Genomic DNA, 144,179 nt, shown 5'->3' with positions numbered 1-144,179 from the left:
TTAGCATGATGACCGCAGAAGGAGAGCGTCAAGTGAATGTGAATTGTGAGATTAACAATAATGATATATGCAACATCATGAGCTTTACAAAGCTTTATGAAGCGTCTCAAGATGATGAGCCAAGAATGAAGTCACTAAAATTAAAATTGAGCCCAAATGATGGAACAGCACTCATCCCAAGGGACAATTAATGCTGATTCCCAATACAATGGGAAGAATGAAGGAATGAAGATAGTAGATGTTAAGCAAAATCCTGTCATCTCAGCTGAAGCAAGTCTAAAGCTTGTATTGGTAACCCAACACATACCAGATGAGATACAGTGTTTCTCAGGGCACCAGCCCATTAACTAGTGAGGAGATCCTAAAAAAAATTATAAAGGTGTTTTTTACCTTGCATGTCTTCCCAGTGAATATCATATCAAAATAGATGAAAGTGTGAGACCATCTTCTGAAAAGAATGCCAGTAACCCTCAAGGTAAACTCATTGCGATGTAGAGAGTTGGAAAAGAGAAGATTAATCAAGAACGTGACAACTACATTGGATTAGCTGCAATTTTTAATTCATTCATGGGATAAAGGTGTCAGGATAAAGGTATACCAGCATTTATTGTCCATCCCTAATTGCCCAGAGGACAGTTAAGGTCAACCACATTGCCGTGGGTCTGGAGCCACATGCAGGCCAGACCAAGTAAGGATGGCTACTTCTGCCCCTAAAGGAATTTAATGAATCAGATGGGCTTTTTTTGACAATCGATGATGGGCTTCTTAATTCTATAGTTTTTAAAATTTGAATTCAATTTCCACCATCTGCAGTGGATTCAACGCCAGGTCTGGCCTGGATCTTTGGATTAACATTCAGCAATAATACCACTAGGCTCTCATTTCCCCATGGTAGCAATGAACAAATCCTGGAAATTTGGGAGTGTGCGTAGATCAATAAAGCTTTGCAGCAATCTCAATTCCGTCTAGCAACCAGAACACACCATGACAAAGATCATTACTATCTGGGAAGTGAGGGATGGATATTGACCAGTGAAGTTAGGGTGAAAGCAACAGTTTTCTGACTACATTATCAATGCCATTTAGGATCACAGATACTGTTTTGGCATTGACAATGGAGACAGCATGTGATAGTTAATGATGTTCCAAACTTGAAGTGATTATGGATGATCTGCTAGTCCACAGATGTGGAGAAATCATGGAAGAAGCCTTTACACATCAAGATTAGAATAATTAGTGGTGATCATGCCAGGACTGAGGTAGTATGATGTGAATGACAAAGTCACCCTGTAGTGCAGTGTGAATGGGACAGGGCTTGGAGCAACATTTCACATTTATGTAGCCGGACAACCTGTTGCACTGGAATCAAGCATGTTAACACGAACAGAACAGTATTTCTGTTAAATGAACATCACCCTGGGAACCAGATACCAGACAAACAGCCAGCAACAACTCATACATTTATTGTTAGAAGATCTGAAGTCTTCTGATCAGAGAAAGTAGAAGTTTTGTTCACAAGTGATAACTTTTCCAATAGACCACGCATACTCGATAACTTGCAGCTGGAAAATAATGTACTTGTTTTTATTTAAAGGAGCATGTTTTAGAGAAATGCATTTGTACACAGTATCTTTAAAACTGATTTTGCTATTGTAATGTAATCTTGAACATAGTTGCTTTTCTGTATGAAGTCATGGAGGGAGAATTTATTAAAGCCAAAATAACTGGAACACGGTGGAAACAGATGGAACACAATGGAAGCTTGGACAGAGGTCATGAAATCTATGCCTATTCTGCCTTTCTCAAAATGACATGCTCTTATCGCTGCCAATACCTTTGCTGACCCTCTAGTCAGCCCAGACTGCTATTGCCCATGCATGGCGGACAATTTGGAACAGCTTCAAGGCCCACTGGTATGAAAGCATGTCCTACAAGGTTACTAATCTGGTTACATCCCAAAACACTATGGGCAATTTGGCTTCCCCAATCCACTTAACCTGCACATCTTTGGACTGTGGAAGGAAACCGGAGCGCTCAGAGGAAACCCACGCAGACACTGGGAGAATGTGCAAACTCCACACAGACAGTCACCTGATGGTAGAATTGAACCCAGGTCCCTGGTGCTGTGAGGCAGCAGTGCTAACCACTGAGCTACCATACCACTCTAAAGTCTTTCACCTTCTAAGCTGCAGCCAGTGGGGTAACATTGGAGAGAGTTGTTAGGCTGGGCAAAAGTACCCACAAGACAACAACAATGGGACAAGGATAGGACTGGTCCTAAAGGAAGAGTACTAAACTGGGGGAAGGCTGACTATACCAAGATTCGGCAGGATCTGAGGAATGTAGATTGGGAGAAAGTGTGATTGAAGGTAAATCCACATTTTGATATGTGGGAGGCTTTTAAGGAGAGGTTGATTAACGTGCAGGAGAGACATGTTCCTGTGAAAATGAGGAATAGAAAAGGCAAGGTTAGGGAACCATGGATGACAGGTGAAATTGTGAGACTAGCCAAGAGAAGAAAGGAAGCATACATGAGGTCTAGGCAATTGAAGGCAGACAAAGCTTTGCAAGAATATTGGGAATGTAGAGCGAATCTGAAACAAGGGATTAAGAGGGCTAAGAGAGGACATGAGATATTGCTGGCAAAAGTGGTTAAGGAAAATCCCAAAGCCTTTTTATTCATATATGAAGAGCAAGATGGTAACAAGAGAAAGGATTTGCCCACTTAAGGACAAAGAAGGAAAGATATACGCTGATTCAAAGAAAATGGGTGACATTCTTAATGGGTACTTTGCATTGGTATTCACCAAGGGGAGGGACATGATGGATGTCGAGGTTAGGGATAGATGTTTGCTTACTCTAGGTCAAGTTGACATAAGGAAGGAGGAGGTGTTAGGTATCCTAAACGACATTAAGGTGGACAAGTCCCCAGGTCCGGATGGGATCTATCCCAGGTTACTGAGGGAAGTGAGAGAGGAAATAGCCGGGGCCCTAACAGATATCTTTGCAGTGTCCTTAGACACGGGTGAGGTCCCAGAGGACTGGAGACTTGCTAATGTTGTCCCCTTGTTTAAAAAGGGCAGCAAGGATAATCCAGGTAATTATCGACCGCTGAGCCTGACGTCAGTGGTAGGGAAGCTACTGGAGAAGATACTGAGGGATAGGATCTATTCCCATTTGGAAGAAAATGGGCTTATCAGTGATAGGCAACATGGTTTTGTGCAGGGAAGGTCATGTCTTACCAACTTAATAGAATTCTTTGAGAACGTGACAAAGTTGATTGTGGGAAAGTCTGTAGACGTCATATACTTGGACTTCAGTAAGGCGTTGGATAAGGTTCCCTGTGGCAGGCTGATGGAGAAAGTGAAGTCACATGGGGTCCAGGGTGTGCTAGCTAGATGGGTAAAAAACTGGCTGGGCGACAGGAGACAGAGGGTAGTAGTAGAAGGGAGTTTCTCAAATTGGAGACCTGTGACCAGTAGTGTTCCACAGGGATCTGTGCTGGGACCACTGTTTGTGATGTATGTAAATGATCTGGAGGAAGGTGCAGGTGGTCTGATCAGCAAGTTTGCTGATGACACTAAGATTGGTGGAGTAGCTGATAGTGAAGGGGACTGTCAGAGATTACAGCAGAATATAGATAGACTAGAGAGTTGGGCAGATAAATGGCAGATGGAGTTCAATCCGGGCAAATGCGAGGTGATGCATTTTGGAAGATCAAATTCAAGGGCAAACTATACAGTAAATGGAAAAGTCCTAGGGGAAATTGATGAACAGAGAGATTTGGGTGTTCAGGTCCATTGTTCCCTGAAGATGACAATGCAGGTCAATAGGGTGGTCAAAAAGGCATACAGCATGCTTTCCTTCATTGGGCGGGGTATTGAGTACAAGAGTTGGCAGGTCATGTTGCAGTTGTATAGGGCTTTGGTTTGGCCACATTTGGAGTGCTGTGTGCAGTTCTGGTCGCCACATTACCAAAAGGATGTGGATGCTTTGGAGAGGGTGCAGAGGAGGTTCACCAGGATGTTGCCTGGTATGGAGGGTGCTAGCTATGAAGAAAGGTTGAGTAGATTAGGATTATATCATTAGAAAGACGGAGATTGAGGGTGGGGGGGGCGCGGAACCTGTTTGAGGTCTACAAAATCATGAGGGGTATAGACAGGGTGGACAGCAAAAAGCTCTTTCCCAGAGTGGGGGGACTCAATTACTAGGGGTCATGAGTTCAAAGTGAGAGGAGGGAAGTTTGAGGGAGATTTGCGTGGAAAGTTCTTTACACAGAGGGTGGTGGGTGCCTGGAACGCTTTGCCAGTGGAGATGGTAGACGCAGACACGTTAGCTTCTTTTAAGATATATTTGGACAGGTACATGGATGGGCAGGGAGCAAATGGACACAGGCCCTTAGAAAATAGATGACAGGTTAGACAGAGGATCTTGATTGGCACAGGCTTGGAGGGCCGAAGGGCCTGTTCCTGTGCTGTAGGTTTCTTTGTTTAGGTTTCTTTGTTTGATTTGTGAGTTTCTAGCTCTATTTAATTTCTAAGTAATACTGCTCGAGTCTGTGAAATCTCTGACAAGAAAACTTAACTTAATTTACAGCTTGATCTATGGACACAATCTGTCAGCACTAGGTCAGAGTTTCTGCTCCCTTCCCGTTTTAACCTACTCAATGATATGACTGGTATAACCCGTACATCACTGAAACCTTATCATCATTATGCATGCTTCTAATATTAATCCCATTTCTCCAAATGGCTAAAAACCCAGCCATGAGGGCCAGATACAAATCCCACCCATCCTAGGAGTATGCAATAATATTGTTAAAACGTTGATTCTTAAATATCTGAATAGTTTAGTTTGGTTTGTATAAACTAGTGAGTTGTTGGATAAAAATGTTTATGGTGTCTTTTTTTACTGTAGGTATTGACAAGTGAACAAAAACAGAAAATGCTGGGAAAAATTAGCAGGTTGGTCAGCATCAGTAGAGTGAAACCGAGTTAATGCTTTCAGTCTAATATGGCACTTCTTTAGAACTCCATTCAATTCAGGAGAAAGGTCATAATGGACACACAATATTAACTGTTTCTCTCTTCACAGATGCAGGCAGACCTGTTGAGTTTCTCTAGCACTTTATCTTTTAACTTCAAATTTCCAGAGTCTGAAGTATTTTGCTTTTAGTTGGGCAATGGAAAGCTATGATTCAGCATCTGGGATGTATGCAGAGGTGGGAATGGTTGATGTGTTGTGATAAAGAAGTAAGTGGAAACCAGAGTCTGAGAAGGTGCTCTTGGGCAGTCAATTCAAAGGGAATGTGTCCAAGATCCATTCTCCATCTCTTCTCTTCCTATTTTGTCCGTTTTGCTCATGGTAATACCTGTACATCCATGATGGTGATATAATGGAGGATGCAGTGTTTCATTATCCTGATGGTCTGCTCCATGGCCCTCCTTAGACTGGCCCTTTCCTTACATGAATGAGTGAAAGAGCTGGGGACCAGGATTAGAAGTGATATATACAGGTGATCACCTTCGTCTTCATAAAGTTACTCTCTGGTTTTATAAGAAAGAATGAAGATGGCAGGAGCAGCAGATTGCCACGGATAACAAGGTGTAGAGCTGGATGAACACAGCAGGCTGAGCAGGAAGGCTAACGTTTCGATCCAGGCATTGTGGCTGCTGGGGGTTTGTTGACATGCAACAAAATGCTGTATTGCACATCTTCAAATACCAATGGCATTTTGGTAGAAAGGCAGAACCTGTAATTCCGAAAACTCAGATCATTGACACAGGAGTGTCATGTGCATTGTCAATGGCCACTTGCTGCTTTAAAGCTTCGCTATCCTAGGTAGACAATGTGTCCTCTCATATTGCAAAAGATTAAAATGATGCATTCAACTCTCCTAAAGTAGATAATCTCCACCATCTTCCAGATGCATTGATGTGTAATGTTAATGGGTCATTTGAGAAATATTACCCACTCCTGACTGGAAACATCTGGACATGTAGAAATTCCATTTTGCTGTGCCTTTAATTGCCAATGGCAATGTTCTCCTCTCTATGATGTGCGACTCCAGGTCAGACTGAAGCAAGTGACTTCTTTCTTGTGGCATGTGATTTATTTCATATATTCCTCTTGGTTGAGGTGGAGATAAGATGCATTCTTGAAAATTCCATAGTGGATAGGGTCTTTTGTGGAACGACCTCATTTTTCTCCCTCAGTCAGTGTGGAGCTTCCCTTGTACTTCCCTTTCACTTGTACATTGGTTTATTGTAATCCAAGAGCACCAAAACCACACACCCCACAGTTTGGGCAAAGTTGAGTTATAAGCCTGGTTACCACCCTGAATGTATTGAGCAGCTTTCCAAAATGATCCACAACACTTCCAGTAACTTTGTCTAAGCAGAAGGGTTTTTTTTTAAAAAATCTCAACTTTAATTTGGTTTTGGGAATGAGAATGCAGTGATGGGGTTTGTTTGCTGTTGAGTGGATGTTTAACAATGACTCAGGCATGTGGTAGACATAGGCAGATCAAGTTCATGAAATGTATGTCAAATCAGCCAGAAAGGCTAACAGCATCAATGTTGCTCTCATTCAACAGTGGGAGTCTTGACAGCATGAGTCAGGGGGCAGCTGGGAAGGTCAGGCTTCTGTATGAAAGATTTCCCTCCTGCATAGGCAGAACAAAGGCAAGGCAGGTGCAAATGTGGACACGGGGACTGCTGGGTAAGTGAACTAATATATTTGGGCATTGGCTAAACCGAAACATTACACGTGTAGCGTCTCCCGCCTATCCTCCTCCTCTCACTTTTAAAAAAAAGACTGTGGACGGCTAGTAAGAGTTTTTTTCTTTCTCTTTTTAATTCTTTTGGTAATTTAGAGCAGAAGGAATGGAAGCTAGGGCAGTTGTATGCTCTTCTTGTAGGAAGTGGGAGGTAAGGGTCACGACTAATGTCCCTTCTGACTTCACCTGCGAGAAGTGTACCCAATTGCAGCTCCTCACAGACCACGTTAGGGAACTGAAGCTGGAGCCGGATGAACTCCAGGTCATTCAGGAGGCTGCGGTGGTGATAGAGAGGAGTTATAGGGAGGTAGTCACACCCAAGTTACTGAATAAATGTAGCTGGGTGACCATTAGGAGAGGGAAAGGCAATGGGCAGACAGTGCAGGGACCCTCTGTGGCTGTTCCCCTATGAATAAGTATACCATTTTGGCTACCTTTGGGGGTGTGACCTACCAGGGGAAAGCCATAGCGGCCAGGACTCTGGCACTGAGCCTGGCTCTGTGGTTCAGAAGGGAATTGGAGAGAATAGGAGAGCGATAGTGATTGAGTGGTTAGGGGAACAGACAGGAGATCCAGTGGTTGCAAACAAGATCCCTATTTTATGTTGCCTCCCAGGTGCCAGGGTCAGGGATGCCTCAGATCGAGTCCAGAGGATTCTTAAGAGGGAGGATGAGCAGCCAGAAGTTGTGGTGCTCATCGGTGCAATGGCATAACCAGAAAAAAGGATGAGGACCTGAAAATTGAATATAGGGAGTTAGACTGGAAGCTAAAAGGCAGGGTGAGCAGAATAGTAATCTCAAGATTACTATCACTGTCATGGGCTGGTGAGGCTTGGAATAGAGAGTGGGTGCAGCTGAATATGTGGCTACAGAGCTGATGTAGGAGAGAGGGCTTCCCAATGGGGAAGGTGGGACTTGCACAAGAAGGGCGGAGATTTAGATATCACAAGGGCAGGAATGGAGGGGGATAGGAGCAGATGCTATGGGGATGTATTTAATTGGCAGAGGGGGAATTACAATGCTATTAGGCTGGAACTGTGGAGCATAAATTGGGAACAGATTTCCCAGGGAAATACACGATAGAAATGTTGGGGTTGTTTCGGGAGCATTTGCTGCGAGTACTGGATAGGCTTGTCCCACTGAGACAAGGAAGGGATGGTAAGGTGAAGGAACCTTGGATGACAAGACATGTGGAACATCTAGTCAAGTGGAAGAAGGAAGCTTACTTAAGGTTGAGGAAGCAAGGATCGGACAGGTCTCTAGAGGGCTACAAGGTAGCCAGGAAGGAACTGAAGAATGGACTTAGGAGCGCTGGAAGAGGACATGGAAAAAGCCTTGGTGGGTAGGATTAAGGCAAACCCCCAAGGTGTTCTATACATATATGAGGAACAAGAGGATGGCCAGCGTTAGGTTACAGCCAATCAGGGATAGTGGAGGGAACTTGTGCCTGGACTTATAGGAGGTAGGGTAGGTCGTTTAATTCAAACTTGGTTTTAGCATTCTCTAGTGACAGGGACCTTGTAATTTGTGAGGACAGTGTGAAACAGGCTGATATGCACAAACAGGTTTATGTTACGAAGTAGGATGTGCTAAAAATTTTGAAAAACACTATGATAGATAGGTCCCCTGGACCAGACGGAATATACCCAAAGTAACTACAGGAAGTGAGGCAAGAGATTGCTGCTCCTTTGATCTTTGTGTCCTCCCTGTCCACTGGAGTAGTATTAGATGATTGGAGGGTGGCAAATGGTATTCCCTTGTTTTCAAGAAAGGAAATAGGGATAATCTTGGGAAATGCAGAACAGTCAGTCTTACTTCTGTGGTGGGAAAATTGTTGAAGAGGATTCTGAAAGAGACTATTTATGATTATTTGGAGAAGCACAGTTTGAATCATGATAGTCAGCACAGCTTTGTGAGGGGCAGATCATGTCGCACAAGTCTTATTGAATTCTTTGAGGATGTGACAAAGCATATTGATGAAGGTAGATCAGTGGATATGGTGTACATGGATTTTAGCAAGGCATTTCATAAGATACTCCATGGTTGGTTCATTCAACAAGTAAGGAGGCATGGGATTCAGTTAAATTTGGCTGCCCAATAGAAAACAGAGGGTGGTAGTAGATGGAAAGTATTCAGTCAGGAGTTTGGTGACCAGTGGTTTTCCATAGGGATATGTTCTGGGACCTCTGCTCTTTGTGATCTTTATAAAAGACTTGGATGAAGAAGTGGAAGGGTGGGTTAATAAGTTTGCCGATGACACAAAGGTTGGTGGAGTTGTGGATAATGTGGAGGGCTGTTGTATTTGGCAATGGGACATCGACAGGATGCAGATCTAGTCAAAGAAGTGGCAGATGGAATTCAATCCAGAAAAGTGTGAAGTGGTTCATTTTGGAAAGTTGAATTTGAATGCAGAATACAGGGTTGATGGCAGGATTCTTGGCAATGTGGACGAACATAGGGATCTTGGGGTCTACATCCATAGATCCCTCAAAGTTGCCACCCAAGTTGATAGGGTTGTTAAGAAGGCATACGGTGTTTTGGCTTTCTTTGGCAGGATGATTGAGTTTAAGAGCTGCAAAGTTATGCTGCAGCTCAGTAACATCCTGGCTAGACCACACTTGGAATATTGTGTTCAGTTCTGGCTGCTTCATTATAGGAAAGATGAGGAAGCTTTAGAGAGAGTGCAGCGGAGATTTACCAGGATGCTGCCTGGACTGGAGGGCAGGTCTTAAGAGGAAAGGTTGAGGGAGCTAGGACTTTTTTCATTGGAGCAAAGAAGGATGCGAGATGGTTTGATAGAAGTTTACAAGATGAGAGGCATAGACAGAGTGGATAGTCAGATTTGTTCCCAGGGCAGAAATGACTTTCATAAATGGGCATAACTTTAAGGTGATTGGCGGAAGGTTTAGGAGAGATGCCAGAGGTAGGTTCTTTAGACATAGAGTGGTGGGTGTGTGGAATACATTTGCCAGTGGTGGTAGTAGAGCCAGATACATTAGGGACATATAAGCAACTCTTGGATAGGCACATGGATGAAAGCAAAATGAAGGGAATGCAGGGTAGCTTGATCTTAGAGTAGGATAACAGGTTGGCAAAACATTGTGGGCCAAAGGGTCTGTACTGTGCTGTGCTGTTCTATGTTCTATCATGATAGGATCTTTCTGCTGCTTCAGGTGCACACGGGATACAGCCACATGTATATCCTTCACAATGTGGGCCACTACAAAAGCAACAATAGAAGTGACCAGAAATGTGGCCAGTGCTATTTTTGACTAGCAACTTTTGTGACTCTAACAAACAATGCCATTGGGTTCAACTTTGTAGCCTTAGATTATTCCAGCTTGCAGCATTGCTGTTAGAACATAGAACATACAACATAGAACATTACAGTGCAGTACAGGCCCTTCGGCCCTCAATGTTGCGCCGACCTGTGAACCCAATCTGAAGCCCATCTAACCTACACTATTCCTACATTGTTTTACTTCAAAGGATTTGTTGATTTTTCAATTCAACTGATAGGCTGTGGAGGAAAACTGATGCTGTAATAATGCAGTAATGAAACCCACCTAATACCATTGTTTGCAAAAATTCTTTTTTAAAATAGATGCCTGTTCAGTTGAAAGGGAATAGTGATGTAGAAACTTAGAAATGAATTTGTTTCCTGTCTGCACTGAAGCCTATAAACTTGTGAGACCACAATATTGCAACATGTATATATGTTTTAACACGCAATTATTTCATTGTAGTATGCTCACCATGTAAATCAGAATAAGACATTGCACAATGAGCCAAGAGGAAAAGCTAAACTGATAGTGTTACAGCTAATTTAATGTATAATCTGTCATGGACAAATATTTAAGAAAACCACTAATATCCATTCTATTAATGTTTGACCATTTCAAGAATTATAGCTTCAACTGATAAAATTGCATTTTAAAAAATGTACATCATTATTTCCAAGTTCCCAGCACCATTTTGTTACCCTGTCTCAGTTAATAAATAATGGCAGAAGAACATTTGCAAGAGTAATTTTCAGTCATTGAAATGATCTCTGATTTCCAGTGTATACCTCAGACTGTGATTTATAATTGCATATAACATCTGTTGTGTTGATTCCAATAACAGATCCCTTGTGATTTCAACATGATAATTGATTGAACAATGCATGACAATGCAAAACATATTCTATTTTCTCTTATCAAAATGTTGTATTGAATTTGGGTTCCGACAGGATTTTTATGCATTCTGGCTTTTAAACATAGTACTTCTGTATTAATCGTTGCAGGCTACAGAGCAAGTATTAACACAGTGTCATATAATCCTATTTTTTATGTTGACATTCTTCTTATAACATTGTATTCATTTTTTACTGTTTTAGGGAACATAAATGTTGACAGTATCTTCAGATGTCTCAATGAAATGACCAACCACTACATTGTAGAAATACAGCATGTACAAAGGGTAGACAATATGACACATCAATAATTAAACATCTTATAATAAGCACAAAAAACTGTGACTTCAGAAAAGTAATTTCTCCTTGAAATATTACACTAATCCATGGTAAGTGTAACATTACAGTTCTTTTAAACCTGTTGTGAATGAAGCAAGATCTGCTTTGAAGTCTGATGACCAAGTGAGACTCAAATCAAATTTCTAACAAACGTGGATTGCATAAGTTATAAATCCCGAGATAATGCATATTAGTTGAATAGAGATAATGGATATGTTACTGTGCGTTCAGTCCAGCCCAAAGAGACATTAGTATACTGGCAAGTACAAAAAGGTCAAATAAAGAATGTGAATAAATGTCTTTAAACAGAGCATGGTCAGAATTTGAAACACACAACAATGTTTTGTGGATTAAGCAGATGTCATTTAAGGGAAGACTTGATGTATGGAAGAGGAAGAAGACAACAAAGGATGGAATGGGAGGAGAGAATTAATTAAAAGGCTTGTGTAAAAATGCTATTATAGAACAAATGGCCTGAAAATGTTTTTTTATGTACTGTTCATTGCCTGGCACTTTTTGTGGTATAAATATTATTTGTCAGTTATCTGCCCAGTTCTTGTTGCATTTGGACACAAATGGCACTATTTGAGGCATCATGAATTGGTTTGGATACTGTACAGAAATCAGTTAACACCCCACTTTTGATCTTATGTTGGAGGGAAGGTCATTGACCAAGAATCTTTGTTACTTGGGCATCAAACAGTACTTTGAGGCCCTCCTGAACTGACTGACCTCAAATAAATACAATCTCTTTGTGTACTGATGCACTCTGTAACTCATAATGACAAATATTGACACACTCTGGGCTAAATGGAACCTGCTTCCAGATCAGTTAAGGAATGAAAATGTTTGCTTGATTTCCCTGGTGCCATACTTAAAGAGGACAAGCTCTGGAGTGGCTCTCATTGTATTCAGACTGCATGTCTATGCTCAGGTTCCCCACAGGAGCAATGAACAGGACATCCAGAAGATAATATATGCGCTTAGAGCCAGCTTTGCACTTGATAGCCTTGTTGGAAATTGGTGGGGTCTGGAGGAAAGTCCCAGATTGAAGGCATCATGGCCACTGTTGTAATGGAAAGCATACATATGCTTAAGTTGTTGCCTTTGCTGGCAGATCAGACAAATATTTATGGAATAGAATCCCTCCCAACTGTCAAAAATAATTTAACCTGGTATGACAGTGCACAGGGGAGCTGGTCCTGATCCATTTACTGCATCTATAGAAGCATGACAACTCTCTCCAAGCCCAAGTCTCCTCCACCACAAACACTATTGGGGAAGTGGTGAATTTTCTGGCATCAGCAACAGCTTGGCTATGTCCTCCTTGGTTGCAATGTAGGGGCCATGAACAATGGCATCTGATGGCTGTTGGGAAAGGAGCTTAATACATCAAATATCAGAGTCACAGACACAGAGGCAATTGTCCCATTGGGAACACCTAGGATGGGTTCATGATGGGTAGGCCATGGTTAACTAATTTGGAATTCTTTCAGGGCATTACTTGCATGGTGGACAATGGGGAACCTGTGGATGTGGTGTATCTGGATTTCCAGAAAGCATTTGACAAGGTGCCACACTAAAGGCTGATACATAAAGATGAAGTTGTATGGTATTACAGGTAATGTATTGGCAATAGACAATAGGTGCAGGAGTAGGCCATTCGGCCCTTCGACCTAGTATGACCATTCATTATGATCATGGCTGATCATCCACAATCAGTATCCTGTTCCTGCCTTATCCCCATAACCCTTGATTCTACTATCTTTAAGAGCTCTATCCATCTCTTTCTTGAAACTATCCAGAGACCTGGCCTCCACTGCCTTCTGGGGCAGAGCATTCCATATATCCACCCCTCTCTGGGTGAAGAAGTTTCTCCTCAACTCTGTTCTAAATGGCCTACCCCTTATTTTTAAACTGTGTGTCCTCTGGTTCTGGACTCCCCCATCAATGGAAACATGCTTCCTGCCTCCAGAGTGTCCAATCCTTTAATTATCTTATACGCCTCAATCAGATCCCCTCTCATCCTTCTAAACTCAAGTATATACAAGCCCAGTCGCTCCAATCTTTCAACATATGATAGTCCTGCCATTCTGGGAATTGACCTTGTGAACCTATGCTGCACTCCCTCAATAGCCAGAATGTCCTTCCTCAAATTTGGATACCAAAACTGCACACAGTACTCCAGGTGCGGTCTCACCAGGGCCCTGTACAGCTGCAGAAGGACCTCTTTGCTCCTATACTCAATTCCTCTTGTTATGAAGGTCAGCATGCTATTAGCTTTCTTCACTGCCTGCTGTACCTGTATGCTTGCTTTCATTGACTGATGTACAAGAACACCCAGATCTCGTTGTACTTCCCCTTTACCGAACTTGATTCCATTTAGATAGTAATCTGCCTTCCTGTTCTTGCCATCAAAGTGGATAACCACACATTTATCCACATTAAACTGCATCTGTCCACTCACCTAGCCTGTCCGAGTCACCCTGTATTCTCATAACATCTTCCTCACATTTCACCCTGCCACCCAGCTTTGTGTCATCAGCATATTTGCTAATATTACTTTTAATGCCTTCATCTATAACATTAATGTATATTATAAATAGCTGCGGTCCCAGCACCGAACCTTGTTGAACCCCACTGGTCACTGCCTGCCATTCCGAAAGGGACACGTTTATCACTGCTCTTTGCTTCCTGTCAGCCAGCCAATTTTCAATCCAAGCCAGTATTTTGCCCCCGATACCATGTGCCCTAATTTTGCTCACCAATCTCCTTTGTGGGACTTTGTCAATGGCTATTTGAAAGTCCAGGTATACTACATCCACTGGCTCTCCCTTGTCTATCTTCATAGTTACATCCTCAAAAAATTCCAGAAGATTAGTCAAGCACGATTTCCCCTTCGTAAATCCATGCTGACTCTGACCTATCCTGTTACTGCTATCCAAATGATTCGTAATTTCATCTTTTATAATTGACTCCAGCATCTTTCCAACCACTGACGTCAGGCTAGCTGATCTATAATCCCCTGTTTTCTCTCTCCCTCCTTTCTTGAAAAGTGGGACAACATTAGCCACCCTCCACTCCGCAGGAACTGATCCTGAATCTATAGAACATTGGAAAATAATTACCAATGCATCCACGATTTCAACAGCCACCTCCTTAAGTACCCTGGGATGCAGACCATCAGGTCCTGGGGACTTATCAGCCTTCAGGCCTAACAATCAATCTATCCAACACAATTTTCTGCCTAATATCAATTTCCCTTCAGTTCATCCATTACCCTAGGTCCTTCAGCCACTATTATATCTGGGAGATTGCTTGTGTCTTTCCTAGTGAAGACAGATCCAAAGTACGTATTCAACTCTTCTGCCATTTCCTTGTTCCCCATAATAAATTCACCCGTTTCTGACTTCAAGGGCCCAATTTTAGCCTTAACAATTTTTTTTTCTTTTCACAAAGCTTAAAAAAGCTTTTACTATCCTCGTTTATATTTTTGGCCAGTTTTCCTTCATACCTCATTTTTTTTCTCCACGTATTGCCTTTTTAGTTATCCTCTGTTGCTCTTTAAAAGTTTCCCAGTCCTCCGGCTTCCTGCTCATCTTTGCTATGTTATACTTCTTCTTTTTGATCTTTATACAGTCCTTAACTTCCCTCATCAGCCACAGCCGCCCCTGCCTCCCCTTAGGATCTTTCTTCCTCTTTGGTATGAACTGATCCTGCACCTTCTGCATTATATCCAGAAATACCTGCCATTGTTATTCCACTGCCATCCCTGCTAGGGTATTGAACCATTGAACTTGGGCCAGCTCCTCCCTCATAGCTCCATAGTTCCCTTTATTCAACTGCAATACTGACACTTCTGATTCTCCCTTCTCTCTCTCAAACTGCAGATTAAAACTTATCGTATTATGGTCACTACCTCCTAATGGCTCCTTTACTTCGAACTTCAAGCTCCCTGATCAAATCTGGTTTGTTGCACAACACCAGATGCAGAATTGCCTTTTCCCTGGTAGGCTCCAGTACCAGCTGTTCCAAAAATCCATCTCGGAGGCTCTCCTCATACTCCCTTTCTTGGGGTCCAGTACCATCCTGATTCTCCCAGTCTACCTGCATGTTGAAATCCCCCATCAGAACCGTAATAATACCTTTGCGACAGGCCAATTTCAACGCCTGATTCAACTTACACCTTACATCCAAACTACTGTTTGGGGGCCTGTAGATAATCCCATTATGGTCCTTCTACCCTTGGAATTCCTTAGCTCTATCCATACTGACTGTACATCTCCTGATTCTATACTCCCCCTCGCAAGGGACTGAATATCATTCCTCACCAACAGGGCCACCCCACCCCCTCTGCCCGGCAGTCTATCCTTTTGATAGCACATGTAGCCTTGAATATTCATTTCTCAGGGCCTGTCCACTTGAAGCCACGCCTCAGTTATTGCCACAACATTGTACCTGCCTATTTCCAACTGAGCCTCAAGCTCATCCACCTTATTTCTTATGCTTTGTGCATTCATATGTAATATTTTTAATTTGTTACTCCCCTCACTCTTCCTATCAATCCCTATTTCACCTGACCATACTGTATGATCCCTTCTTGAGTTTTCTGCTCTGTTGATTCTGTTGTCTTTCTTAACTTCTCTTATTTTCACTTTCCCTTTAACTTCCTTCTTACATTTCCAATTTGCACCCCCCCCCCCCCCCCCCACCACCGACTACACACCTGCATTACAGTGGCAAACCTGTCTGCCAGAATGCAGGTCCCCCAACTATTAAGGTACAACCCATCCCTCTTGTATAATTTATTCTTACAGCAAAACATGGATAGAGGATTGGTTGAGAGGGTTAGATTATGGGGAGAGACTGAGTGGCCTGGGATGATACTCATTGGAATTCCAGAAGAATGAGGGGAGATCTTATTGAAACACAAGATTATGAAGGGAATAGATAAGGCGGAGGCAGGGAGCTAGCAGGCGAAACTAGGACTAGAGGGCATAGCCTCAAAATAAAGGGAAGCGGATGTAGGACTGTGGTCAGGAGAAACCTCTTCACCCAAAGGCTTGTGAATCTGTGGAATTCCCTGCCCAGTGAAGCAGTTGAAGCTACCTTGCTGAATGTTTGTTTTTAAGGCAAGGCTAGATAAATTTTTGAACAGTAAAGGAATTAAGGGTTATGGTGAGTGGGCGGGTCAGTGGAGCTGAGTCTCAAAAGGATCAGCTGTGATCTTATTGAATGGTGGGACAGGCTCGAGGGGCCAGATGGCCTACTCCTGCTCCTAGTTCTTGTTCTTTGTACTCTTATGTTACTATGGCCTGGTGCTGGATTGCATTCTTCATTGAGTAGATGTTGGGGGCTGGTCGCTGCTGCCCTTGAAACCTGGATCACAAGATACTATTTCTTCATTCAGATGAGGCTGGAAATCTAGTGCCTGTTCACCCTGATAGTGTAGAAATTGTCATTCTGCATTCCTTCAGCCTATACATTGTCTGCTGTCTCCCTTGTTGCTCATGTCATAATACCAATGGTAGACTAAACAGAATATTCATGTCCCAATAATGCATTTGTTTTGAAATGTTCAGGACTTCCAACATGTCACTCTCAAAGTTCAGCTTAGTGAACAATCAAAACACTCTCCAACAGTTTATCCAGTCCAACAGGTAAATACCTTAATACAGCCGTGAATCCATTTTAAATAGTGGTTCTGCAGTTGTTTCCAAAGTTTAAGTAATGGCTTGCTCCTCAAAATAAAATACCCGAGACTGTCAAACATTCAGAAAAATTACCTTATTTGGAAGCAGTGTCCTCATTTTAATATTAAAGTTGCAAAAACGTTGCAGGGATGTTGGTAGAAGCACAAATTTAACATGAGCAGTCACATTGTTAAATTGCCCATAATTATACTAACTACCTGCAAATATGAACAACAATGTTGAATTTAGCTTTGCTTGTATTACCATGTTTACTGTATTTGATGTATAGTTTTAGTCGACAGTACAACATTTCAATTTGTGTTTTCAAATCAATGCATGTTTCATACCTCAGTAGCTTTATCTCTCTGCTAATAGTTTGAATGCATGACCCTATGCCATTTTAAGGTGACAGAGCACTTTGGCACTCAATGAGGTAAGTTGCCAGTTTTATTTTCAGTTAGATGAGCACCTTTCCTCAAGTAATATATTTGTGAAGTGATTTGAGTGAAATGGTATGCGCTTCTTGCCAATGTGAGTGAGAGTACAATTTTACCTGAATTTACAAATTTGCAGTTTGTGTTATTCCTTAGTGAAATCAGAACGACATACATTGTTTTAAATTGACTGACTGTCATTGGAGATGTTTCACTTAGATTAAATAAATAGTAGGGGAACAGAAAGACAAAAGTAAAGTTGCCAGAATCTTATCAGACTATAGGGCTGATCTTTCATTTGAGAGAGAAACATCTGGTGATGGTTAAATGTTAGTGTCACCACAACTCGGGCGACGGGAAAGGTTGGAAAGGAGTATCCTTCATGATAACCTCAGCTAGTGTAAGAATCCATGCTATTGGCAACAGTCAGCAAGCCAACGCAGAGCTTAAATGTATCAGAGATAATGGGAACTGCAGATGCTAAAGAATCCAAGATAACAAAATGTTAAGCTGGATGAACACAGCAGGCCAAGCAGCATCTCAGGAGCACAAAAGCTGACGTTTCGGGCCTAGATCCTTCATCAGAGAGGGAGATGGGGAGAGGGTTCTGGAATAAATAGGGAGAGAGGGAGGAGGTGGACCGAAGATGGAGAGAAAAGAAGATAGGTGGAGAGGAGAGTATAGGTAGGGAGGGGATAGGTCAGTCCAGGGAAGACGGACAGGTCAAGGAGGTGGGATGAGGTTAGTAGGTAGTAAATGGACGTGCGGCTTGAGGTGGGAGGAAGGAATGGGTGAGAGGAAGAACAGGTTAGGAAGGCAGAGACAGGCTGGACTGGTTGTGTGATGCAATGGGGGGAGGGGAGATTCTGAAGCTTGTGAAGTCCACATTGATACCATTGGGCTGCAGGGTTCCCAAGCAGAATATGAGTTGCTGTTCCTGCCACCTTCGGGTGGCATCATTGTGGCACTGCAGGAGGCCCATGATGGACATATCGTCGAAAGGATGGGAGGGGGAGTTAAAATGGTTCGCGACTGGGAGGTGCAGTTTATTGCGAACTGAGCGGAGGTGTTCTGCAAAGCAGTCCCCAAGCCTCCACTTGGTTTCCCCAATGCAGAGGAAGCCACACCGGGTACAATGGATCCAGTATACTCCATTGGCAGATGTGCAGGTGAACATCTGCTTAATATAGAAAGTCTTCTTGGGGCCTGGGATGGAGGTGAGGGAGGAGGTGTGGGGGCAAGTGTAGCACTTCCTGCGGTTGCAGGGGAAGGTGCCGGGTGTGGTGGGGTTGGAGGAGAGTGTGGAGCGAACAAGGGAGTCACGGAAAGAGTCGTCTACCGGAAGGCAGGCAAGGGTGGGGATGGAAAAATGTCTTGGGTGGTGGGGTCGGATTGTAGATGGCGGAAGTGTCAGAGGATGATGTGTTGTATCCGGAGGTTGGTGGGGTGGTGTGTGAGAACGAGGGGGATCCTCTTGGCGTGGTTGTGGCGGAGGCGGGGTGTGAAGGATGTGTTGCAGGAAACACGGTCAAGGGTGTTCTCGACCACTGCTGGGGGAAAGTTGTGGTCAGCTTCCGCCGCATCTGCTCCCAGGATGAGACATTCCACTCCCGCACATCCCAGATGTCCCAGTTCTTCAAGGACCGCAACTTCCCCCCGCAGTGGTCAAGAACGCCCTTGACCACATTTCCCGCAACACATCCCTCACACCCCACCTCTGCCACAACCGCCCCAAGGGGATCCCCCTCGTTCTCACACGCTACCCCACCAACCTCCCGGATACAACACATCATCCTCCGACATTTCCGCCATCTACAATCCGACCCCACCACCCAAGACATTTTTCCATCCCCACCCTTGTCTGCCTTCCTGAGAGACCACTCTCTCCGTGACTCCCTTGTCCGCTCCACACTACCCTCCAACCCCACCACACCCGGCACCTTCCCCTGCAACCGCAGGAAGTGCTACACTTGCCCCCACACCTCCTCCCTCACCTCCATCCCAGGCCCCAAGAAGACTTTCCATATTAAGCAGATGTTCACCTGCACATCTGCCAATGTGGTTACTATTTCCATTGTACCCGGCGTGGCTACCTCTGCATTGAGGAAACCAAGCGGAGGCTTGGGGACCGCTTTACAGAACACCTCCGCTCGGTTCACAATAAACAACTGCACCTCCCAGCCGTGAACCATTTTAACTCCCCCTCCCATTCTTTCAACGATATGTCCATCACGGGCCTCCTGCAGTGCCACAATAATGCCACCCCAGGGTTGCAGGAACAGCAACTCATATTCTGCTTGGGAACCCTGCAGCCCAATGGTATCAATGTGGACTTCACAAACTTCAAAATATCCCCTCCCCCAACCGCATCCCAAAACCAGCCCAGTTCTTCCCCTCCCCCCACTGCATCACACAACCAGCCCGGCTCTTCCCCTCCCCCACTGCATCCCAAAACCAGCCCAGCCTGTCTCTGCCTCCCTAACCTGTTCTTCCTCTCACCCATCCCTTCCTCCCACCTCTAGCCACACCTCCATTTCCTAGATCTCTGATGAAGGGTCTAGGCCCGAAACGTCAGCTTTTGTGCTCCTGAGATGCTGCTTGGCCTGCTGTGTTCATCCAGCCTCACATTTTATTATCTTGGAATTCTCCAGCATCTGCAGTTCCCATTATCTGTCCCCTCCATTTCCTACCTACCTCATCCCACCTCCTTGACCTGTCCGTCTTCCCTGGACTGACCTATCCCCTTCCTACCTCCCCACCTATACTCTCCTCTTCACCTATCTTGTTTTCTCTCCATCTTCGGTCTGCCTCCCCCCTCCCTCCCTATTTATTCCAGAACCCTATCCCCATTCCCCTCTCTGGGTCTAGGCCCGAAACGTCAGCTTTTGTGCTCCTGAGATGCTGCTTGGCCTGCTGTGTTCATCCAGCTTCACACTTTGTTATTGCCGAGCTTAAATGATTATGTTCCAAGATAAAACCCATGTGTTCTGAAGCTTGATTTATTGTAACTGAGTTGTGAATAACATTCTAATAAGTGCTGTTGAGACTCAGACCTGATATGAATATTTATTTGAGTTGCACTTCAGTAGGATCAGAGGTACTTTATGTTTTAAATTTTCTTCCTCACTGACAATGCTGCAGAGGAACTTCTGAAAAGATTTCTCTGATGCATCCAAGTCCCCTTTGACTGATGCTGATTAAAGCTCAAATATCTCAAAATGCTAATCAATACATTTGCCTTTTGGAGATGGTGTAAAACTTTCAGTATCTGGCCTGTTGCTTATTGTAAATCTCTCACGGTTTATCATTCCAAATAAGTCAATGTAAAGAATTAGAGGTTTCTTGATAGTGTGACAATTTAATGTTACCAGTTTTACACTATTTCAAAGGTTAACCTTGAAAGTTTCATGTCACATTCATGAATCAAATATATTTAGCTTATGTTTAGATTCAATGCACTTCTTGGGAATATAATTTAAAGCTTTCATCGTGCATGCATTCTGGTTAAACATCAACAGGAGTTCCTTAATATTTTGGGAATATGTTTATTACAACAGAATATATTTAAAGCTCACAGCAAAGACACTCCACATACAAACTTAGTAAAGAGGAACTGGAACATTGAAATCAGGAACTTTGTGAGAAGAGAACACCTTGGTCCTGAAGTTGTGACTAATATGTAGCTATAAGGAAAACTATTTAACTGGAGGCAGTTCAATAGAAACATTGAAGGGAGGAGAGGAGTATGTTGGTGCACTTAACTAGTTCAAAGGCCCCAGAGAAGCTGAAGAGAGTGAGGAGTGATGAAGCACTGTACTTAGAGAATGTAGTTATCAGGATTGTTTCAGTGCAACAAAGACAAAAACTCTGAGGTTCAAATGGGGTATCCTCAGGCTCTGTCATGCAAGACCTATAAAGAATGAGATGAAAGTTTACACAACGGGCTTGGCAGAATTGAGGAGAATACATGGAACAGGCTATACTTGGCAGGATTAATCCTTGTGACCAGCCATACAGTACATGGTCTAGTTAGAAATGTTTTCTTGTTAGGTATCTTTTTGCTGTCTTCTTTACATTTATTTCCAAGTCCAGTGGGTAGTTTATACAGAACTGAGCCGGCTTACCACCAGATGCTTCAATTGGTGCTTAAGCATTTTATGACGACAGCGATCTGACGCCCAAAAATTAGACAAGCTACCTTAAACTAGTCTGCATGTGCCCTTGGTCATCTCTGAAACATAGGAGCAACTGTTGTTCTGAGCTCTCAATCACTTGGTCAAAGGAATAGTTTTGTGCAGTCATATTGATTTTCCTTTCAGTTTATTTATACCTGATGTATCTTCTTCTCATGTGGCAAAAAGCAAATATGTGAAACCAATTTTGAAGCTTGATAAAGCTAAAATAAATTGTTACACCTGTCTTTAAGTTATTTAATCTTTAATTCAAACTTGATTGGACTAAAACATTCCATTTTCCTCTTTTGTCCTAGCTTCCTGCACAAAGCTGCTCAGACAGCTATTGTAGTAAATTAGAGAGCAAGTTTCAGGCAGTCAGTGAACATCTATACTGGTCAAGTTTAGGCCATGGTAGGTGACAGGAACCTCTTTGTACCAGAAGTACAGTTTTAGATCTATAGGTTTTAATGATGGGAATGAATGAGAAAAGGTCAAAAAACAAACATTTTCTGAATTTTAAAAATGCAAGTAGATCTTCTGAATATAGAATTATACCATTGCATTATTCATATGGTATCAAGAATCTCTTGAGTCGGTGTTTAGAACAGGGAGAGGGCGTGTGAATGCCCGGAAGTTTCAGCCAGGTGTAACCTGTATGAAGCATAAACAATTGAATAAATTTCATGTACTTTTATTTCAACATAAAACTATATTAAGCAGTTATGTGAATTTCCTTACAAAGTGCTCACAAATCAGTCCCTAGTCATTATGCTAATATTTTTGAGAAAATTCTGGTCTAAATCTATGGTTTCTGTTGTTTTTGCAGTTGAGTAAGATATATACTGTAACTGTGCAGCTTGGGCAAGGGTTGAAATAATGAATTCTAAATATCGTGCTTGAATTACATGCCTGTGAACATAGGAAGACGATTGACATTTTTACTTTGTAAATGAAGCATGAAATATGGACAATTTATCTTGACAAGGTGAAGTCTAAGAAAACCAATGGCTTTTCACAAGCATTGCACCGAGACCACGACAGGTATATCAATGGAAAGTTAAATTTCAAACTACCTACCCAGGTTTTGCTGACAACTCTTTCCATCACAATTTATAGAACACAAAGTAACAAAGTCTACTAGATGTGTTGGCCCCACAAAGATGAGCTACACACAGAAAATTTTCTGAGGTTATTCATAGGTGGCACATTACTGGGATACCAAATTTTCTCCATCGTGTGACAAATTGCTTGGCTAGCAACCCATTTGTGAGGAGATGGCTTAAATGGGAAATTCCTTATTAATCTACAAGGGTGGCCTATTAGATCAGTCTGGGACAAGAATCTCAGAAGACATTTTGTCCTAAAAGGTAAAGGCCCTTGACTTGGAAATATCCACCTCAGGCTGAGAAGAGGAGCTTTTCTTGAGCTTGTGGATTATAGGTTTAACGCCAGTGATTTGACAATAGCTTTCAGCTATAAGATGCTGAAAACTCAAAATTGCTGGAATTAAATTGAATTATTATGAATTCACCCCAGAAATTGCTGATCTTCATTTTTCTTTCAGAGAAGCAGAGAGAGAATTTTCAGGCTTGCAATGCTTCTGTTGATCATCCTGAAGGAACAGCTTAATACTGACATTTCACCTTTCTTGAAAGATATGCAAGCCGTTCTTCCTATTAGTTATTATTTGGTGTGGATGAAGAACGGGTTTTTATTGTGATTACAATTTGGGTATTGTGCATTCTTTCTTTCACTACTTCTGTCCAAAATCCAGAATGATATTTATTTATTTTATGACAATCATCTGGTTCAAAAGCATTCCTGTGTATCCTTTTGTTCAGTAAACACAGGGAAAAGTCCATTTGGAATCAACCTTTGATAGTTGCAACACTCAAGGAGTTAGAACATTCAATCAAAAGCATCTTGTTACACTCAAGACATGCGAAAAATGGGACATCTTACAGTAAACTTGGAGTGATTAGTTGGCTTTTCAGTTTTTTTTAATGAACACAAAAGCCTTCAAAGGCTAAAAGGGCATCCTGGAAATGGTCAACAGCCTGGAATCATCCACAAAGACAGAACTAGAGCTGATGTGATGAGAGATAATGGGAACTGCAGATGCAGGAGAATCCAAGATAACAAAGTGTGAAGCTGGATGAACACAGCGGGACAAGCAGCATCTCAGGAGCACAAAAGCTGACGTTTCAGGTCTAGGCCCGAAATGTCAGCTTTTGTGCTCCTGAGATGCTGCTTGGCCTGCTGTGTTCATCCAGCTTCACACTTTGTTACACTAGAGCTCATGTTTCTGGTTAGTGATGTTTCCTCATAACTGGTAAAATAAGAAAATTTTTCTTAACACGGGTTGTGAGTATCATTGTGAAGACCAGCATTTCATGCCCACCACTAACTTCCTTTGGTTGTTTTGGCCATTTTCAGAGAGCACTTAAGACCACATCTCTGTAGATCTGGAGTCATTGCGGACCAGACTTGGTAAGGATGAGAAATTTCTTTCCCTATGATGACTTTTATGACGACTGTCAATGGTTATATAGTTGCTAGTAGCTTGGCACTTTTCTTTCCTTTCAGATGACTTTAAATGAATTCAAATTTCACCAAATTTGAAGTCATGTTCCCAGACATTATCTCGGTCTGTGGATTACAGTCCAATGAGATTACTACTCCATCACCAACTCTCCAATCAGGTACACTGAGATCATTTTGAAAAAGAATGAAAGAGAAGGTTTATGTAAAGATACAAGACAAAAGAAATAAAATGACAAAAGAGTTTGGTGTGCAGTGCCAAAGGGAGTGATTAGGTGACAAGTAAATAGACAGAATCAAAAGATGTTCATAGAATAGCTATCAGGGTAGAATGCTGAACAGCTGCCATCTGAATGCAAAAACGAGGGTCAAACATTAATATGCAAAGAGCAAGATAATAGAATAGGGACAGATACTGATTCAGAATTTGTTGAGCAAATAAGATTGTCACATGTCTAGTTGAAAACAGACGTTCCTTGAGCATTCATTGAGCTCAATAGCACATTCAGTTATCATTCCTTTTGGTTTCTCAGTCATTGCCAATCCTGCCCGGGTCTTGCTGGGCTGGCCCTGGTGAAACTGGCACATCCAGCCTCCATTGCTATTCCTTCTTAGGGACTAACTGTACCAGCAGTACCCACTGGCTTTGGTAACACCACTGGATCTGGAGAGCTGCTGGCCAATTGAATGATGTGTAGATTGAAACCTTGAACTGAGGCAATTGACTCTAACCTTAAACCAAACCCTACTTCAGTTAGCTGCCTGGTGACTGCACAGTCCAGGCATGCTTTTTTGTGTGTAGGCTCATCACCAGCGGGTGAGGTCACTGCATTAAAAATTCTGTCAATAGTTAATTCACAAGTCTGCCATGATCTCCTCAAATGGTTGAACCTGATCTAGGGCCAAATGGCTAACTGCTGTTCCTATAATTGGCCAAACTTAGAACCAATTTTAAATTGGAATAAGTCAGAGATCAGCTCACCATGTTGTATTGATTACTGTCTAACAAAGTAAACCATAGAAATAATGCCATGAAAACTTTGTAATTATCCACACTGTAATTTTCTATATGAGGATATTCTCCTTTACAGTGAAAGTAATACAAATTTCAATTCTGAAAAGTTTTCCAAACTTTAAATGAAAATATCACAGACTCTAGATTACACATGGTTGTACCTGTTTTCCGATTGTGAAATGGGCAATAATGATGAATTCTACAATGTGATGATGTGTCCAATTGTTGTATGTGCCAGGACCTTGCAATCTCAAAACAACTGTGCCTCAAAAAACATTTCCTGGGGTCTGCTAAGATTCTGCTTAGAGTGTGCAGCTTGGCATCTGGAAGTTTTGTCATTGGCTTGTTATATCATTTGAAGGTGACAGTCTTCTGACTGGAATGCTCTCACTTCTGCTGCTGTCTTTCTTGGTTACCCGCCCATGCTGTTTGTGGTTAGAGAGTTTAAATTCTTTCCCTCATTCATTCAAGAACTCACTTTAATGTTGTTGCTCAAATCCCAAAGAAAATCCATCAGCTAAAGTGAAAGTGGTGTTAGAACAATTAGTTAAGACACTGGAATGGCTAAACTATCATAGAGGAAATGTTGGAAAGTTTACCATTGTATCATTTTGGTAAAACCTGTTGACTGGATCTGGAGAGCAATCAAAGAAACTTTGGGAAATAAGGATCAATATTATGGAAGCGCTGATCATAACCACTCAATTCTAAAATGAGGAGTGATGCCACAGACCTGGAGAATTGCAAATTCTATTCCTTTGTCCAAAAAAGAGTGAGGCTAATTCAAACAATCAGAAACCAATCATTTCCACCACAGCTGTAGGAAACTGTTGAGAAACAATAATGCAAGATAAAATTATACCTTTTGGGACGTAAGCCAATAAATTAAGAAATGCCAGCATAGGCTCCTTAAAGGAAGAAGGGTCCCGACCCGCAACATCGGCTTTCCTGCTGCTTGGCATCCTATGTTCCTCCAGCTCCGCACCGTGCTAATGTCTAACTAGCTTGTTTAAGTTTTTCAGTTGAGCTAATGGAACAAAAGTGTAGTCAACATAAACTTCCAAAAGACATTTCACAAAGTGTAATGTAACAAGGTGCCCCATGAAACTAAAGCCCAAGAAGCTTAAGGGACTGTGATGGTATTGATATGAAATTGGCTCCCACATTTCCCGCAACTCATCTCTCTCACCCCCTCCCCGCAAAAACAACCAAAACAGAATCCCCCTCATCCTCAAGTACCACCCCACCAACCTCTGGATCCAACGGATCATCCTCCAGCACATCCATCATCTGCCATCTGACCTCACTACCAAAGACATTTTTCCCTCCCTTATCTGCCTTCTGGAGGGGCCACGCCATCCATGACTCCCTTGTCCGCCCCACCAACACCACCACACCCGGCACATTTTCCTGCAACCGCAGGAAGTGCTACACCTGCCCCTACACCTCCGCCACATTTTCCTGCAACCGCAGGAAGTGCTACACCTGCCCCTACACCTCCGCCCTCACCCCCATCCCAGGCCCCAAGAAAATCTTCCACATCAAACAGATGTTCACCTGCACATGCTAATGTGATACACTGTATCTGCTCTTCCTGATGTGGCCTCCTTGGGGAAACCAAGCGGAGGCTTGAGGACCACTTTGTGGAACACCTACATTCGGTTTGCGACAAATAACTGTACCTCCCAGTCACAAACCACTTTAACTCCCCTTCCCACTGCTTGGATGACATGTCCATCCTGGGCCTCCTCCAGTGCCACAATGATGCCACCTGAAGGTTACAGGAACAACACCTCACATTTCGCTTGGGAATCCTGCGGCCCAATGGTATCAATGTGGACTTCACCAGCTTCAAAATCTGCCCACCCCTACTTCATCCCAAAACCAGCCCAGCTCGTCCCCGTCTCCCTAACCTGTCCATCTTTTCTCCCACTTATCAACTCCACCCACCTCAACCCCCACCAGCATCTCCTCCTACTTAACAGCCTCATCCCCGCTTCCTTGACCTGCCCATCTTCCCTGTCCACTTCCCCATCAACCCCCACCCTAACTGCCCACCTACACTCACCTTTATTGGCTCCATCAACACCTCCTTGACCTGTCCATCTCCTCTTGACCTACCTGCTCCTTTGTACATCTTCCCTCTGCCTCCCCCCCATTTATTTCAGAATTCCCTTCCCCAACCCCATTTTTGAGGAAGGGTCCAGACCTAAAACGTCAGCTTTCCTGCTGCTCTGATGCTGCTTGGCCTGCTGTATTCATCCAGTTCTACACCGTGTTAATATGGCATTTGGATTCCTGGGTTTTAGAAATTAGGTAGAAATTGCAACACAATTTAGGTTGAGGCTTCAATTAGTATATATCTGCAGTTCTGACCATAGCACATTTTAAGAAAACTGTAAAGGGAGAGTGCAGAAAAAAAAACTGAGAATTGTTCTCGTGATGAAGGTCTTCAGTTATGTGGATGGTTAGGGTGAGTAGGTGGGGTTGACAAGATATGGTGAAACGATATTTGATAGTGATGTTCAAGTCATGAGCAGTTTGGACACCGTAGATGGGGAGAAACAGTTTACATTGTTGGAAGTGTCGAGACCAAGGGACTACGAAATAATATGAATGGTAAAGGAAGCAAATATGACATGAGGAGAAACCTTGTCATAGAGTAATAGAGTTTTACAGTATGGCAACACGCCCTTCAGCCCAACTCATCCTGTGGTGTGTTAGATCTGGAATACAGTGGTGGTGGCCAGTTCAAATATAGCATCAGAAAGGGATTCAGATATTTCTATGAAGAGCAATAATTTGCAATGCTACAGGCAAAGAGAAGAGGAGTGATATCGGACTTCTATCTATTGCCCAGACATGAAACATTGAAATGAGCTTGATTCATCATAACCCAATATCAGTGTCTCTTCAGTTAAGAATCCGACTTTTGACAGAATATGCACACCATCCCTCTTACCCTTCCTAAATGGTCAGTGAACAGGAAATTGGATGTTTTGTGATGTTGCTTCAGAAAAAAATTAACAAACCATTAGAAAATTGGATTTTAGACCTCAATGGTTTTACTGATCCTGCAGAGACAAAGTCTCTAGAAGATGTCATTCCCAGCATACTACTTTTGTGGCTACTCTCTTGTTCAATTATTCTTATGATGTGTAGAAACACAGTACTTTCTGGAACAGAGGTGGCTCTTTTATTGAGGCTTCTTGAGGTAATTTTAGCGGGGACCTTAAATATATGTCAGGGTGGGACTCCTCCGTGGATTATGGTATGAGCTAGATTATAGCACTATCGGGTATTGGTTACGATATTGGCCTACTTATTTAAGAAAGAAAGAATGTAAATGTATTGGAAGTTCAGAGAAGGTTTGAGATTAATACTTGGAAAGTATACTTCTGAGGTTGGGCAGGTAGAGCTTACATTATTTGCAGTTTGGAAGTGTAAACTGGCAAGATTAAAATATATAAGATTCCGAGGGATGTGAAAGGTTCTTTTCTCTAATAGGAGAATCCAGAACTAGCGGTCACAGTTTAAAAATTAAGTTGCCCACATAAAATAGAGATGAGGTATAAAGCTTTCTCACAGCATGTTGTTGGCGCTCTCTTTCTGGAAAGATGGTGATGCAGAGTCCTTGAATATATTTTTTAAGGCAGAGATAAATAGATTCTTGTGAAGGAAGGTGGTGAAAGTTTACCAGGGCGGGTGAGAATACAGATTTATGTTACATCTAGAGCAGTGATAATTTTACTGAATGGCAGAACAAAATCAAGACACTGGCATATTTTTGCTCCTAATTTGTATGTATGTATGTCAGCAGCTGCAGCCAGGCACACCTAGCTGACTGTCAGTAATAACTGTGTGAGTAGGAGTATGAAGCAACACCAAATTGCTGGTGAAATGCAGCAGGCCTGGCAGCTTCTGTGGGAGAAAGCAGAGTTAACTTTTTGAGTCTCGTGAATTTTCATTGAAACCCATCTGAAGAGTCTGTAGTTTGTTGTATTATTTTAGTGGGTTAAGGGTGTGATGAGGGCCCAGATTTACTGTCATCCTGAGAACAGGCTATCCCTTTCCTATGGGCCCTGTGATAATCTTATAGGACTACACGAGCAGTCCTAGTGATCTGTGTGAAAGTAGTTTGTAGAAGTGATAACCCCTCAACTTCCTAGTGTCACAGTTTCCTTCGTGCTTTGCAAACTGCACTGGAAGCCAAAACCAAGAAAACAGTGGAGCTGGATGAACACAGCAGGCCAAGCAGCATCTTAGCAGCACAAAAGCTGACGTTTCGGGCCTAGAGCCTTCTTGAGGCACGAAACATCAGCTTTTGTGCTCATCTGATGCTGCTTGGCCTGCTGTGTTCATCCAGCTCCACACTTTGTTATCTCAGATTCTCCAGCATCTGTAGTTCCCGTTATCTCTCACTCCAAGAAAACAGTAGTCTGATTTTCCATTAAAACTTGCCATCCCACTCTCTAACATTGTGGCTCCCAATGAAGTGATTAAAGAACAGGATACTTGTACCGTGGCTGACTGAATTGTGTAGATGCTCTGCTCAAAGACCATAGGTTGGCGTTGGACTTCTTCTTGCTTTCTGCTGGACATCCAGAAGTTCACTGGTGGTCAACCCAGTGCACCTAGAGATTTGTGCTGTATATTTGTCAGTTCCCTTCTGTAAAATAAACCCTTAAAGCTTTTGTATCCAGCCTTTGCAACAAGGCCTTAACGCCAGGCTGCTTCATTGCCGCAAAGCTGCTAGCTCATGTTGTCTATATATCCTGTACCTCTTTGGCCTTTTCCTTCTTGAATTTTCTGATGCTTATGTCAACTTAGTTTTCTTATTAAATAGGAAGGCAATCCTGAGTTCGTGTTTGTTTAGATCAGGTGTGATCTTTTGGAAGAATGTGTTACTCTTGCTCAGTTTCAGCTTTGAGGTGTAGAGTTTCAGGATTTGAAATGGGAGAAAGGTATTGAAGTTAATGGAAAGTACAAACCTTTTGCCAAGAGTAGTCTGAGAGTGTGGGACCTTAATAAGTTGAACCAAATGACTAAAAATCTGACTTCTCTTCCAGATTGCCTAGCCTAACAATGCTGATGCACCCAGTCCACAATTCCAATGTCTTCTCTGAGCCTTCAAAGATCATTGCTACTTTAGCTGCCTCAATAGTAGTCCTGGCAATATTGACATCTTTTCTAGTACTCTTGTAAGAAATGAAGACATAAGAGTGCAGCAGCAGCCAAAACTATCCAAGGGCTAATTTGTTTTGAAAACTGACAAACCTCAGCAGCAACCATAAATTCCTATTAACAACCTTAAAAAGAACAGTGGCCCCTTTAAATATTTCTGCTCGCTGGATGCTTATGGTGTGTCTTCCCTACAGGCGTACCTTACCCTTTTCACAGAGCGCCATTTTCCCCAAAGGGACCCCAATATGAGCATAGAATCCATGTTTAAAATTTTAATTGGTAAGTGAAATGATAATTTCATGCATGTAATCTTGGTGAATGCAAATAAATTTTAAACCCAATATTAATTAAATTATTTTCATTAACTTATCTCTTTTCTACTTCATGGATGATACGCTGCATATTTCAGTAATTTTCTTTTTTGTTATACAGCCAACAACAAAGATTGCATTAATTTCACTTGGGCAAAAATCTTGCTTTCCACTGCATCATTTTGTTTTGCTAAGGATTGACATTTCTATTTAGTTACTACTTTTAAAAAAAAACATTGAATTGAGTAGATTCTTTTATTTCAAATAAGGAATTACATTTTAAGCAAGGGTTATAGCATTGCTTTATGCTGTGAAACATTAAAATGAAAGCTGTCCAACTCGGCTTTGAAATATTGAATCTGAGAGCTAGGTTTTAGGTTGTAGTGATTTGATTGTGTTGTTTGGAATTTGAAAATCCAATCATATGGAGAAGGCCAGAGGTATGGGTGGACTAGAGCACTTTTTTTTTGCTCCTGTCAGCCTGGAATTGAATCTTGTTCAGATTGATGAAATGAAAGTATCCTTTTAATCTCTGGGTCCTAAATTAAATGAACATGAGCAACTGTTATCCTATTTAAAATGGACAGGAGAGCATAACACAACTCCTGGGATATTGGAGTTTGGATGCAATGTATAGAACAGCCATCTGAGAACTTGAGGTTGAAAATGTCTACCATAAGTCAAAATATTATGTTCTCTAACATGTTTTAATATTTTAATGTAAAAAGCAATGTAATCAGATGATGAAATTTATTTTTGCCTTGTCAGACCACAGAAATCAGGAATAAATATTAATTTCTGTGCAAACATTCAATGCAGAATGGGACTGAGTACATTGGCAATGACCGATTTCAGTCCCAGTTACACAAAACGGGTGCTAGAATAAACAATTCTTTAATGTAAAAGAAAGTGGAAATGAAAATTGGGTGGCTTGTATATTGAATTGTTGAATGTTCTTGCCACCTGCTACAAAATGACTCCTCATGAATGCTCATCATTTTAGGAGCTTTCTGGGAGACTACCATCTGTTTCTTGGTAAGGACTGATTAGACCAGTTTGGTCTAGTGTGCCAGAGGAAGGCCGTTTGTAGTCTTGAACATGTTGTGTTTCATTTCATGATAGTATCTAAGAATGTTATATATGATGCACATTGTTACACAGTCTGAGGAAGATGCAGATGTTAGTTCTTACTCCTTTTGAGTTCCTGAACTGACATTATCATAGCGGGGTAGTCCTTAAGATACTTCTCAACACTAATACTTTAGATGCTTACAACCTTATACAACATTATTTTCCTCGATTAAATATTTATGCATTTTGTGTATATAATTACTTTTATCACTGGCTTATCTAATCCCATTTAAATTTTATAAATTTAGGCACTCTGGAGGTTTTATTATTCTCCCAGAGTATAATCTATTTGGACTTGGAAGATTAGTAGATCTCTGCATCGAAGCTTTTTGATATTGATAATTTTCTTGACAGTGTGAACTCTGTAAGTTGCTTTAAACTGGAGGACTTTTATCTATTGGATTTCCTTCACTGGGGACATCTTGTATATTGAAAATGGACATTTTTTCCACTCTAATATCTGAAGGATCTTTCATCCTATTAATTTCCTTCCTTTCTTGAACCCAGGTCTCTGGATGAGACAATTTTCTCTCTCAGTAATCTGGATGTCTGAACCAAGCAATTTGATTTGACTGTGTCCTGAATCTGTGGACATTTAACATCTTGTCTTTAAAGTGACTTCCATGAAGTAGTAAATTACACATCTTCAATCTACATGAATTCTCAGTTTTCCAGTAAATCTGGGCTGACACATGTAGATTGTAATTCAAGTTGTATCTTAACTTGGATGCTTTCTTTCACACTTAGTGATTATAGTATGGGTTGTGTTGATATGTTTGCTTGCTCATTCGGACTATTTGAGAGTTGATTCTTGCTTGACTTGATCTTGACACTGGTATTTAGGATCCTTCCTGAGAAGATGAGTAATTAAATATTTTACTTGAACTAGCTTCTTCTCAGCAACTGACATCAGACTTGATCTGTCATTATTATTTGTTCATCACACTGTGTGTCATTCTGATACATTGAAGAGCTGAAATGGCTTATGCTAATCATTGGCTTTCTGATTGCTTATGTTTCTTTCATGCCTCAATAATTCTCGCAAACTGAACTCTCTTCAATGTTGATAGCAGTGGAAATGATTTCTGCCGAGCCAATATCCTATCTTACTGACAGTATGAAAAGATTTCTTATGGCAGCATGACTACCTTGATGGATTCTGTCTTCTGTTCGGGTTCTACCATGAATCTTGGCAAACCTATGACATCTTTCACTGATTGTCCTTTGAACAGTTGTTTCATGATTCTTAGTCCAGTGGCTGCCAGCTAAATTTTATTCCAAAAACAGAAGTTGCTGGAAAAGTTCAGCCGGTCTGACAGCATCTGTGAAGAAAAAAAAAATCAGAGTTAACGTTCCTCAGAACAGAAGGGTCACTAGACCCGAAACATAAACGCTGATTCTTTCTTCACACTTGTTGCCAAACCTGCTGAGCTTTTCCAGCAACTTTTAGTTTTGTTCCTGATTTAAATTTTGTTTTTTGTTTCCATTCAATTAGAGGGTATTTTGGAGGGGCTCTTGCCGTGAAGCCGAACAAGATTTTCACCTTATCTTACCAAATACATTTCCATAACTAACTACCCTGCTCCTGTGGTGTTCCTCCCATCCAATTCCACTAGCATCTTAACCATTCGAGGGACAACTCATCGTTCAGGAGATATAGAGGATAGAGGAAGCTGATGTGCTGAAAATTTTGTCAAACATTAAGATTGACAAGTCGCCAGGCCCGGACCAGATTTGTCCTCGGCTGCTTTGGGAAGCGAGAAATGAAATTGCTTCGCCACTTGTGAAGATCTTTGCATCCTCGCTCTCCTCTGGAGTTGTACCTGAGGACTGGAGAGAGGCAAATGTAATTCCTCTCTTCAAGAAAGGAAATAGGGAAATCCCCGGCAATTACAGACCAGTAAGCCTCACGTCTGTCGTCTGCAAGGTGTTAGAAAGGATTCTGAGGGATAGGATTTATGACCATCTGGAGGAGCATGGCTTGATCAAATACAGTCAACACGGCTTTGTGAGGGGTAGGTCATGCCTCACAAACCTTATCGAGTTTTTTGAGGATGTGACTAGAAAAGTTGATGAGGGTCGAGCTGTGGATGTGGTGTATATGGACTTCAGTAAGGCATTTGATAAGGTTCCCCATGGTAGGCTCATTCAGAAGGTCAGGAGGAATGGGATACAGGGGAACTTAGCTGCTTGGATACAGAATTGGCTGGCCAACAGAAGACAGCGAGTGGTAGTAGAAGGAAAATATTCTGCCTGGAAGTCAGTGGTGAGTGGGGTTCCACAGGGCTCTGTCCTTGGGTCTCTACTGTTTGTAATTTTTATTAATGACTTGGATGAGAGGATTGAAGGATGGGTCAGCAAGTTTGCAGACGACACAAAGGTCGGAGGTGTCGTTGACAGTATAGAGGGCTGTTGTAGGCTGCAGCGGGACATTGACAGGATGCAGAGATGGGCTGAGAGGTGGCAGATGGAGTTCAACCTGGATAAATGCAAGGTGATGCATTTTGGAAGGTCGAATTTGAAAGCTGAGTACAGGATTAAGGATAGGATTCTTGGCAGTGTGGAGGAACAGAGGGATTTTGGTGTGCAGATACATAGATCCCTTAAAATGGCCACCCAAGTGGACAGGGTTGTTAAGAAAGTATATGGTGTTTTGGCTTTCATTAACAGGGGGATTGAGTTTAAGAGTCGTGAGATCTTGTTGCAGCTCTATAAAGCTTTGGTTAGACCGCACTTGGAATACTGCGTCCAGTTCTGGTCGCCGTATTATAGGAAAGATGTGGATGCTTTGGAGAGGGTTCAGAGGAGTTTTACCAGGATGCTGCCTGGACTGGAGGGCTTATCTTATGAAGAGAGGTTGACTGAGCTTGGTCTCTTTTCATTGGAGAAAAGGAGGAGGAGAGGGGACCTAATTGAGGTATACAAGATAATGAGAGGCGTTGATAGCCAGAGACTCTTTCCCAGGGCAGAAATGGCTAGCACGAGGGGTCTTAGTTTTAAGCTGGTTGGTGGGAAGTATAGAGGGGATGTCAGAGGCGGGTTCTTTACACAGACAGTTGTGAGAGCATGGAATGCGTTGCCAGCAGCAGTTGTGGAAGCAAGGTCATTGGGGTCATTTAAGAGACTGCTGGACATGCATATGGTCACAGAAATTTGAGGGTGCATACATGAGGATCAATGGTCGGCACAACATTGTGGGCTCAAGGGCCTGTTCTGTGCTGTACTGTTCTATGTTCTATGTTCTATGTTCTATGTTCTATATCCACCAAAAGTCCTGTATTCCTGGTACTTGCAATGTTTTTAATCAACTTTTGTGTACTTGGTCATGAAACAGCATTCTGAAACTACTCTGTCAAAGACAGGATCCAAACATATTGGAGAAGGGGAATATGGCACTGTGATTCTCAATAGAGACCTAGAGGTTGCTGGTTGAGGGGTGGTGCAAAGTAGGCCAGTCCTTATCCAGGATGACCCTGGAAGCCTAGACTGATGTCACCACGTGGTTCTCCACTACTCTACTAAGCTTTTGAATCATGGCTGTTTGCTTGCTTGTTTAATGCACAAGCTGCTGGCAAATGTAGCAGGGTTGAGATTGATATAGTGCACTATTGCACAGCAAGATGCCTGCCCATCTTGGCTGAGGACTGCTAACCAGAAGACAAGCTGCTTGGTTGTGTGACTGTGCTATTTGGCAAGGCAGGCGTGGATGTTTCAAGCACGTAGATAGGAATGAAGTGAGTGACAGCTAACAGAGGAAGCAAGCAGCCCGGAGATGCAGCCTGTCCAATTGATGTGTTGGGTGCCTGTCTGGTCACACTAAATGCCATTGCATCAGCTTTTCAATGTTAATTGTTGGTGCACCCTGGATTGAATGTCTGATGTTCCCGAGTGTCCTGCAAGTGTTTTGGTGAGCACAGAAATACAGCACCAGGATTAGGCCATTCAGCCTACTAAGTCTGTCCCACAATTCAATATGATCGTACCTGATCTAATACATCAATGATTTTTAGCCAACCTGCCTGAATTATCCTGTTCTCAGAAATGATGATCAGAAATTTGTCTATTTCTACCTTAAACATAATCATGGACTGACCTTCCACAGACATCTGTGGCAGAGAAATTTAATGGTATCAAATCCTCTTCCAATAAAGGCTGACATTTAATTTGTCTTTTTGATAGCTTGCTGTGCTTGTATGATGTCCTTCAGTGATTTATTGACAAAGACACCAGTGTCCCTTTGTACATCTATGCTTTCCAAACACTTACCATTTCAGAAATAATCAGTACACCAGTTCCTCCTACCAAAGCGCATAGCCTCTCATTTTCCACATTATAAACCATCTGCCATGTTCTTGCCCATTCAATAAGGCCATCTTCCTGAGAACACAAATTCCCATTTAGCTTTGTATCATCCACAAATTTGGCAATACCTCATTTGGTTCACCCTTTAAATGACAGATATATATTGTGAACAGTGGGGCCCAAACACTGATCCTTGCGATACCCCATCAGCCTGGCAAAAAGAGAATGACCCATTTATTTCTACTTTTTCTGTGTTCAGTCTTTTTAGTCAATAATTAATCCATCCCAATGCCTTATCGCTTTCCCCATGCACTTTCATTTTTCTAACCAGCCTCCAGTGTGGTACTTTATCAAAAGTCTCTTAACTCCTCAGCATGAGCCCTTTCACACTATCCCATCCTTGTATAGCACCCACCAATAACAAATTATATTGCCCAGGTCTTGCCTGTTTCTGATAATGACAAAATAAAGAAGCACATTTGTCACTGAACTCCAAAACATCCCATTTTCTTTCAATAAACAACAACAACAATAACAAACTTGCTGGAAAAGCTCAGCAGGTCTGGTAACATCTGTGACGAAAAAAATCAGTTAAAGTTTTGGGTCCAGTGACCCTTCCTCAGAACTGAGGAAGTTCTGTTTTTTTTCATAACAGATGTTGCCAGATCTGCTGAACTTTTCCAGCAACTTTGTTTTTGTTCCTGGTTTACAGCATCTGCTGTTCTTTTGGTTTATATTTAGAATTCACAATATAGATTATTTAATGAAATATTCATGTTGAAGTGTCAATTTACAAGTCAGATCTTAAAAATGATAAAATTTCAATGAAGTGTGCAAAGAAGATTTACGAGGATCTTACCAGGACTAGTAGGCCTGACTTATAGGGAAAGGCTGGCCAGGATAGAACTTTATTCCTTGGAATTTAGGAGATTGAGGGGTGACCTTTTATTGAGGTGTCAAAATCATGAGGGGCATAAATAGAATGAATACATATAGTATCTTTCACAGGGATGGGGAATTGAAAACTAGAGGACATAAGTTTTAGGTGAGAGGGGAAAGGTTTAAGAAGGACCTGAGCGGCAACTTTTTCAGGCAGAGTGTGGTGCGTTTGTGGAATGGGCTGCCAGAGAAAGTGGGTGAGACAGGTACAACAGCAACATTTTCAAAAAAAAATTTGGATAGGTACATGGTTGGGAAGGGTTTAGAGGTATATGGACAATTGGAACTAGCTGAGTAGGCATCATGGCCAGCATGGAACAATTTGGGCTGAAGGGCCTGATTCTATGCTGTATTACTCTATGACTCTAAGTCAGAATATCAAATATAAAGGCTGATATAATGCTTAGAATTTCAATAATGCTCCTTGAAATATTTCTCAAGTCTACCATTTTGTTCCTCTTGATTTGTCAATTAGACAAATAAATAATGTTAGTCCTCGATTTTGCACCTTCGGTCCCATTTTCAATTGCAAATCTTTATTTGTACTTCAGAAATCAGTTCAATAATTTAAAAACTAAGCCAAATACCAGATTATTCATGTTTTCAGTGAGCTTCCATCAACAACAAAGAAAACATCCTGACCTTAATATTGAGTCTTTCAAGCCTCTCCAACATATTGAGAATTCTGACAGGTGCACAGAAAAATTGGCCTCATGGTCGATGAAATATTTTAGTGACTAGCCCAACATCAGGGAGTTTTTCAGGATTGGGTATTATTGGATCCTGTTGCCTGCAGGTTTATTTATATCTACAGCCTTGTTAGGATGTTAATAATAAAATTCGTCCCCTAAACCCCCTCTAACTTCATAACAATGGGAGTGGGAAACATGAGAATTCACTATTCAGTCCCTTGTGACATACCCTATTTGTCAAATGGTAGGTTTTGATCTAGTACAGTTTAATAGATTCTTAACTGGTTCAGACCAAGTGAGGATCTATGTGCAGCTAACCCACACGACTGTGGCCCCAGTACAGATCTTTTATGGACTTATGGAAAGATAAAAATAAAAGATGTACATCACTAATTGGTGAACATTAAACTCAACTTGGCTTCAAGCATTGAATTTGCTAAATAAAAATGCAGTAATAGCACTACTGAATAGGTGAAATAAACTGATGTCTAACATCCTTTTTCTTTGAGAAATGTACTATAAACAGTGCTCCTTGGAGGAGTATGTGGAAGGAATGAGACATTTCTTCACAAATTGGAGTGACGGAGAAAGTTGGTAATGATGCGTAAGGTTCTGTAATGGTTAATACTAAGGAGCGCATCAAGAACCAAAATATGGCATCTTAGGAATTTGTGGAACAGTTTTGGACCTTGATTGAGTTTGACCTAACATTGAGGTCTCCCTCACAATTTTGTAACAATATCATTTGAACCCAAGTATCAAGGGCTGAATTTTTATTTCTTTTTGGCAACATTTGCATTGCTTCAAGCTTTTTAGTGTTTTTGACATGAAGCCTGGCACTTTTTCTCAACCCATCTTACCAAAGTCACCTCACTAACTACGTATCCCACTGCAATGGTTCTTTTGTGTTCGATTTCCCACTCTTTCTCCCCACATGCTGTTCCTGGAACATATCCATCCCTTGTGTCACACTATCTTTAATAGGCTGTTGTTCACACAAGTGAGGACTGGCATTCTCTAGGTGCCCTACGTGTCAGTGGGTGGAATGAGAATGTGGTGGAGCGGGGGAAGATGGCACTGTGTTCCTCCAACAGGTACCTGGAGCTCCTGGTGAATAATATGGTGTTAAAGAAAGGAGTCCCCTCCTAGAGGATCAGCATTTCCCCACTCACTTTTCCCTGGCAGCCTCCTACCTCTAACCCTGCATGCCCTTGCACTGTCTCCTTAGTCTTTCAGAACAGTTTACCATCTTTCCCTCCCTGTGCCAGCATTAACAGCCAAAGTGCCCTCTGTCATCTCACATATTTCTCTCCTTTTTCACATTACAGAAGAAAGAAGTTAATAGGTTAAAGTGAGTGCATCAAGGTGGAGGGCGCCTGACCTCTGTGTCCTGTCCTTCGCGGATACAAAGATATTCATGTCTCACTAAAGATTCACTCTACATTCCCATTAACTCAACTATTACTGTTAGTCATTGCAGACTATTTGCAACCATTGACCATGATACCTTCTCTCTCCTTTTTCTTGCAGTACTACAGGCTTCCAGATGACATCTTTTGTATTATAGCTGTCTATGATGGAATTGCCCTCCTGGATTTCTGAGTGTGAGGGTATGAGGCCTCCGAGGAAGCCCAGATATTGGCACCTCGGGAGAACCGTAGACGTAGTAGTGTCCATACACAATCGGCTGAACATTTCACCATGAGAGCTTTGCATAAGCTGAGGAGAAATGGCCTAGGAAGATGACACTCGGAGGATGGCCAGAGACCCTCTATCTGCGGGAGAGGACACAGTGGTGTCAGCAATTAGGAACTTCAACCAAATGCAGAGGGAGGAGCAACAGCAGAAGACGGGCACATGGGTTGCAATGGCCCTCCTTGTCCAGAAGCTGCATCAGTGCAGTGAAACTTGTGACATTCTCTCTGCCTCCATGGGCAGTTTGGTGGCTGCTCTTGAGATTCAGTGGAGAGGAGTGCACACCTCCACTCTATTGCCCCCAGGACCAAATACATGGCAAGAGTGGTCAAGGAACGTTGATCCTAGCCCAGGTACTCAATTTTTGCAAGGAGTCAAGGCAGTGCTTGGAGTCTTCCAGCCGGAAGTGAAATCATACATGTGCCCTTTGACGGTTTCCAATCAGGATGCTGCAGAGTTGCATCACTCACGTGTGGCTTCCTTTGGTAGTGTTTGAACACAGATTTTGACCAGAGAGGTGCCACTTACAGAAAGAGTCAATACTGTAGGATGTGCCAGGGATTAAGGCAGATAACATCTGTTTGTGTTATAGTTTTGAAGGACCTGTAACTACTGCTGTTGCCTTAAAAAGCCCTTTGGTCATTACTATAGCTCCCTCCTTCACAGGTTGAAACTCTTACTCACCCATTCAGAGTTGGGTCGTGGCCATTTTCTTCCCATTGTATATTCCTGATTTCCAGCCCCGTGGAAGGTTACAGTGAGTGCTCCTCAGTCAGCAGCTTCCAGCCTCAGTCTGCCCCAGTGTCGGTGAGCCCCAAATATCCACATTTCCTTCCTAGTGGCCCAAGTCATCAACTCCATGGGATTCACACTTGCCAATGTACCCAACCAACCCATTTTCACTCCCTTCTCCCTGCCTACACTTCCCACCCTGACCCTGGCATATGAGATGATGATACCTGGAATGGTCATACATTCAGCGTTACCTGGTGCCCTGACTGCATTAGCTCTACCTCTAGTCAAGCCACTATGAAGCTACGATCCACTCCCTGGAAGGCAGAGGTGCTGGCCCCCGATCAAAACAACCTCTGACTGGAGGCTTGACCATGTTCAATCCCTTGGATTGACAGTCTCCTAGACTTGTCGTGCTGGGATCCCTGACTGATGGGAGCCACCATAGAATTCATTGAAGACTACTCCCTTGGCGTTGGATGCGTGAGTGCCTGCTCACTGCATGTGTTGTTTGTTTGCTGCATACACTGTTGGTAAATGGTGCAGATGTGAAATCTATGCAAGGTATAGCTACGTGCTCCAAAACCTGACGACCATTTGGCGGCAAGGCAAGCTGTTTCAGTGACTGCACTAATTGGCATGGCATGGCACAGCAAGGAAAGGTGTGAACAAGCAGGTAGATGCTAAGTTCGCAGACACAAAGAGAGGAAATGAACAGGATTCAGATGGAGCCGAGTCCAGTATCTGACTGGATGCTGTCCCTGAGTGCAAAGCGCTACACCCTTTCAAGGCAAGGAGCTTGTGCTTCCAGAACAGACAGCTAATGCAAAGTAAAAGCACCAGGATGGTTGTGATAGGTTGTCAGAAGGCAGACACAAATATCCATGGAGGGAAAGTGCATTCAGCTAGTGTCTAAGCAGTTGTCCTGAGATGTTGTTGGCTGGTGGTCCATATGGAGATGCTTTGGAGAAAGGTATGAGCTGAATCCAGCAGGTATGCACTCTGGTTCCTTGACAAGTTTGGTAAGACGTGATTCTGAAATTAATCAGCTGAGTTTTGTGTCAGTAATTCTTTCAACAAGCATTAATCCTGTTGCTTGCTGCCTAGTGAAAATCTCATTACGTTGCTTGTGAAAAAGCATAAGCTGGAATGCAATGCAATAAACTACATCTTCTTTAAGCCAGGAGCATGTCTTTTTTATTAGACTAATATTTTGTTTTCCTCTCCCACACTGAACCAATCAGGCCCTATGGAACCCTACTGGGAAAGAGGATGTTGGAAGTAAATTCTACAGCTATCTTATACCATGATCAACTGTGGTGAGGATTTATCAAACAAAGGTAAAGCCATTAAGAAATCATAAGGGATTAATGTTGAATGCAAAAGCTAAGAAGGCATATTTTATAAATTGTTGGCTAGTTTTCCAATGGAATATTATTTACAGTTTTGCACACTTTGAAAAAGATGTCAAAGTTCTGGATTTGCTGCTGAGCGCAATTATTAGGATCACACCAAACATGAGGGAATTGATTGGAAATGATTTGATTATTCTCCTCAGAGCAGAAAAGGTTAAGGGAAAACTGATTCAAATTGAGGAGTTTGAATTGAATATTTTTAAAAGATGTTATTTCCCTTGGAAATTGGTTGACAACAAATGGTGATATATTTAATAAAATTACCAAAAGACCTAATGGGGGATAAAATGTTTTCACTCAGCGGGTTGCTAAGATCTGGAATACAATACTCAAAGTTTTGATAGAATCATATTCACAGTAGTGTACAAAATTAGGGGATGAACATGTAGGGAACAATTTTCCAGATTTGAGCAAAAAGCTGGAATGGAGGATTAAATTATACAATCCTTTAAAAGATTCAGTGCAAACAAGCCAAATAGAAAGGATTCCTTGCGTGGGCTAAATTTAGATGATTCTGTAATGGAGCATACAAAGGGTGATGTATTTCCAGTATTTGCACGTGATTTCAATATAGCTTGATACATTATGTATCACAGTACTTTTCAGCAACAAATTAACAGGGTGTGAGAATAAGCAAGGTTGATGTGCAGTACGTTCCTCCCCATTCCCATTCCTATCCCTACCAGTTCGACTGAAAAATTAGCAGATGGACAGCTGAATATCTTAGTTCAAAACTGAAGCCAAAGGACTGTATTTTTCTCCTCTGCGTGGAGTATAATTATTTGCATAAATTACTTTTAGACTTGGCTAGGCATAGGATTTAGATATTTATGTCTGTTACCGGCTACATGGGTAATAATTAAGATGTTGAAAATTATTGCATGTCTTTTTTAAGTTTGTTTTTTACATAAATGCTTATGTTTTTAAAAAAAACTTCAGTTTTTGTTAAAATCAGTCTGGAGATCATAGTGGGAGGCCACAAGGGAACAGTTTCCACGGTCTGTTGCGGTAACCAGTCTGTCACAATAAATTTTCTGATGTTTGGGGAAATGATGCCAAAGCTGTGAGGGCGGAATTCCAAACAAATATAGATCAGACCACACTCCACCCTAGATTTTGGAACTCAGGAATAATGAATTTCTTTTTCTAATTTTATTACAGTTGGATTGGAATAAGTGTATTTTATAGTGATTTATTTTAGTTGCACCACTCCTTTACCATGTTGCATTTATTGTTCTGTTATTTTGAAAGAGAAAAATTTCTTATTATCACTACATGCTAATGTAATTTATAAAAAAAACTTTGTAAAATGAAATAACTCTCATTAGTGCTTATTAAAATCAAGTGAAACCAAAATTACCACTGGGTAATGCCAGACTATTTCTTCCAAGACCCATCACTGGTAGAAGTGAAATGGTTATCCATTTATTTTGTTGTGTGATATTTATTTAGCAACACAAACCCCTCTGCTGTGTTGAATACAATAACTGAAATAATGTTTTAAGTCCTAGTGCACTTTCCTCCGAGGCAGCATTCTATATGGAATGTGAATTGGAAGATTATTTGTGGCTAATGAGGTGTAAAAGTGTAGCAGTAACATTGCACCATTTTCTTAAATATGCTATTGTAAGAGGCTCTTAAATTCTGAAAGATGACACCGGCGTTGAATTCTTATTTTAATCTCTGAGTTGTTAAAGTAAACCAAAGTACTAATAACATACTTGGCTTTATAAATAGAATTTTAGCTTAGTGCCACATAATTTCGCAAATGTTAGCAGGTGCGTTCAATTTTCTAAAGTGCTGTTTTAATCCATTTGGTGTTTCAAGTGAACAGGTTGTATTGACAAATAAGAAAAGGGATGGCAGTTTCTGACCCATCCATTTCTCAACAATGAGTAGAAACTTTCAAGAAGTATGAAAGTCATGTGTTGTATTAGATAGAACATTATTTACATTCCATTTAGTTAAGTAAAGGTTATTGAGGCTATTGTGACCCTTAACCTAATGTCTCTAACTAATTGTTATTGGTCTATGAAAAATTAAATGGAGGGTCACAGGTACCATAGGATTTCCATTTGAGAGATAAATGTTGGTTTTCATTTATTTCTGAAGCATAATACCTGCTTCAACACATGTGATATATGGCAATAGATTCCTTTGTATTCTCATTTAATTTCTCTTTGTAAACACATGATAGAACAGATAAAAACAATCAGACAAAATTGATAATTATGTCCTATATATCTTCTCATAAATCAGATGATATATCTTTCAAGGAAATATCATGATTAAAGATGTAATTATCAAAAAAATGAACACTCTATAAATATTGACGTTACTATGCTGACCTAAAATGTTTCTTTGGCTTTATTTTGCACATTAATTGGTATTTTATAAGGTCAATGTAAAATCTTGTTTTAGTCAGCTATTTTCAGACTACTAGGCCAGCATTTTGTGTTTTTGTTCTGCTGGGAAGCAAAACCATTACTTAGAAAATTCAAATGGTCACCTCTCGATCCCGGAGCAATTGAGTGATTAGAGGGCAAATGAGGTTACCAGCTGGATTACTGTCAGTTTCGTGGCTGTCAATAATACGCTTTAGGGTTTGGGTTGCTATTGCAGATAGACGGCACCAGGGTGAAGCTTTTGAAAAATGACACTGGAAGGTCTCATTTTCAATCTTATAAATCAAGGGTAGTCTGCCTATGTGTTATGCATGTCACGGCTGGAATCTCCCAAAGATATGCATTTTCTAGTTAAGAATAAGTGTAATATTGATTAACCCTTTATTCAATTCACTTGGCACATTTTTGTCTGACCAATTCAGAATAAAGCAAATGATACCTACAGTGATGCAATTCAGACGTATAACATAGGAAAAATATCCGAAGGCACTTTATGCAAGCATAAACCCATCGATTAATTGACAGGAGTAGGAGAAGAAGATATTTAAAGGGGTTTCTGAGTGTGGCCGAACAGATGAAAAGACAGGTGCAGAGGCAAAGGTGGCCAAGGACTGAACCCCAGATTTACGGGCTTAAAATTTTAAGACACAGCCTCTAGTGGTGGGGAGGGGATAATGATGGATAGTAATGGGATATCCTATGTGGTGCAGATAACACGGTGTGGAGCTGGATGAATACAGCAGGCCAAGCAGCCTCAAAGGAGCAAGAAAGTTTGACATTTCAGGTTGAGACCCTTCTTCAGAAATGTAGGAGGGGGAGGGAAATCTGAAATAAATACGGAGAGAGGGGGAGGTGGATAGAAGATGGATAGAGGAGAAGGTAGGGTGAGAGGAGACAGGCAGGTCAAAGAGGCGGGGTTAGAGCCAGTGAAGGTGAATGTACGTAGGGAGTTAGGGAGGATGGACGGGCCAAGGAGGCGGGATGAGGTTAGTAAGTAGGAAATGGGTGTGGGGCTTGAGGTGGGACAAATGGTTAGGGAGGCGGGGACTAGCTGGGCTGGTTTAGGAATGTGGTCGGGGGAGACTTTGAAGCTTGTGAAGTCCACATTGATATCCTTGGGCTACAGGGTTCCTAAGCAAAATGTGAGATGCTGTTCCTGCATCTTTCGGGTGGTGTTGTCACGGCATTGCAGGAGGCCCAGGATCGACATGTTGTCCGAGGAGTGGGAAGGGGAGTTGAAATTGTTCGCGACTGGGAGGTATAGTTCGTTGTTGCGAAGTGAGCGTACGCTCAGTAACATCAAACTTTCATAAGTATGGCTGGCTCACACACAGAGCCTTGTGGTCCATAGCTCTAGGGTCAGCAGGATCCAGTAAGTTGTTAATGAAATCCAGAAGCTCATCATGATTTGTATCTCTTCCCAAAGAAGTCGGTTTAGAGAAATAGTGTATTGGTTGCTTCTGAAACACAACCCAAATGTGAAGGACACTGTTAAGGCTACTCATATTATCAACAGTGACATTATATAAAGGTGTGGTGCATTTATTTCCTCAATTTTGGCATTGCATAGAAGACTAAAACTTATGCTGAGCTTAAATGCACACTCTGCATTGCAAATAGATCCATCTCTCTACTCAAGCTTTAACACTCCTTCACATTTTCTAAAACTCTCCAAATCTACTTGTACACCTCCCAAGACCTGTGTAGATCAACCTCCCATATATACAAACCAAAGCAACCCTGCCATTCCTGAGCCTTGAAGCACATTTAATCTCTAATTACCTGAAACCTGGAATAACTTCCTACCATCATTCTGTGTAGCTTGCATGTTAAAACAATGCAGGCATAGCATAAGGCAGGTGAACAATCACATTGGGACTTATATTCCTCAGGGGTTATGCCATGTACATGCTTCAGCACATATAAATCCTGGGACCCTTTGACTGATTTGGCAAAAGGAAAGAAGGCATGATGGGTCAAAGGTGCTTTTATGTGCTGAATGCTTCTAAAGAGGAAATTATAAAGTAAGTGACTCATACCATTAATTATTACATTGCATTTTTTTTTCTTGGGATGATTGCACGGTTCTGTTATCATACATTTTGAAATGTGAGGTAATTACCTTAGTATTTACCCAATTAAAATCAGTAGTCACCATGATTGTCCTGCATTTAAAAAAAAACAGTTTTCACTTTTTTTTACAGTTTAGACTTCAAAACATTGGTCTAAGTGGTCTGGCAGGAATATAATTTTATTGCTTCATGATCAGGTTTAATCTCCCAGTTGTTAAAATGAAATACTGCTGCAAGACTAAGCAACTAGGATCTTTGAATACCCACTTCTTGCATCTGTGATTTTCAATTTTAATATTACAGTGCCATATGTCTAGAGCCTATTGAATTTGAGATCATTTTCAGAATTTAAATTAAACCTGCTGTTTCCCCAAAGTGCTGAACCTCACTAAAGTCACTAACATAACAAACATATATACTGTACTTGAATAAGTAATTTGCTTATTAATCATTTTTCACTCGTGAGTAAATTGATATGCATTTACTTTGGGAGTGAATGGAAGGACAAAGCAATATTTGATGTAAATGTTTCATTCTCCATATGATTTTCAGTCTCATTCAAAGCCAGAACTTTTGCATAAAGTCAAGTTTCAAAGTTATCTTGCTTAGCTCATTCAATGCTTTTTCTAATCCACCAAAATAAAAGTGAAAAAAATTAAATTTCTGAATGTCTATTTTAATTTGTAATGTGGCCACTCGGATTAGTCTGAATTCATAGATGGCAATAAAACTGACAAAAATCTCAAAGCTGAGAAACGATCAAGATGTTTTCAGATAATTGCAGTTTAATATTTACAACATTATACATCCACTCATAGAATGCCATCCCTGGATGGTGAATGTTTCATGATTTCAGCTCTTAGCCTGATTTATCATATTCTAGGCAAAGAGCTAATAACATTTTTAATAAGTTAGAAAATGTGTTAGGGCAATTTAGCGTGTGTTTTCAGTTTTGGCATTGTAGGGAAACCCGTATCAAAAATGATCAAATGTACTGATTCACAAATTCTCAACAATACGGAAAATTCAAGTTATATTAAACTCAGAAATCAACAAATCTTGCTTTATCCATTTATTATAGAACTGTGACCCTGATAACAGCATATATATTGCAAAGTACAAAAAAGTCTTACTTGGGGAAGGCATAAAATTTGCATGAGATGTTCCTGACATTGAGGTTGGCCTCATGGCTCTTGCCTTACATTTTGCCGTAGCCCACATCATTCAGATCCCCTTAAGACTCTACCCAAAGCCTATGGGCTTACCAGAGGAGGTGGGTCTGTATGTGACATTCACATCATCCATCTAATCAAACAGGAGCAATGGCAAGGCAGAGGTTAAATCAAATATAAAAGTCTGTGTGCCCCAATAAACATAATGATATTGGGTGGCTAAACCTGAAAAGTTTCCCAAGAATTGCTGCAGAAATAAAAAGTAATCTAGCAGAGGCAATCTTACATTCCAAATCCTGAAAATTCTGATTCTCTTTCTTTTGCTCATTTTGCTGTCATTGATTCATTCATTCCATTTACAGCCTGTATTCTCCAGTCACCACACACCGCGTTAGAATTTTCTAACCCAATGCTCTCTCTACTGCTGCAACCTGTTGTTGAGGATATTGATCTCTGGATGTTATTTAGTGATTCCTCAAAGGAGTTGAATCACTTGCCTCGCTTCTACAGATGAGAGTTCAATTTTCTTCTTTCACTTTTTTAATTGCTCACCAATTTTCTGTTCATCAAAGTAAGTGATGTCCATGCTGGAGTATGGAATGAATTCTCATCATTTTGTCAGATTTTGCGCTCATCAAGATGAAGAATATTATCCCAGTGAAATAGGACGCTTTTCCCTTAAAGGCACCCAGCATCAACATTCTCAGCTCAGGTCAGGTGCAGATTAAAGCTGCTTCTTTTCTGCCGCAGCTTCAAAGCAACATGTCCTACTTTATCTGTGTGCTATTTCCTACACCAAATGCATTTGTGATGCCTGCGAATGAGACGGCTAAATTAGGGGTAGTTTTCAGATGTGGCTCCAACAACCGTTAGGAACTGTAAGACCACCAGCCTCATTTTGCACATGCTGTAGAATAGGAAACTTTTCATCACATCAGTCTGGGCTGAATGGAAAACCAGGACCTACAGTTGGAAATTGATAATATGTTAACCAACTAAGAAACATACTGTTACATCACATTTTTTTGCAATCAGCATGAACACAAATTTTAATTGACCCCACGAGCTTGCTTAAGGTGTAAAAATTATCCTGAACCAATTTAATTTTGAAATCTTAGAAATGAAATAACGGAGTTTACATATCCCTACTAATGCACTTAACCAACCTCTAATGCCATTTTCAGGCATAGAATAGATGCCATCCTGAGAGATTTTGTGGCGTAGTGGTAATGTTTCTACCTCTGAACCGGGAAGCCTGAGTTCAAGTCCCACATGCTCCAGAGATGTGCCATAACATTTTGGAACAAGTTGATTAGAAAAATCTCGATTTTGTTCTTGGAGTGTGTAGTCTATGATGTGAGCCCAATAAAGGGCCCAAATTTACCCTCTGACTAATTTAATGGTACAGAAGTGTTGCAGGCATGACTTATGCTGTTTATGTGCTAATGTTTCTAGCATTGTTTAATATCCTGCACTGCTAATGTAGTATTTTCCCTGTTGACCACTCCTGGTCTCTGTTCAAGTCAGATGCAGATTAGAGCTGCTTCTTTTCTGCCTCAGCTTCAAAGCAACATGTACTTTATTTGTATGATATTTGGTTTTACCACCTCTCTCACTATGTAGTACTAAGTTAGCATTATTTGAGGCAATCCTTTTTTGTCAATGCTTGATCTGGGTCTATCTAATGACTTGTGATAGAGTACACACTACGGAAGTATTGGTGGTGACAGGACAGGCAGTGTTGTTAGATAACAAGGTGGTTTAGTGAAGGATAGCAAGAAGTACAGCTACCTTTTGGTTATGTTTAATTACCAGGATCTTAAGAAGTTCATGCACTAAAGCAGGCACCATTCGTAAACTACCTGTCCTTCATTTCTACCATTTACCAGTGCTCTCTATACGCCTTCTATATATTACCTCGCTCACCACCTCATACTTCTGTCTTCTTTCTCACAGCAACACTATTCCTCATTGACATGTACATCTTCAAAACATCAAACCGGATAACACTAACTCATCCTAATCTTTTACAGAATAATATTGCATTCAAGAAAGAGCAGTCAAGGAAGGTTGAACAGAAACTTTCAATTTATTTCATGTTTGCCTGTATTACATTTTTAACTATGCTTTTATTTAATAATTTTTCTTTAGTTTCTTCATCTTATTTCATTGAAACTGCTTCATTGTCATTGAGTTTAAATAAAGGCAAAATACAGTGGATTTCGGAAAGAAGCACAGAGAATGCCGGAGAAATTCAACAGGTCTGGTAGCATCTTTGGAGAGAGAATGAGTTAATATACACCAGACTCAAATAGTTTCTCCAGCATTCTCTGTGTTTGTATCATTGACATTTCTTGGCTAATGTGCACACTGGCTAAAATATTCAAGAACATTTTAAATTTCATTATGCTAATTGCATTTCTTTAAAGAATGCTGACATACAGACAGATTTTATATGCTAATTAGTCATAATCTTGTAATGGAATGAACAGATTCTGCACCACTTCTTATGATTAACAAAGGAAGACCTTTAACCTTGTGATCCCTCATTAGTTTATGATTAATTGGAGCTATTGGTACTTGTCACTTTCTGACGAAGTATATTTTAAAATTTTGCAGGTTTAGGCTGACCTTAATTGATTACGTAATACCCTGCATAGAAATTATGATGTACAAATTTAATCTGCAGAATTCACCTTGGAAATTATATAATACAACTATTCAATCATGATTAAGTTAAAATGCAAATATTTACCGATAGAAGTGCTATTATTTTTAATTAATTTTGTAGTTTTCATAATGGTTTCTGGAATGCTTTCCCCCTTTTTGTATCAGGAAAATAAACTTGCTTGTTGTAAAATAAAATCTGTTGTACGTTGAATTTGAAAAGCTATTGACTGGGATTTTTCCATTGGAGGTTAGACTGAAGGCAAGCAAATTTCTTGGCATCTTTTATGTCACGGCCCAGACCGGGTTGTCTCATACTATCAACCACTTGTGCCCTCAGTATTTATGTATGTTGTGTGTGTTACTTGACAAATCGAATGACGAACAAAACAGCAGAACAGAATTCCAAGGTTCTAACATCAGGTGAAAATCCTAGCTGGACACTACTTCTGATGCTGCAAACGAAGAACTAACCTGAAACATCTCTAAACTCTGACCAGATGGCACAGAAAGAAATTAAGTTTGTTCTCCAATTCACAGATATTGATCTTGAGGATGTTGCAAGGGTGGGTCATTTCTCTTCTCTGGAGAGAAAACAAAGTTAACATTTCAAATCCAGTGACCCTCCTTCAGAACTGGTGAAGTTCTGGTTTGTGGATATTGAGCTCCTCACTTCCTAGGAAGAAGGTAGTTGGGCTCCATGGGGAAAACAGGGATTGCTCACACGGCGTTAGGAGGATAACAACGGACAACATTCCCACCAGCGCCTATTCCATTCTTCTTTTGTACAAGCTTTTCTCCATCTTCTCCTACTCATTCCCTTTCTTCTTTGTAAACAGTAGTAGCATACAGTAGTCGGCTCCCCACCCCAGACCTCATCCCATGCCCAATCTTCCCTCTCATCCCCCACCTCCTTGACCTTGCGCAACCTGTCTGTCTACCCTCCCACCTATCTGCTGCACCCATCCCACTGACCAATCCCCACCACTGACTATTTGAACTCACCTATCACCATCCCACCTACCTTCCCCTGCTCCACCCCTCCTCTCACTATTTATTTCCGAGCTCCCTATGCCCTCCCCCATTTCTGAAGAAGGGTCCTGACCCGAAACATCAACTTTCCTGCTCCTCTGATGCTGCCTGGCCTGCTGTGTTCCTCCAACTCCATATTGTGTTAACTACACAGTTTCTGCTCTCTTTGAAACATTCAAAGAGCACCCAAAATAGAAGGGTGTAAAAGAGCTTCTTCAGCATTCATGTCAACCTGTAGCTTTCATAAGAGAAAGTTACAGATGACTTGAGTGTATAATTCTCACAGATGGTTTCAGAACTTCATAACTTCCTGGAATGCAAAGTAATTGCATTGCCTCACTGCTGCTGCTTTTCCTAATATACATAATTACATTTTAACATTTGTTTAACTGAAGATATCATTTGTACATTAACATGAATAGCATAACATTTAATCAGCAAGATAAAATGTGATTGCACCAAATCAAAAAGTTAGACATATTCTTTGTACTATGCAGGGGCCTCCCCTGTCTCCCAGAAGCCATCTCTGTACGGGCTGAAGGTCTTGGAAAGAAGCAAGCACTAATGTTCCAGTACACACGAGCCTAGGCATCTCCCAGGACGCAAGAATATTCCTCTTTAATTGTAAACAGTGCTCCAAGTGTGGTCTCATGAAACGTTGTATTGTGGTACAAGGCATTGTTATATTCAAACCAACATTCCATTTGCTGTCCTGACTACATAATTGAACCTGCATAATAAACTTTTATGATTCATCCAGATCTTTTTGTCCTGTAGATTTCTATTATCACTCTCCATGTCAATAATATTCTGCTGTGCTATTCTTTCTGCCAAAGTGGACAACCTCACATTTTTTCACATTATTTGCCATGTCATTTTTCTCAATCATTTGCCTGTTCGTATTCTTTGTATACCTCTCCCAAATTTGTCTCCTATCTATAAGTGTATCATCAACAAATGATGTTACACTGCAATTATTTGTATCATACAAGTCATTAATGTAGATCATAAATGATTAAGGTCCCAGGATTAAATCTGTAGCACTACATTAGTTACAGTTTACCAATCTGAATATCACAATTTTATCCTAACACTCAGTTATGCGTTTGTTAGCCAATCCCTATTCAGGTTAATATATCACCCCAAAACCATGAGATCTTACCTAATGGAGTAACTTTACATGTGTTACCGTAATCATACTCCTTTTGAAATTCCAAACGCATAGCATCTACTTGTTTCCATTTACAAAATATGCTGGCTAAAAATGATCAAATGTGATTTCTGTTGCACAAAATCATATGTTTGTTAACTGTTTGATTGCGCTATGATTTTTCTAATTTAGCTAGAGTCAAAAATGTTAGCATAAGTGGAAAGCACATGTTGAACAAGTACCGGTTATTTGTGAAAGCGCTGTGTAATAGTTTAGAAAGTTGTTGACTTCCTGAATTACAAGATCTTCTTGTTACAATTCTTTTCATCTTTGGATTAAACCCGATTCTCATTAAGGGCATTTTCCTTTGATCATTTAGGTTAGAGGAATTGATTAAAACACAAAGCAATAAGCTTTTACAAGATAATGACAGTCAGAGTTGAGAGGTTTGTAGTTCCTGAATATAGGGTTATGTTAGCTGAAAGTTTGCTTCTGAATTTGGGGACTGAGATTAGAAAGCTAGAAAAACAGTGAGAGTGTGGGAAGCAGGGCCAGGGTGCTTTTTGGGAGCATATACAGGCTGTGAAGCTGTAGGTTAGTTCATATTGCTGTGCGGAAGCCCAGGAAGTCAGCAAGGAGAGCATGCGAAGTTAAGCCTTCAGGGTTTAGCAAAAGCAGAGATCAGGTGGAGATCTGGGCAGGCTATGTACTGTAGGTGGAAGCAAGTAATTATTTCAGAAATTGAATAACTGGCCAGAGGCTTGGATAGCTACTATTCAGAGATTCATATCATTTACAGAATTCCACCGACACAGATTTCAACAGTCATTGTTACCTTTTGTTAGACTAGGCAAACAGTTAAACACAACCTCTACAATTTGAAAGAGCTCTCAGAATCTGCACAGATTTTTTAAATGAAAAGCAGACATTTCCTGATTTCATATCTATAGATGATGACCATTTTGATTTAGATACTATTTCTAATTTGAATATAAGCTCGTACCAGTCCCAGTGATTGATCCAGATATAAATTGTTTTGCCTTCAGAAAGCAGTTAACAAGCATAACTTAATTTCTGTTAAACATTGAAGTCTTTTCATTGAAAAGACAAACAAACCTAATTAACTGATAAAGTTAGGCTTGAAAATACATTGTAGTTTGTTAATAAAGAACATAAAGCATGGAAAATAAAAAAAACACCCAGCAATTGATACCATCATTAATTCAACTTCAGCAAACTAGTGCTTTCTTGTGTTGCTTGAGCTGAATATTTGAAACTAAAACCCTTGATATTATCAGCAGAGAGCACTGGAGGGGCAAGGGGCATGGTGAGGAAGGGAATGTTGGTGGGGACAGACAGCTTTATGGTCAAGAAACCTTGAAGAATTTAATAGCAGGATCTCATCCCCATTTTTGATTGTTCCCTGAGTGGTGACAGCCAGCTTGGGATATTGGAATGTTGTGGAGGTGGTATAGGCTTTTGGTACTAGGCCTACCTGACCAGGAGAACCAAGGGATGAAGAGATCAAAACCGGGTTGAGGAACATATGTTGAGTAGGAAGCTAGGAGTGGCTGGCAAAAAATGTATTGTTGGAGACATCAGTGGTTATGGTTCACAGTAGCTAACATCACTCAGATATCTGTAAGATTCCATCCAAATTTCCCGAAGTTTTGAGGTGTCACAAGAAAGAGGATAAGTGCTATAAATGTCCCAATTGATCGCTAACAATAATTGAGAAAGCCTCTCTGGTGTCTATCTATACATATCTATAAAAACTGGTAAGTTATTTTCTACAACTCATGTCTCTTCAGAGAAATAACTTTTTTGTGTTTTTAGGAAAAAACAATTAAAATCTGTGATAATGGGAACTGCAGATGCTGGAGAATCCAAGATAACAAAGTGTGGAGCTGGATGAACACAGCAGGCCAAGCAGCATCTCGGGAGCACAAAAGCTGATGTTTCAGGCCTAGACCCTTCATTAGAGAGCTCTCTGATGAAGGGTCTAGGCCCGAAACATCAGCTTTTGTGCTCCCGAGATGCTGCTTGGCCTGCTGTGTTCATCCCGGCTCCACGCCTCCTGCAGTGCCACAATGATGCCACCCGAAGGTTGCAGGAACAGCAACTCATATTCCGCTTGGGAACCCTGCAGCCCAATGGTATCATTGTGGACTTCACCAGCTTCAAAATCTCCCCTTCCCCCACCACATCCCAAAACCAGCCCAGTTCGCCCCCTCCCCCCACTGCACCACACAACCAGCCCAGCTCTTCCCCTCCACCCACTGCATCCCAAAACCAGTCCAATCTGTCTCTGCCTCCCTAACCTGTTCTTCTTCTCACCCATCCCTTCCTCCCACCCCAAGCCGCACCTCCATCTCCTACCTACTAACCTCATCCCACCTCCTTGACCTGTCCGTCTTCCCTGGACTGACCTATCCCCTCCCTACCTCCCCACCTATACTCTCCTCTCCACCTATCTTCTTTTCTCTCCATCTTCGGTCCGCCTCCCCCTCTCTCCCTATTTATTCCAGAACCTCACCCCATCCCCCTCTCTGATGAAGGATCTAGGCCCGAAACGTCAGCTTTTGTGCTCCTGAGATGCTGCTGGGCCTGCTGTGTTCATCCAGCTTCACACTTTATTATCTTGGATTCTCCAGCATCTGCAGTTCCCATTATCACTGAGTCAACTAAAATCTGTGCTCTTTTTAGCTACGTTTGTTGTTTTTTTACTTTGTCTTATTATGGAATATTTTCAATGTTCATCATTGAAGCCAACCATTTTCATATCAGTTCTCACTTCTCCACTGTCCCATTTTCTGTCACTGCCTATTTATCTTATCTTACATATTTTCCTGCGAACTACCAAGTTTGTTTATACAGAGTGTACAACTTTCTATGGAGATTTCTGTGGGCTCAGTTTTAATGAATCCTCAGTGGCTTACATAAAGCAGCCAACCTTGATTGTTACTTCCTTTTTACAAGTTGATTCACGCTGAATGCTTTACAAATGTTTAGTTGTGTTTTATTAATAATGCATTTTGGGTGTGGTGCAAAATTTGCTCAACTGACAGATAGCATTCACAACTAAAAGTACAGCCTGTTCTCAGTTATGGCCAGTCCAATGAGTTTTGAATGAGGTCAGATTTTATACAATGGAATTTGCAAAACCTGCAGATTTTCTGCAGATTTGCAGTTATAAGATCAAAGTGCAATCATTTTATTTGCAAAATTGCATTGAGGTATTTAGTTTTATCACATTATATTTTACGTCATAAAATTTGAATTCTGACCTAAATATTGAAATGTTTTGTTCAGTGAAGTTTATGCAGCTATTATAGAGGTATAGAATCATACAGCATGGAAACAGTTCCTTCAGCCGAACTAATATATGCTAGCGGTAGTCTAAAACTAATCTAGTCCCACCTGTCTGCGCTTGTTCCATATCCCCCCAAACATTTTTTACACATGTAGTTATCTAAATGTCGACTAAATGTTGTAAATGTATTCACATGCACCACTTCCTCTGGACATTCATTTCACACATGAACCACCTTCTCTGTAAATGAATTGCCCCTCATGTCTTTTTGAAATCTTTCTCCTCTTGCCTCAAAAATATGCCCCCTTGTCTTGAAAGCCCCACTGGGAAAAGATACCTGCCATTCGCTTTATCTATACCTCTCATGACTTTATAAACGTCCATATGTTCACCTCTCAACCACGTACACTTCAGTGAAAAAAGTCCCAGTCTGTCCAGCTTCTCCTTTTAACCTGACAAAAGTGTATGATGACAGTTTGAGTTGATCCTCTGGGAATTGATGATGTCCTGTTGATGCAGTGAGCACAAACCTTCAAATGGCCACTTCTGACATCAAGACATATAAGCATGCAATGCCAAACATGCCAACATGTAATTAGCTAAATTACTGCCAGCATCCGCTTTCCTGATTGGGTCTATAATACTAATTTAGTTTCAACTGATAGTTAAGAACCACAAACTAGTCTAATGTATGAAGAGATAAAGGGAACTGCAGATGCTGGAGAATCGAAGATAACAAAGTATGGGGCTGGATGAACACACAGGCCAAGGCCCCCCCCTCCCTATTTATTTCAGAATCCTCTCCCCATCCCCCCTTTCTGATGAAGGATAACGGCCCGAAACGTCAGCTTTTGTGCTCCGAAGATGCCCCTTGTGTCCATCCAGCCCCACACTTTGTTATCTAATGTATAAAAACTCTTGTCTTAAACTAATGCAGTTCATTGCATAATAGCAATCAGGTATAAGTGACAGGCATTGTTACAGGGCTCTTTTGGCACAGTGGTGGTATCCATACCTCTGGGCTTAAAGGCTCAGGTGCAAGTCCTAGAGGTGTGCTATAACATGTCTGAACAAGGTGACTAAAGTACCTATGAGGATACCTAATGAAAAAAGGCCCGACCTTTGTCCTAAACTATTCAGCCTTTCCCAAACAAGTCCCCATCACATCATCACATTGGGTGAGGCTTAATGCAGTCTCCATTATTATTTCTTTTAGAACCATTACCTTATACAACAAGTGACATTAGGAGAACTAAGGAAAAAGCTCCTGAATTACAGGAGTTTGAAACAAAGCTCAAATGCACCTTAGGGTTTGCATTCTGAATAATACTGTGCTACTCACTAAACACATACAGGTTGAGAAAAGTTCAAATTCTGATTGAACAGCTTGGACAGAGCTTGAAGAGGGTGCATTTCAGATTTGCCTGGCACTTTACTAGTTTTGGAGCAGAAGACAACTGCACAGCAGGATGGCCCTCATCTAAACCAAATGCACGCCAGTGTTCTGGGATCAACTGAAATGAAGCTATGGCACAGCTACCTAGAATACACCTCCTCCCACCCACCCTCCTGCAAAAATTCCATCCCCTATTCCCAATTCCTCCGCCTCCGCCGCATCTGCTCCCACGATAAGACATTCCACTCCTGCACATCCCAGATGTCCAAGTTCTTTAAGGACCGCAACTTTCCCCCCACAGTGATCGAGAACGCCCTTGACCGCGTCTCCCGTATTTCCCGCAACACATCCCTCACACCCCGCCCCCGCCACAACCGCCCCAAGAGGATCCCCCTCGTTCTCACACACCACCCTACCAACCTCCGGATACAACGCATCATCCTCCGACACTTCCGCCATTTACAATCCGACCCCACCACCCAAGACATTTTTCCATCCCCTCCCCTGTCTGCTTTCCAGAGAGACCACTCTCTCCGTGACTCCCTTGTTCGCTCCACACTGCCCTCCAACCCCACCACACCCGGCACCTTCCCCTGCAACTGCAGGAAATGCTACACTTGCCCCCACACCTCCTCCCTCACCCCCATCCCAGGCCCCAAGATGACATTCCACATTAAGCAGAGGTTCACCTGCACATCTGCCAATGTGGTATACTGCATCCACTGTACCCGGTGCGGCTTCCTCTACATTGGGAAAACCAAGCGGAGGCTTGGGGACCGCTTTGCAGAACACCTCTGCTCAGTTCGCAACAAACAACTGCACCTCCCAGTCGCAAACCATTTCCACTCCCCCTCCCATTCTCTAGATGACATGTCCATCATGGGCCTCCTGCAGTGCCACAATGATGCCACCCGAAGGTTGCAGGAACAGCAACTCATATTCCGCCTGGGAACCCTGCAGCCATATGGCATCAATGTGGACTTCACCAGTTTCAAAATCTCCCCTTCCCCTACTGCATCCCTCAACCAGCCTAGTTCGTCCCCTCCCCCCACTGCACCACACAACCAGCCCAGCTCTTCCCCCCCACCCACTGCATCCCAAAACCAGTCCAACCTGTCTCTGCTTCCCTAACCGGTTCTTCCTCTCACCCATCCCTTCTTCCCACACCAAGCCGCACCCCCAGCTACCTACTAACCTCATCCCACCTCCTTGACCTGTCTGTCTTCCCTGGACTGACCTATCCCCTCCCTACCTCCCCACCTATACTCTCTCCACCTATCTTCTTTACTCTCCATCTTCGGTCCGCCTCCCCCTCTCTCCCTATTTATTCCAGCTCCCTCTCCCCATCCCCCTCTCTGATGAAGGGTCTAGGCCCGAAACGTCAGCTTTTGTGCTCCTGAGATGCTGCTTGGCCTGCTGTGTTCATCCAGCCTCACATTTGATTATCTTGAAGCTATGGGTCAATGGTTGAAATAATAATCTTGGGGATGAAGTGGGGATGCATGAACGGCACACGTAGTAGGATGGATAAATGAAAAAACCTGTGTTGGGGTATATGAACAATATTTAAGAATTTTACAGTGGAGGAAAAGGAAAAGCATTGGAAAGTGTACTGGAGTGGATGAATGGATCTAGGAGGCGCATGCTTGAAGCATTAGATAAGATGTCAGGTTTCTACAAATATTTAATTGAATGAATGGACATGATAGGAATGTAATGAATGTCTACTGTTAATTCTCCAGATCTTCCAAAAGATCATGCCACCCTTCAAATAGAATAAAACCTTTTTGGTATAGAAAGTGTTATTTCTTAGATCTCTACCACCAGTGGAGAGTGTTGGCCTCTGGCAGTGAAGGTAAGAAATTTGGCTATGTACTGTTCACAGTTTTCAGATTGCAAAATCATACCTCCTAAGGTAAAATAAAGTATGTAACATTTCACTATTCTTAGTAATTATAAACTTTAATGACTTACAAGTAAGTCTCTGACCCGTACTATGTTCAGCTCAGGAGAGGTGATGAACCGGAACTGAGGATGTGTGACAGATATCGGTCTTGCCAAGGACATCTATATCTCAAAAAAGAATGAAACAAGCCCGGAGGAAGGCTGTCCCCTATATTCTCAGTACTAACTACCAATGATTACAAAACTGTTTGTGAAATGAACTTCAAATTAAAAGGGGCTTTTCATTGGAAACTCATGTCAAAGTTTTCAGTTATTATGAGGAGAAAGCCAAACTGTATAAGCCTTTTTCTTGGATATGTTGTTAAAAACAAAAAGTTGTCTCTGTTTTTTGGAGCCAGGCAACCGCTGCCAAGTAGTTCCATCACTTTATGTAATCCTTCCTAAAGTCCTTTAAGGAAAAATACTACTTTCCTTGCCTGGTTGACTTATATGTGATTCAAGATCTGCAACAATGTGGTTAATGCTTAAGTGCTCTGTGAAATGACACAGCAAGCCACTCAATGCAACTGTAATTAGGGATGGACAACAAAAGCTGACCTTGAAAACAATGCTGCTTTCCCATGGAAGAATAGTAATGATAATTGTCATTAAAGAGACATACTACCAACTGATCAGCGATAGTAAGAACTGCCAATGTTGGAGTCTGAGATAACAAGGTGAACACAGCAGGCCAGGCAGCATCAGAGGAGCAGGAAAGCTGATGTTTCGGATCTGGAGCCTTCTTCAAAAATAGGGGAGGGGAAGGGATCGCTGAAATAACGGAGAGAGGGGGAGGCGATGATAGAAAGTGGATATTGGACCAGATAGGTGGAGAGAAGATGGACAGGTCAAGGAGGCAAGGATGGAGCTGGTATAGGTGAGTGTATGTTGGGATGGGGGTTGGTCAATGAGGAGGGAGGGGAAGGTAGGTGGGAGGGAAGGTGGAGAGGTCAATGAGGTAGATGTGAGGCTAGAGGTGAGATGAGTGCAGATAAGAAGTGGGGGTGGGGGTTGGTCTCCTTCAACTCCGGTATGACAGGTCACAACAACATCGAGGGCCGAAGGGCCTGTACTGTGCTGTAATGTTCTATGTTCTATGTTCTATGTCCCCCCACCTCCTACAGACCTCTCCTTCAACTCCTCCTGCTTCCTACAGAAGAAAAGGGGTGGCTATGAGTACCCTTATGGGCCCAAGCTATGCCTGCCTCTTTGGAGGAACAGTCCCTTTTCCGAAGCTGCACTGGCACTATCCCCCACCTCTTCCTCCGTTACATCGATGACTGTATTGGGGCCGCCTCGTGCTCCCAAGGGGAGCGCGAAAAGTTCATCCAATTCACCAACACCTTCCACCCCAACTTTGGGTTCACCTGGACCATCTCTAATACCTCTCTCTACTTCCTGGTCCTCTCTGTTTCTATTTCTGGTGACCACCTGGAAACTGATATCTATTCCAAGCCCACCGACTCCCACAGTTACCTAGAATACACCTCCACTCACCCACCTTTCTGCAAGAATGCGAACCCTTTATCCCAATTCCTCCACCTCTGCTGCATATGCTTCCAAATGAGGCACTCCACTCTTGGACATCCCAGATCTCCTTGTTTTTCAAGGACTGCAATATCTCCCCCACAGTGGTTGAAAATGCCCCTTGACTGCATCTCTTGCATTTTCTGCACCTCAGCCCCTTAATAAAAACAAAGACAGAATTTCCCTCGTCCTCCTGTATCATCCCATTAACCTCCGGATTCAACATGTCATCCTCTGCCACTTCTGCCACCTGCAGCCTGAACCCACTATCAAGGATATCTTTCCCTCCCCACCCTTATCTGCATTCCATAGGGCCCATGCTCTCCGCGACTCCGATTTCTGGTCCACACTCCCCTCCAGCCCCACCAACCCTGACACCTTGCCCAGCAACAGCAGGAGGTGCTACACCTGCTCCTACACCTCCCCCATCACCTCCATTCCCGGCCCCAAAAAAACCTTTTACATGGGTGACACAGTGGCTAGCACTGATGCCTCACAGTGCCAGGGACCCAGGTTCAATTCCACCCTCAGGCGACTGTCTGTGTGGAGCTTGCACATTCTCCCCGTGTCTGCATGGGTTTCCTCTGGGTGCTCCGGTTTCCTCCCACAGTCCAAAGATGTGCAGGTTAGGTGGATTGGCTAAGCTAAATTGCCCATAGTGTTCAGGGGTCTGTAGATTAGGTGGGTAAAAGGGAGATGCCTCTGGGTGGGATGCACCAAGGGTTGGTGTGGAATTATTGGGCCAAAAGCCCTATTTCCACACTGTAGGAGTTCTAATTCTAAAAAAAAATTAAACAGATGCTCACCTGTACATCTGCTAATGTGGTATGGTGTATCCGCTATTCCCAATGTGGCGTCCTCTACATCAGGGAAACTGAATGGAGGCTTGGAGGCTGCTTTGTGCAACACCCACACTTAGGTCATGACAAACGATGACACCTCCCCAGTCACGAACCACTTCAACACTCCCTACCACTCCCTGGATGTCATGTCCATCCTGGGCCTCTTCCAGTGCCACAATGTTGCCACTGAAAAACTGGAGGAAGAGCACCTCATATTCTGCCTTGGAATCTTACAACCCAATTGTCTCAATGTGGACCTTACAAGCTTCAAACTCTTTCCACCCAAGGTCAGCATCCCTGTCATCTCCGCCTCCTTGATCTGTCCGTCTTTTCTCTCACCTCACTGACCAACTTCCACCCCCACTTCTGACCTTCACTTACTTCACCTCTACTAGCCTCATCCCTGCCTCCCTGACCTCTCCGTCTTCCCTCCCTCCTCACTGACCAACCCCTATCCCAACTCCCTGCCTACACTCACCTGTGCTGGCTTTATCCCCGCCTCCTTGACCTGTCTGTCTTCTCTCCACCTATCTGCTCCACTATTCTCTTTCTTTCACCGCCTCCTCCTCTCTCTATTTATTTCAGAGCCCCTTCCCCCCCATTTCTGAAGAAGGGGTCAGACCCAAAATGCCAATTCTCCTGCTCCTCTGATGCTGCTGTGTTCATCCAGCTCCACACCTTGTTATCTCTGCCTACTGATCAGTTATGTGTACCCTTGTCATTATAAGGAAATAAAGAGAGTCGGACAGCTGACAGGTCCTCAGTCTGCAACAAGTAATTTGCAAATGATCCCAGCTTCCAATTATAGCTGCTAAAATATTCAAAGGCTTTATTTAAGTTTTTTTACAAAAGTTAGAAAGTCAAGGTATCACAGTTTTGATTGACAGTAGTGGAGTTGGGAGCTTTTCACCATAATTGTTCAGGGCAGGGCAGGAAACAGGATTACAGGATTGCTCAGTAATGAACTTATCCCTCACTTCTCTTGCTGGTCCTCCATCTTTTGTTGCTCTCTCACTTTGGTCCCCCCACCAACCTGCCCCCAACCACTCCCCGGAGCTTTTTTGCCTGGTGAAGACCGCTGCTGCTGTTCTCCCTGCTTTGGAAGCCATTTCTTAATGGCAGGGTTATACAAGAAACTGCTTGCCATGATGCAGGTGATTCTTTATGATCCATGTTGTAGGGTTGTGACACGTAAACCTTGGTTTGATGATCATAATCGTGTGCCCGATTATGGCCCCGAATGTCCTATGTCTTTGATGAAATGCGTATTGTTTAGATCTGCTGGGATTGTACAGGCTGGAATAAATCAGCTTTCATATTCTGTAACTTTCCTTTAAAAATCAAATATATATATCAAATATATAAAAAAAATTATAAAGACTGGTACTCTGAACCCTGGTAGCAACATATGCATTGTTAATAATACGCTGGACATGAGGGAAGGCAATTACTGTGAAAGTGATATATTCGTTGATCCAGACAAAGGGAGTATTCTAGCTGCTTCACATGTTGGTACACTATGAACAATACACATGTCTGCTGTGGGAAGAGCTCGTGGCAAGGCAGTGGTGACTATGATAATCAGTGGCAAAGCATGGCTACTTGGTCCAAGAGGCAACAGGCATTGTTACAGAAGGTTGTGGAACTCTTTATGCTAAAAATGCGTTTTCTCTATTATATATACCGTGAATTAGTGAGGTATGATTTGTGGTGCTTGATTGATCAGCTGCAAATGTGAGAAATTTTGAGATCGTTTGTCATCTCTGAAGTAACTTTAATTAACACATCTCTTCCATATTAAAATAACGTTAATAGAACATGGCAGACCTATGGTGTTGGTACCATATTGTTCTTGACTGTGAGTTTGAACAATATCTATATCGCTGGCTGTTGTAAGTGACAAGCTGAAGGCAAACATTTCCTCAAAACGTATGAGGAAAAAATCAGGAGTGTCATTGTGAAACTGTACCAGTTAGATTTGCATAAAAATGGGCATTGACAGAATGCTGGGAACAAGTTCCCCCTTCAAATAGGAGGAGTATAGAAAGGGGAAAAATTAAAAAGTAGGACAAAATTATCTTTCCAGAAAAAGATACAATGTAAATTGTGTTTTTGTCTTAACAACTTCCACTGTCATTTTGAACAATGCAATTTGTCATTGTCAATATTGCCAAACCTTACTGCTGGGTTTAAATTGAAGGTAGGAATATATGAATTTTATAAATGTGTGCAGTTTTACAATGAACAGAAATCCTTGACAAATTGCAGGATTTGCAGATGCTGTATATTGTAAGATAATTTAGTTAAACAATATCATTGATCACTGCGTACACAGTACCAGACCTCCGGGGAGGAGTGTTAGTTTTGCTAGAAAGCTTCAGACATTTGTACAGCACCATTATTCGAAAAGTCCTCAGTCAGTGATTACAATCCTTTATTACTTTGTCAGAGACTGCCTATTTATACACAAGGGACAGCTCCTCATCTGCACCTAGAGTAACAGCCATACTATCCACTGTAATTTCCCTTAATATCTAACTCTTTCTCATTCAGGAGGGAAACAAAGCACAATAATGCAGACAAGGTCAAAATGAGTTAGTGCTGCCTGCCTTTTGCTCCTCACACCTTATGTGGACAGCATACATCTTCTGACTGCTCCAAGTGGCTGACTGACCACATCCAAGTCACTGGAATGGTGTCAGCGGCTGCCGTTGACTTATTGTGCCATGACTCCCCTGACCAGAAGCTATCCCCTTTAATCAACTGGGGTCTGCTAACAAACAGGACAAACTTCCTATACATCAAGGTAAGACTGAAGTAATATGAGCCTGGAGTCTCTAGTTATGGGGCATAAGCACAATAAAACAATGCTGGGCTGGGTTGCTGTGCGCATCCAGCTCAGCTCAGACTGAGTGAGTGTTGTGACAGCGAGTGAAGAGTCTGGAGGTGCAGTCTGATCCACTCGATGAGCTGGGTGTGTGTCCCTCAGTGTAATGTGTGTTTGCAGCAACATTATAATAATAGCTGTTGGGGCATCTGTCAGTGCAGTGTGGAAGTGCAGAAGTGTCCCGTAAGTGGTTTGGAGAACACAGCCTCGAGGGGTCTAAGAGGCTGGAACATGACAGATGCCAATGTCTTTGGACGTGAGCTGTGTGTGGCCAGTGTCCATGGAGCATATCCTGAGATATTTGTGCTCAGCATCCAAAAGGAGACCCTTTGCAACAGCTGGAATCAGCAGGTACCTGCTCTGACTTCCATGTCAAAAATTCTTAATTTCTGGATTTTTAAAATTAATTTATAGATTTAGGGCATCCCTGGCAAGGACAGCATTTAATGCCCATCCCTAATTGCCCAGACAACAGTTAAGAGTTAACCACATTGCTGTGAGTCAGCAGTCACATATAGGCCAGACCAGGTAAGGATGGCCGTTTTCTTCCCTAAAAGGACATTAGGTTTTTCCAGCAATCAACAATGACTCTCTATTCAAATTCATATTGAATTTAAATTCCACCATCTACTGTAGCAAGATTCAAACCTAGGTCCCCAGAAAATTACCTGGGTCTCTGAATTCAGAGTCTCGCAATGATACCACTGGCCTGCCACCTCCTGTTCATGCATATGACAAGCGGGGAAGCTGGGTGTAAGTGAAGTGAATATGCCATTAATCAGACATTTAACTACCTATAATTCCTTTTTTGGCAATTCGCCACTGACCGGTGAAAATTTACTTTGCTGCTTGGCAAATGGATAAAAGATAAATTGAAACGCTTCTGACTTCAATATACGGCATACTGGATTTCTCACCAATCCTACCACAAATCTTGCTATTGCCAATATTGCCAAGGCTCCTGTTAAATCCTACCCTTTCTCATTCATTTAATTTACCGTAAGCAATTTTTTTTTGACCAATTGACTTGTATTTCATTTGAGACTTATGAAGATTCAATTAGCACAGTTAATATGTTCCACAGCACTTAATCATAAATCTCAGCTATTAAAAATTAGACTTTAAGAACAGATAGATAAGCTTGTTTCATCAATGTTTTTAAATCATTTACTGTTTCAAAACATCAAGGTGAGTCATCGTTATCAACCAAATTTGTAACAAGGCAAAGTATAAATCCACGGCCAAATGCTATACACTTTCCTGCTTTTAATAACAAAAGAAACACCGGATACCTTACTCATAATTCAATTAGCCCTTTTGCCTTAGTTTTCCTTTGTTAGTGTCAAAGGTGGAATTGATGTTAATTGAGTTTCCAAAAACTTCAATATTGGCTGTGGTGTGAGCCTTTTGCTCGTAACTGCATGTTACATTCCGTACTTTACACTTTAGAATACTGTCTTCTTCCTATCATTCATGGTGATTCTCCAGAGATCTTAAGACAAGTTTCTATACCAATGGCAGAAATTCAGAACACTTCAATATTTTTATGCAGAAAAACAATCAATATTTTTTTAGATAGCATTGAAAGATTTTTTTTGTAGTGCTATAGCAATGTGGATGTGGTTTATTAAAATACATATAACAGATCTTTGTGATTTTTCTTTCCTACAGTACATGACAAAGTCTGTTGAGCACAATAGTATCTGTCACATCTGTTACCCTCCAGAGCTTAATGACAGGGATTAATCATTGTGCACATCATCATTAATTTAATTTTCAGCTCAGGTCAATTGTTAAGGCTGCATTTATATTTATGCACTATGTGAAAAACTAGAAATATTGAACTGTTTGGACACTTCATGGATTCAAGTTTTATAAAAAAGATTCAAGTTTTATATAAATTCTAATTCTAGATGATATTTTAGCTGCTAATCAGTTTTGTCACTTGGTTTTAGAAATTAGGTTTGTTTTACATTATATTTTGAGCCCATTAAAGAAAACTTGGGTAAAGTTTCTTTTATTTATTCATAGCATGTGTGTGTCACTGGCTTGGTCTGCATTAATTACCCACCCCTATATGTCCAGGAGAGGTGGTGGTAAACTGCTTTCTTGAACAGCTGGACTCCATTTTGTAAAGGTAGACTCAAATTTCCTTTTGGCAGGGAGTTACAGGGTTTTGACACAGCAACACTGAAGGGATGATGATGTATTTCCAAAGTAGGATGGTGGGCAGGTTAGAAGGGATCTTTCAGGTGGACATGTTCCTATATATCTGCAGATGGCTGTTGACGTGGGTTTGGAAAATTCCTTTGGTGTATTGTGTAGATGGTATATACTGCTGCCACTAAATGTGAGTGTCAGAAATGCACTCACCCAAGTAAGTGGGGACGTTGCAACTTGGAACACAGGTTGTCGAATACTAATAGTAACAGCAATGAATCATGAACATTCATCACAGTAAGAATAACTCAAAGCCAAAGGCAGGCGCAATTTATTGACATAGTGCCACATCAAGCAGCACTATGCAGATTAATAAATTTTCCATGGGGGTAGGTTGTTCCATGGGCTTTACTCTACGTAAGCTGCATGTTTTTCCTCATTATTATCACTAGCAATGATCACTCAGGGTCATGCAGGTAGTGATCCACGGATTTGTCCCCCGGGGAAACTGTGCATGTATATAATACATTACTCAAAGCAGCAGTATGTGAATAACCTAAATTTTGCAGAAGGTACAAAATTTTGCTTTCATTGTTAAAAACAAATAGCCAGACCTTCCAAAATAGAAATTATGGAGCAATCCATCTAGAGTGCTTCAATTCTGTCTAGAAGGACAAGGACAGCAGCTATATGGCAATGCCACCACCTGCAGGGTTCCCTTCCAGCCAGTAGCCATCCTGCTTTGGAAAGACATCATCATTCCTTCACCTTTGCTGGGTGTAAATCTTGAAATTTCCTCCTTAACAGCATTGTGGATCTACCTATAGCAATTGGATTGCAATGGTTCAAGAAAGCAGCTCACTACCACCTTCTCAAGGGTATCTAGGGACGGCAATAAATTCTGCCCCAGTCAGCGATGACCGTGTCCCATGAGGGAATAAAGTAATCCACACTAAAAATTGTACAAATTTGCATCTCATTCTTAAAATTGGTAACTAATGCGAGATCAATTGTTAGTATTAGGTCTAAGATGAACAGTTTTTCAACCAAACAAATTAGATGATATAAAGGCGAATATGTGGAATTAGATGGCAGCTCAGTTGTGGCCTTATTCAATGGTAGAATCAGCTAGAGAGGCTAAATGGCTTAATTCTCTTCTAATGTAATGGTATGCAGTCCACCTGTGATTTTCCAATAAACATCTGCTGTGTCTGAGATGTGGGCTGTGAGAAATTTTTCCTTTAATTTGAATACGTCCTTTTCTTGTTAAGGAACTAACCTGAGAAAGCATGTGAAATGAACTAAATGGTCTGAAAATTTCTCAAAGGTTAATTTATCTGCCTTCAACATTAAATTTATCTGAAATGGCAATCGAATATAAAATATACCTATTGTATTTTTCCAATTGGAACTCTTGTTCTGCATTATTCAAATGTGAAGCAAAGTCTGCTGGATAATGAGATCCATATTCATCACAAAGTTCATACAGTTGATTTACATATATGTAAATAGGACTGACAGCATTGTAAGCACAATGGAAAGTTCCATAGATAATTGCTCAGAATAATTTTGTTGAAAAAGAATGTTAATTGCACGTGAGTGGAATGCTTAAACCGGTTGATATTTATGGTGTGAGGAAAGACTTGGAACTGATGAACACAGACTTATATAGAGGTTTCACATCTGTAAGAAAAGAAAGTGCATAGATTGATTCCGGTTTCATTTGTGGATACAGTTATTGATGAGTTGTAACTCTAGCTATGAATTATGAAAGCAGAATAGAAGTATAAATTGTTCCAAAAAACAATAAAGATGAACAGGATGGAAACTGATATGCACGAGAACACTTACCCCCATTTGTAAGTTCGATTCACTAATACAGATTTCTTGATTTTTTTTGTTCTTATTTATGTATGGTTAAAATATACTTTAATTAATGAAATAATAAAACTTTCTATGATTCAGAATTACTTTCATTTTGCAGAATAAAGATAAAGGAAGCATGGTTTGTTTTTGAGATCATTAGAATTTGTCTATCTACGTTCAATATGTTGTAACAATTAATTTTCAATGTTTTGACTTCAGAGAAATGAAAGGTGTAGGAAGTTCTTAAAAGAACAGGGATGCATAATTCATAAGTGAATTTCTGCAGATCAGTAAGTCAGGAAACTGAAGTTTGTCAGCTCGCCCGCTAATGAAGCTGTATGTATTTTTGTCGCTTTTTCTTTATCAATTCAAATACAAAATAGGCTTGAGCTCAAGCTCAAAGCTCTGAGGATAATATTACAAAGTACTGATAGAAGGCTGAAAGAGATGATTATGCAAATATCATTCTGTGCCTTCGTTGAAATGTATCAACAAAGACCTACTGGGAAAGTTAACGTTTGTACCCCTAAACACAACTTTAGTAATTCATGAATAAAAAGGTATAAACAATCTGAAGGAGTTACTTGCTGTTCAAAGCCAACCAATAGCAATAGTTTCAGTTGCATCATGCAAAAAATACTAAATTATAAGCACTCAAGACTTTAACACATGGATATCACCCCTAGGATTTTACTCAGAGATAACAAAGTGTGGAGCTGGATGAACACAGCAGGCCAAGCTGCATCTTAGGGGCACAAAAGCTGACATTTCGGGCCTAGACCCTTATTCAGAAACTGATTTCTGATGAAGGTTCTAGGCCCGAAACATCAGCCTTTGTGCTCCTGAGATGCTGCTGGGCCTGCTGTGTTCATCCAGCTCCACACTTTATTATCTCGGATTCTCCAGCATCTGCAGTTCCCATTATCTAGGAATTTACTCAGACACCAAAATGTCACAGATATTCAGTAGAAACCCTGCTTGGATAAATAAAGAGGCTGTTGCAGAAGTTCAAGTATTCAACTGGAAGCAGCAACAAAGAAAATCCTAGTTTCTATCTGGAGAAAATAAGACATTCTTCTTGTGGAATGCCAACATTAGGTATGGAATGAGAAAATGTCCAGTTGATCTTCCAAATCTGTATCCTCTACAGATCATGTAACATTGATCCTCTCATGAACTGACAAAATATTCTGAGCTGGAGTTCTACAAAAATATTCTGAGCTCATCAATACAATAAACCAAATTGAGGTATATCTATCTGTCTTCATAACTTCCAACGTATTTCACCCACCTTGTGTTTGGACACATAAAATTCACGATGTTCACAATCTGGCATTTAACCAACTTGTTTCTTGTTTGAAGTAGAATAATTGATAAAGCATCTTTTCACTCCCCCTCCCATTCTTTAGATGACATGTCCATCATGGGCCTCCTGCAGTGCCACAATGATGCCACCCGAAGGTTGCAGGAACAGCAACTCATATTCCGCTTGGGAACCCTGCAGCCCAATGGTATCAATGTGGACTTCACCAGCTTCAAAATCTCCCCTGCCCCCACCGCATCCCAAAACCAGCCCAGTTCGTCCCCTCCCCCCACTGCACCACACAACCAGCCCAGCTCTTCCCCTCCCCCCACTGCATCCCAAAACCAGTCCAGCCTGTCTCTGCCTCCCTAACCTGTTCTTCTTCTCACCCATCCCTTCCTCCCACCCCAAGCCGCACCTCCATCTCCTACCTACTAACCTCATCCCACCTCCTTGACCTGTCCGTCTTCCCTGGACTGACCTATCCCCTCCCTACCTCCCCACCTATACTCTCCTCTCCACCTATCTTCTTTTCTCTCCATCTTCAGTATGCCTCCCCCTCTCTCCCTATTTATTCCAGAACCTTCACCCCATCCCCCTCTCTGATGAAGGATCTAGGCCCGAAACGTCAGCTTTTGTGCTCCTGAGATGCTGCTGTGTCCATCCAGCCTCACATTTTATTATCTTGGATTCTCCAGCATCTGCAGTTCCCATTATCACTTTTCAATACACTTTGTTTTCTTCTGGAAAAAAATACTTCTGATTTCTACAGCTGACTGAGGATGTTTTTAAATATTTATATCAGTTATTTAATTTATTTTTCCAGAAAGCATGTTTTTCTGAGTAAAATTGTTTGTTTACATTATATAAATCCATTTTACCATTCTAAATCAGTAATCCTAAACCTTGCTGTCTTGCTGTGATAGCATTTCCTCCTGATTTAATCCATAAAGGTCTCAGTTATTAAGATTGGATGATGGAAAATGCAAATTGATATCATATTTTTTTACTACAATTGTGACAATCTGAAAACTGATGAATGGAGATATCATCAAGGTACCAAATATCAGCTATGTGAATGTAATTTCCAGTTATACATGTCAGGACTTTTGTTTGCACAAGTAAACATCATAACCCAAACAATTATCATTAACAAAAAAGCCTAAATACAGGTAATGGGGTATACTTTGCAGTCTTGGAATGTGTGAGTAAAAAACTGATTGTTAAGGGTTTTGCATCCGTTGATTTAGTTGGTCATGGGTGATAATGTGTTTGCATAGGCTACTTCAATAACATTAGATGTTATGGGTGGAGGGAACATACTGAGCGAAAACTAATTTTCAAGAGAAGTTAGATGTAATTCTTAGGACCAAAGGGATCAAAGGGTAAGAGGAGAGAGAAAACAGGAGCGGTTGGCTGACCAGCCATGATCATGTCAAATGGTGGAACAGGCTTGAAAGGCCAAACTGCTTCCTCCTGATTCAAATTTTTATGCTTCTCTGTTAACGTTAAGACAGTGAACTTCCTGCACTTGCGACATTCCTGTTGGGAGATCAAGAGGTTTTGGGTGGGTTACCTTTCATGCTTTCTCAGCAATAAACCAGATGGTGCTTATGAAAGCAATGAAAGAAAATCGCTGAAAGTGAAAAGGGGTTAGAGCAGCACCTACAAAACATTGTTTCAGGCTGAAAAGATTGATCCAAAACTAATTCAATCTGTTTGGTGTAATCGTTAGGTGGGGCAGGCTGCACATTTTTCAATTTCTCATTTTGTCAGTCACTCACATTACTGGGTACATCCACTTAACCACAAGACAGTTTTGAAATTTACAGCATCTACCTCCACTCTTACCTTCCTGCCTAGCCCTGCTAGAATATTTCACGTTATTTGCTTTCCTTACTATTATAGCTGCTTGATCTAATTATTTCAACTGCTGTTTTTCCATTGTTAAAGGAATAGAATATAAAAGTATAGAGGTGTTGCTGCAGCTTTTATTGTGTACAGTTTTGGTCCCCTTACTTGAGGAGGGATATAATTGCGTTGGAAATTGTTCAGAGGAAGTTCCCAAGATTGATTCAAGAGAAAAGAGGGTTTGTCTAATGAGGAGGTATTGAGCAGTTTAGGTCAATTCTCTCCAGAATTTAGAAGAAAGTAGATCTAACTGAAGTATATAAGGCACTAAAAGGGATCGACAAAGTAGACAGAGAGTAGATGTTTCCTCATGTAGGGCAATCTAGAATGAGAGATCATTGTTTTAGGATAAAGGGTAGCAGATTCAAAACAGTGATGAAAAAATGTTACTTCTCTTAAAGGGTCATGAATCTGAAGAATTCACTACACAAGAGTGTGATGCATGCCTAGACTTTGAGATAGACAGATATTTAACTAATGTTTGAAGGGCAATGCAAAGTGGGCAGGAAGGTGGAGTTGAGGCCAAGATGAGATCAGCCATGATCGTATGAAATAGGGAGAAAGGGTCAAGGGTCTGAATTATCTCCTGTTACTCCTAGGTCTTATGTTTGCTCAATAACTCTGACTTATTCCTGATTCACTTTCTAACAGCATTTGTCTCTACCTATGTTTCTCTCTTAATAAGACATGGTGACACATGATTCCTGAGAACAAAATTATAGGATAGAATGGCCATGCAATCAGCTATACTTAGTTATTTTGTATTCAGGGAGTGGAAATGTGAGGACAGCCAGAGGTCTCCCTCAAACTGAAACTTGCAATGACCTTTATCATCCTTGACTTTCACACTCTGTCACATAAACACACCTTCACTTTCTGCTGTCATGTTGATATTTCTTCTGAAGAAGGGTCCCGACCCAAAACATCAACTTTCCCGCTTCTCTGATGCTGTCTGGCCTGCTGTGTTCCTCCAGCTCCACAATATGTTATATCAGTGTTTAAAGCAATTGTTTCAAAGTGCACCAATGCACAGGCCCTGTGAAAAGTTAGTAATAATTTAGACTAAAAAATGGTTATTTTGTGTGGAAGCTAGATGATTATTGATAGTACAGTAACATGAAGGATGTCTCAGACTTTGTCCACTAACCCAGCTCTCTAGAGCAAAGAGTTACCTGTACCAATATTGTAATAATAGCGACAAAACCAGTATGGAAGGAGCTCTAGTAAATTTTGATAAGTCGAATGTCAGGGTGTCTGGTCCAAAACTTGTGTTAAGCAGAGCTTTGAGATAGTCAAGAAGGTACCTATACAATACAATTTGCTTGCAAATGTCCTCTTTGTCAAAAAGAAATCAAACAAATACAGTAATTCAGTAAATATGTGAAAAATGGTCTTCACCATCATCCCTCCATGCAAGGGTTCTATTTTTGGGATTCCTTGTGAATGATGAAATTTGCGAGGGCAGGCCTCATTAAAAATAGGTTAAAATGGTTAAAAATACCATGGACGCATGATTTTTGGGCAAGGGTAGGCAAACACATGATTAGAGATACGGAGGATTTACTGTATTTTTCAGTCTATTCACATCTTATATTGACATGACATTGTTTGGTAATGGACATCAAAAGGCAGCTGGAAAAAGACAGCAATCATTTTCTGCTTAGCTTGCACTCTTTATAAGTTCTTCCCGTCAAAAGTATAGTCAAACATGTTTGTGTTGCAGCATGAAATCTCATTTGGCCTTTGCAGCTTCAAATGGCAGAACATGCTCGTTGTGTAGGCATTTATTGGACTTTTCTGGGTCATCATAGTGATAAGATAACAAAGTGTGAAGCTGGATGAACACAGCAGACCAAGCAGCATCTCAGGAGCACAAAAGCTGACATTTCAGGCCTAGACCCTTCATCAGAGAGGGGGATGGGGAGAGGGTTCTGGAATAAATAGGGAGAGAGGGGGAGGCGGACCGAAGATGGATAGAAGAGAAGATAGGTGGAGAGGAGAGTATACGTGGGGAGGTAGGGAGGGGATAGGTCAGTCCGGGGAGGACGGACAGGTCAAGGAGGCGGGATGATGTTAGTAGGTGGGACATGGAGGTGCGGCTTGAGGTGGGAGGAGGGGATTGGTGAGAGGAAGAACACATGAGGGAGGCAGGGACGAGCTGGGGTGGTTTTGGGATGCAGTGGGGGGAGGGGACGAGCTGGGCTGGATTTGGGATGTAGTGGAGGAGGGGGAGATTCTGAAGCTGGTGAAGTCCACATTGATACCATTGGGCTGCAGGGTTCCCATGCGGAAGATGAGTTGCTGTTCCTGCAACCTTCGGGTGGCATCATTGTGGCACTGCAGGAGGCCCATGATGGACAGGTCGTCTAAGGGATGGGAGGGGCAGTTAAAATGGTTCGTGACTGGGAGGCGCAGTTGTTTATTGCGAACTGAGCGGAGGTGTTCTGCAAAGTGGCCTCCCAGCCTCTGCTTGGTTTCCCCAATGTAGAGGAAGCCACACCGAGTACAGTGGATACTGTATACTACATCGGCAGATGTGCAGGTGAACGTCTGCTTAATATGGAAGGTCATCTTGGGGCCTGGGATGTGGGTGAGGGTGGAGGTGTGGGGGCAAGTGTAGCACTTCCTACGGTTGCAGGGGAAGGTGCCGGGTGTGGTGGGGTTGGAGGGCAGTGTGGAGCGGACAAGGGAGTCATGGAGAGAGTGGTCTCTCCGGAAAGCAGACAAAGGTGGGGATGGAAAAATGTCTTGGATGGTGGGGTCGGATTGTAGATGGCAGATGTGTCAAAGGACGATGCGTTGTATCCGGAGGTTGGTGGGGTGATATGTGAGGATGTGGGGGATTCGCTTAGGGCGGTTGTTGCGGGAAATGTGGGAGACACGGTCAAGGGCGTTCTCGACCACAGCGGGGGAAAGTTGCGGTCCTTGAAGAACGAGGACATCTGGGATGTGCGGGAGTGGAATGCCTCATCCTGTGAGCAGATGTGACGGAGGCGGAGGATTTGGGAATAGGAGACGGAATTTTTGCAGGAGGGTGGGTGGGAGGAGGTGTATTCTAGGTAGCTGTGGGATTCAGTGGGCTTGATATGCACATCAGTTTCTAGCTGGTTGCCTGAGATGGAGATTGAGAGGTCCAGGAAGGTGAGGGATGTTTGGAGATGGCCCAGGTGAACTTGAGGTCGGGGTGGAAGGTGTTGGTGAAATGGATGAACTGTTCGAGCTCCTCTTGGGAGCAAGAGGCGGTACCAATACAGTCATCAATGTAACGGAGGAAGAGGTGGGGTTTGGGGCCAGTGTAGGTGCGGACGAGGGACTATTCCACGTAACCTACGAAGAGGCAGGCATAGCTTGGGCCCATGCGAGTACCCATGGTCACCCCCTTTGTCTGTAGGAAGTGGGAGGAATCGAAAGAGAAGTTGTTGAGGGTGAGGACAAATTCGGCTAGGCGGATGAGGGTGTCGGTGGAGGGGAACTGGTCAGGCCTGCGGGACAGGAAGTAGCAGAGGGCCTTGAGGCCATCTGCATGAGGAATGCAGGTGTACAGGGACTGGACGTCCATGGTGAAAATGCGGTGTTGGGGGCCGGGGAATTGGAAGTTCTAGAGGAGGTGGAGGGCGTGGGTGGTGTCACAGATGTAACTATGGAGTTCCTGGACCAAGGGGGAAGAAAATGGAGTCAAGATAGGTGGAAATGAGTTCGGTGGGGCAGGAGCAGGCGGAGACAATGGGTCAGCCAGGGCAGGCAGGTTTGTGGATTTTGGGAAGGAGATAGAAACGGGCAGTGCGGGGTTGGGGAACAATGAGGTTGGAGGCTGTGGGTGGGAGGTCACCCGAGGTGGTGAGGTCATGGATGGTATTGGAGATGATGGTTTGGTGCTCAGGGGTGGGGTCATGGCCAAAGGGGCGGTAGGAGGAGGTGTCGGAGAGTTAGCTTATGGCACCGGCGATGTCGAGGTCAGTGAGCCATACTACCACTGCGCCACCCTTGTCTGTGGGTTTGATGGTGAGGTTGGGACTGGAGCTGAGGGAGTTGAGGGCTGTCCGTTCTGCAGGGGAGAGGTTGGAGTGAGTGAGAGGTGTGGAGTGGTTGAGGTGGTTAATGTCTCGACGGCAGTTGGAGATGAAGAGATTGAGGGAGGGTAGGAGGCCTGGGGGTGGTGTCCAGGTAGAGGACTTGTGTTGGAGGAGGGTGAAGGGGTCAGTGGAGGGTTAAGCTCCCGGTTAAAGAAGTAAGCATGGAGGCGAAGGTGGCGGAAAAACTGCTCCATGTCCAAACGTGACTGGTATCATGGTGATAATTTCCCTTTTGGTGCGTTGATACATTTTATTCAGTTGTCTGGCCCTGCCTCAAAAATACTGGCGGTCATCCAGGCAGTTTTGTTACCAAATACCATGTGTCTAGCACCTTGACATTTGCAGAGCGACATGGCTTTTTGAACTTTCTTGTCAGAGAAAGCCACAGCTTTTTGGTGCCATCCATGTTGGCACAGATCATAGCAGTGACACATTATTTCACTTTATACTGTTTGTTGCTTGTTTCATCTTTAAACATTAAAGAATGATCTGGTGAAACAGTCTGATAGCATCCACTTTTAAAATGTCTTGGTGCATGTTCATTCAGGAAGGGATAAAAGCATTTTGCTGTAGCAATACCTGTGATTTTATGCACAAGCATAGTGTGACTCCATTTTGGTTGGTGCAGTCATTTAAGAGAGTGCTTACATTCAATTCATCCAGATTTACCAATGTGGAACTTCAGGTTATCATGGACATCCATTTGTTAGATTTCCTGTGGAATTCAACGTTTGAAATAGCTGATAACATTGTCACTGCTGGAGTTTCGGGTTGTCTGAATTTGATTTGTTGTGATTTCACTGCATATCATGATGATATCAAATCACATAGGACTGAAATCTGATGGAACAGGGCACTAACAAAAACCTGATCTAAAATGCTTCAGGATATAGTTGATAGTTAGTGATTTTTTACTAACATTGAGTTAAGCCCTGTCTGTCTCAATGTCTGAGAAGCTGCTTACAATATTTCTACATTTACTACACTGGGACACCCTGGTAAGAGTTGGGGAGATCAGCTGTATTTCAGTAACGCAGAGCTAGAATTTTGTTGAGTTTGGGAATGCACGTCTATGAGTGGATATCCTGGCCAATCGGAGTTTTAATTGCATCAGAAAATATACATGGTCATCTCCTGCGGGAAGATCTGAAAAAAATCAAAGCTGTCACAATTTGCTATTCATACATTTACATAATATTTTTTAGGATAACACTTGTGAATTTTGCAGAATCACTTTGTTTTCCATATACAAATGCATCAAAGGAATTGTAGATAAGTAACTTGGTCAACAGCTTCAATATGTAATACACTGGCCAGTTACAGCAGCAGACAAGGGATGCACAATATTCCACTCTGCTGGTTAATCATGAGTGCAGGGGATCAATCATTGCACATTAATGGTCACTCTGCTGTCTGTGCCTAATGTTGTAGCTTGTATGAACCAGAAGGATTTTTCCTCTATGTGTGCGTTGCTGATATGTGGTCACAGTGCAGAATCTGTACACTTTCCCAATGGCCTCGCAATGCTTTTATCTTATACCAATCACCTGTATTAACCTAATTTGAAAAGAAAGGAAGAGCTGAAATATGACTCACGAGAGACCAAAATTACATTTGTGCCAAATTATGGACAGATGCAGAGTGCAGACCCAATGTGACTCATGCTGTTGTGAGAATAATTATCGAGCATGCAACTGGAATCTTGAAGCAACACTTCACAGTCTTGACAGATCATGGAGTGTATTGCAGTTCAGGTATTCAGGAAGCACTGACATCTGCCCCACAATCCATAACTTTGTTTTGTAACAGGCCTTACTATTAAACACAGAGAGCATTGAAGAGTAGAAGGATCACATTAACAGTGGGAGAGTAACTCCTGAAGTGCCAGGATGTCTTGGAAAATAGATTTTAATAAATACCTGTATTGCTCCAATTTTGACATATCTTGAGAAAAGAATGGGGTATGTTTTACTTACTTTTGAAATGTGGATGTCACTGGCTAGGACAGTATTTATTTTACACCCCTAATTGCATGAAAAAGATAGTGGTGATCTACTTTCTTAAATTGTTGTAGTCCTTGGGGCACAGGTACTCCCACTGTATTGTTAGGAAGGGAGTTCCAAGAATGAGCCAATAACAATGAAAGAACACTAACCATAGTTCCAAGTCAGGAGAACGTATGGCCTAGAAGGAGATTTGCAGGTGTCAATGTTACTGTTCATCTGCTGCTCTTGTTCTTTGAGGCTGTCACAGATTTGGAAGGTGCTTTTGGAAGAACCACAGTCAGTTATGTAATGCACCTTGGAGATGGTACATACTGCTGCTATTGTGCGTCAGAAATGATGGGAATGAACATTAAAGGTAGATGGAGTTTCAGTCAGGCAGATGCTTTGTCTCCAGCTCTTTGAGTCTTGGTGGAACTGCACTCACCCAGAGAAGTAGAGAATATTACAGCCCCTCCTTAATTGTGCCTCATAGTTGGTGGACAGGCATTTGGGATACAGGATCCATTTCTTATTTGTAGCCAAAAAAAGCAACGTGCATCTATGTTGTGTCCTTTGTACCCTCAAAATGCCCCAAAGCACTTTTAAGTACTTTTGAGGCTTCCTATTACAATTGTAATATAAGGCAACACAGAAGTTAATTTGCATATGAAAAGATACCAGCAATTAGATAAGTGACCAGATAAAATGATTTAATGGGTGAGCAATTCGTTAAGGCACTGGGTGAATTCCACTGCTTTCTAAAAATTGTCATGGACCTCAGTAAACCTTTAGTGGGTTTTATCAGTTTGGTTAGTGCAGTTAGGAAACATGATTGAGCTTTCAAAAGTTATACGATGAGCTATTTTATAACACATTAAATAACTACATGAAGATTTACTGAAGTATGACTGTCACTCCTGAAGTATTAATGCTTCTCTTTCCGAGTCTCTCTCTTTCATGTGATTTCTTACATTGTCACAATAGGAGGTTAATGGGACTTTAATCCTTTCAAACCCATTTACGACAGATGGAACCTCTGATAGTGGAGCTTTGTACTGAGCTGAAGTTATGTGCTCAAGGATCATTATCTTACTTTTGTTCATCATATTTGTTCTATATTCCTTCATACCCTTACTTCGTTAATATTTGTTGTTTTCAGTCCTGAATACTTCAATTGATCCAATATCCACAGACTTTGAGTAAGACTGATTTAATTTTTTACTACCCTTTGTGCAAGACATTTCTTTGCAGTTTTATCCATAACCAGCTAATTTTAATTTTAAGATTACACCTTTTTGCTTTGGATTTTCTCCATCACAGTAAATAGATTTTAAAAAATTTTCAGGCAAAATGAATATTGTGGCAGTATCACTATTTAATAAGGGTGGAGTATAGGTTGGAGGGCAAATTGGGTGGTGTTCCAGTGTGCCTGTTGCCTTGTTACTTTAGGTGACACAAGGATAACATTTGGTGGTGCTCTTGAAGAAAATTTGGCTAGTCGCTGCAGTACATTTTGTACATAGTGCTTATTGTAAACATTGTGCACTCTTAGAGGCAGTGAATATTTGGCTCCATCTTCACTATTGAATCTTTTATGGGCCGTTGACCTAATATCTCCCTATGTGGCTTGGTATCATATGTTACTTTGAAATGCTCCTGCAAAATACATTGGAATATTTAATTGCCTTAAAAATGCAGTATTAGTTTAAGTTGCCCTTGAGAAGGGGCTATTGAAGTTGTGGGCAGTTCGCCATTTGAATCAGATCTAAACGTGAGGATAGGATTTGCAAGATTTGGACTAAAGATTCTTTCATTGGATTAAGATGTTTTACTAGATGACTGTATTTTATTTTCTGGTTGAATATATTAAAATCTGAAAGCAATTACTTCTTGTGTTACCTAAAGGCATTTTAATTCATTTTAATACATTTTCACTTTTAGGCAGATGGCTGTTGATTTAATATTTAAATTTGGTAAGGAAACTTTGGTATTACTTACATGCTTCAGGAAAAAAAAAGTACTGCATGACATGTGCCAAAATTGGATCCAAAACTCAAGCTTGATTGTCAGAACCAAGCCATTACTTTGCATTGTAGAACACCGTAGGTCATGTTTGGAGGGTGAACTTCCCCTAGTAGCTGCAACACTATAATAATATCCCCTCCATGTGTACAAATGATTTACATTCTTAGTCTTATATGATTTAATTAGAGATAAATTTGTAATGTGCTGACAAGTGCATGACTGCTTTCTAGTGTTTATATTGGCAAATGCTATAGTTAAAACAGAACTCTTCAGGGAGTCCTAAAATAAGTACTTTTAAGAGCCTGGACCAAATTGCAACTTCTTTGTATTGTAATGTGGGTGTATTATGATCTAACTACATGCTTAGACAGATTAAATTATTTTAATATGTGCAGTTATTTGTTTGACTTTCTCTTGTTAATCAGTGAATATGTTTACATGATTATTGCCTGAGGAAGAATATCCTGGAGGCAGTACAGCATATGTTCACTGGATTGATTCTACGGATGAGAGAGTTATCCCATGAGCAAAGATTGAGTACACTGGGCCTATGTTCTCTGGAATTTAGAAGTATGACTGGTGATATAACTGAAATATATAATATTTTTAACGGTCTTGACTGAGTGGATCCTGACAGGATGTTTTTTGGGTGGAGAAAATGCTTAGTCTTTGGATAAGAATTCTGCAGTAAGATCATTTCAGGTGAGTGTACGTTTAGAGGCTTTATGAGGTATAACGTTTACAGAAGAGGAAATGAGAGAGTATCTTTGGGAAAACTTCACGTTTCCCCATTCCACATGTTCTGAAATCACTGACTAATTAAGAAAGCATTCATGAACTTTCATAAAAAGCATCAACCAAGACTGTGATTAGTAAATATTATTTCACTGAAGCTCATGAATATCTGGATTAGATTTGATTTAACTGCAATGATGTAAAACCATTGTTGCATTAGCATTATGAGGGACATTGACAAGGTGGATAGGAAGCGGCTGTTCCTGTTGTTGGAAGGTCAATAAACAGGAGCCTAATTTTAAGATAAAAGGTAGGAATTTTAAAGGTAATCTGGATTGTGCTGCCTGGGAGGGTAGTTGAGGCAGGAAACCCCACAACCTTTAAAAGTTTCTTGAATGAGCTCTTAAGATGTCACAACATTCAAGGCCAAATGCTGGGAAGTGGGACTAGTGTAAATTTAGGGAAGATTTTGTTGGTGTAGATTTGATGGACAACAGAGCCTCTTTTGTTCTGTATGATTCTATATTGATGTGGAATAAACCAGGCTCAATCCTTAGCTGTGATAAGTTAGAACAAAGATGTAAAAGCTGCAGTTGTTTGCAGCAGCCATGAATTCGGGAAGAGAAAATTGTTTGGTTGTTTCTAAGCTGCACATACTGGGGTAGTCCATGCTGTGAGAACATCAGCTGTGGACAGAATAGACTTTGGATGCACTGTTTACTATATTTGAATAACATACTGACATTCACTACTTAGACTCAGCAAAAGGAATGGCCTCTAGCGTTACATTCCGACAGACTGGAGTACCTGGTAAAGCTGTACCTGGTAAAGCAGTCAATGCCTTCAGGAATAAGACAGAGAACAAGGAAAAGCAGGTGGGAGAAAATTGAAGGGAATATAATTACAGTTTTTGTTTCCCAGTGAGAAATGTTCCAACAGCTGGGGAAATCTATAGAAACAATATAGCTGCTAGGTTACAGCAGGCCAACCTGGAGCCAGTATACAATGACACCTGAGATAACACAGTGTGAAGCTGGATGAACACAGCAAGCCAAGCAGCATCAGAGGAGCAGGAAAGCTGATGTTTCAGGTTGAGACCCTTCTTCAGAAAAATGACACCTTTGTGGTTTTGCTTGTGGAGTGCAATGCCTTTGGTGGTGTGAGGCAAACTATTTTGTGAATGTACCCAATGTTGCTAGAGGCATTCACTGTACAGAATAGTCACCAAAATCATCACCAGTTTCATCATATAAATGCACTATTGCTGCAATCTATTAACTGTAAATAGCAAATCCAGATCATAATGGAAGAATTACATAACTCAGAGATGACAGCTGCTTTGTCACCTAAGTCACTGAGTTCTGAGACACTCAGCTGTCAATAGATATTCAGCTGTTCATAGAATGCTTTCACAGGATGCACACCATTGTTTCCATAACATGAGATTAGGTTGAAGGTCACCAATTTCATCAAGATCTTGATTTGACATCCTCAGAAGTAATATATTCTTCACAATTATCCTAATTTATACATATATATTCTTCATATATTTAACATGTTATTTATAATTGACCATACATAAAATTAAAATATTGAAAACTCCAGGATAGAAAAATAATAATCTTTCTCTGATAAAGAAGTCATACATATTTATATTTATATATTTAAACATTATATATTTAAAAATAATTTACAAAAATGTTACTTATATCAATTTTTTATGGACTGTAATTTTGATTAAATTAATTAGATCAGCGTACTAGTCACTAATCGGTTTCCAAAATTAATGACAGATGAAGTGTTTGAGTATAATTGTACAAAACTGGAATTAACAAGCAGATCATTGGGAAATATACTGGCATTTTCATTTCGTCCTAAAGCGAAAGTAAAATATTGTAACCATTAGAAATCTAAAATAAAGACAGAAACTTAAGTTTAAAACAGTATCCATGATTGCAAAATTACTTTCTCAGGACAAGTTCTGTTGTTCATCAAATTTGATCAACCATACTGCAGTTAAAAATCCAATTACTTTTGATTGAATAAGGTATAAGTCCTTTTGATTTTCCAGCAAAGTAAGAGCAGGGAAGTTGAAATTTTCACTAAATCCAATGTTAGCTTGTTCTGGGATGAGCCACAGTGCAGCTTACATTATAACTTGGAGTGATAGGCCTCAACTTCACGACGTCTTCACCAACCTGGTCAGGCCCAATCTTCAGAAGTTGAAGAAAGAAAGACATGTATTGATGTTACTTACTGCTTGTTGCAACCTTAGGATGCCAAAAGCACTTTACAAACAATGAATCACTTTTGAAATACAGTTCCTGTTATAAAATAAGAAATAAGATTAAATGAAGACATTTCTGAAGGTTTGTGATGGATTTACAAGGATGGTATTGGAGTGGAGAGATGATAGTTATAATGAAAAACTGATCAGATTGTACCCTCCTCTCTCTAGAAAATGTTGATGGGTGACCTTATACTGCTTCTTAAAATGATGAAGACAGTGAGAATATAGTTACAGAGATAATGTGCTGAATTCTCCTTACCCACAGGAGGTGGGAATGGAGCTAGGATGATGATGGTAAAATCGTGGTGAGTTGTGTCAGATCAGCTCCTTGACAATATTTCACTATTAGGCAATTGGCGGCAGCACCAGCTTCAGACAGCTTAAGTTAAAAATGGCCTTATTAAGAGCCATTTTACCTGACCATTGGCATTTTGCTGATGATACATCATCCACAAAATGGGATAGTTAAGAAGGTGTAGAGGAGGTTTAAATCACAGCAACAGAATCATGAATGACAGTCCCTTTCAGAAGAAATGGAGGAATGGTTATGAACTGGAGTGGAATTTACTGATCTCTTGAGACTGTGGACATTAACGAACAAGTTGGAAAAATACAGAGAAAAAGCGAAGATCAGATTCTTGATGTCATGTTGAAAAATTTTGATCTTTGGCTTACAATTTAAGCACTGAGTTTAGAATCTCACTAATGAATAGATCATTATTAGCTAATTTTGCCTAATTTCTATGCAATTTCCATATCTCATCTCCTTCTCTAATAAACTAATGGTATCAGTTTCTGACATGAAAATCAGATGGTGCCAGCAGTTTGATCAGATGTCCCTCCTGACCTTCGAACAACTCAGTTTCCACCATAGTGGTCTGTGGCTTGTCCTCTTTCACTCTTCATTTATTCATGCAATTTGTCATCGGCAAATCACCAGGTTCACCACATCATCATACCATCTTTTTGACTAACTCACTAGGCTCTTCATGTTCCAGGACTTTACTTTGGAGCTGAGGGACACTTATGACTTGTTAGCATCTGCCAGATGACTTTGCATGCAAGGACACATGCATCTGTACAGGATACATCTTGTGGTTATTAACTTACTCTTTTAGTGCTTGCTCACTTTGAGTTTACTTGGGGGCTAACAGCCTCATGTCTTGCATTGCTTTTCAGCACTAGGCTCTTTAGTGCTAAGTTACAGTTGTCAGCTTTCATGGATTGTATTGCAGGCAGACAATTTGTCATAGCTCAGAGCACTGAACTTTCAAGGGAGTAGATATATTACTGTATGGCATCTTGAAATGTCAAGGCTGCACCCTAAGCATGTGCCAGCAGTTTACTAGCAAACATACTGTTTATGTTTCAACAAAATAGTCATGCCTGAAAATCAGGAGGCAAGAATTGTCAAGGAGGTCAATGGTCAGTCAATAAATGCTGCCCTGATCAAGGGGCTCATCCAATTCCAGTACAGATGGTTTCCCACAGTTAGTCACTTGGCCCTACCAGAGGTTGGAGGAGGTCCATACCTTTGCAGTCTAGCAACTAGGTCATGCTCAGTCCTTCAGACCAAGTGTTACCATTCTGGGGTTTACAGCAATATTAGTCAGAGTGCTATCAAGCTATCAGTCTGGAGGCTGGGCTGTTCCTAGTCAGGCCTGCCCTTACAAGTGAGCCCAGAGGTGGGCCACAGTCAGTCCAAGGGCTTTCAGCCTTAGTAATCAGGAGATCTATCATGGAGTCCTGGGAAAAGTGTCAGATCATGGTTGAGGTTAAGAATCATTGTACTGAGTTGTTGATGGAATGATGAGAGTGAAAGTGGGCAATTCAAGATAAAAGGATGGTGTAGAGATTGAAACAAAGTTGGACAGAAGGGTGTCATTGAGTCTGAATTCCTTGATTGGGGCTGTTAACCTGGACCAAACAGGGAGTCCTGGCTGATAACTATAAACAAGAGTGTCAGGGATTTTCCTCACTTACGGAACTGGCTTTCAGCTAGCTGGTCGGAATACGTGAACAGTGCATGTATAAATAAAACTTGACTGGGTGGTGGGACACTGGTCTCCATGGAGATATTTTTGGTAGGATCTCACAGAGCAAGGGAGGAGACCATCGAGAGGTGAGGGGCTTTCACATGTTACTGTCACTCTTGGCCTCTACATATGTGGAGGGTATGGCCAACTAGAGCAAAGTAATTCAGAAAGTTATGGACTAAAGGAGTAAATTGGGGTCATTAACAGGGACTGAACAGAATGTGGGAAGGGTGAAAAGTCATTGCACCTACAGGGGCAGCAACACAAAAGGCAACATGAAGAATGAAGGGATCAAACCTTGACTGAGTCAGAACTTGCAAAGCATTCATGAGGACACAAATTAGAAACTTTGTCTCTACAATCTTTAGTCAGCCATCCAATGGTGAGACAAAATGCTGTCACTGCAGGCAGAGTAAGTTTTTCCTTGGAAGGGCATAGTTCTTTGAATTTGATGCTGTGAGGGTGATTGCCTTAATCATCATGTTTTACATACTCAATTGTCACTATTGGGTTGAGGTATGGATTCAGTAATGCCACCCATCTGACATCAAAATATATTTCAGCAGCAGGTCATTCTTTTTATCAACATAACGTTACAAATTAAGGTCTCAAACAATCATGACCATTGCATAGTCTTCACTAATCACCATATTATCATGTCTGATAGGCAAATAACTAACTCAAAAATCTTATTTGGTTTGCCATTTCTGAATCACATTTCAGACCTGATACTGGAAGACAGTATTTCAAAGCTGCTGCATTGAAATGTGAGAATGCAAGGACATGGTTTGTGATTTTCAAGGGAAGTCTTGTTTTGGAGTGTGTTTATTACTGTGGATTAATGCCAGAATTTTAATCTTCCAGTGGAGCACTTGCACTTTGGTTCTAAAACATATATCTGGATAAGGTGAGATAGCTCAAAGCCACTTAATGAGGCATAATATTGGCTTCCCAACAAAGCCTCCATGGTATTCTAGGGCATAGGGCTTCATTCTAATTGAAATGAAAGCTCAGGTGTAGCGTAAATGAAATACTATTCTCTTTTCAATATTTTCTGCAGACTATCAGCTGATGCATCTGACATGGACCTCCCAGTTGGCCCATTCCCTGCGGTGTTGCTACTCAGGTGAAGACTGGCTCCTAGAGAGAGAAGCAACAATAGAAGCTTCCCTAAAAAGGCAGAGAAGATTGATGTGACCTGTCACCTATAGAGCTCTCTGTCATTATCTACAGTTCTTGGAAACCCCTGTATCGATGAAGACTAATGATATCTATGGCTGTCATCATCAAATTGTATCATCTTTTGGAGCAAGACTTTCTCTCAGGAAGGAATGCCTGGCCATCTTGTCCTTGTACCCATTAACATTATAGTTGTCATGAATTTTTATGTCAGCAGCTCATGTCAAGGACCAACTGGGGAAACATGTAGTGTCTTCCAATCTTTGAACTACAGATAAATGTGGGATGTCCCTGATGTAATTTCCTCTTAATTCCACCTATTTATATCCTTCTCCTGTGATGTTGAGAGATTAGCAGCCTGGGCAGTGAGCTCTCTACCATTGCTGGCTTTCCCCAGGTGCAGGGAGTTACAGAACTGCACTCATGTAGCTTTGAGAACACTCTATCATCAACCTACAGAGGTCATCAATAGAAAAGGCTTCCACTCTAACAAATTCCAACTTATCTGTGACTATTGATGGCAGATATTGGAGGTCTATGTCAAATGTCCTGGGGACTGTCATGATGTGTATATCCTGGAGAACTCACTGCCTCTTTCCACAGTCTGCGAGCCATACAGGATAGCTACTGAGAGGAAAGGGCTGCACTCACCCCCCTCCCCCCAAAATATGGCTTGTGACAACTTTACAAACTCTCACATTGACAAAATGAAGATCCAATGCCATCCATTCTTCCACCAGGGTCATGGGAAACAAATCATAGGCTTCTTCAAAATGATGTTTTGATGCCTGGATTGCTGCAGCCAATACTTGCAGAATGACCAAGAAAGGCAGTGCCATATCATTATGAAATACTGTGCCTTTCATAACTATAGCTGGCAAATTGGGCTCGTTCTGTATGGATAGGAAGTGAGGGGCTGAGATCAATTCTGTAAGGATGAAAACAGGGATGAGGATCTGGATGTTATCTTGGAGTGTCAACCAAGAGTGCTTCATAAAGCAATGTGCCTTCAAGAGAGAGAATCCGAGGGATACTATGTGATAGCAACTTCCAAGATGATCTGGGTTTGCACTTCCTTTCATTCTTTAAGCTTTTGTTTGTAATATGATAATTGGCCCCCGGTCAGCCTAAAGTCCATTAAGACCTGGTTATTTTTGCCATCCTAAAGCATTTCCTCTTCCGCCTTCCATCATTGGTTTGCCTTCAATGTTCTTAAGAATGCTTTAGGGCAATGTTCAACCTTTAAAGGAGAGTGCTTAGTGCAGACTGTTTTGCTATGAAGGAAAATGGGCATGTGAATGAGAATTGCTCATTACACACCTCTCAGCCTTGAATAGCAATGGCTATCTTGAAAATCTGATAGATGGAATGAAACTTTATCATGCGAGATATGTGGAATCATCACTGATTTCGTGCTGTCCCTCACAAGGTGTGTGCAAGTGTGGATGATTTACACAGTCTGTACCATGTTTGGCAGTCTCAGTGTGATGGGAACTTCCTGGCCTGCGGTGGTCTGAAGTGGTGTGCAGCTAGGGTTTAAGTATAAAACCAGTGGCAATGACATTGCAATGTTCTGGCAGGGTTTCAATTGCTATCCAATTCTATTGACGCATGATTCCAGTCATGGAATTGATAACACGAACAGCAGTTGATTACAGGAGTAAAGCCAACACGGGAGAAGGCAGAGAAGGCACCATGATTCTGACTCAAGAAAAAACTTGGCCAAAAATGTGAAAATTCAGCCCCTGAAGATTTTCAAAATTAATTTGTGGGACATGGGCTTCACTGGTTGGCCAGCATTTATTGCCAGTCCCGAGTTGCTGATGTGAAGGTAGTGGTGAGCTGCGTTCTTGAGCTGCAGCTGCCCTCAATGCCCTTAGGGAAAGAATTCCAGGATTTTGACCCAGTGACAGTGAAGTAACGGTGATATATTTCCAAGCCAGGGGATGGATAAGTGGCTTGGAGGGGAACTTGAAGGTGGTCATGTTCCCATGTAACTGCTGCCTTTGTCCTTCAAGATGGAAGTGGTCATGGGTCAGGAATGTAAGATAATAAAATGTGAGGCTGGATGAACACAGCAGACCCAGCAGCATCTCAGGAGCACAAAAGCTGACGTTTCGGGCCTAGACCCTTCATCAGAGAGGGGGATGGGGTGAGGGTTCTGGAATAAATAGGGAGAGAGGGGGAGGCGGACCGAAGATGGAGAGAAAAGAAGATAGGTGGAGAGGAGAGTACAGGTGGGGAGGTAGGGAGGGGATAGGTCAGTCCAGGGAAGACGGACAGGTCAAGGAGGTGGGATGAGGTTAGTAGGTAGGAGATGGAGGTGCGGCTTGGGGTGGGAGGAAGGGATTGGTGAGAAGAAGAACAGGTTAGGGAGGCAGAGACAGGTTGGACTGGTTTTGGGATGCAGTGGGTGGAGGGGAAGAGCTGGGCTGGTTGTGTGGTGCAGTGGGGGGAGGGGACAAACTGGGCTGGTTTTGGGATGCGGTGGGGGCAGGGGAGATTTTGAAGCTGGTGAAGTCCACATTGATACCATCGGGCTGCAGGGTTCCCAAGTGGAATATGAGTTGCTGTTCCTGCAACCTTCAGGTGGCATCATTGTGGCACTGCAGGAGGCCCATGATGGACATGTCATCTAAAGAATGGGAGGGGGAGTGGAAATGGTTTGCGACTGGGAGGTGCAGTTTATTGCGAACCGAGCGGAGGTGTTCTGCAAAGCGGTCCCCAAGCCTCCGCTTGGTTTCCTCAATGTAGAGGAAGCCACACCGGGTACAGTGGATGCAGTATACCACATTGGCAGATGTGCAGGTGAACCTCTGCTTAATGTGGAAAGTCATCTTGGGGCCTGGGATAGGGGTGAGGGAGGAGGTGTGGGGGCAAGTGTAGCATTTCCTGCAGTTGCAGGGGAAGGTGCCAGGTGTGGCAGGGTTGGAGAAGAATGTGGAGCGAACAAGGGAGTCACAGAGAGAGTGGTCTCTCCGGAAAGCAGACAGGGGTGGGGGTGGAAAAATGTCTTGGGTGGTGGGGTCGGATTGTAGATGGCGGAAGTCTTGGAGGATGATGCGTTGTATCCAGAGGTTGGTGGTGTGGTGTGTGAGAACGAGGGGGATCCTCTTTGGGCGTTGTGGCGGGGGCGGGGTGTGTGGGATGTGTTGCGGGAAATGCGGGAGACGCGGTCAAGGGCGTTCTCGACCACTGTGGGGGGAAAGTTGCAGTCCTTGAAGAACTTGGACATCTGGGATGTGCAGGAGTGGAATGCCTCATCGTGGGAGCAGATGTGGCGGAGGCAGAGGAATTGGGAATAGGGGATGGAATTTTTGCAGGAGGGTGGGTGAGAGGAGGTGTATTCTAGGTAGCTGCAGGAGTCGGTGTGCTTGAAATGGACATCAGTTACAAGCTGGTTGCCTGAGATGGAGACTGAGAGGTCCAGGAAGGTGAGGGATGTGTTGGAGATGGCCCAGGTGAACTTGAGGTTGGGGTGGAAGGTGTTGGTGAAGTGTATGAAGTGTTCGAGCTCCTCTGGGGAGCAAGAGGTGGCGCCGATACAGTCATCAATGTAACGGAGGAAGAGGTGGGGTTTGCGCCTGTGTACGTGCGGAGGAATGTGCTATCTGAGGATCTTTGATGAATTTCTGCAGTGCATCTTGTAGATCATACACACCGCTGCTACTGAGCGTCAGTGGTGGAGGGAGCGGATGCTTATGCCAATCAAGCGAACTGCTTTGTCCTGGATGGCGTCCAGCTTCTTGAGTGTTATTGGAGCTTCATCCACCCAGGGCAAGTGGAGAGCAAGTTAGCAAAGGTGAAAACCTGCCAGGTAACCTGCCACGGAAGATGAGTACTGCGTTTTGATTTGCTGAGTCTTTCTATTTTTAGCTTTTATTATGTTCAATTATTACAGATTAATGCCAGTTTTCTCGAACAAGCAAACAGCCCTGCAAGTTAATCCTTCATAATTTTTTCCACAACAATCATGAGTCTTAAAATTAAAATCATAAAAATATTTGTCATAATGTTAAAGTACAATGTATTTCTTCAATGTGCCAATTCTGCTTTCTTTTTGAAATGCTTTCTGGATTGAAAGAGCCTGTGAAATAACTAATTTTAGGCATTGATGTGAATTGATTTGTTTGAAGTAAAACTGGAAAAGGGCATCTCCCACTAGTGTGGCTTCATATTGGCTACAGTGAGCATGATATTGGTGTGAGAAGGACATTTAGAACCTCAGAATTTAAACAAAAATCCTCCCAGCATTATTGGTACTAACAAAATAACTAACACAAGAGTAATTATTTTATAATGTTGAAAATTTAAATAACCTTCTGATATCAGCTTGCAGAATTCTGTATCTGAGATTAAGCAACTGTGCATTTACTTCAGTAGATTTTGAGCTTTTGACAAATTGAGTGCCTATGTTACCTTCTAAAAGCAGTGACAAAACTTCAAAGTAATTCATTTGCAATGCAGCACTTCAAAGCATTCTAAGAATATGAAAGCTGTCCTATGAATTAGAGTTCTTATTACGTATCCTCCTAAATATTAAATGACAGTTCGGTGTGACTTCAACAGTGGTAGAATGAGGAATTCTCAGCTCTAATAAGTCCAATGTTGACTTACTCATTTGTTTTGCTGTTTTGGAGACGGAAAAGTTGGGGGGTGGGGGGTGGGGGGGGGGGGAGTGGAAAGACTGGTGAGCAGACATTCACCTAAGGGAAAAACTGAAACAGAAGTTACTTTTATCCACCTCTTAAAAAGTAGCATCAGAGTAACGTTGGTTGACTGTTGGGAGGAAAAATAACAATAAACAAAATAACAAGACAGAGCTATAATCACCAAAAAGCCACATTTGTATTAGCCATGGACTAGAAATACTGACATTAATTACTTACCAGATATAAATTTAAAGGGAAATTGATGATTTCATGTTCTTGAAATTGTGCTGTGGTTTACAAACATTCTGACACCAACACATTTGACTGAAATTTCTTCTAATTTTTCCAGGAGTGTTAACCTGTTTTAAGTAAATGTGTTAACACTCTGATATAATAATGAAGAGGAGAATTTCAAATGAGCATGCTGATGTCAGAATTATTTGCAATCGAAAATATGGACAAATGTGTTTTCTTCAGCAAGTTTTCTTATTCAGAAATCCGTTGAGAATGTAATTCCAAAGGGAATCATTATTGCAAGAGAGTGGGTCAACTTTATTGAATTAATCCTTTAATAACTCACCAGTTATCCCCAAAAAAAGTGTTGAGTGAAGTACTAATGTGCTCTGCCCTGTTTTCTAATTGTGATATATGGAATGGATCGGACCCAATATCTCAAAGGGTAGCTAGAGGGGGCCTGTACCTTTTAAGAGGAGGCACATTGTGGGTCTTTGAATCTGTGTGAGGAATTTAACCACTTTTAGAAACTTTTTCAACATGGGTCAATAAATTGAGGGAATATGTGCCAAAATAGCCGATAATTCATTGGAAAATTTAACATGTTACACTGCTAGCTGATGGGTGCATCCAAGGAGAAAGATGAGATGAATTCCATTCAGACAGCAGTCATGCAAATCAAAGAACAGAACAAATTTGATAGACACAAATTACTGTGGATGCTGGACATCTGACACAAAAATGGAACCTGTTGGAGAAACTCAGCAGATCTGGCAGCAATTGTGGAGGCAAAGACAGAGTTAACATCAAAAGTATTGAGTTTGAATGTGGGAATTCAGATTATTCACTGTGAGTACAGAAATAGGTTAAGGCAGTTGACTTGCTGAAAAAGTGGTGCTGGGAAAGTAGGGCTTTCAATTCCTGGGGTACTGGGATTGGTTCTGGGGTCTCTAGTAATTGTACAGGATGGAATGAATGCATTTAAACAGAGCTGGGACAGAGTTCTTTCTGGGTTGTTCTGATGGTGCTGTTGGGAGGGCTTTAAATTAACTTGGTAGGCGTGTGGGAGCCAAGAGTAAATGCTCGAGAAGAATACAAGAGTGCACAATTACTTATCAATAGCATAGAGAACAGAAAGTTAGTAGGTGAAGTTAGATTAAGGGAGAAAGCAATGAAGTTTGATCAGGGTTCTGTGCATGTATGTGAATGCATGCAGTGCAGTTAATAAGATTGGACAGCTATAGGCACAGTTTGCCATGAGCAAATATAATGACCCAGATTTTTCGATAGACTGTTGTTATCCCACTGTAGATGAGAAGCGTGCCTGGGGACCTTGCAGAATCCTCATCATAGCAGAGTCTGAGGGAATTGCTTGGGAAATTGAAGATTCTACTGGGCAATTCTTCTACACTTGGAACCTTCTGAATGTATCTTCTTAAATTGGAGAATTTGGAGGGTTCTGAAGATGTTAAATAAGTGATTTAATGCTAAGGGTACAAAGCCTGATAAAAGTTTCTGTGATCAAAATCTGCTGTTTAGTTCTAATAGTGCTTAACCTGTGTTTGATTTGATAAGGTATTTAATCACTGTCCTCTGTATAATTCATAGTGTCAATTTCACTTTGTTGTATTTGCCTTTATTTTTTGTACTATACTTACCTTTTGTGTTTAATAAATACAGAGATTCTTTTGCCCATGAAAGGTATGTCTACTGCCTTCATTTCACATTCCCTAAATAGTCCATTGTCAGAAACAGAATCTGGTGGTGATTCAAACCACCTAAGAATCAGCAAATTACTGATTGCCAACCAGAACCCCCGCAGCAGTATTGTTTAAGAGCAGCATTTTAATGCTGGGGAAAGAATTTCTTAGAGGGTTCAAGGACACAATCAGTTTGGTTAGAGCTAAGAAGAAAGGTCCAAATACATTGTTTGCTGTAGACTATAGAACCCCAACTAAGGATGTAGAAGAACAAATCACAGTCAGATGCCAACATTATGGAGTAATTTTCATGGGAAACTTTAATTACCTTAAATTTGGACTGGGATGTGGTATTGTAAGATGCAGTGAGGTGCAATTGTTCCTAGATTATGTTCAGGAGACTTTTCCATAGCAGTGTATGGCAATTGGTTCTTGAAAACGAGGTAGGATAAGATCAAATGTCAGTGGAGGACCATTTCGGAGATAGTGACCCTTGTATCATAAGGTTTAAGATGATGGTGGTGAATGACATTAGTCAATGCAGAGTAAGAAAAGTCAGTTGGCAGAGAGCCAATATGAATGTGGCAGGAACAGAACTTGGCCAACAAGACTTGAATGAAATTTTGGAAAGAAATTGCTTAATGGAGCAATAGGCCTCAAAGAACAGATGGTGCAGTTAGGTTCAAAGTATACTCCCATAGAAAGGAAATGGAGGTCAAACAAATCCAGAGCTCCCCAGAAAGCAAAGGAGTTATAAATTAAGTTAATGGAAGAAAAGGTGTGCTCAGGATAGGTTTGTTCTGAAGTAGGGTCTCTGCCCAAAACAAACTTCCCTGCTCCTCTGATGCTGCTTGGCCTGCTGTGTTCATCTAGCTTCACACCATGTTATCTCAGATTCTCCAGCATCTGCAGTTCCTAATACCGCTGCTTAGGACAGGTGTCAGTTTGAAAGTACTGGAGAACCAACAGGATATGGATGTTAAGGGAAGGTGAAAAAGCATGTTAGAGAAGCAATGGAAAATTATGACAAAAGGTTGGCAGACAACCTAAAGGGGTATTTTAATGTTTTCTACATAATAGTAAAGAAAGGTAAAATGAAGAGTTGGGCAAATTAGGTACTAAAACGTAATTTACAAATTGATGCCAGATATAGGTGAGGTATAAAATTACTACTTGGCATCCGGCTTTACCAAAGGGATAGATGCTGCCCAGACCTTGGTGCCAGGGGAGGAGACTTCATCACTGGAAGGGTTCTAAAGGGATAAGGAAGAAGTGTGAGGTAGAATTTTAATAAATAGAGTTGGTAAGGCTCTGGGACCAAAGAGGTTTATCTGAGGATATTGATATAAGTGAGAATGGAAATTGTAGGGCCCCTAGTCCCTAAAATCAAGTCTTTCCAAGACTTAGTGGTGGTTCATGAGACTGTAGAATTGCAACTACTTTATCCTTGTTCAAACAATTACACTAGGATAAGCCTAGCAATTACAGACATGTTAGTTTAACTTCAGTGGTGGTGGCGCTTCTTGAAACAATTTGGGAATAAATTAATTTGCATATAGGAAAAGGTAGGTTTATTAGAAAGAGCCAAAATGGATTTCTAAAAGGGAAGCCGTGTCTAATTGACTTGTTGGAATCATTTGAAGAAATAACAGAAAGGGTTGATGAGGGTACCACTGTTGATGTGGCACTCAATGCAGTGCCCCATAACAGACTTAGAAAGATTAGAGCTCATGGGATCAAAAGAACGGTAAGAGCATAGATGCATAATTGGCTGAGTAATAGGAAACAGTGAAAAATGTTCAATGAATATTTCAGGCTGGAGAAAGTTACCCAGGGGTCAGATTTTGTATTCTTGCTTTACTTAGTGTATGTTAATAATCTAGACCGTTTAAAAGGTTGAAGATGATGCAAAGTTTATGACTGGGCAAGAAACTGTCGAATGTCAAACGGACATAGACAAATTGATAGAATGGGTGAATGGGTGGCAAGTGATGTTTTACGTGGAGAAGTGTGAGCACTGACACATTTTGGTGCAAAGAACATGGACAGACAACATAAAATAAAGAGCACAATTCTAAAGGAGGAGCAGGAGCAGAATGGGTGTATATCTGCACCGACCATTGAAGATGGCAGGACAGGTGGAGATTAGTTAAAAATTCACACAGTGTCTTCAGTTTTATTAATTGGAGTATTGAGCACAAAAGGTAATGTTGAACTTGTATAAATGATTGTTAGACTTCAGCTGAAGCGCTGTGAACAATTCTGGATACCACACAATAGGAAGGATGTGAACTCTTTAGACAGAGTTCAGAAGAGATTTGTAAAAACTGTTCCACGGACGGAAAATAACAGGACGTTATATTGGAGAGGTTGGGACTTTTCTTCTTGAGGGAAGAAGGCTAAGAGGACATCTGTTAGAAGTTTTCAAAATCATGAGAGAAACTGAGAAACTGTTTCTACTCATGAAACGATTAGGAATGAAAGGGCACAAGTTAAAGTGATTTATAAAAGAAATAGTTATGATTTGAGGAAGAAATGTTTTCACAGAATGAGTGGTTTACGTCTGGAACACACTTCATGGAAATATAGTGAAGGGAGGTTTCAGTTGAGGCATTCAAGAGGTCCTGGGATGATTATAAACATGTAAGGGTTTGGGGAAAAGGCAGGAGAATAGGACGATAGGGAAGAGCCCGTTCAGACATGATAGAACAAATTGATATAACACAGTGTGGAGCTGGAGGAATACAGCATGCATTGGCAGTTCTTACTATCTCAGAGTGAGTTCAGACAAATAGTCTGTGATTCGGTGAAATGCTGACTTAGAATGGTTCTTGTGATCATCTGACTAACCTACCCTTAGACAAGAATCACTTTAAGCCACAACTAACATCATTGTAGAAAGACATTGATACTCAGATCTGTGTCTCCTGCTGATTTACATGTTTCTGAAGTAAACAGATTGAGACAAAAGGTTGTTGTGGCATATTCCAATTGGGAAAACACTGAGCACACTCAGGAATATACAAATGCACCTTTATCAATAACTGCTTCTGAGCAGCAGAAGGGAGACAAGGATAAATAGGTTTGTGAACAAAAGCTGGAAGTGTCTCTTTCTCTCAAGCTCAGACATTGGCCAATGAAAAGCAACTTGAAACAACAGCAATGATTCACTGAGAAATGTAGGACATCTGCAGCTTCTCCATTAGGTAGAAACAGAACAGCAGCTAAATAGTTGGACTCAGTTTTCATTGTAAAATGTCAAAGGCTCTGAAAAGTACTACAAATTACAACCTACCTTTCAGTCTGTTCTTTGTAAACATATTAAATGTGAGAACTGCATGTTAAAAATAACAGTCAAGATATTTGTTGCATTTGATCAAGAGGGGGTTAAGAATGAGGGTAAATGTAAAGTCTCCTCACCCACCCCTGTCGAAGTTGGAGTTTTGTGAAACAATTTGAACTCACTGACTAATGAAAGAAATCAAGTGGGAAATAAATTATTCCTTCAAAAGATGGTTTAAAATAAAAACTGAGGCAAGGTTTTCTTGAGTCTTCAATATTAATGATACCATGAGGTCCACATTTGATATTAATGCTTTCACAAAGCAGGTACAATAACTTATGAAAAACCAGAAGCCATGTCTTTGGAAGTATTAAAAGTGATGGCTAAGCATATGGGGATGGAGTTCTATGCAAAAGTCAGAAAAACAGAAATTGCAAAATGGATGGCAAAAATATCTTGAGGAAGAAACTGAGCATAATGAAATGGGTGAAATAGAATTAAAACAACCAAGACTAGACCTGGAATTTCACCAAAGGGAAAACGTGAGAAAAGAGAATTAGAGGAAAAAACAACAGCAAAAGGCAGAAAAGAAGAAAAGATAGAATAACTCAAAGATAGCAAATGAATGAAAATATTTATTTAAATTGAGACAGCTTGAGGTCAGAAGGAAACTGATGAGGAACATAACCTCACACACTTTAAGGGCTGAACAATTCAGGTTTTCACATCGTATGCCAAAGTTTGATGAGGACGAGGTGAAACCTGTTTTAAAAAGTTGGAACAGCAGCTAAAGTGATGAGAGATAGTAAAAACTGCCGATGCTGGATTCAGAGATAACACAGTGTGGAGCTGGAGGAATACAGCAGGCCAGGCAGCATCAGAGGAGCAGGAAAGCTGACATTGTGAGCCGGGACCCTTCCTGAGAAAGCGAAGAGTCAATTTTTGGGTACTGCCGTGACAGAGCAAGCTGACAGGGAAAGCTCACAAGGTTCTCTCTCTCTTTCCAGAGAAGCATGTCACCGATAACGTAGCAACAGAAGGAGCTTTGTTAAATGCGGAGCAATTGGTATTGGAGCAAAATAAAAATGCATACTCTTTTCAGTTTGGATTTGTGTAGAGAAACAAATGGTAGCAGACCTCAGGCAGCCATCATTTCTGGTTGATGGCTATAAAGCTAACACAGAGATCATTAAAACTCAAGGAAACTTGGGCATGGAATTGTCTCACCCTGACTTGTAAAAGGAAGGAATCAGTTGGTAAACCATGGCAAGTGAATGAAAACTGTTGGTTTTGGTGTCCCTCTGAAACTAAAGATGCTGGGTCTGTTTCTGTACCCATAGAAATTGGGGAAGTCAGAGAAAACAAACAACAAATGGCAAGAGAGCTAGGAGCCAAAAGGGTTTTGCAAGCCCTATAGGAGGCAGTAAAACCCACCAGGTTTGAGGTAGCTTTGAAAGTGTTGCTCGATTCAAACAGCCTGAAGTTAAAGCAGACACAATAGAAAGGTCAGCACAGATATGGAATGAGTTAAAAGGACCGGAGCTAGGCCAAAAGCCATAAAAGAAGGCTAGAAAGATGACAAAGGATGATAGACCAGAGCCAGGGATCTAATTAACAGATATATTAGAAGAGGGCTAGTGGAGTCCCTGGTGGAGGACTAGGGGAAGTGCAAATCAGACAGATTATGGGCAGACTCCACTAACATTCACTCCAATCTGCATTGTATGGAAGAGCCACAGAAGAATATGGCAGAAGCTAAGTATTCTTCTGGTGTTAGTAGTGTTCTAGGGAACGGTAGAGCTGATTAAGAGAAAACCTATTCTTGAAAAAAGGGAGAAGGGAAGGGAACATACCCCATAGTAGACACCACTGATTGAGGCCACCAGGGGCCTCAATGAGCTAAGTAACATACAGATTGCCGCTAGATGCTAGCCCTCTGTTGAGTCTAGTACAGACTCAAAATTTGGTGACAGAGAGTTGACAGAGATGCGGAAGAAAACTGTAGAATGTCTGGTATTGGGGTCAGAGCTCATGTGCAGACTGTATTAAAGAGTAGTGGAGTCTATTCATGTTCTATCTGATCTGCTGGATAGGCAAACAGACTTTCATACTTTTGCTTGGACATTGAATGCATTCATTCATTAGCTCAGTGACCAAGGCCTGAGGGACTTTAAACATCCTCCAGCAACCAATGCAGCCCTGGGCAGGAGGAAGAGCAGACAAGCACGCAGGAATTATTGTCTCAAGAAACTTTAGAGGTACTTGCACTGTGTCTGAAACCCAGGTGCCTCCATGAGCTCAGCCCAAGAAGGTAGCACCAACACCAGAAGCAGGAGGAGAATCCAATAGACTGGACCATTAGTGGGTACAAGCCAAAGTCATCTGATGCAAGACAGCACAGCAATCAACAGGCTTCTATAGATTCCACTGTGGCTGCCAATGTAGCAGCATATTGTAGTGTCAAGAATGAAAGACTATATAACATTGAAGTCACTTTGGGTGCATGGATGTAAATCTACTGCAAAGCATTACACTGGGACCAAACATAATACTGTTATCTCTATTTCTTTGGCCTTATTCAATTTACTAAGACTTCTAATAAGTTATCATTTCATTGAGGACTACCTTGAGAGGGCTATGCTTCCTCTCTAGTCTCACATGCACATCAGGTACTATTGTGAAGAGTTCTGAGGTTCTCATTAGGGGCTGACAGTTGAAAGACATCAAACATCGAGAAAGTTGGAGCATAAATTACAAGACTGTGCTTCAGGAGTCACTCAGCATAATGCAGAACTCTTACATCTCTTTGACACTTGAGTGGCCCTTGTACATTACATATTGTGTTATCCATGCAAAGCCTTGTTTAGGCGGGCAGAACTCTGTACTAATGATTTGGCCAGCAAACTGAAAAGGAGTTTCTTGGTACAAAGGGAGCAATAGCATACCAAATTTAAGACAAAAAGAATTGCATAATGTTTTACAATTGTAAAATGAATATCTACTTGAGGAAATGTTGAACATCTCAGCACCTCAAAAGTATCTCAAATGTTCACAAATAGTCTTGCAAATCATGTGTTCTCAAATCTTGCGACTATCAGTTTACTTTGGGCTTGTCTGCCTGATTTTATTACTTTACTATCTTCCTCAACAACCTCAGCATCAGAATTAACGTCTTCAGCAACCACCAGATTCCCCTTCTTCCTCACCCCAGAATGCAAATGGATACTCCATCTCCTTCTCTTCTAAGTTCTAATGCATTGTAGAGTAAGGTTGTCCAGTGCACAGTAAATAATCACAATAGTGAAGGTTCTGGCCAGTGATTACTGGAGTAGTTGGGCAATGGAAGTGTATCTTCAGAAGGCCATCTGTTTGCTCAATGATGCACGTGCTGCATTGTAGCATTGTTCGTGATCAATTGAAGGAATTTGCACTGAGGTCATTTGCCATGCTGTCTGGAGTGCACCTTGTCACCCATTAGCCAGCCCTGAAGATGATTCAAGTGGAGCAAGTATCTGGAGGTTTCTCAGAATGTAAGTGTTTGACAGTTCCCTGGATAATGGGTGCACATCTACTGGAACTGCTGCCTGTGATCCCAAAAGAGGCGATTGAAAACTCTTAGGAGCACAAAAGCTGACATTTCGGGCCTAGACCCTTCATCAGAAAAGGGGGATGGGGAGAGGATTCCGAAATAAATAGGGAGAGAAGGGGTGGCTGAACAAAGATGGATAGAGGAGAAGATAGGTGGAGAGGAGAGTATAGGTGGGGAGGGGATAGGTCAGTCCGGGGAGGACAGACAGGTCAAGGGGGCGGGATGAGGTTAGTAGGAAGGACAGGGAGGTGTGGCTTGAGATAGGAGGAGGAAGAACAGGTTAGGGAGGCGGAGATGAGCTGGGCTGGTTTTAGAATGCATGGGGTGGGGGAAGAGGGGAGATTTTGAAGCTTGTGAAGTCCACATTGATACCATCGGGCTGCAGGGTTCCCAAGCGGAATACGAGCTGCTGTCCCTGCAACCTTCGGGTGGCATCATTGTGGCACTGCAGGAGGCCCAGGATGGACATGTCATCTAAGGAATGGGAGGGGCAGTTGAAATGGTTCGCGACTTGGAGGTGCAGTTGTTTATTGCAAACTGAGCGGAGATGTTCTGCAAAGCGGTCTCCAAGCCTCCGCTTGGTTTCGCCAATGTAGAGGAAGCCACACCGGGTACAGCAGATACAGTATACTAGATTGGCAGATGTGCAGGTGAACATCAGCTTGATGTGGAAAGTCATCTTGGAGCCTGCGATGGGGGTGAGGGAGGAGGTGTGGGGGCAAGTGTAGCACTTCCTGCGGTTGCAGGGGAAAGTGCCGGGTGTGGTGGAGTTGGAGGGGAGTGTGGAGCGGACAAGGGAGGTGCGGAGAGAGTGGTCTCTTCGGAAGGCAGACAAGGATGGGTTTGGAAAAATGTCTTGGGTGGTGGGGGTCGGATTGTGGATGGGGAAAGTGTCGGAGGAAGATGCATTGTATCCGGAGGTTGATGGGGTGATATGTGAGGACTAGGGACATTCACTTTTGGCGGTTACTGCGGGGACAGGGTGTGAGGGATGACGTGCAGAAAATGAGGGAGACATGGCCGAGGGCGTTCTTGACCACTGCGGGGGGGATGTTGCGGTCCTTGAAGAACGAGGACATCTGGGATGTATGGGAGTGGAATGCCTCATACTGGGAGCAGATGTGGCAGAGGCGAAGGAATTGGGAATAGGGGATGGAATTTTTGCAGCAAGGTGGTTGGGAGGAGGTGTATTCCATGTAGCTGTGGGAGTCAGTGGGCTTGAAATGGCTACCGGTTTCCTCACCCTCAACACTTCTCTTTTGATCCTTTCCACTTCCAACAGACAAAGTGGGTGGACATGGGTACCCGCATGAGCCCAAGCTCTGCCTGCCTCTTTGTAGGTTACGTGGAACAGTCCCTCTTCCGTACATACACTGGCCCTAAACCCCATCCCTTCCTCCGTTACATTGATGGCTGTATCGGCACCGCCTCGTGGTCCCAAGAAGAGCTCGAATAATTCATCCACTTCACCAACATGTTCTACCCGAACCTCAAGTTCACCTGGGCCATCTCCAACACATCCCTCCCCTTCCTGGACCTGTCTGTCTCCATCTCAGGCAACCACCTACAAACCGATGCCCATTTCAAGCTCACCGACTCCCACTGTTACCTAGAATACACCTCCTCCCACCCACCCTCCTGCAAAAATTCCAACCCCTATTCCTAATTCCTTCTCTTCCGTCGCAACTGCTCCGAACATGAGGCATTCCACTCCCGTACATCCCAGATGTCTTCGTTCTTCAAGGCGCGCAACATCTCCCCCGCAGTGGTCGTGAACGCCCTCGATCGTGTCGCCTGCATTTCCCACACCTCATCCCTCACGCCCCGCCCCCGCAATAACCGAACAAAGAGAATCCCACTAGTCCTCACACACCACCCCACCAACCTCCGGATACAACGTATCATCCTCCAACACTTCCGCCATCTACAATCCGACCCCACCACCAAAGACATTTTTGTGATGCCCACCCTTGCCTGCCTTCCGGAAGGACCACTCTCTCCGTGACTCCCTTGTCTGCTCCACACTCCCCTCCAACTCCACCACACCCGGCACCTTCCCCAGCAACCGCAGGAAGTGATACACTTGTTCCCACACCTCCTCCCTCACCCACATCCCCAGGCCCCAAGATGACTTTCCACATCAAGCTGATGTTCACCTGCACATCTGCCAATCTAGTATACTGCATCCGCTGTACCCGGCGTGGCTTCCTCTACATTGGGGAAACCAAGCAGAGGCTTGGGGATTGCTTTGCAGAACACCTCCACTCGGTTCGCAATAAACAACTGCACCTCCCAGTCGTGAACCATTTCCACTCCCCCTCCCATTCCTTAGATGACATGTCCATCCTGGGCCTCCTGCAGTGCCACAATGATGTCACCCGTAGGCTGCAGGGACAGCAGCTCATATTCCGCTTGGGAACCCTGCAGCCCAATGGTATCAATGTGGATTTCACCAGCTTCAAAATCTCCCCTCCCCCCACTGCATCCCAAAACCAGCCGAGCTCGTCCCCGCCTGCCTAACCTGTTCTTCCTCTCACCTATCCCCTCCTCCCACCTTAAGCCACACCTCCATTTCCGACCTACTAACCTTATCCCGCCCCCTTGATCTGTCTGCCCTCCTTGGACTGGCTTATCCCCTCCTCACCTCCCCACCCCCACTCTCCTCTCCACCTATCTTCACCTCTATCCCTCTTCGTTCCCCCTCTCCCTATTTATTTCAGAATCCTCCCCCCATCCACCTTTTCTGATGAAGGGTCTAGGCCCAGGCTTTTGTGCTCCTAAGATGCTGCTTGGCCTGCTGTGTTCATCCAACTCTACACTTTGTTATCTCGGATTCTCCAGCATCTGCAGTTCCTATTATCTCCAGTCTTTTTAACCTTTCTTCACAGTCGACGCAATGCCCTGGAGACTAGGCAACATCCTGGTGAACCTTCTCTGTACTTGCTCCAAACTTTCACATTCTTCTGGTAGTGTGGAGACCAAAACTGCAAACAGTCCTCCAATGCGGCCAAACAAGAGTTGTATATAGCTGCAACATGGTTTGTAAACTCTTGTCCGCCACGTTCCATGTGATGAAGGCAAGCATGCCGTATGCCTTCTTAATCACCTTGGCTACTTGTGTTGCCACTTTCAGGGAATTGTGGACCTGCACTCCCAAATCCATCTGAATGTTAGCATTCCTCAGGGTTCTGCCATTGAAAAATAATTCATACCTAAATTTGATCAACCACAATGCATCACCTTGCATTTGTCTGGATTAAATTCCATTTGCTATTTCTGTGTCTGAGTTGCTAATCTATCTATATCCCATTGTATACTTTCATAATGTTTGCACCGTTAGCAACTCCACCGAGTGAAGTTGCTCATTATGGGCTACCAATTGGGAGGTGCCACAAATGTTTTCAGTTGAACTTTGAAAGAAAGCAGTGGCTAGGAAGTTCCAAGCTATTGTGATCTTCAGTGCCATGGACACAACTCTTCCACCGTCTGCAGATTTACCTGCTGGAGGTGGAGGTTCAGTTCCATGAAGTTGTCTCCTGCATTGCCATTTGCTTATCTGTTGGTAACTGTATAACCTTCTATGCATCTGTTCCCTATTGACTGCCCGATATTTCTAAAGGCCCTGGTTCCTCTAGTCATGTGCTGCTTACTTAGCTTAAACTCATGTCTCTGATGGCTGCCATTGCTCTTGCCTTCTTGGTGTTATCAATGTTATAACTGCCGCTGGGTTCAATCATCCCAAAATGGGACATGGGATTACTGATCTGCAAATACTACTATATATGCTTTACACTTGACTTCTTATTGTGGTCAATGACAACCTTGGAAAATTGTCAGTCTTCTCTGTCTTGAGTGAAAGACTGCTCTACTGCCCCCTGTACATGGAGAGATGCAGCCTACATAACCCATGATTGGTTCTCCCCCATTTATCATGCTGTCAAGTACAAGATATTGTGTTATTTATACAATCATACAGTACAGAAGAGGCCCAATGTCCCATCCAATCTGCATTGACAAAAAAACTCAATCTACACTAGTCCCACCTTCTAGCCCGTACCTGAGAGTTTTATGACATTTAAAGTGCTCATCCAAGTACTTTTTGAAGTTTGTAAGGTTTCCTGCCTCAACTACCCTCACAGCATGGCATTCCAGATTCCTACCACCCTCTGGGTGTAAACAAAGTTCTTCAAATTCCCTCTAACCCTCCTGCCTTTCACATTAAATTATGCCCCCTTGTTATTCACCTTTCAAACAAGGGGAAGAGCTGTTTTCTATCCACCCTGTCCATGCCCCTTATAATCTTACACAACTCTATCAGGTTTCATCTCAACCTTCTCTGTTCTATAGAAAACAGCTCAAGCTTGCCCAGTCTCTCTTCAAAGCCATATTTCTCAATCCCAGGCAACATCCTTAGTGAATCTCTTCTGCACATCTCCAGTGCAACCACATTCTTCCTATAGTGCTTGGACCAGAACTGAACATGGTATTCAGGCTGTGGTCAAATCAAAGCTTCAATATAACCTCCCTACTCTTATAATCTATGCCTCCACTGATAAGGCATGAGTCCTGTATGCCTTCTTAACCACATTATTAACCAGCCCTGCCACATTCTGGGATCTATAGATGATCAGTCCATGATCCCTCTTTTTCTCTGAACTTCCGGATTCCTTCCATTCATTAAGTGCTCCCTTATCTTGTAACTTCTTCCTCATATCTGTCAGTGTTAATGTCCATCTGCCACTGATTTGCATTTCTGACCAATCTGTTTATATGGACCTGTAGCCTAACACCTTCTTCCTCATTGCCAACTACATGGCTAGTCTTTGTGTCATCAAACTGACATACTCCTGCATATTTTCATCAGTATCATTTATATTTATCATCAACAATAAGAGGCACAAAGACTGATCCCATTAGTACATCATTAGACTATGCTTTCCAGTAACACAAACAGCCTTCTATCACCATACTCTTTTCTTCACTACCGCCCCCCCCCCCCCCCCCACACCCCCCCCCCGCCCCAAGCAAATTTTGGGTCCAACTCATCAAGTTACCTTGCATCACGTGAGCTTTTACTTTCTTTATCAATCTTTGATTTGGGAATTTGTACTGTCCTCATCTAATCACATCCTGAAAAATAAAATCACTCAAATTTGTTAGGCTAGACCTCCCTCTAAGTAAGCCAAGCTGACAATTCCTGATCAAACCTTGCCTCTCCAAGTATAACTTAATGCTCTCCTTCTGAATTTTCTCCAATGGTTTCCTTATCACTGGTGTAGATTTTAAGTTTTCTTTTCCCCAAAAGTACTAACATATTAATAATTTTGCAATAATTGTAGATTTTTATTTCAAATCAGCCTGTTCAGAGGTGTTATTACCACCGCTGGAGCAGATAGGACTTGAAGGTAGGCCACCTAGCCTTGAGGTAGATACATTACAATTGTGACACAAGTTCCCTTCACATTATCACATTGCTTAGCATGAATGGGCCAAATAGCAAAAGGTGAATCTATTCCTCCATCATTATAGCTTGTGATATAGTCCTTGCACATTGGCATGATCAGGTAGCACAATGGTTTAATTGCTATGTTATTTCACACTTTCACATGGTTGATTGGTTCTGTATGCTCGTTTGTCAATCTCTCCCAATACAACCAACAGTATTCCTCATTAACCTTAGCTGCCCTTCTTGTGAAAACTTAATACTTGACTAGATATGATGTGGAGGGAGCTGTTTGTAGCTTTTACACCTTATTTGCCTTTAAATTGCACTGATGTTTTTCCCTTAATGCAAATTTATTAACAAAGAGCTCATGCAATCTACATTGCCAATTTTGTTTTGATTACTTTTTTTGGAAAAGCACTTGCTATGACTTACCACATGCGAAAAAATCTGGGTCCCTCCCTTTTGCACTGTGTGATGTCAGAATTCTTGGTTTGGAGTTGAGTTTCAGAAAAATGGAGGCTGTTCTTTTGATTATATCCCCCATGCCCTTCCCTTTTCCTGTACTTTTTATCCTATATTACTGTGATTGAGTCATTTCACCATTCTTCCCCTTAGTTTCTTCAATTATTTTAAAATCAGCTCTGCTATTACTGTTCTCATCATTCCTGACCTTCCCCTGTGGAAATACCCAGCATTGCCATTACAGCCCCTCATTCAATTCCACTGCATTTTTTGTCTCCTTAGTACACCAAATAACCAACATCTCTAACCCCACTTCATGTCTAGATCTAACCCTTCATTGCCTCTTTTGCCTCTATGACTTGAACTCTCTCATCCCAGTTCCAGTTTGCTGCCTGCATTCCCCAGGATGGTTCCAATGCTCCCCAACAACCACACCCCTTCATTTGCTTTTACTGCCCTTTCCTGTTTACTGTTCTTATAATTTTTTTTATTGATGTCCCTCTTAATTGCACCCCATATAGGATTATTTAAGCTCATCTTTTTTGTAAGTTACAAAACACTTGCCTGTCCCAGTCAGGCTTCTTCTTTAATGAGGCTGTGGGGATTCCTGTCTTGGGCAAGCTCAGGAGCCCAATCAGCCTTCAGCCCTCACACCTTTTATAATCCTGTTGTAATAAGTCTGGTTGTCTGTCAATGGTCTTTTCATGAGCAGCTGAACATTGAGGAGCTTTGCCTCTAGCACTGTGAGTATTTGAATGCAAGAAGCCTGACTGCCTTTGAATAGACTATCTTATGACCACTGAACATTGAGAGTCTTTGACTCTGACACTGAAAGCACCTGTGCAATAAAATGGCTTGTTGTTGAAGGAATTGAGTGATGTATTATTCACTTCATTTACGAAATGTTTTCCACACTTGCAAATAACTGCATAAACTATGTGGCTCAGATATTACCCTTCCTTTATATGTAGGCCTCCTGAGCTTGCCAGCTGAGCATGGACACAAGCTCACCTCTTCAAGCAGCAGCTTCCTGCATCTCCTCTGCTACCACCAGAATCTATACCTGTATTTGGTTTAATCACCAGACACTCTCTCATCTATTTCCGACTTAAATACACAAAGGTGGGCATACTTTAGCTTGGTTGGATCAAGTAAGCAACATAAGTTGAAAGAAAACTGGCTTCTTGGAAAGCACAAGATTCCATGCTGCCTCTTAATTGAAGTCGAAGGGGTCAGCATATTCAAATCTGGCTACACCAGAACCCTTCAGATTTGTTTTTCAACATGGCAACACATTTCAAGGAGCTTCTAACATTTCCCAATACTTTCCATGCATTTTAGCAATGATTTTCCTCTTATGCATGTCTGTTTCTTTCTGTGATGTCTGACCTTATCCTGTTTAGCAGATGAATAATATTGAGACATTGGAGGAGTCTGCAGCACATAAAAGAACACCCAATCATGTATCCTCAATTTTCATCTATATAATTGCAACATATACTCAGTGATATGAGTACTTGTGTATACATCATTGCCTTGGAACATTTTCTGGGAAAATAGCAGCTAAATTTTTACTATGCAGCAGAACAGGCTTGCAGGCTGATATTTAAATAAATATGCTTTCTGATATGGTGATAATGGGAACTGCAGATGCTGGAGAATCCAAGATAATAAAATGTGAGGCTGGGTGAACACAGCAGGCCCAGCAGCATCTCAGGAGCACAAAAGCTGACATTTCGGGCCTAGACCCTTCATCAGAGAGCTCTCTGATGAAGTGTCTAGGCCTGAAACGTCAGCTTTTGTGCTCCTGAGATGCTGCTGGGCCTGCTGTGTTCATCCAGCCTCACATTTTATTATCTTGCTTTCTGATATGCTTGCTTTTCCCTGATACTTTCTGTGAAGTAAACTCAATTGATTCACTGGCTAATTTTGTCATAAATTCTGCATTTGAAGTCACATATTATAGATGTTATATCACTGCAAGCTCAAATTGGAAAATCTCTTCCGATGAGAAAAGGGAGTGCCAAATAAGCTAATCCTATCATATATCCTTTCCTTCAAGGGTGCTTGCCCTGCAGCATTAAAACATTTTGAAATTCTAACACACATCTCTGAAGTGTTGTAATAGAAAGCCTTTGTACTGAAAATACCTTCAAATATCTGCAGAGGAGTGAAGCTCACTGTCCCCAAAACAATGAAGAAGTTTAAATGGTGGAGGCCGTGTTGAATGCAATTCTTTCATTTTCATTAAGGTTAGCCTTGTGTGCCTTGAGTGGGCACAGTGCCTACATGTGAACATTGTCACTGTCAACTTGATCGGATTAGGAAATTAACTGTTCTGTCTCACCAATACAAGGTGCTTTTTATACTTTGATCCTTGGTGCAGTGAACTGCAGTGAAGTATTTTCTTTCCCACTGCCTGCAAAGGTAATATTTTCACTGTAAGCTATTGTTCAACATTTAAATCAAAATGACTGCACCACTTGGATGCCGTGAGTACTACTAGTTATCCTGAATCTTAATTAGAAAGCGAAGTGTAAAGAGCAGATGACAGGAAGCATGATCAAGGAATCAGGGAGCGCATTTTCACTGACCGCAAATCTTTGCTTTTTCTGTACAATAGGCAGGAAAGAGCTCAGACTAGTGTCAACATTAACAAATACTAAACTAGAATGTTTTCATGTTTAAAACTATTTAAACACCAAAGGTCAGATCTGAATACAGAGTTGTTTAAGGCACATTTTATAGGTGCAGTGCAGAAATAAATTGTTCAGCTCAACTTACTTCTGCCTGTTAATTTAACAGAGTGATTTAAGCAGTCTCATTGCCTTGCACTTTCCTCACAGCCGTACTAATTTGTTTAATATTGGGGTACAACATAAATAAAATTCATGTGCAATGTTTGTATGAGTAACAGATGTTTAATCGACTTTTAACACCCAATCTGAAAATAACATCAGAAACAGCCAATTTAGAATAAATTTAAATGAAGCACTTCACCATTTCTAAATTTATCCAGGTTCTTCTTCAATACAATTGCACATATTTCCCAAGAAATAGGAAATAAACTAATAAGAAAGGACAAAACATGTACGTTATAATAGCTTGAATTAACTTATGAAACCCTGAATAATGTTGACCTTAACCCATAAAGGGTGGAGTTTGCTTTCACTGATGAAATAATTCAACAGAGGTCAGTATCCCATCACCGAGTCACCCATTATTTATATGTGGACAGTCCTTGACACTGATCCAGCTCTCTCAGAGTCAGCTGTCAGAGTGAACAGAACCTCTCATACTTCTGCTTATATCTGTCAGCCAGGGCTCCCTGATTGGACCAGATTAACAGCCCCAATCAGGGAACTCATATTTTATGAGGTGCACATGCCTAGTATTGTTACAATCACTACAACTGGATGTTTATTAACTTGTTGCAGTAGGTCACCGAACTGTTCATTGGAACCTGGAGTAAAGGTCTGATCCTTAGCCTTGATTTTGTTAAATGATGGGACAGACTTGAATAGCCAAATAGCCAAGGCCTCTCCTATTTCTTATGATTTTATATTCCCTCAATTTTCATTCAATTTATTGTAAACTTGCTGAATATATAAACTGTACATTCTGCAGCCATATCAATAGGGTGTTAGAAGGGAAGAATTTGAATTTATTGGCAAGGGTAAAGATCAAATCACCTATTTTCTTCCATCAGTGGCATTGAATTTTTTGAATGTCTATACTGCTGTTTCAGCTATAAAAATGGCGAATCTTCTAATCACACACCTTACACACGATAGTTGTTTCTGGCATTTAACTGGTGTGAACATTATCTGCAGCTTCATTCTAAACCCTGATCTTGTTCAAATCATGCTTGCATGGGCTATTCCAGTTTTGGAGAGGGTAAGAATGGAGCTGAATGGCACAAGAACGTCAGAACTTCTATATTTAACAATGGGAAAGCAATTGATAAGACAACTGATGATGATGATGATGCAAAACCAGAAATTGCAGGAAAGCCAGGCACATCTGGCAGCATCTGTGAAGAGAAATCAGCATTAATGCTTCAGGTCTGGTGACACTTCCTCAGAATGCCAACGTTGATTTCTCTTCAAAAGGGTGGCATGGTGGCTCAGTGGTTAGCACTGCTGTCTCACAGTGCCAGGGACCCAGGATCAATTCCACCCTCAGGTGACTGTGTGGAGTTTGCATATTCTCCCCGCGTCTGCATGGGTTTCATCCCCTGGTGGATTGGCCATGCTAAATTGCCTGAAGTGTTCAGGGAGATGTAGATTCGGTGGGTTATTGTAGGATGGGCCTGGGTGGGGCGATCTGAGGGTTGGTGTGGACTTATTGGGCTGAAGGGCCTGTTTCCATACTGTAGGGATTCAATGAGATGCTGCCAGACCTGCTGAACTTTTCCAGCAGTTTCTGATTCGCACCAACAGCACTTCTTTTGTTTTTTATTGATGTCCATGATGACTGGTCCAGGAATGTTGCCTGCAGCTACATTCTGGGAAAGTAACTGCTACAACCATCTTTGTACGTGTCAGATCCATTTTCAGCATGGTTGTCTCATTTCCGCTCTAAATTTGTGACAGTTGCATGGTTGGTTAAACATTGGATTGATGCTAAGGACTGCTACACATATTTTCTGTGACAATCCTTTCTTTATGAATGCTTAAGCAGACCTTGAGCCGAGTAGTTCTGGAACTTGAGCCAAACATTACTGAGCGCAATTTTAATGATTAGGTATCATGATATATTAATTTTTCCACCATTTTACTGATGGTTGGGAGGAAGTTGATTGGCCAGGTGAGATTTATTGTGGATTTTATAGATAAAACTTACCTTGACAAGGTGGTTCAGTCAACACTAAGGCTAGAATGCTATCAGACTACATACATTCATTCACCTTGCAAAGTACACTGTCACTTTTTAAAATTTTGTTTAAAGTGACAGTTTGTTACATTTTGTTTCATATATTTGTTTGTCTTGCTGAAGAATCAACTGGTATTATAGTTATTTTGCTGCCAATATTTTCCTTCAACTTTTTAAATAATCTTATCCTTGACTGGCTTTTTCTTCTACATTGATGCAGTCATTTAAATTGCACTGTACAAGTGACTGGTATTCATGTGAGAGTTCCAAACACACTGCACAATTGAAAACATGAAGTAATATTTGCGGCAGGCAAACAATGAATATCTGTTCCTGCCCATCATTTCTCCACACATAGCTTCACATAGTAAAAACAAGACCTTTCTTTTCAGCACCTTCATCTCAAATTAGGCTATTGTAAACTCAGAACATGACCTGTAGCAACCATCTGGAAATGATTAGCTCATCTCATGGAGGCTCATTGCATTAAATGCTTATGCCATTCCAGTGGGCAATCAGTACAGCCCCCAGTTTGTGATGCTAATGCAATAATGAAAACAGTAGCATCTGTGGAGACAGAAATATAGTAGCAAATTGTATGACACACACCACCCCCCCCCCCACCCTGTATGTTTGAAGGAGGAGAGGCATATACAATAAAGTGGGTTGTCAGCACACTGCCTTCCTATCCATTCTGATCTGTCCCCCATAATCATTCAGCCTAATAAGGCCCTGAAATGGTCAATCAGTTGTCATTTAAGGTCCTCATTCTGCCTTCACTGCAGTTTTGTGATCTTTGGGGAAAAGTCGAAGGAACATGACCAATCTCACAGCTTTCATTCAATAGACTTCTGGGTAGTAGAGAGCAGAGTACGTCCTTGCGCCCATGAAGACCCTCCTCCTAACAAGATGGTACCATGTTCGTCCAACCTCCCAGGTCTCCCACCTTGACCCTCCCGTCCTTCATTCCCTTCTCTGGGGACTCCCAGTCAAGCCCACACAAAATTACTGTATTTATCTATCATAGAAAGCAATAATTTTGAAAGATTTAATGTTGCAGTCTGAATGAAGCCTCCCCCAATTTGATGACATCATATCGGCTTGGAAAGGGATAAAGCAGAACAACTTCAGATCACGTAGAATGAAGACATATATCTGCAGATTTCTTCACTGTCTATAAACATGATTTAGCTCACAAACAAAATTTGTCATGATCGCTATCATGCAATAACCTACACCTTGTTTATGATAACAGCCTCATCTCATGAATACTCAGTTGATGACAGCAACCTACCCCAATCACAAACTGCCCAAAGACAAATATGGCCTTATTCAAGTTTAGTATCCATCTTCTCTTCTTTGGTGGCTGCTTGCAGTCCTAACAATGGCCACTACTTTTGATATGGCACAGGTGGCAGCTCTTGAGGGCAGAACCACTTTTCCTTTGAGGCTAAAAGTTACCATTAAAGCTGCCCTCTGCACATTATTGCTGCAAGACCACTGGATTTTAGGATTATGAGATGCTGATCAACTCTTAGCAAAGGGATGGTCGACTGAGGGAGAAGCAGTAGATAATCTATTGTCCTGTAAAATCCATTGTCTCGAGTTCATGTTTCAACATGAAGGGAAAATAACTTGCAAAGAGAACTCTGTTTTTCACTTCCACAGATGATGCCTGATCTTTTAAGTATTTCTAATGGTTTTTTTTAAAGCCCTTAAATGATTTTCCGAGCTTTGCAAGGAAAGTATGATGTATGCAGCCTCTTTTTATCCCACCTATGACATCCTAGAGTCACAGAGCCATACAGTACAGAATCCTGGCAAAGCTCCATCCTGATTGTTACCTTCATGAGAAAAGTGGGCTATTGGCAAACTGAATTGTAACTATTTGCCACCAACCAACACCCTGCTCCAAATTTACAACTTTAAAGAACTTTTTTTTAATCCTATGTGGAAGATTTCCCATTCTTTGGAGGCTTCTTTGCTCAAGTGACAGTTAAAATGTCACTAGAGTCATTGTGAAATAATAGAACGCTAATCTACATGAAATCATTTGAGAAGTTTTCAGCTTTGAAATTCTACAAGTAAGCATTGGATAGAAAATCATTACTCTTTTGATGCATGAACAAATGTAGGGATTCTAGTTTATCGTCAGCAATCTGTTGATTTTTAGGTGGTTCAAATCATCCCCAGATCCCTGGTTCTAACAATGGTCTTATTTCTGATTGTGAAGAGAAGAAGGCTGTAGGCAGGTGCTTCGGAGACAAAAGAATGTCAGCATTTATTAAATAGAAAAGATAAGTATCTTACAGGAACTAAAGGCAAATACAACAAACAGTGAAATTGACACTATGAGTTATTTGGAGGGCAGTGATTAAACACACTATTAAACCAAATACAGGTTTAAACGTAATTTAGAATTAAACAACAGGTTTTGATCACAGAAACTTTTATTAGGCTCTGTAGCCTTGGGGTTCCATGCACTGTAACCACCCACTTTCCCCTCTCTGTTATCTAGATTGGATATTTTGGGGTCTTAGGATTTTAAGCTCACCACTGGGGAAAAACACGATTTTGAAGTACAGCTGGCTGTTTCCACTAGCTGTTCCTGGTACCTCGATGAAGACTTTGGATGGTGTAGGCCTTCGGTTTGGCTTGAGTTCACTGATGCAGTAGGACATGTTTGGTGAGTGCTTGGTTTTCCTTACTTCGTGGTGGTTTGTGAGAGCCAGTTTTCACCTCAGGATGTTTCTGAAGCCTTCAGTGTTGAGTCGCTGGTTTTTGGATGTTGTTGATTCTTTCGTCTGCAGGTCATGGTCAGTTGCTGTTGGTTCCCTGGCCTGTGTTGGTGGGTGAGACAATTGCTGTCAGGGTCCTTCTTCCAGAGATAGCAGTGCGGATAGCTCTTCGTGAGATAGCTATTTGGGATCCCCCTTCTGGAGATGGTTGTTGGGTTGCTCCCCAGGCTGGGGCTCTCTCAGGTGAGGCCAGGGCCTGTAATTATACTAATTGTGGGCCTCTTTCGTGTCACATCTGTACTTGCCATTGTCTTACTGGTGTCCTGTTTGATGTCAATTGTATTCCTGACAATTAAGAGTAGGAGTGAATGTATTTTGAGTAAGCGGAATGTCCAGTATCTTTTTGCATGAATATTGATTGAAGTTGAATGCCTGGTATCTGTGGAGGCCCCATTCAGTCTGGGTTGGGTGAGGTTTCGTACTAGTTGACTGTTCTTTTAGAGTGCATGTGTGATTTGGAGTTTTGGGCTGAACAATCGTTCCAAGCAGCTACCTCTGTTTGTATACTTTTCCCAGAGCATTGCCCAGTTCCCTTATTTCTTAATTTTTAAAAGTTATTGTAAAGTCCAGGATTTTGGTTGAGTATTTCAGAATATGGGGATATTTGCTCAATCTTACACAATCAATTAATCATGTATTCATTTCTAACCACCCACCAATCTCCATCAGGTAGGTTGATGCATTTGAGTCTGAAATTTGTAAGTTAAAATGAAGGTTCCATTGGCAAGTGGATGGATGAGTAAACCTACTTTTATCTTAGTTCAAGAGTTGGAGAAGCTGACAGTTCTTGTTCAAAGATAGGGGTGACATGTAGTAGAGGGTGTAAGAATAGAACTTGTCTATTGTTCCCACTTCCACTTTTGGAAATAACTGTTCAAACAGATAAATTATTTATAGTTGTCCTTGACTAGTTCAACATGAGATATGATGTATTGGAATAAATAAATTAAATCTGCTGTGATTACTCAGTACACTGTATACTAAAATCCAGCCAGGAATTGCTTTTAATCCTGAGGAAATCTTTTGGAACTACCCACTACTTAAATATTCCAAGGCAGGAAATTACAATTTAACAAACATATGAAACATATCTGTTAATCAGAAGCTTCGGTTTTATCATTCAGCTGTAATTGATAACACACACCCAACGCTGCATTCAAAGAAAACAAAACCAAAAAAAGAACTGAGATGAATTTAATATGGTTTTCTTTTAAGAGTTTTGCTTTCTTATATTGATGAATCAATATTAACAAAAAATTCCTAAATTTAAAATGCAGTTGTCTAATATATGTTATCTTACTCGTAGAACCCAAGAAGATGCAATGAGCCTAATAAAAGCAAAACTTTGAAGATATTGGCAATCCAAACAAAAAGTGCTGGAGAAACTCAGCAGATCTGGCAGCGTCTGTGGCAGGAGAAACAAAGTTAATATTTTGAGCCCAATTAAATTTCTTCTAAATCCTCCAGGAGACGAATCAATTGACTCTGCAGAGTTGTTCCAGCACTTCCTGTTTTTTTATTTCCTGTAAGCATAACCTTTTTTTGCGAAGATTAGAATTATTAGAAATTTCATGAGTTCCGAAATATTCGTTTTCTCTTTTGCTGTAATAGTAGTCGAAATTTAAACATGAGATTGACCATCTGGTAGCTTTCGTCCAATAAGACAATGTACCAGAAAGCCTCAACATTTGTTCAACATTTGTTTTGCTGTAACTGTTCAAAGCAGATTCCACGCCTCTTTTCAAAACTTCTTAATACAGTTTAAACCATCTCTGCTAATGTTTACATCATTCTAATTTAAGTTTTAACATTTATGTAGCCTTTCCACTTTTACTATAAATCTTTAGTTCTAGTTATCCTGTTATTCAGGGAATCTTCATTGGCATGATAGAGTATTTGAAATGACATTGAATGCATTGATGTTTGTAGCATCTGTAATGCCATAAGGATGTACTTTACACTTCTCATCTTTTTTGTGGTTCTTTTCTAAATTTGATAGATTGAAACCAGTCAAAAGAACAGTGTGTGAGCAGGGATAAGCAGCAATCCAGTCCTAAGATGACAAGCAGTCTCTTGAAAAGATCACAGGCAATTCACCAGTAATTTTGGTCTTGTTAGTACAAGGAAGAGACAGATATCCAAGTCATGTAATGGCAAATCTGGTGACCAAGGACAAAACAAGACATTAACAGCCATATGAGGAAAAAGGGAAAAAAAAACTATAAGGATCTACCTCAAGCTGAGGAGTATGAGCCTGCATCTGAGCAGGATGTTTTCAACAGGCTTGGATCCTCTCAGCCCAAATGCATCTGAGGATGACTCAAATCTTGCAGGTCAACAGATCCAAAGGCAGGCCAGGCAGCATCAGAGGAACAGGAAAGTTGACATTTTGAGTCAGGACCCGAAACATCAACTTTCTTGTTCCTCTGATGCTGCCTGGCCTGCTATGTTCCTCTAGCTCCACACTGTGTTATCTCTGACTCCAACATTGACAGCTCTTACTATCTCAGGGCCAAATACAGACTGCCTCCACCCTAGCTGTAGAGGTCAGGACTGGACTAAAGTTAGTGAGATGTAGAGGATGAAAAAGGTTGTTCAGGACAGACAGGTCACAAGGGTGACATTAGTGCAGTTAAAATGCCTGTTTTAGTGTAATTTTCACAGTAGGAACTGGTTATGTCTTACACATGTGAGAGGTGGGAGCCTGCTTAAACATTTCAAGGATAAAGAAGTTGTAGTAGCCATACATTGCTCATCTCTCACACGCAGCTGACTGTCTGATTACAGATAGCCTCTGACATCAGGAATCTTTGAAGCATGGTATTCAGTACATTGGCAACATCAATCACTGTGCAAAATCCATGAGTTGATAACCTGTGGGGTATAAGTAACACAAATTTATCAAATGAACTCACCAACCCTCACATCCATCACAATGAAGTCTCATGTTATGCTTCCACGTAGTGTGACCTGATGGCTTCCGAGGTGACCATTGTCATCTCTACATAATGGGATATGATCCAATCATACTTTGCACAACCAAGTATTTATCATAATATTGGGAGGAAGATTCTCAGTAAATCACTAATAACTTCTCTCCCAGACCCAAAATGCCAGCAAATAAAAGTCTCTCTTCAACCTCAAAGGCCATGTCCTGGCATACTGACATTTCAGTTTGAAAATGTGGCAGTGTGGAAGCATTGTCTTCCAATTCTAGTGACAGAATATGTTTGGGAAATGTGAACTTGAGGTTCCACTTTGAAATACCAACACTTTGAATGGCCAGTAATGATGCAAGGTCTGTGATGTTCTTGATCTGCCAGGGTAAGTGTCACATTTTTTGCTCTGATATCTCACACCCCTCTTTCGATGCTATTACATGCCTTCTACCAAGAGTAATACTCTGCCACTCGCACTGCATACAATATCTTCCCTCCTCCACTCTCGCTTTCCCACAATACCCCATGCACCTAAACTTGCATGACCTCTGCACTACACACTCACTCACCCAGAATTCCCACCCATCCGCACCAACGCTAACTGAGACAGCCACTTCCACCTCACTCAATCCTCTCATTTCCCATTGCTGGAGAAACAGCCCATAATAGGTCAGAAAGAGTCAGGATGGATAGAGGGGTGAGAATTTATTTTCCTCACAATCAGGTTGGGGATCATATCTGTAGAATGGGTGGAACCGATGTAGAATGAATATTAACTCCTTAGGAACTACTGTCTTGTACAACATATGCATCGGGGGTCATTTAAAAGGAATTTTACCTTAAAATTGTCATCTGCTTAAAGCTTTGTTACTATTTGTCATAGAATAAACTGGATGGATCAAAGGATATTTACTTATCTGTTATTATTTAATTTATTTTATACTCTGTAAATGGTTTCAATCAGAACTATCCATTTGCTGTAGCATTGCACATGGGAAGTCAAAATCAATCTTAAAATGAAGCAGTGTTTGAAGGTGGAAGGCAAATGAACCAAAGTGAAACAATATACTTTACAAGGGAAGAATTTCTGTAGCTTTGAGGCACAAAGGATATTTAATTTTAGGAGCGTGTTGACATAAATGAGCACTGCTGCATTCCCATTTTCACCAAAAGTTGTGAGTGGGGATACCCATTGTTGATCTTCCTGTTCTGATGTCCAGGAGGATAGTATTAGTCAATTAGTAATCACTTAAGGACTCATCCTCCTTCTAAAGATGTTGCCTTTGAGATTTACCTCCCTCCCCTAGCTGCCATCACACCTTATCCATAATGCCCATCCCATTCACCCTTTCTCTCCCCTGCATTACCTAACTATGGCCTGGGTTAGTTGGCGATCTTGGGACTCTGAAGCCTGTCCTTCCAGGAGCAGCTATGAGACACTGCTGAGCCCAAGAGCTGCTGCTCTCTGATTGGTTAGCAGCTCTTGGAAGGTGGGACCTGTTGGGGCTTTGATTTCAGGGCCTTGCCACAAACTGTTTAGCACAAGGATTGGATTGCCTTTCTAAGAAAACAGAAGACAGTAAGGCTTTCTTGTTGGCTCTCCAGCCAACAGGCAAGGCCTCAAAGCCCTAAAAGGGCTCCATCTTTGGTTTACAATGTAAAGACGCACATTGCAAAGGAGTGGTTGACAGATCCCTATGTTTTACCCAGCATTAATATTGGGTGCTGTAAACTAGTCTTTGTTTTTTTCTAGCAATTTTTGAGGCATTGTTCTGACTTACTGTTTAATTATTGTTGTACCCAGACCAACAGGACAAATAGCAATGAACAAAATAATATAAAGCACATCAGTGCATTTTTAATCCAACATGCCAAAATCATTTAAATGAATTACATTCAGTGAATCTTCAGTGAAACTTTTGGTTGCTTTGAACAGATAAGGTTTTAAAAAAATCCCGTAGCAGATTTCACAAACCTTTTATCTCTCTAAATTTGCTGAAATATTTGGAATCGAAATATCAATGAAATGTCAAGAAGCTAGAGAAGTACACTGATCAGTTCCACATGAAAGCGGGTCTTCTGGAGCACTCAGCAGTGACTCCAAGCTTACAGCCAAAGGGCAGAATAATCTCTCATTTTCACTGAGAGTTCACATTGCCATGACAAATGGATGTTCCTAATAACAGCATGGCCTACAAGCTCTCACTTCTGATTGTCGTCATACATCACCAGTGAGGTCGGCAGACCAGACAATAATAGCTTGTTGTTAACCATTAGTAAGTTCATTCTGTCGAAATAAATTAGAACAGTGAGCAGGAAGCATTTTCATGAAATTTATAGGCTTCACATTTATGATGCCATGTAAATACAATAAGCTTGTGTAAATTTGAACTGATGAATCAATAGGATTTTAGTACATTTTTTTAATAGTATTGAATTGTTTATCAGGTCGAAACAAAGCAAACATGATGCTAAATTGTGAAATCATTATTGAAATAACCTTTTAAGCTGAAGCACACGGAGAGGGATTATATGTGTTATTACAATGGGAAATATGCTCATGTCGCATTCTGCATTTTAATATGAAACGCCAGCCCTTTTATTTAACCAGACGTTTTTCAATTAAAAGTTTACAAAGCCCTGAAAGTCCAAAGGGGCTGTATCATTGGGAATAACACTGTTTGTCAAGAAGGAAAATTATATTGGCTGGCAGCAGCTTCACTCTCTGAATCCATTCTACTTCTTGTTATAAGTCTGTTGGTACACTCACCTACCTTGTAACACAGTTGCCATCACTTTATTTGTTATTGATGTGAAGATAACTGGTTCAACATCAAACACCCATTAGTCATTTATGTACTCATGGGAGCTCTTCATCAGCAGGACTGGTGGTCACAGCTTTTTGTGAGAGTGCCACTAAATGCAAAGGTTACACATTTTAGTTAACATTTTGCCTTAAGGGGAAGATAGCTTAAATTTATTTTGTGAAGTTAAGCATAATACAATTTACATTGCGCATTCAAAAATAATTTCTACATGTTCCACAATAATTATGGGGAAATCATTGCTACTTAGAACTGATTTTTAGATAAGAAGCATATCTCAATAAATAATTTATAAATTCACAATAACTGTAGGCATAGTAAAAATGTATTTTTGTGCAACAGTTTGTGAAGCCTTTGCAGTTATATATTGCAGCAACTTGTAATATGATCATCTCCAGTGAACTTCTAGGCTTATCAAAGTGTCAGCATGAAAACTGTCTTGATTAAAGATATTATACAAACTAATGAAAGCACCATGTTTGAAAATAGTGAAAGTAGGACAATAGCGTGGGGATACACCTTTCTCAGTCATTAGCCTCATTCTACCTGGGACAGAGTAGAGATGAGAAAATGTTAATGGCAGAAAGTTGCATTTCAGTGATGCACAAACTGCCAAACCATAACCACTTGATTGACTAGAATATAAAAGAAGAAATAATGAAGCTTATCAGAAAAGTGTGATGATAATCATAAGGGATTTCAACTCTCATGTAGATAGAAAAATTAGATGGGCAAAGGTAACTTAGATAATGAATTCCCAGAATGTTTTCAAGATAGTATTTTAGAGCAGCACATATGGGAGTTAACCAGACTGCAAGATAAACAAAAACTGACATTGTGTAGTGAGTTAGAACTAATCAACGATCTCATTGTGAAGATGCACCTAGGTATCAATGATTGTAATATATTTGAATTTTACATTCAGCTTGAGGAAGAGAGCAGAGGACCTAAGACTAGAATTTTGAACTTAAATAAGGGGAATTATGAAGTAATGAAAATAAAACTAGTTAAAGTGAACTGTCAAATTAAGTTAATAGATAGATTAATGGAGATACAGTGGCAGACATTAGAAGGAATATTTCTGAACAAATAATGGATACATTTCAACAAAATAATACTCCAAGATGAGGATACATCATTTATGTTTAACCAACAATTTAAAGATATTTTCAGACTTAAAGAAAAATCATATTATCAAGATGGATGGCTGGTTAGAAGATTATCCAGAATATAGAAAACACAAATGAATAATCCACAGCTGTATAACTAGGGTAAAAATTACAGTATGTCAGAAAACTAGTTAAAAGCATCCTTAAATAAGATGATTAGAATTTCTATAGATATTTTAAAAAGAAAAGAGTTATCAAAGTGAGTGGTGGTCCTATAGAAAATGATTCAAGAGAGTCAATAATGGAAAATAAGAAGGTAACTGATGCATTGAACAAATATATGAATCAGTTTTCATGATGGAGAGTACAAGAAACATCCCAAAAATGACTGTAGAAAGGAGGTGGAAGGGAGGTAGGAATAAAAAAAACTTATAATCACCAGGAAAATATTATAAGCAAATTGTTGGAGCAATGGGCTGACAAATTCTTGGGCCCTTAAAAACCACATCTTAAGTTCCTAAAGTAAGTGACTAATGAGATAGTAATGTATTGGTTTTGAGTTTTCAAAATTTCTAGATGCAAGAAAGGTTCTATTAGATTGGAAAACAGTGAATGTAGCTCATTTATTCAAAAAGCAAAAGAAAATAGAATATGAAATCACAGACCAGTTGGCTTAATATCTATTATGTGAGAAGCAATGTAACTTTATGAAATAGAAATCATATTGAATCAATTTACTGATGTTCTTTGATGAAGTAATATGGGCTTTGAATAAAGGACACGTGGACTTCCAAAAGGCATTTAAAATTATGTCAAGTCAAAAGCTTATTGTGGAAACTAGAAACTCATGGTGTAAGGATAATATATTAAAGAAGCACATTATCTAAGTAATGAGAGATTGCAGAACTTACAAAAGGTTTGCATGCATGTATCTTTAGTCCTTTACACTGCTGGTCTCCTATTTAAGGATGGATGTAAATCCTTTGGAAGCAGTTCATAGATGGTTTACTGGACTGATTGATGGAATGGGTGAGTTGTGAGGAAAGGTTGGACAGGCTAAGCTTGTATTGACCGGAGTTTAGAAGAATTCCAGTCGGGAGGCTTTTCAGTTGAAATATATAAGGTTCAGAGGAATCTTAACCGAATGGATGTGGAAAATATGATTACTTTTGGAGAATAATATAGAACTAAATATCACCATGTAAAAGAAAGGGGTTGCTCATTTAAGACAGAGATAGGAACAAATTCATTTCTCATTGAGGGTTTTGAGTTTGTGGAGGGGTGTACTTCAACAGATCTTCGAATACTTCTAACAGAGGGGTGGATAGATTCTCTTTAAACAAGGGTATAAGAAGTTACTGGGGATATGGAGTATTCAGATTAACGATGATTTCATTGATTGGCTGAGTAGAGTTACAGGACAGTGCGACTATCTCCTGCCACTAATTCATATGGCCACATGCTCATAAGTACGTAATTATAATTTCCATGCACGTGGCCTGTCCAAACAGAAATGGCAGATTAAACTTTTGCATTGAAGTTCTTCAAGCTTTTACTTAATTTGGGGTAATTTTCAATCAGTTATTTTATGTTGATGCTATGCCAAAAGCAACAACAATGAATACTTGCATCATACGATACCTCTTTGTGGAGTTAGGTAACTAAGAGGATTTTACAAAGGGCAGAGGTGAAGAAGAATCAGAGCATTCAGGGGTAGGTTTCTAGCAGGTTTTTTAAAGGCAGGAAACAGTGCAGAAACAAAAGCTGCTATGGGTTTTGGCAGCCTTCGGGGGAGAATTTGAGACTTGATTTTGTTCTCAGTAATCAGTGAAACATTAATAGCTTTATTTGAATATCATTTACACTTTTAAACAGCTCATTTCTCACAGATTTCCTTTGAATTTGTTTGTTTCATGGCAAAATTTGTATTCCTTTAGGATAGTATCTAATATCTGCTGTAATCAAGATACCTTCTTTCACCTTACTCCAGCAGCCAGGCTACAGTCTTCATGCAATGCATTTCAACAAAGAACAAAGAATCTGATATATGTTTGAAGGGGTTCCCTGCCCCTCAGATGCTGTCTGACCTACTGTGCTTTTCCAGCTCCACATTTATTGACTTTACAATATATAAGTGACCATCAGTATGACATTTTAGGTGGCTATGCAAGGTACCCTGGAAGCTGCCTCAATACCTAAATCCTTGAGATCTCCCATATTTCAACTTATTTTCAAAAGCCAGAAACCTTACATAGACTACTGATGGGAAACAAGGGCTCCCTCTCCAGCCCTGGCTGTTGACTCCATTATGTGATCTCCTGACTGAGACTGAGCAGAGATAGCATGTGTCCCATTCTTCAACTTCCTTTCTGGTGGAGTGGACAATAGATCTACTGAAAATGGATCATTCAGTGGAGGCTTGGGGTACATTGCAGATAGAGTGAGACATACATCTGAGCATGCTATGCTGCACACAGCTAGAGCAGGCAATGAGTCTGTATGATAGACTCTGAACAGTTGTGAGTGTAGTAATAGTATTCTGAGAAAGAAAATTATGGCATTGAGCAGGAGGAACATCACCTTCAGCGTGACTGAGCATTGTAGCATTGCACACTTAAAGCCTGGCAGTAATTAATAGACTTTCAGTTCCAATACATATGAGTTTGGTGTAGTGATCATTTACTGACTGCAAATTTCTTGATGCTGAAAAAACAAATGGCCCTTGTCTGTTCTAAGAAATAAATGAAAATTTTCATTGCTTGCTATTTCTTCACATTTGCTGTTGCTGAATAGAAGTGAATGTTTTCAACCTTGTGAGGACGTTCCAGCATGTGATAATATTGAACAGATTTTATGCTATTCTGGGTGTAATGAAAAGTCTAGCACTCCCTTTGACAGGATTCCAAGATAGGATAATGTTAAGAGTGGGAAGTCTGTGTAACTTAATTCTTATAGCTGTATTTACAATGACAGAAGATCAGTCAGGTGACAATGTAAAACAGCAAAATGTTTACAAATGTGGCCTCGTATTTGCAATGAATGGTCACCCGCACCTCTTATTTGTTGTTGAAAGCTTTCCCTTTATGTTACCTTTCCACTATATACATTGCGGAGGACAGTTCCTGGTTGGCAAATCTTGACCTTTATTGGACTTCAGTAAAGTGTTTGACAATGTTCTGCATGGTAGGCTAATTAGGAATGTTAGATCACATGGAATTCAAGGTGACCTTGCTGATTGTATACAAATGTGAGGCTGGATGAACACAGCAGGCCAAGCAGCATCTCAGGAGCACAAAAGCTGACGTTTCGGGCCTAGACCCTTCATCAGAGAGGGGGATGGAGGGAGGGAACTGGAATAAATAGGGAGAGAGGGGGAGGTGGACCGAAGATGGAGAGTAAAGAAGATAGGTGGAGAGAGTGTAGGTGGGGAGGTAGGGAGGGGATAGGTCAGTCCAGGGAAGACGGACAGGTCAAGGAGGTGGGATGAGGTTAGTAGGTAGCTGGGGGTGCGGCTTGGGGTGGGAGGAAGGGATGGGTGAGAGGAAGAACCGGTTAGGGAGGCAGAGACAGGTTGGACTGGTTTTGGGATGCAGTGGGTGGGGGGGAAGAGCTGGGCTGGTTGTGTGGTGCAGTGGGGGGAGGGGGTGAACTGGGCTGGTTTAGGGATGCAGTAGGGGAAGGGGAGATTTTGAAACTGGTGAAGTCCACATTGATACCATATGGCTGCAGGGTTCCCAGGCGGAATATGAGTAGCTGTTCCTGCAACCTTCGGGTGGCATCATTGTGGCACTGCAGGAGGCCCATGATGGACATGTCATCAAGAGAATGGGAGGGGGAGTGGAAATGGTTTGCGACTGGGAGGTGCAGTTGTTTGTTGCGAACTGAGCGGAGGTGTTCTGCAAAGCGGTCCCCAAGCCTCCGCTTGGTTTCCCCAATGTAGAGGAAGCCGCACCGGGTACAGTGGATGCAGTATACCACATTGGCAGATGTGCAGGTGAACCTCTGCTTAATGTGGAATGTCATCTTGGGGCCTGGGATGGGGGTGAGGGAGGAGGTGTGGGGACAAGTGTAGCATTTCCTGCGGTTGCAGGGGAAGGTGCCGGGTGTGGTGGGGTTGGAGGGCAGTGTGGAGCGAACAAGGGAGTCACGGAGAGAGTGGTCTCTCCGGAAAGCTGACAGGGGAGGGGATGGAAAAATGTCTTGGGTGGTGGGGTCGGATTGTAAATGGCGGAAGTGTCGGAGGATAATGCGTTGTATCCGGAGGTTGGTACTGTGGTGTGTGAGAACGAGGGGGATCCTCTTGGGGCGGTTGTGGCGGGGGCGAGGTGTGCACCCTACTGCATCCACTGTACCCGGTGCGGCTTCCTCTACATTGGGGAAACCAAGCGGAGGCTTGGGGACCGCTTTGCAGAACATCTCCGCTCAGTTCGCAACAAACAACTGCACCTCCCAGTCGCAAACCATTTCCACTCCCCCTCCCATTCTCTTGATGACATGTCCATCATGGGCCTCCTGCAGTGCCACAATGATGCCACCCGAAGGTTGCAGGAACAGCAACTCATATTCCGCCTGGGAACCCTGCAGCCATATGGTATCAATGTGGACTTCACCAGTTTCAAAATCTCCCCTTCCCCTACTGCATCCCTAAACCAGCCCAGTTCGCCCCTCCCCCCACTGCACCACACAACCAGCCCAGCTCTTCCCCCCCACCCACTGCATCCCAAAACCAGTCCAACCTGTCTCTGCCTCCCTAACCAGTTCTTCCTCTCACCCATCCCTTCCTCTCACCCCAAGCCGCACCCCCAGCTACCTACTAACCTCATCCCACCTCCTTGACCTGCCCGTCTTCCCTGGACTGACCTATCCCCTCCCTACCTCCCCACCTACACTCTCTCCACCTATCTTCTTTACTCTCCATCTTCGGTCCGCCTCCCCCTCTCTCCCTATTTATTCCAGTTCCCTCCCCCCATCCCCCTCTCTGATGAAGGGTCTAGGCCCGAAACGTCAGCTTTTGTGCTCCTGAGATGCTGCTTGGCCTGCTGTGTTCATCCAGCCTCACATTTTATTATCTTGGAATCTCCAGCATCTGCAGTTCCCATTATCTCTGATTGTATACAAAATTGTCTTAAGGGCAGGAGACAGTGAATTACGGTGCGGGGTGATTATCTGGACTAGAGGCCTGTTAACAACAATGTTCCATTGGGATCAGTATTGGGTCCACTTTTATTTGTCATTTATACAAATGATTTAGACGAGAATATAGAAGGCATGGTTAGTAAGTTTGCAGATGATACCAAGATTGGTGGTATAGTGGACAGTGAAGAAGGCTATCAAAGGTTACAAAGTGATATTTATCAATTGGGCCAACGGACTGAGAAGTGGCAGATGGAGTTTAATTTGGATAAATATGAGGTATCGCACTTTAGTAAAACAAGCAAGGCCAGGATTTTATACAATTAAAAGTAGGACTTTGGTTAATGTTGTGGGACAGAGAGATGTGGGGCTCAATATACATAATGCTTTGAAGTTTGCGTCACATGTAGATAGAGTGATTAGCACAATAAATGCTGGATTAATCAGCCACACCCACATGTTAAATTGATGATCTTTCATTGCTAAATGCCCAAGCACAAAGCATTGAGCACACTTACCTTCATTGCTCAGATCTTTGAGTATAGGCATTGGGGCATCATGTTGCAGTTGTACAGGATGCTGGTGAGGCCTCTTCTGGAGTACAGTGTGCAGTTCTGGCCACCCTGTGATAGGAAAGATATTATTAAGCTGGAGAGGGTTCAGAAAAGATTTACCAGAATATTACCAGGAATGGAGGGCTTGTGTTAGAAGGAGAGGCTGGATAGACTGGCACTTTTTTCACTGGAGTGTAAAGGTTAAGGGGTGACCTTATGCAGGTTTGTAAAATCAAGAGAGGTGGTGTCTTTCCTCTAGGGTGGGGGATTTTAAGTCTAGCGCACATATTTTTTAAGGAGAGAGAAGAAAAATTAAGAAAAAAGACAGGAGGGGCATGTTTTTAAACAGAGAGTGGTTTGTCTGTGAAATGAACTTCCAGAGGAATTGTAACATTTAAAAGACATTTGTTTAAAAGACATTGGGTTAAGTACATGAATAAGAAATGTTTAGAGGAATATGGGCCAAACACAGACAGGCGGGACTAATTTAGTTCGCGGTTATGGTCAGCATGGACTGGTTGGACCAGAGGGTCTGTTTCCATGCTGTATGACTCTATGATTGTATGACTTGGGGCATACCTAAGTTCAAAAATAGTGCCGTGGTATGAATTTGAGGAAATGCCATCAGTAGCAAGTACTTTGGCCATTCTAGTAAAATTCAGCCCAAACTCTCATTTCTGAACCTTTGTCCCAAGTAGTTAGGGAGAGAAGCATGAAATACTGTGAATGTGATTACAACATAAATTGGAGCAGAACAGACAAATGTAATAAGAGTTTTAAAATTATGCACGATAAACAAGGAAGGTCAATGCTTTGTGCTTGGGCATTTAGTGATGAAAGATCATCAATTTAACATGTCGGTGTGGCTGATTAAGCCAGCATTTACTGCCCCTCCTAATTGCCCAGATGGCAGACAATAGTCAATCACATTGCTATGAGTCTGGAGTTACATGTGGAAGAAACATTGTAAGGATGGCAGATATGAGTAAAGACATGAGTAAACTTGATTATTTTATGACAGCTGATGGTAGTTACATGGCTGCCATTATGCTAGCTTTCAATTCCAGATTTTTTTTATTGGATTCAAATTTCACTATCTGCCATGATGGGATTTGAATCCATGTCCCCTGAACATTGGCTTGGAGCCCTGGATTTCAGCCCAGTGCAATTACCATGATGCCATCCCATCTCCACAGAATTTTTTTAGATTTTAGCAGCTCTGTGAGAATAAGCTGGAAGGTTTGGTGTCCCTGAAAATGGAGGAGAAGCGGAGGGGGTGGGGAGGGGGTCTGGGAGTCGGGGTTTGCGCATACCATCTCACCTGCAGTGGAGATGTTGGCAGATAACCCTTTTGTACAGAGGCGCGTGGAGACTCATGAATGGTCTAATAAGGGCTTCTTCCTGTCACCTCTGACAATAAAGCTGTGAAGGATTTACCTTTCGAATGACAACACTGGTCTTTCTGGTGTTGTAAGGAAGGCAAATGAGTGCTTATATGTTGGCCATTCTGTCTCTGGCCACAATCCCTTGGTATTTCTGGCCTTGCAAGTGTCATGTGGAAGTTTTAACCCATATAAGTTTCAGAATGACCATTTTTCTGTTACACATCCATTGGATTTGCAGCAGGAGTATGCCTAAATAGCCAAGTAATTTCAGTTAATTTACATAGACACAAATCTTACAAAAAGAAAACATCAGGCTTACTGGCTGCTAAAGCAGACAGAAAGCCTGGGATTTATCAGCAATCAGGAATAGTGCTATTGGCACTTTGGAATCCAGACCTGGTGAACTGGTAAAGATCAAATGGCTGAATTTAGGGCTTACCACACCAAAGCTAAAGTAAGCGACTGCTACTGCTCCAATTCTTACTGCAATAGTTAATCCTGCATGAAGCAGGCAATTTACTGGAAAGCAAGTCAGCTGAAAGCAAAAACACAATTTGAGCATCCAGGAAGTGAAAAGTAGGCAGAAATCCTAAAAGATGATTGGGACTTTGTAAACACTTTTAGCAGTCAACTGTGCTCAATTCAAGTTTACACTCATATTCACCATATTTATTTGTGAATCTGGAGTTCATCTGTATTTGTAACATAAATAAATGGACCGTTGTAAGCAAGGCAATGGATTTTTTTGAGATAACAAAGTGGAGCTGGATGAACACAGCAGGCCAAGCAGCATCTTAGGAGCACAAAAGCTGATGTTTCGGGCCTAGACACTTCATCAGAAAAGGGGGATGGGGAGACAATTCTGAAATAAATACGGAGAGAGGGGGAGGTGGACTGAAGATGGATAGAGGAGAAGATCGGTGGAGAGGAGAGTAGAGGTGGGAAGGTTGGGAGGGGATAGGTCAGTCCAGGGAGGATGGACAGGTCAAGGGGGCGGGATGAGGTTAGTAGGTAGGAAATGGAGGTGCGGCTGGAGGTGGGAGGAGGGGATAGATGAGAGGAAGAACAGGTTAGGCAGGCGAGGATGAGCTGGGCTGGTTTTAGGATGCAGTGGGGGGAGTGGAGATTTTAAAGCTTGTGAAATCCACATTGATACCATTGGGCTGCAGGATTCCCAAGTGGAATATGAGTTGTTGTTCCTGCAAACTTCAGGTGGCATCATTGTGGCACAGTAGGAGGCCCAGGATGGACATGTCGTCGAAGGAATGGGAGGGGGAATTGAAATGGTTCGTGACTGGGAGGGGCAGTTGTTTATTGCGAACCGAGTGTAGGTGTTCTGCAAGGGGTCCTCAAGCCTCCGTTTGGTTTCCCCAATGTAGAGGAAGCCACGTCTGGTACAGTGAATGCAATATACCACATTGGCAGATGTGCAGGTGAACATCAGCTTGATGTGGAAAGTCACCTTGGGGCCTGAGATGGGGGTGAGGGAGGTGGTGTAGGGACAAATGTAGCATTTCCTGCGGTTGCAGCGGAAGATGCTGGGTGTGGTTGGGTCAGAGGGGAGTGTGGAGTGGACAAGTGAGTCCCGGAGAGAGTGGTCTCTCCGGAAGGCAGACAAGGGTGGGGATGGAAAAATGTCTTGGGTGGTGGGGTCGGACTGTAGATGGCGGAGATTTCGGAGGATGATGCGTTATATCCGGTGGTTGGTGGGGTGGTATGTGAGAACCAGGGGGATTCTCTTTTGGCGGTTATTACGCGGACAGGGTGTGAGGGATGAGTTGCGGGAAATGCAGGAGACGCAATTGAGGGTGTTCTCGACCACTGTGGGGGGAAGTTGCCGTCCTTGAAGAACGAGGACATCTGGGATGTATGGGAGTGGAATGCCTCATCCTGGGAGCAGATGCGGCAGAGGCAAAGGAATTGGGAATAGGGGATGGAATTTTTGCAGGAAGGTGGGTGAGAGGAGGTGTACTCCAGGTAGCTGTGGAAGTCGGTGGCCTTGAAATGGATATTGGTTTCTAGGTGGTCGCCTGAGATGGAGACTGAGAGGTCCAGGAATGAGAGGAATGTGTTGGAGATGGTCCAGGTGAACTTGAGGTTGGAGTGGAAGGTGTTGGTGATGTGGATGAACTGTTCGAGCTCCTCTTGGGAGCACGAGGCAATGGTTTTTTGTTTCTTTTTCATCATCCAGTGAATGCTAATTGTTATCATAATTTAAGGATACAGTATGCAGTTTTAGTTGCTCCAATTGATCCTGCAACCAAAATCAATCTCATCTTTTGTTCCTGTTTCATTTTATTTTATTTTATTTTATTTTCATGCCAGCTATCTTTATGGTCTTGTCCAGTTGAACTGGCAATTCATTGATGATTTATTGATGATTTATGCCGAACTGTGGTAGGTTTATCCATTTGATGCCTGCCTGTAGGTTAAGACAGTTCACATTAATTCCACATATTTTCCTTACAGCTAGGAGGGAAGTGTTCATTGTACTGACACTGGTTAGCTTTGATCGTCCCACTGGATCTATAGAGTGAATTTACATAACTGGTTGTATTTTACCCAGTTGCTCTTGATCTGCACGTCCTAATTATTATAAAGTAGAAATTTATTTATCCAGTTTGGCATTTAAAACCAGACAAAAAAAAAACCCAAACATAATTCCTTCAAAGCCTATGTGAACTTGATAAAATTCTCTTATGGAGGACAGACATTGTTTAGTTTTAAAACCATAAGTATTAGACTCCAGTCACTGCGCAAATAATAATGGAAGAGAATAGTGCCAACATGCCTGCATTGTAAATTCGTTCCTGAGTCTACCCTTGGAGTCTTATGGGATTCACTTAGGAAGTCTGTAGTTAAAGCTTAATTTTAAACATCACCATAAACTCTTAGAAATACTTTGGGATTGAGTCACTTGGATTTAAAGATATGGTTCATATGGCCATGATATTGTTTAGGGATTGGTATGAATAGCTTAGGTAGGTAATCATGTGTCTCAATGCTGGGTGGATTTAATGAGATGGGTAATTTACTGCAACCTGATCATTCTTCCAACAATACTTGAGAAAAAAAAATGAAATCACTGTCTTTGGAAGCTCTAAGTGCTGTGAAAACAATATTCAGGCCTGACTTCATGGGTGTGATAATGGAAAAGGGCTGCTCATGATTTAGAACACACTATGAGTTGTGGCACTTTAGTTTCAGAGGGATTCAATTTACTATGAGCTGCAATACATGTGCTTGTGCCACATTTGTCAAAATATGTTACCATTATTGACCCAAGTAATCGGAAACTTTGCAAAACAAAATACCCAGATACCCAAAAGGGAAAATGTGTAAAATTCTGCTGTAACAAACTATCCAGGGTTAGGCAGGATGCAAGGTTAGAACAATCATTCCAAAGAATGTTTTTTCTTAGCTAAGCTCCATGGGGAGTTTATTTTTAAGTGTAGGGTCTATAACTAATATCAGATGTACAGGACTGAATTAGATTAGATATTATCGTATTAAAATTATACACTCTTTAGTAACTAATAGTGTGTGAATTTTCAAAGTGGAATTAACAAATTTTTTTCAACAGGCCACTTTGGGTTTTATATGTTCAAATACTTAAACTGTGATGTCTCCATTATATTTCTCACCTCAGTAAAAAGAGTTTATTACAGTTTAGTTGCTTTTCCAGTTGTGCGCGCGTGCCAACCTGTAATAAAGAAACAATAATATCTTACTGGGTAAAAAAAAGTGCATTTTGAGAGATCTACATTGGCAATGTAACACTTATTTCTAACTTTGCTTTTTCTTGTTTACTTTTAAAAAGACCTGGAGGATTAATTTCTAATCTGTTTCTAATTTTGTTACAGTTGTGTTAGCTGTGGTAATAATAGATTAACATAAATGGCAATTCTATCAACATGTTGAAATATTTAAGAGAAGGCTGCTGGGTGGCACTGTGGCACCACACAAAGGAGCACTGGTACATTAGCCCATGTACAATGTGGTTCAGGAACTAGTACACTTGAGCTTAGTTTGAGAACAAGGATAAATGCAGATGATTCCATCTATTTATGGAAACATGTTGGGCAGGATTTTACTAAATCCTTTGACGCCCTGGCTGGAAATGCATCTCTCTAAAATGCTCAGATGCCCAGTGAAACTTTCCTCCAATTTTATGGCAACAGTTCTGATTGATCATCCCAAGAGCTTCCTGTCCAGTCAGAGCTAGCTAAGCCTGAAGTAGCCATGAACAAGTTGACCAAGTGATACCTGCCCTATAGATCAACGTTTTGACAACAGTGTGATTCCATCTGCTTAGTTACCAGTGGATATTTAACCAGAGGACATTTAGCTCAGTTGGCTGGCCTATGTTTCAGAGTGATACAAACAGCATGGGCTCAATTTCCACATCAACTTCTCAGCCTCTTCCCCTGCCTGAGGTATGTTGACCCTCAAATTAAACCACCACTAGCTAACTCTCTCTCTGTCTTGCTCAAGTGACAGAACAGATCTATGGTCCTTTAACACAACTGCAATTTTCACTCTGATACACAGAATATTTTAACAGGAACCATGAACTCTCATGCAGCTCAGCAGTACCATCAGGAATGGTGGTACTGCAGAGGATGCTGCATTCAGGATGATGTATAAAACTGAGGCTGATTGCTGGAGTAAAATTCGACATCAAAAAATCAGTGGGGCTGCAGGAACTACCTTCCCTATTTGCAGGCGCTTCTTTGATTATAAGATCCTTCTTCCCAGACAGCACTAAAAAGCCATCTATATTTAACTGGCAGACTCCTGCATGACGGAGGTCAATCTGCGATTAGCAAATACCAACAGCCTGATAAAATGGTCATTAATAGGATATTTACATATTTAAGCTGTCTTCCGGTCTCCTTGTGGTGGGCAGCCTTCTAAACACATTCCCAGTGTCAGTAAAATTCAGTGATGGTGGGACATACTGAGGGACAGATGTCCTTGTCTCCCTGCCATCTTCCCACTCACCCCAGGTCCATGTTTCCATCTCACGCAGGACTATGAAGATCTACTCATGTTTTCTGCATCACAGCATTGTTTTGGAATCTATGGTTTCAAGCTTGCATTATGTAAGCCTGAACCAAACTGAAAAAAAAAACAAAATAAGAGGAACCAGGGAAGCATAGTCCAAACCTCCAGTTTCTTAGGAAATGAAAACAAACTGAAATTGGAAACAAAATATTCCATGAAGAATGAACCCAACTATAAGCGTGTAAAAAACAAACATAGATCAACCCAAGCTCAGACGAAGTTGCTGAATTGTGTAGTAGATTGTCAGCAGACTGAAGAAAGGCAATGGCTAGATCCATAAACTGAGTTGAGGAGGTGATGTCGGCGTGCACTATTCTTGGTGAAGACCATGGAGGAGTTTTTAAGGGATCTGAATGATGTGGGCTAAGGAGATATTTTTGACAGAATTAGATAAGAAGTCCAGAGAGGCCTATTTTGACATCAAGGGCATTTTATTGCAATTTTTAAGCTTTTGCAGTGTGAGTGGCGAGTTGAGGATTAAGGGAGGTTACAGCTTGTTAAATGGCTCATTAATGATGCAACATCCCTCATTCATATTCAACTATAACACCGAATGGGCCAAACAAGGTACACATTGATAATTCTTGATGTGGAAGTCAGTGTGGGTACGTGCTCATTTCAGCTTGCCACTGGCTTCAACCAGCCTCCATGCTGCTCAGTACCAAGCAGCATCTCAGGGCATGAGCCTCAATTAACTTTTGCCAACTGATATTGACATCTAACACTTAACTCTCACAATCATCATGGCACCTCTCCAATCCTCATGCAGGCCATTCTAGAAGCACAGGCCACACCAGCAATCCCCCCTATTGAAAAACTGCTGCAGAGACATTTTGTGCCATGCACAGACATCCAGCTTGTGGATTGGATCCATCTGCATCTTAGGGCAGAAGACCTGCTCTATTAGTACATGATCACTCAGTGCTACCTGTAGGTTCACAGCATAGCTATTTTACCTTGCATTTCCGTGCCTGGCAGCACATTAACACATCAGACAGAACAGCATTCAAAGATGCTGTATTGATATGCATTTTAGTGCAGACATACACTGCTTATCATACTTGTCATTAAAGAACTGTTCAGGATGGGGGCAATACCTTAGTGAATGGCGCACTGAAACATCTGTCTGATACCAACAGCATGTGCCAGCTGCTTGCACAGCAAATACGTTAATTGATTTTTTGATTGATTCATTGTTGTCACATGTACCAAGATACAGTGAAAAGTGTTGTTTTGCGTGCTCTACAGGCAAATCATATCATACAAAGTGCATCAGGGTGGCAAAGCAGAGTACAGAATACAGTGCTATAGCCACAGGGAAGGAGCAGAGTGCCGAATCAGCATTAACATTCGTGAGATCGACTCAAAAGACTGAAAATAAAACTGTCTTATTTGTACCTGTATTCAAACATTTATATCTTCTGTAGAAAAGGTAGAAGGGAGTATAAGTGCAGTGGGAGGGATCTTTGATTATGTTGGTTGCTTTCCTGAGGCAGTGGGAAGTACAGATGGATTCAATGGACGCAAGCTTGTTTTCTCTGATGGACTGGGCTGTGCCCATGACTCTCTGTAGTTTCTTGGGTCTTGGGAGGGATAGTTGCCATGCCAATACTATGATGTATCCCAACAGGATGTTTTCTATGGTGCATTTACAAAAATTGGTAAGAGCCTTTGTCACATGCTGAATTTCCTTAACCTCCTGAGGAAGAAGAGATATCAAGCTTTCGTGACCATTGTGTCAATGCGGATGTTGGTGATCATCACTCCCAGGAACTTGACAGTCTTGACCCTTTCTACCTCAGCACCATTGATGTAGACATCGGTGCCCTCCAGTCTGCTTCCTAGATTCAATGACTAGCTCCTTCATTTTGTTGATACTGATGGAGATAGTGTTGTCTTCACACCTTGCTGCTAAGTACTCAATCTCTTTCCAGCATTCCATCTCATCATTGTTTGCGATCCATCTTAAGACAATTGTGTTCATCAAGCTTATAAATGCAGTTAGGGCACAATCTGGCCACACAGTTGCAAGCATATAAAGAGTATAGTAGGGGATTGAGTGCCAACCTTGCAGGACACCATTGCTGAGGATTATGACAGAGGAGGTGTTACCTATTTTTACTGATTGCAGTCTATGGGTCAGGAAGCCGAGGATCCAGTTATAGAGAGAGGAGACGAGACCTAGATCTCGGAGTTTACAGATAAGTTTGTTTGGAATTATGATGTTGAAAGTAGAATTGTAGTTAATGAGTAGGAGCCTAGTGTAGGTAAACTTGCTATCCAATGTTCCAGGGATAAGTGTAGACCCAGGGAGATGGCATTTGCCATGGACCTGTAGTGCCAGTAGGTGAATTACAAAGGATGAAAGCAATTTGGTAGGCTAGAGTTGTTGTGAGCCATGACTAACGCCTCGAAGCACTTAATCATTATAGATGTTGGAGACACCAAACAGTAGTCATTGAGGCATGCTGCATGGATTTTTTTGGCACTGGGATAATGATGGTCTTCTTGAAGCAAGTAGGGACTTCAGATGGTAGTGAGGAGAGGCTAAAGATGTCTGTGAATAATCCTGCCAGCTGACTCGCACAGGATCTGAGTGCACAGCCAGGGACTCCATCCAGGCAGCACTTTGGGTTTACTCTCAACAAGGCTGATCTAACATCTGCAGCGGTGACTGTAGGCACAGGTGCATCTGTGGCTGTTGGGAAAGGTGACGTCGTTTTACTGCACATTTCTCAACCAAATGGCCATGTTGGTACCTGGGTAGGGGCTGGTTCTCACCCGGTAAACAGGACAGTAGTCACTGGTATAGTCCGCACTCAGTCCAGAGGCTTCACCATAGTCCGTCACCCATTCAGAGTTCTCTTGGTCAGGAAATTTGTCCAAGTACAGATCGGGGAGTGGGAAGAAGTTAATTCTGTAGGGCCAGTACCAGCAATCAGGGGAACTGTGTATCATCAGTTGGATAGCTATAAACACAGCAAGTGGGAACTGGTGAGGCTTGTCCTCGGGCTGTTCATCTTATTTGGCCAGGCGCTTTGGAGTGAGTGCAGGCTTGAGGGGTTGTACATAGATCATCAACAAGTGGGCAAGGTGCCTGCAGGGATAGCAGGGATATCACCTCTGAAAGGGCTGGGAGTCAAGGAAGTCAGAGGCATTTATAGATGTGGGGACAAGGATGGGCTCAATGGGAAATCTATAGGTGTATAGGTGATTATTGTGAAGAAGAGGATCAGATAGCATGGTGGGCTACAGGAAAGGGTGTGTTGACAGTGACTACCACCAAGACATACACAGCCGGAGCAGAGGGGAGCAGGGTGGATATCTTTAAGATGTCATAATTCAAAGAGGGGGATGCAGGGAGGTCACTTGGAGATGAAGCTCAATGTGGTGGGTCTCCACGTGGTAGATGTGTGGAGGTGGATTGTTGAGATAGTGTGAGGTATAAGAGAACATGGAGGCTTGGTGGGGATGGGGGTCCCTGGAAGTCAGGTAGAGCCCTGTGCTGCTGATGTACATGGCAGGATGTGTTCCTTGCCATCACTTGCCACTCTCTGGATGCTAAGTGGAATTGGAAATGATAAGATCCAGAGAACGTGGAGTCAGTGTGATGCCTCCTGGGCAAAAGCACAGCTTGAAAATTTCCTGAACATTACTATACTGAAGGGGCAAATACATGAAATCAGCAATGTGAGCCCTACCTACCATCACCTTTGATCAGCGTTTGAACCTTAAGCACATTCAATCTGCATGCATCTGAAATTGTTGCAAAAAGCAATTTGCATAATGACATTGCTTCCCGTAAAGTAAACATTGGCATCTCAATGATGTTGAAGTTAGCAGCAATGACTTAGAAAGGATAGAATGTCATCAAAGATGAACCATTATTCATGTAACTTCCAAGGGTGCTGTGGGAGGCAGAGAACATTGCTTTATCATGTGTTAAAACTGTGTAATAATTGTTATGCTGAATACAATGAAAAGGTGAATGAATTATGTTTACCTGAGATGGAAAGGGGCAGCAGGCATTCCCTTTTCAGGAACAAAAGGAAATGTTTTCGTTCCTGACTCACAGTGTCCGCAGTTCTTTTGGTTTTTTTTAGGTATTGTGTTTTGGTGTCATATGTTGGTTATTCAGCTGGCGTGGCATCTTCACCAGGTTAGTGCTCGAGCTGAGGTTGGAGATGACTAAATGATGGAGACATGGTCCTTGTTACTGGGACCCAGCATGTCTCACTGAAGGGAGGAGTGTGGGCATCCTGCATCTGCAAGGCATGCCACCAATGATTCTTCTGAGACCTAAGAAAGTTTTTCGCTCCATTTATTTCCAACAAAGATCATTCCACAAGAGCTCTGAGCCTTGCTACTGGTGGCATATCGGCCCCTGTCGATGCTTCCTAAGAATGTGAAGGCTGGTGGTGGAGGACCAGGACTATCAGTGAATCCAGGATCAGTAGCAGGGCACTGTTGGATGGATGAGGGCTACCCAGCTCAGGGAGAGGCCACACCTGTAGGGATCCTCAGGGTGCAGGCATCTGGAGAAGGACCAGAATCTTTTAGGCTTGTCTTCTGGGAACAAGCATGCTTCAGTATCAATGCAGGCTCCATATGTCCTGGGACACTAACAGAACTATACCTAATGCAAGAATGGTTCCTGAGGGTTGCAGGAGACCTTCCTCTCCCAGTGGCTGTGAAGGTGACAGTCTCTCCGAACATCTTTTCCACTGGCTCCTTCCAGAGAATGACGGATGAGCTGTGTGCGATCTCTCAGTCATACACTCACAAACGTATCAGGATAAAGATCAGTGATTCTGTGCACCAACAGACCAGCTCATTTTATTTCCGAATGTTGAGGGCAGTGCTGTAGACCTGGCAGTAGGATTCAGGAATGTAGTTGGTAACCCTCAGGTAACATGTGCCCTCCAATCCAAGTATGAGGCCCTGAGAGAGCCATATGAGAATGTTTCAGAATTCATCAATGGGAACGTTTTCCATTACATTAATGTACAGGTAATCTGTGATCACCGATACCATTTCCTGGAGGTGAGTGCCCACTGCCCAACAGCTCTCATGACTCCTACATCCTGGAGGACCCACATGTACCTAGTATTTTTGAGGGTTAATGTGCTATTCAGGGCTGTTTACTGGGGGACAAGGGATACCCACTGTGTCCGTGACGCATGGCATCATTGAGCAAACCCCTGATTGCTGCCAGATGCAGATACAATAATTCCCATGCTTCAAACTGGGCTTTGATGGTGGAGAGCATGATGCTGCTGATGTGGTTACACTGCTTGAACCTTCAATATAGTCCAGACAGAGTGTGCCATATCATCTGAGTGTGCTGTGTCCTGCACAACTGGAGTGGGCAAACAGATGGTGTGCTGGATGCTGAGGAACTGGGGAATGGGAACAGTCTTCCAAGGTTATGGACAGTGGAAAGGAGGATGCTGTGCTTGCTTATGGTGAGCTGAGAAGCATTGGATCCTACAAGCCAGACATGTTCCATTTGGGAACAGTATTGAAAGAAGTATTGAAAAACACTATTGAAGTGAGGAGGTTGTTTAAGGAATACTGTGTGTTCTCGATATGTTTGTCCCTAGTAGGTAGGGAAGATGTGGTCGAGTGAGGCAGCCTTGGTTCTCAAGAGAGGTCAAACAACTGGTTAAGAGGAAGAAGGATGCTTATATAAGGTTCAGGAAACAAGGAATGGAAAAGGCTCTAGAGGGATACAAGTTATCCAGAAAGGAGCTGAAAAAAGGGCTTAGGAAAGCTATAAGGATGCATGAGAAAACATTGGCAGACAGAATCAAGGAAATCTCCAAGGCTTTTCATACGTACATGAGGAATAAGATAATGACCAGAGAAAGGTTAGGTCTAATCAGGGATTATAAAGGGAATTTGTGCACGGAGCCTAAAGAGATAGGCGAGGTCCTTAATGACTACTTTTCTTCGGTATTCACAACTGAGAGAGACCTAGTTGTAGAGGAGGTCAGTGTGAAACAGACTGGTAGGCTTGGAGAGGTCGCTTTTAGTAAGGAAGATGTGCTAGGATTTTTGAGGAAGTTGAAGATAGGTAAGTCCACTGGGCCTGATGAGATTTGTCCAAGTATTCTATGGAAAGCGAAGGAAGAGATTGCAGGGCTTTTGGCTATGATCTTTTTGTCGCCACTGTCCATGGGTATAGTGCCGGAAGATTGAAGAGAGCAAACATCATCCCCTTGTTCAAAAAAGGGAATAGGGATAGCCCTGGAAATTACAGGCCAGTTAGTCTGACATCAGTGGTGGGCAACTTATTGGAAAGGGCTCTGAGAGATAGGATTTATGATCACTTGGAAAGGGACAGTTTGATTTGTGATAGTCAGCATGGATTTGTGAAGCATAGATAAGGCCTCATAAACCTTATTGAATTCATTGAAGAAGTGACCAAACATGTGGATGAAGGTAGAGCAGTGGATGTGGTATACATGGATTTAAGTAAGGCGTTTGATAAGGTTCCCCACGGTTGGCTTGTGCAGAAGGTAAGGAGGCATGGGAAAGGGGGAAATGTGACAGATTGGATTCAAAATTGGCTGACCCTTAGAAGACAGAGGGTGATAGTGGATGGAAAGTATTCATTATGGTGCACAGTTATGAGTGGTGGACCACATGGATCTGTTCTGGGTCCTCTTCTATTTGTGATTTTTGTAAATGATTTGGATGAACGTGTGGAAGGGTGGATTAATAAGTTCGTGGACGATGCATAGGTGGTTTGCATTGTGGACAGTGCAGAGGGCTGTTCTAGGTTACAAAGGGACATTGATAGGATGCAGAGCTGGGCTGAGAAGTGGCAGATGCAATTTAACCCTGAAAAATGTGAGATGATTCATTTTGGAAAGAAAAACTTGAAAGCAGAATACAGGGTTAACAGAAAGGTTCTTGGCAGTATGGAGGAGCAGAGGAATCTTGGGGTTCATGTCCACATTTCCCTGAAAGCTGCCACCCAGGTGGATAGAGTTGTTAAGAAGGCGTATGGTGTGTTACCTCTTATTAATAGAGGGATTGAGTTGAAGAGCCGTGAAGTTAAGCTTCAGCTATACAAAAGCCTGGTTTGGCCACATCTGGAGTATTGTGTCCAGTTCTGATCGCCCCCTTACAGGAAAGATGTGGAAGCATTGGAAAAGGTACAGAGGAGATTTACCAGGATGTTGCCTGGAATGGAGGGAAGGTCTTACGAGGAAAGGTTGAGAGAGGTAGAGCTTTTCTCTTTAGAATGACGAATGATGAGAGGTGACTTGATAGACGCTTTTCGAAATGATCGGAGGTATAGAGTAGACAACCAGAGACTTTTTCCTAGGGTGGAGGTAGCTATTACAAGGGATCATAGTTTTAAAGTGGGTGGAGGTAGATACAGGGGAGACTTCAGATGTAGATTCTTTGCTCATATAGTGGTAGGGGCGTGGAATGCATTGCCAGAGAGGGTAGTGAAGTCGGCCTCATTAGGGGCATTTAAGCCTCTATTAGATTGGTATATGGATGATAGTATAAGGTAGGGGTGGAGGTTATATAGACCTTAGGGTAAAAGCTCGGCACAACATCATGGGCCGAAGGGCCTGTGCTGTGCTGTACTGTTCTGTGTTCTATGTTCTAAATGGGAGCTAGGTGTAGGAGGGCATTATGGCCTGTAGGCTAGTCTTCGGTCATGCTGCAAGCATTTAGTTTTCATGGTGGGAGTGAACTGCACCCTCCATTTATTTCACTTTTGGTGGCTGTACATAAAGCACATGAGTGGAATTGTCCAGTCTCTTGCCTATAGGTGATGTTCCCTGACTGGGCAGTGACAAGGTGCAAGTTTGGCCATAGTGCATTGAGAACACAGTAGTAGTGATGTCGAGGGGGTGATGGATGGAATGTAGCTATGGTCAGGTAAACTGTATGGCAACGTGTTTAAACATTGACAAGGGTAAGAGAATATGGTTATATTTTTAAGGGGGTGTCAGCCATACTGGCTGTGCTGAGAGTAGCATGGCTTTGCGCCTGCTGTACAACTGAGGTGAGGGGAGACACTGAATTGTCACTTTTTGTTTGGGTGCACTGTTGTCTTTTAAAAATGGGACACCGGGCTTCTGGCAGATATCTGGTGAGTGGTGAATTGTTTCAGGAGAACTAAGTTCTGAAGAATAGTCGCTTGACCCAAAATGTTAACTCTGATTTTCTTTTCACAGATGCTACCAGGCTTGCTGAGCTTTTTTAGCAACTTCCGTTTTTGTTTCTGGTTTATAGCAGCTGCAGTTCTTTGCATTTTTTTTTATTTAATGATGCATGTTTGATAAGAATTGACAAGAAATCTTGCTGGGCCTAATAGTGACAATTATTCCAAAAAGAATGAGAGTGTTTTACTTAGCCACAAATTGTAAGATTCAGCACCTTGTCCATGAAACTCAAGTTGGTGTACCTTACTATTTATTAAGAACTATGTTAGGTCATAGAAAAAGAGGAGCTGATATTCTTCGTGAATACAAGAAAGTTTTGAAGGACTTTTGTGATGGAGATTTATGATCTATTTGCTGAATTGGCTGCTGACCCAATTCTTGAGATTGGCTTTAGTTGCATCTGCCATTTAACATGCAATTTATGCTTAAAACAACTCCAATTTGCTTCTTAACTCATGTTTAACATATTAGCATGCTGCTTTTCAGAATATTGGTGGTTCACAAGATATCATTTAATGCATGCTTGAAAAAATCTGTTTTAAACCATGGAATCTTTGTTTTATTGCAAATAATTGCAAATTCAGATTTCATTTTTTTCAAAAGCAGTTTGTGTTAACCCCTACAAAACCCATGACCAATCATTAATTAATCTCTCGGTGAAACTTATTGAGTATGAGTTCCCTTGGTAACAGGCAATGGCCTGTCCAGTCGGAACTCATCACCTGAGTCCTTTATAAAGCAGACCCATCAGGGAATACAGCGTTTTATCTTCCCCCCAACTCAATTTTGATTTAGCCCTTTCACTCTTTCTACTTCCCCCTATTTTTGATGGTTTGCATTGCTATTAATGGGCTTTGCATGTCAATATCCAATTGGCTACATGGGTGATTTTTTTGGTGGTGCTTCATGTCAAAATAAAAAAAAAGTCATGGTGATTTGGTGATGGGGAGAAAAATGTTCTGTTGTGTGTAAGAACACTTCTTGATATGTTAAAAATAACAGACTCGTTTTTTGAGAGAGCTGGGCATTGCTGGGTGCTTTATTTCCCCCTCCAACTTAATTTGGTTTAGTCCCTTCCTTCTCCCCTATATCTACTTCACTTCTTGATGGTTTGTGTTGCTCTTAGTGGGCTTTGCATGTAAATATCCAACTGGGTACATGGGTGATTTATTGTGTTGATTAGCAGAAGGTGTAACACAAAAGTCATGGTGATGGGTGAGAAATACATCCAGTTGTGTGTAAGAACAGTGCTGTGTAAAAGTTTTTTAAAAATAAAGCAAAACCAGGGATAGGACTATCCTGGCTTGGACTAGCCTGTGCATGTCATCGTCATAGATTTATTTTGATTGTCAACAATAAACCATCTTCCTTTCCATTTGGATTTCCTGAGTTATTCCACATCTTTAGTGAGGTTGCCATAGCATCAAACCAACTCTTAAATGAGTCCAGGGATTTTACATCAGTTTCTCATCAGTGAAACCATTCCAGACATTAATAATTCATTATATAGGGAATTGTTTCCTGAGTCAGGCTTGAACATGTCTCTGAACATTTCACACTGTCCCCTTTTCTTGTACTCACAGTTTAAGTTGGAGCAGTACTCATTATTTCTATTTTATTTACTGTCTCATGTTTAGTAGTCAAAGTGAACCTTATCAATAACTTATAATGTTGAGAGATCTTCAGACTTGAATGAAAGTTTTAGTGTGGAACATGCTATTTCTGAGTTGGAAAGGCTCCTGGATTGTAGAAGCTGGATCTCATTAAGCATGCCACTTGCCAATCAGACTGCCCAGGAGGTCAGTGCAAAGTGGCTGGCCAGCACTACTATTGAGGAGCAGAAGGTCTTTCCAGGGAACCATGATCCTTGGCATTACTGAAACAGAATTCTGTGTTCCAGCAGGAGAATCATGGCCTGGGGATTGGGAAGGTTGGTGCAAGGGATGATGGGCACCTGTGGATGTGGGACTTGGAGAAGCAGTTCTGAATCTGAAAAGATTTTTATAATTTTATCTTCTTGAGGCATTCTGCCTGTTGTCTTTTGCAGGTCTGTAATTGGAGCCATATCTGCATATTGAAGAGAATTCCTTTGGCTCTGCAGAAGTGGATTTGCTGCCTGTCATTTAAATTTACAGTTGGGCCAGTTAGCAGCTTTAAATAAGTAGGTAAGTGTCTACTCCATTCTAAACCTCTTCCTGCTTTATCAGATATTCATCAGCTGAGGCAGGTTAAGTGATCTCGAAGTGTTCTGAGTGATTTTTTTTCTAATTTTCCCATGTTCTTCTGGCAATTGGAGTCAGCCCCATAAGTTGCTTCTCAACAGTTCATCACCTTTTTGTTTCTCAGTTACTCACAAAAGAGTCTGAGCAAATCCCGAGTTAATTTGGTACATAGGGAAATAGGAAATAGTATCAGGAGTCTGCCTGTTGAGTCTATTCTCCCATTCAAGTAATCATTGGAGCAGTGAAGACTGCAATTGCATGTCAGGACCACACAGAATCCCAAATGCAGCAGCAAATTCCATCGGAAGTGCCCAGGAAATCGAAGGTTCTAGTCAGTAATTTTCTTGCATCTGGAGTCCGCTGAGAAAAATCCATTAACGTCAGAGAATTTGGTTAATAGTTACCCAGAAAAAGGTTGAAGGATTAAAAACTAAGACTAAATCCTGAATAACTATCAAACTGAACCCAAAACGCAGAGGTCCCCTCACTATATACAGACCCTCTAAATCGTTCTAACTCTAACAACTTTCCCTGCACCTTCCAACCCAATGTGATATCATCAACACCACTCCCAGGATCTGCTATTACCACGACCACTGGCCTGAAACCCTGGACTCAGCGCATGCCTCAATCACCTCTGGACACTGATACCCCTACTTCCTCCACGGACATGATCACCCCCACATCCCCTCATGACCCCGCCTCAACCCTCCCTGTCACTTCAGTCAACATCCTGGCCTAGTTGCTGGACATTGAAATCTCAGAAGATTACATTGTCCACTAAGTAAAAAGGTGTTGCAGAATGTCTTCCTTCACCTATCCTTGACCACCAGGGAACTGTTGGAGTTCTGCTCCACTCTATATTTCTGAAGGAATTGAATTTTATGCCCAAAAACGTACAGATTCTTCTGCATTGCACATTGCACGATTGGAACTGTCAGCTGGAATTGTGGAGCTCAATCTTAGTGGAATGGTAGTCTGACTGTGATTGCCACTTCTCAGAATATCCAGGCAAATGTCTCCTGGTTTTAGACTCATCAGCAGAGAGAAATATTGTAGCTCTTTGAAACCCTCTCAATACAAGTCCAGGTTCCCATTTTTCTTCTCATAACCCAATCTTAACAGCTCAGAGATCAGTCTGGTCATCTTCAATTCTATTCCCTGTATGGCAAGTCTATCCTTCCGTAGACAAGGGAATCAAAACTGGACACAACACCTCAGATAGTGACTCACCAAGGCACTAAGTAATTGCAGCAAGACATTTTTATTTTGTTCTTCAAAAAGCCCTTGCAATGGAAGCTGGATGCACCTCTGTGCTAGGCTATCGTGACTGCCCAGTTCCTTCGGACATCGATGCTTCCCATCATGTCACCACTGAGAAATTCTCCACATATCTGCTTTTATGACTTGAATAACTTCACACTTATTCACATTACATTCAATTTGTCACGTGTTTGCTCATTCTCTTACCCTGTTCAAATCCCGTTGAGCGTTCTTGCATCTTCCTGTTGCCTCGCCTTCTCATCTAAATTTGCATAATCAGAAAACTTGGAAATACAGTTGGTCATCGCAACAAAATCATTTGAAAAAGATTGTGAACAGCCATGGTCCAAACACTGACCCTTGTGGTAATGTGGTAGGTTGAGTTTAATAATAGGCAACTGTGAAAACAGACACTTCAGAAGAAAGAATCAAGACAGACTGTTATTGAAGTGGAGAGAAACTCCAAAACTGTGCAATATACAACAATCTGCTTGCTTTTTGCACAAAACACAAAACGTTAGCAAGCTGGTGGAGCAAATAATTAAGACAGCAAATTGAACTTTGGCCATTATTCTTATGTAGATAAAGCTTAAATATAGCAAAATTTTGTCTCAATTGCACAGGGTGTTGGAAAGGCCTCACCTTGAGCATCTTGTACAGTTTTGATTTCTGTTCTTAACAAAAAGAACATTCTGGTATTTGAGAAGTTCAAAAGGCATTCACTGGACTGATTCCTGGGGTGAAGGAATGATTGATTAAAAACAACTGAGCAGGTTAGTCCTTTCTTAACCAGAGTTCAGAAGAATAAGAGTTGATCTTATTGAAACATGCATGATTCTCAGCGCTTTACATGGTAGATGTTAGGAAAATGTTTCCACTAGTAGTGAACCCTGAATTATGGGACATAGTTAAAGATTAAGGGGCCAATCATT

The sequence above is a fragment of the Stegostoma tigrinum genome, chromosome 14 (genome assembly GCF_030684315.1).
Source record: "Stegostoma tigrinum isolate sSteTig4 chromosome 14, sSteTig4.hap1, whole genome shotgun sequence".
NCBI lineage: Eukaryota > Metazoa > Chordata > Chondrichthyes > Orectolobiformes > Stegostomatidae > Stegostoma > Stegostoma tigrinum.
Note: the sequence above shows the minus strand (reverse complement) of the source record.